Source organism: Mus musculus, chromosome 11 (assembly GCF_000001635.26).
Source record: "Mus musculus strain C57BL/6J chromosome 11, GRCm38.p6 C57BL/6J".
In the NCBI taxonomy this organism is placed as follows: domain Eukaryota; kingdom Metazoa; phylum Chordata; class Mammalia; order Rodentia; family Muridae; genus Mus; species Mus musculus.
Genome location: NC_000077.6, coordinates 60,960,578 through 61,104,756, shown reverse-complemented (window position 1 = coordinate 61,104,756; position 144,179 = coordinate 60,960,578). Strand labels below are relative to the sequence as shown.

At 48.3% G+C, this 144,179-nt stretch overlaps 1 protein-coding gene and 1 long non-coding RNA gene across 8 annotated transcripts; both read right to left on the bottom strand.

Annotated features, from left to right (window-relative positions):
* Positions 1–31,487: 31,487 nt before the first annotated feature.
* On the bottom strand, positions 31,488–82,193 carry Kcnj12 (potassium inwardly-rectifying channel, subfamily J, member 12). Of its 4 annotated transcripts, NM_010603.6 has the most exons (3): positions 38,780–38,953; positions 37,807–38,091; positions 31,490–35,629 (listed from the first exon to the last, which is right to left on the bottom strand). In NM_010603.6, exons 2-3 carry the CDS (start codon positions 38,054–38,056, stop codon positions 34,290–34,292), a joined length of 1,590 nt encoding a protein of 529 aa, NP_034733.4. In that variant the 5' UTR covers positions 38,057–38,091; positions 38,780–38,953; the 3' UTR covers positions 31,490–34,289. The 4 variants fall into 4 exon arrangements, with proteins under 4 accessions (XP_006532381.1, XP_030101466.1, NP_034733.4 ...); XM_006532318.4 differs by lacking the exons at positions 37,807–38,091; positions 38,780–38,953 and adding an exon at positions 81,804–81,824 and having other exon boundaries at positions 31,488–35,629; XM_030245606.1 differs by having other exon boundaries at positions 31,488–35,629; positions 37,807–42,003.
* A 29,472-nt stretch (positions 82,194–111,665) lies between these two features.
* Gm35681 lies at positions 111,666–125,748 on the bottom strand. Of its 4 annotated transcripts, none has more exons than XR_879909.1 (3): positions 125,542–125,748; positions 114,078–114,811; positions 111,666–111,761 (listed from the first exon to the last, which is right to left on the bottom strand). It is a non-coding gene; the product is annotated as a predicted gene, 35681 (long non-coding RNA). The 4 variants fall into 4 exon arrangements; XR_879910.1 differs by having other exon boundaries at positions 114,078–114,708; XR_388710.2 differs by lacking the exon at positions 125,542–125,748 and adding an exon at positions 115,092–115,455.
* Between the last annotated feature and the right edge of the window lie 18,431 nt (positions 125,749–144,179).

Genomic DNA, 144,179 nt, shown 5'->3' with positions numbered 1-144,179 from the left:
GTCGGGAAGGCCAAGCCATTTTGACTGTATTACAGACTGCCCTTCCTGGCACTGACACTAAGCAAAAGCTTTGAGACTAGACCGAAGTCTCCAGAATCCCTTGCCAACTTTACTGCACAAACTCTTCATGGTCTTCAGAAAATGAGAGACAAAAGTGTCCAGTTGGAAAAAAGCTGAAAAACCGAAGCAAGGATTGTAGGTCGGCACACTGGTATTAACAACCGACCAGTCCCTGACTGGCCCAGGCAATCCTCTAGCGCCACCTAGTGGCACTCTGGTTCAGTCCCGATGTAGAAGAGAGTTCCACGGAAGCTGTCTGCACGCAGTGAAGGAAAACGAGGAACGTGGCCCAGTACGAAATCCCAAAGTTTCTCGCAAGATTATGAGATTGGCTTTTTGTTTGTTTGGGTAGTTTTGAAAGGGGGATATCGTGGCACAACTGCATGTTCTCACGTGTGAACACTGTAGATAGCAATTTCTTGTAATGTCAAAGGTTAGACATGATTAGAGGAAACAAACCCAGCCCCCGGTAGAAGGGCTTTGCTGCCATTGTGACCCAGGGCATGTCAGCCATGTGTGCTCGAAACTACCCTGGAGCAAATTTCCAGTCAGCAAAATGGGTTCCCAGAAGGGAGAAAATGTCCTTCTCTTGTTCCTGTGGGAAGGCCAACTTTTGGCTCAACACCTCATTGTTAGAATAGACCTTGAACAAAGTCTGCCAGACCATGCCCAAGTCCTTATGCTGAAACTCCGGCTACTCCCCGCTGTGAATGTGAAGCCTGGATTGCACTGGAGGCCCCAAGATGTTGGAGGTGCCAAAGCTGAAGGCTGCTAAGAAAAACTGCATATACGAAGTAGAAGTATGTTCTAGACAGTACAGTTGGGTGGAGAGAGCCGTCTAAGCCCTTCTACACTGAGTGTGGGGCCATAGGATTTGGTGTTTGCCCTGCTGGCATCTGGTCTTGCTCTAGTCCAGTATTCCCTCACTGTGGCCCCATTTCTCCCTCTTAGAATGGCATTCTAAGTTGGAAGTATGTAATTTGCTTTCTGATTTTGCAGAGGGTTACAAATAATTTAGAGACTGCCTGGCATCTCAGAATAAGCTTTGGACTTTTAAACAGTGTTAAGACTGTGAAAGACTGTAAAGTTTAGATAAATAAATTTTGTATTACAATATGTTCATGACCCCATGAGAGCCAAAGAATGGAATGTGATGGTTTGAGTAAGAATGCTCCCCACAGCTTTTTGGATGGGAATAGCGCGAGGACAGATGTAATTACTAGTGTCTCCCGGTTTCAATGGTCGATCCGTCAGGATTCGCCACAGGAGGATTTAGATTTAATAAGGCTTACAGACTAGGATTTTAGTTGCTGCACAGCGATTGAGTTACCATTGTTTTGGGGGGGGTGGAGGGTAGGAGAATGTTCCCCCCTACACAGGCTTTTGCATTTGAATATTTCCTTTGTAGTTGGTGACACCGTTAGGAAATGTGGCCTCTTGGGGGACATACGCCACTGGAGCTGTACTTTGCTAGTTGCTCTCTGCTTTGTGTCAAGCTGTGAGGTCACAGCTTGCTGTTCCAGCCACTGTGTCTGCCTGCTGACATGCCTCCACACAGTGATGGGGATGGACAGACGCTTATCCCTCCAGAAGTGTGGGCCCACATTAATCCTTTGAAAAGTTGCTTTGGATGCAGTGTTTTATCACAGCAACAGGAAAGTAACTAAAATAGGGCACGGAGGTCCTTGTATTCAACTTTAAGCTCAGCCCTTGGGAAGCAGAGGCGGGGCAGGGGCAGGGGCAGGGGCAGTGGCAGGTGTGGGAAGCCACATGTGCCGTTGCAGAGTGACGCTGGCTACTGCTGGCCACCACGCATAAGTTTGGGCAAACAACCAATGTGTACATATGCAGTAAAGTTTTTTGCCAAGATACTGCCTGGCCCGGGCATGATAATGAGGTTCTGTGAGGTACTGAGAGAATAACCAATCAGATGTGAGACATGCAAATGAGGTATGTTAATGAGGTTCTGTGAGGTACCGAGAGAGAATAACCAATCAGATGAGGAACATGCAAATAAGGTAGAATGCATAACCAATCCGGGTGTAAGACACGCCTCTGCAATCAAGCTCTCCCAATAAACATGTGCAGAAGGCTCCTGTTGCAGCATTGAGTCAGACGCAAGAGGCAGAGGCAGGGGCAGGGGCAGGGGCAGGGGCAGGGGCAGGAACAGGGGCAGAGCAGAGGCAGGTGGATCTCTGAGAGTTCAAACCCAGCCTGGATTACTTAGTAAGTTCCAGTTTAACCAGAAGTACACAGTGAGACACTGTCTGAGAGAGAGATGGGGGTGGGGGGAGGAAGAGGAAGGGGAGGAGGAAAAAGAACAGGAAGAAGGGAAAGAAAGAGGAGAGGAGAGGAGAGGAGAGGAGAGGATTTATTTGGCTAACAGGTTACAGTACAGTATAAAGAAAAGTTTCAAGGCAGGAGCTTAAAACAGAAGCCAGTGGGGAATGCTGCTCACTGGCTTATTTCCAGGCTCACATTCCTCTGCCTTTTTTACACAGCCCAGGCCCACCTGCCCAAGTATGGCACCACCCACAGAGTGCTGGGCCTTCCTAGTCAATTAGCAATTAAAAAAAATGCCTCTCAGATATTGCCATAGGCCAGTGTAGTCTAGTAAGTTTCTCAGTTGAGGTTCCTACTTCCCAGGTGTCTCTTTGTATCTGATTGACAGCTGAAGCCATGACCGTGGGTTACCCAAAACTAAGGATGTATGAAAAATGTCTTATAAAAACCCTCTGGTTAGCAAGCTCATTTCAAAATATAACTTTGAAAAACTTTGACGGGAATTACCCTTTGAGGCAGACAGTGCTACTCCCAGAAGATGTGGTTTATCAACCAAAATCACAGTGCCAGGCATGAGATACTCCTGAGGAGTGACCGGCATGAAGGCTCCAGAAGTCTCTACAACCACACTGGCTATTACCATTGTCCTTAGCTTTCCACCACAACTGTAGGGTGAGGGCTCTTTGCTGAGGATGCAACACACTCTTTGGCTGTGGGACATAAATTAATCTCAAACTAACCAGGAAAGTTCCTCACTGTTGGCAGTGTTTGTGGTGCTGGAAAGGGCAACTATGGTGTCCCAAAGATGTCAGGCCAGTTCCTGGGCAACTCAGGCACCCTCTTCCTTCTTAGAAGCATAATGATAAGAAACGTGGTGGAAGACACATTGGGGAGGTCACATCCCTGGAGCTGGAGCATTCTTTATGCTTGGTCTTGGGGGTCTAAAAGGGATGGGCAAAGAAAATGGGCCAAGAAGCAAGGGAGTTACAACGTAACTGACCAGAGAGGTGGGAAGATGGGTTGCAACACCCAGGATTCAAGCAAAGAAAATCCACCATCCCTGGGCTTTTGGAACAAGTATCAAAGAGCTATTCCCTCTATGCTGTTTGAGCCTGATCTCTCACACCTTCCACTCTCCTCTCTCACCCTTCCCTCCCTCATCCTCTGCCAACCACTCTCTGCCACCTCCTCAGCTAATCCCTGGAACCTCATAGCCCTCAGGTCAGGGCTCACTGTGGGAAAGTGCAGATTTACCCTATTTGTCAGATGCCACCACAGAGGAGTTAAAGAAGCAAGAGCCACCATGTGGGGCTCCCCAGGTTCAAAGCCACAGTGCTTACCTCAGGGCTCATTTGAGAAGAGTCCACATAATAAACAAAACTGACAACAGGTTGGCATTGTCACCTCTGGAAGCATTCTGTACAAAACACTCATGACACTCTAAACCGGAATTGCAGTATCAGTGCACTGACTATAAATGCCTGTCTTGGTCCTTTTGTGTTGCTGCTACGAAATGTATGAGATTTGGGTAATTTATATTCAACAGAAATGTAGTCCTCACAGCTCTTGAGTGTGGACAGACCAAGACCAAGGCAGGTTTGGTTGTCTGGCATGAACTGCTTTCTCTGGTGGAGAGAGACCCTGTGTCTCCACATGACTAAAGAAGACCAGGAGAGTTGGACCTCCACACTTAAGTCCTTCACTAAGGCCATTAAAGCCTGCTGTTAAGGGAGGAGACCTCATGAGCGAATATACTACTCACAGTACCATCTGTGAAAACACTGTCTCACCCACAACCCCTGAACTCAAGCCTCAGACAGTCTGCTAAGCATGGCTGGGGAAGGGTACCTTGCACTCTTTACTGGTTAGGTTTTGTGAGGATTTGCTTATTTTTGTTTTGTTGTTTTACTTTGGTTTTGTTTGTTTGTTTGTTTGTTTTTGGCACAAGCTAGAGACACTAGGGAAGAGAGGAAACCTCAACTGAGAAAATGTCTTCTCACTGCACTGTTTTTTAACAAGCCTGTGTAGCATTTCCTTGATAATGATGGATGAGTGAATGACCTGCCCACTGTGAGTTGTATCACCCTGGGCTGGACCAGCCTACTGTGAGCTGTATCACTCCTGGGATGGGCCAGCCCACTGTGAGTTGTATCACCCCTAGGATGGACCAGCCCACTGTGAGTTGTATCACCCTGGGATGGACCAGCCTACTGTGAGCTGTATCACCCCTAGGATGGACCAGCCCACTGTGAGTTGTATCACCCTGGGATGGACCAGCCTACTGTGAGCTGTATCACTCCTGGGATGGACCAGCCTACTGTGAGCTGTATCACTCCTGGGATGGACCAGCCTACTGTGAGCTGTATCACCCTGGGCTGGACCAGCCTACTGTGAGCTGTATCACTCCTGGGATGGACCAGCCTACTGTGAGCTGTATCACCCTGGGCTGGACCAGCCTACTGTGAGCTGTATCACTCCTGGGATGGACCAGCCTACTGTGAGCTGTATCACCCTGGGCTGGACCAGCCTACTGTGAGCTGTATCACTCCTGGGATGGACCAGCCTACTGTGAGCTGTATCACTCCTGGGCTGGACCAGCCTACTGTGAGTTGTATCACCCTGGGCTGGACCAGCCTACTGTGAGTTGTATCACCCTGGGCTGGACCAGCCTACTGTGAGCTGTATCACCCTGGGATGGACCAGCCTACTGTGAGTTGTATCACCCCTGGGATGGACCAGCCTACTGTGAGTTGTATCACCCCTGGGCTGGACCAGCCTACTGTGAGCTGTATCACTCCTGGGCTGGACCAGCCTACTGTGAGTTGTATCACCGCTGGGCTGGACCAGCCTACTGTGAGCTGTATCACCTCTGGGCGTGTAAGAAGTCAGGCTGAACAAGACAGTAAGCAGCACTCTCCCCGTAGCCTCTGCTTTAGTTTCTGCCTCCAGGTGCCTGCCTTGAGTTCTTTGGATGATGTAAGTTATGTAAGCTGAATAAACCCTTTCCTCCTGAAGTTGCCTTTGGTCATGACATTTTGTCACATCAATAGAAAACCAAACTAATACACCCATATGACACTCACAGCAGGGGTCAGCGTGTACATGTGGGTCACATTGCTAACAAGCCACCATCAGACTGATCACACACTCTGTCAGCCTTCAGAGTAAAAGAAGTGCCTTGGAGTATGATGTCACAGGCTTGGAGTATGGTGTCACAGGCTTGGAGTATGATGTCACAGGCTTGGAGTATGATGTCACAGGTGATGTTTGTGTTTTCCTTTACAGGCACCTAGGCATTTTGCCCCCCTGTAGCCTCTTCCTGTTCCCCTCTTTCATCTCTAGTTTCTCAATTAATGAGAAAAAAACACCAGAGATTAGCCAGCCACCAGGTAGGTGTGTCTCTAAGAACAAGTTTCTATACGTATGGAGATGGGGTTGCTACCCTTTCTATTTTGATTATATTTTATCTTAATAATTCATGACTATAAACAATATAACTGAAGTGCATCCAAATCCTCCTCATTGTCTCCAGACACCTCCCAACAGGTCCCCTTCCCACCTTCATGACCTTTTGTTGAAATCCACAGTGTTCAGTTAGTGCTGCCTGCTGGAATATTGACTAATTGTGTCACCTTGATCTTGACCAGGTCTTAAGTAGGTACAAGTTCATGAGCACAAAACCCATGCCATGTCCAGAGCACAGTGTTTCATAGCTCCCCTCTCCACCCTCCAGCTCTTACCTTTTCTCTGCTCCGTCTTCTGCAATATTGCTTTAGTTGCATGGCTGTTGATGTAGATGTCCCATTTAAAGCATAGCACACACAGTCACTTATCCCCGGCACTTTGACAGTCACAAGTCTCTGCACTGCCTGCTGCCTGCTCCAGAAGGAGGCTTCTCTGGCCAAGGTTAGAGCAGCCTTAATTCATGAGTATAAACATAAATATTTAAAGGCAATTTGGCATGTCCAGTTAGCAGAATAGCTGTAACAATTTCTCCCCTGTAGCCCATAAGCCCCCAAAACTGTGGGGTTTCACCACACTTACAATACTAGGCAGGAATTCCTTTTTGTGAAGCAGGCCTCAAAGCCAATAAAGCAGTGGTTGGTCACCCCTGTAGCTTTCACGCTGTTACTGCAGCACTGGGCACAGTTTGCTTGGCAGGTCAGTACTGTAGCACTCAAGGTTCACAGTCAATACTATTGATTTTTCTTCACCAGATTCCTACATAGCTCCTACTAGCCATATGAAAACCATCCAGCAAGGAGAAAAATTTGACTTCTCTATGTTCTGCAACTGTTGTGTCTTCAGCAATAGGCTCTACCATTCTCCTATTTAGGAAAGCCAAGAGCATTGGCAGCAGCTTATTTTGTTTTGGGGGTCCCTAAGGCATCTCCATACCTGACATCTAGGAGAAGCATTCTCCACCCACTCAGGCTGCCTTTGTTCAAGCTCCTACTAAAAAGCATCTATTAAGATGAGATTATAAAATAGTGCGTTCCCATAAAGGTTTTACATCCTCCCAGTTTGGGTTAACCCACGACTCTGCCCCATCATGTCCAAACCCACACTTAGAATTTAAACCCCTAGAATCCCACATCCTCAGTTTCATAGCATACGTGGTCTACTATCCCCTCACCCTGTAAGGCCTCTTCTTCCATCTCTCTTATGACCCCTTTCTAGTTTCTAATCTCTACAGACACACTAAATTAAAAGGTAGGGGAAGCAAAGCTTTGAAGCTAATATCTACATTTGAGAGGGAACATGAGGAATTTGACTTTCTGCATCTGGTTTATCCACCCCCCCTCCCCTTTCCAGTCTCATACATTTTCCTGCAAATTATGCAATTTCATTTTTCTTCACAGCTGAACAAAATCCTGTTGTGCGTATGTACCACGTTTTCATTATCCGTTCATCCCTTGGTGGATTTCTAGGCTGAATCCGTTCCCTTGCCATTCTGAATAAAGCAGCAATGAGCATGGGCATGCGTGTGTCCCTGTGGGAGAATATGAAGTCTTTTCTGAGCGCATGCCCAGGACGGGTGTAGCTGAGGTGTAGAATCGTCCTGCTTTTTGAGAAGCTTTCACACTGACTTCCATAGCTGACACCAGGAGTGGATGTGTGTCTCCTTCTCCACATCCTCACCAGCATCTGTGTGCTTTGTTCTTGGCTGGGACAGAAGTTCAGAGTAATGATAATTTGCATTTCCCTAATGGCTAATGATGTCAAACACATTTTAAAAATACTAGCCACTTGCATTTCTTCTCTTGAGAACTCTCTATTTTGTTCCATGGTCTATATTTTTAATTGGATTGTTTCCTTTTATTGAATTGTTTACATATTCTATATATTAGTTCTCTGTGGGATGTATATCTAGCGAAGAGTTTTAATCCACTTTGTTGTCTGCCTCTTTATTCCACTGAGTTTTCTTGTTGTGAGGTCCCGTTTGTTGATTACAGGTTTTCTGAATGATCAGTCTATTCACAAAGACCATTCCTGTGCTTGCATCTTGAAGAGCTCTCCCTACACCACCTCTAGCAGTTTCGGAGTTCCAGATCTTATATTGAGGTCTTATATTTGACCCATTTGTAGTTTATTTTTAGGTTGGGTGAAAGATGCATGTTTGGCTTCGTTGCTCTTAGTGTATCTATCTAGTTTTCCCACCCTCCTTTTCTGAAGATGCTGCTAGCTTCACTCTACTCTGTGTTTCAGCATCTTTATCAAAAACAACTGGCTGCGCTTGAATGGCCTTGAGTCCTCTATTCTATCCCACTGACCTATGAGTTTGTTTTTGTACCAATACCATGCTGTTTGCTTAATGATGGCTCTGTAGTATTATGTGAATCAGATATATTGACATCTCCAGTAGTGTTCCTTTTGCTCAGTATCATCATTGTCTTGTGCTTCCATATGAATTTTAAGATTTTCTCTGAAGTGGAAATGTCTGGTTTCTATGGAAATTCAGTTATGTCATAGGATGTTTCACTGAGGCAGACACAGGTGAGAGGATTGTGATGTTTAGAAAGAATTTAAGTGTGACCACAGGCAGTGGGGAGCCTCATGCATTGGTTTGCCTTGCTCTATCTCGGTGGTCTTTGCTGACGATCGACTTGTATTGGTTCACCTTACATGGCGTTGCTGATCTTCTCTTGTAGCGACTTCATAGAGAGTAACTCACCAAAGAACTTCTTGTGATATTCCAGCAGCTTTTTGCCACTTCCACAGACTAGCGCCAAACCTGTGAAGCCTCGTGTTTTATTCTGGATCAAGTTGCTGCTGCTGATTCATGTTTGGTGTTTTGCTAGTGGACTGAACTAAGAACACTGAAGACTGGAATTGCCCCCAAGGAACTATTTCTAAACAGATCCATATGCCCCATATCCTAAAACCTTTCTTTTCTGCTACCTCTGGTGGTGATGGGCTAGAAGAGAAGTTGAAGCATTTAAGAATCCTTATTAAAGTAGGTTGTGAAAAATACAAGTCTACGTTTTTTTCTATTTCTGTGAGGAACGTCACTGGTATTCTGATTGGAATTGCATTTAGTGAAGCATTCATTTTCAAACTATTGATTTCTTTAATTCATGTCCATGGAAAATCTTTTCATCTTTTGATGTACCCCTTGATTTCTTTCTTCAGTGTTTTACAGCTTTCATTGTAGAGGTCTTTTGCATCCTTGGTTATGTTATTCCAAAGTGTTGTTGAAGTCATTGTGACTGAGATTGTCCATCTGGTTTCTTTTTCAGTATGTTTGTCATTAATATGTTTACATTTTTGTATTAGTTTTGTATCCTGGCACTTTAATGAAGATGTTTATCAGCTCTGTAGAAGAATTTTAATCCAGCATCATGACTGCTCAGGCAAGGGATCACATCCAAAGACCTTCTAGGTCTGCTGGAATGACACATCCTTAATTCCTGGCTGGAATACAGACATGCCCTTAGTACATCCCTTTAATCCCAAACAATGAAGATAAAGTTAATTTGTAGAAGGAAGCAGTCATGCTTGAAAGTGACATCTAATTGAGGGGCAGACAAAGTGACGAATCAGAGAAAGATTTGAGCCAGAGATAGGATAGGCCCAACCCTCAGGATAACAGACAGGAAAGAGAATTGACTTAAGAAAGCAGGAGAGAGAGAGAGGGAGAGGGAGAGGGAGAGGGAGAGGGAGAGGGAGAGGGAGAGGGAGAGGGAGAGGGAGAGGGAGAGGGAGAGGGATTTACTGGGACAGTTTTACAGAGACAGGTTTCTGGTGAAGCTTGCCAAAATATTAGAAAAGATTGCCAGAGTTGTTTTAAGGCCAAGAGAGCAATTCAGTGAGAAGCCAAGAAAAGTCAGTTTGAATTAGTCAGCATTGAAAGGAGTTTAGGTCAGAACAGCTGAATTGAACCAGCCAGCCAGACTTCAGAAAGAACAAGAAAAGGTAAGCTTATTTAGCAGTAAGCAGTAAGATGACAATCACATCTGGCAAATAAAAGTTACTTTCACACAGCTCTAAGGGTTCTCTTCCAGAGTCTTCAGGGTCTCTTTTATTATCTGCAAATAGAGTTAGTCTGACTCCCTCTTTTCCAATTTTTCCATGTTTTATTTACTCCACTTATCTTACTGCTCTAGCTAAGACTAGAATTTTAAGTTCTGTATTGATTAAGAGTAGGGATAAGGACACCCATGTTTTGCTCCTGATTTTAGTGAAATGATTTGAGGGTATTTTTTTCACTTAGTATAATGCAGGCTGTGGGTTTGTCATATATAGCTTTATTATGTTGAAATATATTACTTCTATTCTGCATTTCTTCAAGCTTTTCACCATGAAGGGATAATGGATTTTGTAAAGAGGCCTTTCTGAATCTGTTGGGATGACCATGTGATGTGATTTATGTCCTTGAGACCACCTGTGTATAATAGTTACTCATTTACAGGTATGAGAGCACTCCTGAGCCTCTGATATAAGTTCAGCTTTATCCTGGCAATTCTTTTCATGTGTTATTGGATTCAGTTTGCAAACATTTTCTTTAGCCTCTTTTAGTCTAATTCATCAGTGAAACTGGTCTGTCACTTTCTTTCATTGTTTCATCTTTATCTGCTTTTGGTATCAGGGTATGCAAGTTTCATGAGAAGTTTGGCAATGTTTCTTTTTCTATTTTATGGAATAGTTTGAGAAGCATTGGTTTGGTTCTTCTTTGAATTACTAGTAAAAATCACCAGTGAATCTCTCAGAGACTGGACTTTTTTAGTTAGGAGATTTTTAATTGCTGCATAAACCACACTGCTTGTTATAGTAGGGGATGATTTGTTTATGCCCCCTTAATTTAATTTCAGCAGGTCATTCATGTCTAGAAATTCATTCATTTCTTTTAGATTTATCAATTTAGTGGCATGTGTTGTCCAGGTAATACCCAATGGTTTTCTGAACTTCATTGGTATCTGTTGTAATGGCTTCTTTTCATCTCTTATTTTCTTAATTTGGGTCTTCTCTCTCTTTATTTTGGTTAGTTTTGTTAATATTGTTTATCTTTCTGAAGAGCCAACTCTTTGTTTCATTGATTTTTTTTGTATTGGTTTGGTTCTACTTCATTAATTTATTCCCCTATCTTAAAGCTTTTTTTTCTCCCCATTTACTGATTTGGGTTTTTCTTGTTCTTTTTTCCAGGGCCCTCAGGTATATCAATAAGCTATTCATTTGAGATCTCTCTGACTTTTCCTTCCTTCCTTCTTTCCTTCCTCCCTCCCTCCCTCCCTCCCTCCCTCCCTCCCTCCCTCCCTCCCTCCCTTCCTTCCTTCCTATTTCTCTGTGTAGCCCTAGTTGTCCGGAAACTCACTCTGAAGACCAGATTGGCCTTGAATTTAGAGTTCCACCTGCTTCTGTCTCCCCAGCACTGGGATTAAAGGTGTGTGCCACCACCACCTGGCTTTCATTAGCATGTTTTTAAGTTTTGTATTTATGTGTAGATATGTACCTGGTTGTATGTGCACCATGTGCGTGCAGGCATTCTTGGAGGTGTCATCATCAGATTTCTTGGAGCTGGAGTTACAGGCAGTTGTGAGCCACCTTGTGGGTGCTGGGGACAGAGCCTGGGTCCTCTGCAAGAGCAGCTAGTACTGATCCATCTTTCCAGCCCCATCAAATATGTCTTTTAGATAAAATAGTTTATCACATGCTAGCATGTTAGTAATAATATAATATTCTTCTATTGGAATTTAAATTTTTGCTTAAAATTTCTAACTTTTACCCTAGCAAGATAAAACTTATATATTTTAATAATTATTTCATAGCTTAGTATTAATGAAGTAACCAAAGATGATACAACTAAATCTGTGAGATTTTAATTTTTGGTGTTCATATGCACACACCGATGGCTTCCTTAATTAGCATTATAATTCTGTGTCATCATTTAGCATTACAGCTTCTTAAATTACCTTAGATTTATTTTATTTCATGAGTCTGAATGTTTTGCCTGCATGCATGTCTATGCACCACACTTGTGCCTGGTACTCAGAGGTCAGAAGAGGGCGTTGAATGTCCTGGAACTGGAGTATCAGGTGGCTGTGGGCTGCCACGTGAGTGCTGAGTGTTAAAGCCTCGTCCTCGTCAAGAGTGACACGTGCTCTAAACGCTGAGCCAAAGTTCAGCCTCACACTTCTGTTTTAACATTGCATGATTTTAGCATCTGTCGGTTCTGCCAAAAATCATTTCCTTTCTCTTCTGTATTTCAGGCAATCAATCTCTCCTGGAGTCTAAACCCTGAGCATTCTAGATTAGGTGCCACTAGGAGACATGTAATGTGATTTGAACCCTGGCTATATTTTAGTTAAAAGATTCTTTTAAAAAAGGTTTGTTGTTATTGTTTTGTTTTTTATGCTGAATATGGTGGTGCACACCTTTAATGCCAGCACTCAAGAGGTAAAGACAAGCAGATCTATGAGTTTGAGGCCAGCCTGCTCTATAGGGCAGTTTTAGGCCAGCCAGAGACCCTTTCTCAAACCAAACCAAATTAACCAAACAAACAAGAATAAGGTCTCACAATGTTGCCCAGGTTGGTCTCAAACTCTTGGGTTCAACTCACCCTCCTATCTTGTTCTTTGGGAAAAATGAGACATTTTTAAAATATAAAATCTCTAACCTACTCATTCCTTTAAATACAGTGGAATGGATGCAACTTCAGACCATTCTCCTCTTCCAACTCAAGCATGTTTCTCAGAGCTGGTCTGGAAACTCCTTCCCAGCTCCGGTGTCCCAGCTAGATGTGGGCTATGGCACCGTGTAGGAACTTCACGAATGGATCTGAGATTGGGAGCTACACTGCTGAACCCACACGGCAGGACCCAGCAGCCAGCCTTCCGTCTGCCTCTCCCTCCCAGCCTGGCCTGGCCTGGCAGATTACTAATGCACATTTTACACTCTGTTCCTGCAGCCTTCTATAGCTCTCCCCTCCCCCCAGGGAGAGAAAGAGAGTTAATCACATGAAATAACTTACTTATGAATAAAATCTCTGGAGGGGGGGAAAAAAAAAAAAGAGGATTTAAAGTGATTTTCTAATCCCTCTTCCAAATCAGGTCTCTGAAGGGAATGAATGCGGCCAGCAGGTGGCGAGATACACAAAGCAGTGCTGATTTCCCACAGCCAGAATGCAAGGGTCTGAACTGTATTTTAACTGCAAAAGGAAATGCTAATCTAAATTAAATACCAAACTTCAATACAATTTTTTATAGAATACTAAAATCCCTCACTTATCAGTAGAACTGATTGTATTCACCTCACCAGAACACAGCCAATCTTACACTTCTGGCAATCTTACAGTAAATTAAATTCTGGCAATCTTACATTTACCAACTTGAAAATAAGACAGATAGTCTGTCCAATTTATTAACTGTACAAAATATAAAGTATCTCCCTTTGTCTTGCTGTACCTCCCCTCCCGACCGCCCCCTCCAAGCCCCATCTAACTCTAAGTGTGTTGGTGCCCTGCAGTAGGGCATACTGGGATAGAATGCTAGCATCTGTGATTGGTACCCTGCAGTGGGGCATGCTGGGACAGAATGCTAGCAGCTGTGATTGGTGCCCTGCAGTGTGCAGTGGGGCATGCTGGGACAGAATGCTAGCAGCTGTGATTGGTGCCCTGCAGTGAAGTAGGCATGCTGGGACACAGTGCTAGCATCTGTGAGACTCACATTCTAGATTTTATATTAAGCTGATGCAGTTTTGTTTTGTATTACAAACGGTGTCACTGAGTCATGGAGAGCACTTGTCAGCCTGTCACAAAAGAGCATTCAGGGGGTTGTCTGCCATGCTGCAGTTTCCCCCAAGTCCTAAGACACACCCAGTTGGCACTCACACAGTATGCGAAGTCGGTGAATGAAAACTCAGTGCTGTTGCACTGGGGACCACGTTCCCAGCACACCCAAACACCGCCAAGGGCACCAAGTACAAAAGAAACTGAAGCTGCCAAAGAGCTGCAGCCACAGCAGGGGAGCCTGGAGCAGCACCTCCACTTAAGCCAGAGTCTGTATCCATCCCCAGGACACCCTGAAGTGCCCCTTCTTGATGCAGGAAGTTGAAACTGGGAGTCTCACTTCTGCCCTTCCTTGTTAGTAAAAGAAGCAGAAGCAGAGATGGGTGCTGGGATGTCGGGCCCCAGAGCTAACTGCTCTGCTGCTTCAGGCCCAGCCAGGTCCACTGGTATATAGACCTAGTCATGCAAGAAACCACAGTTTTCTCCCATGTCATAAGAGTCTCCAGGAGGAAAAGAAAATGACAAATGGAACAATATCAGGAGAAGTGATAGGATGACACATGCTTCGTTGCTCCAAAATACTGTACATGAGACCGACAGCCGTCTGTCTCATGTACACAAAGAGATCAAACCACCTCTAAGCTTGTGGTGATTTGCATCTGACTCTTGCTGATGGTGACTTTGATAACAAGAATAAATGAGCTGTCATCTCAGCTGGGTTCTGGAGAGAAGTGTGCTGTGCTGAGCAGTTGGCTCTATGATGCTCAGCATGCCAGGAGACATATGCTGTGCTGAGCAGTTGACTTTCCAATTAGCAAATGGCCACACTCGCCAACTCACTGGCTTTCTAAAGCCCTCACCTTTGTGAGTCACTCGTGAGTTGGATCTCGCATCTGGCTGGGACGGATTCTAAAGCCACTAGTGATCAGTAGGATTAACAGACTCGTCTCGCTTAGAAGGATTGTCCCTTGTTGCATCCTAATAAATGGGATATTTACCCATGAATCGTCACAGGTCATCTGCATCCCATGTGAGTGGCACATTGAATTACAAAATGAGCGTGAAATCCATACAGGAAGCACAACCAAAAGTACCAAGTAAACAAGAGCCTGACAGACAGGACCGGTCAGCACATCTTTCAAGGTGCCTTGCCGTGTTTGTCTGGAAAACAGAGCCGACTTTGGGAAGGAATACGTACGCACTGTTGGGAGGATGGGAGCTCAGTGCTCAGCCACTGTGGAAGGAACTAATGTTAGAACTGCCTGAGCAGCACCGCCCCCGGGCGTACCCCTGGAGGTTCTGAAGGTTGTTGTGTGGTTCTCTCCCATGTCCTTTAGCGGACTTGATACTTAATGTCGATGTTTCTGGGGAACAAGTCACCCAGGGCAATACCTGTGTGTCTCTCTGTAGACCTGAGTGCCTTGCCACGCCATGGATACTTTGGGAATCCCAAGTCCCTCTGGTCCTACTAGAGACACAAAGTGGCCTCTGGTTTCACAGGACCCAGGTGCCTAGACTCACGGCTTGGAAAAACTGTGATCAGAGTCCATGTTACCTGATAGCCTCAGGGTGATCAGACTTCTCATAGACATGTGCATGCCTTCCCTAAGAGTGCTCTGAGAATTTATTATGTGACCTCCATGGTATGGGCTGGAAGTGCCTAGCCATTGAACTAGTCAAGGCATATTGAAACTAAGCTGACGTGTGTGTGTGTGTGTGTGTGTGTGTGTGTGTGTGTGTGTGTATTTCATACCCATGAGACTGGCAATGGAGGCCTAGAGGACCCCAAATGTTCTTCAGTCTACATTGGAAGGACAAAGAAGCAGAGCTCTTTGCTGGTGGCATCAATAATGAGAGATGCTCTCGCTTGTAAGACCGGTAAGCAAGCAGCATCACTCTCCTGACCTCTTCACGTCTGGGTCATTGCCAGATGATGCTGCCTAGTTTATGGAAGGAGCTCCTGCATCCCTAAGGCAATCTTTCCTGAAAGCCCACAGCCAAGATGCTCAGCTGATTCCAGATGGCAATTACAATAAACTATCATACAGGGCCTGGTGCCACAGGGTGGTTTTGTTTTTTGTTTTGCTTTGTTTTGTTTTGTTTTGTTTCTGAGATAGGGTCTCACCTTGTAGCTCTAGTGGGTCTAGAATTTGCTATGTAGAGCAGATTGACTTCAAGCTCATAGATACACCAGCCTCTATTTTCCAAGTGCTGGGATTAAAAGAGTGCCACGCTACATCTAATGAGGCACAGATTTTTTTTTTTTATTTAATCCCTGCTACTTAGGAAGCTGGGGCAAGAGTCTATGGATCTGAGGCCAACCTAAGCTGTGGAGAGCTCAAGGCTAGCCTGGGCTACTTTGAGACCTTATCTCAAAATAAAAGGTGGAATGTTGGGGATTGGTTCTAATGCTTTGTCTTAATTTGGCTCCCAAAATCACATGGGAAAGTGTGTCCAGAGGCCAAGGGTCTCAGTCTCCAGTTGGTTTTTGGTTGATCAATAAAAAGCCAGTGGCCAATAGCTTGACAGGGTGAAAGAGGCAGAATTGTTAGGATTCCCAGGCAAGAAATGCAGTGGGGAAGAAGAAGGGAGTCAGCCATGAGAGGGGCGTAGGATGAACTGGGTCATGACAGAGAAGCACAGAGATCAGAATTAAGAGCCCGTCAACATGCTCCAGGGGCAACTCCCCCTCCTTGGGTCAGGGGCAACAAAGATAAAATCTAGATTGATAAAGTGTTAACTAAGGAATACTGCAGGGGAGTGTGTGCTAGCCTTAGGGAGGTTTGGAAATGCCCTTCCATTAAACTAGTCAAGGCATATCGAAACTAAGCCAACGTGTGTGGATTAAGGGCGTGCGCCACCACCACTGGGCTAGTGTATTTCATTCTCAAGTCCAGAGAATTTTGGTGAGTGGCTAGAAGCTCTATCACCTGCTGGGAACCACAGAGCAGGTTAACTATTCACTGCTAAGGTGGTAAGAAACTGAGAGACAATATTTATAATATGGAAGTAGAGGGTAACCCATGTAACATTTTTAAAGCTCCTATAGCAGACAGGGAAGTGTGTACATTGGTCATCAGGATATCCTTGAATAGTCACAACCCAGGTGCAGGGTGATTAGGGAAAAGGTGACACTGGGAATCTGGGTGGAATCTAAGACAGCATGCTCCAGGGGAAGCGATTTATTGCCAGTCTTCCCAATAGCCATGTTATACAATCAGTCAATGTCCTCATCAACAGGCAAGCGGGTACACGAGAATACAGGATGCATTTTGATGGGATTTGTATCCATGGAGGGGGAAGGAACATCCAGGAAAAGAGAACCGGACTGGACAGCATCATAGTGAGTAAAACAGAAAAACAAATGTAGTATATTTTCTCTCCCACATGGGCCAAGCAGAAAGACAATATGTAGTCACAGCACATGATGTATCTGAGTGAAGGCGCTGTCAGAAAATCTATCATGTTGCCTGAGGGAAAATATACTAATAAAAAAAAAGTGAGACTGAGTCTTACTCTAAAGCCCAGGCTGGCCTGAACTCACTAGGTAGCCCAGGCTAGTCTTGAATTCATGACAATCCTCTTGTCCCAGTCTCAGTCTCCCAAGTGCTGAGATTATAGGCAGGAATCATCCATACCTAGCTTACAATCTTTTTTTAAACACACACACACACACACACACACACACAGTCACTCTGTGATGGTTTGTATATACTAGGCCCAAGAAGTGGCACTATTAGGAGATATGGCCTTATTGGAGTGGGTGTGGCCTTGTTGGAGGAAGTGGTCACTGTGGGCGTGGGCATTAAGACCCTCATCCTAGCCACCTGGAAGCCATCATCTTCTCCTAGCAGCCATCAGATGAAGATGTAGAACTCTCAGCTCCTCCTGCACCATACTTGCTTGAATGCTGCCATGCTCCCACCTTGATGATAATGGACTGAACTCTGAACCTGTTAGTTAGCCCCAATTAAATGTTGCCCATATAAGAGTTGCCTTGGATAGTAAATAAATAAATAAATAAATAAATAAATAAATAAATAAATAAAAGAGTTGCCTTGGTCATGAAGTCTGTTCACAGCAGTAAGACCCTAAGACCAACACACACACACACACACACACACACACACACACGTATTGTCTTGAAGTACCAGAGGCTAACTGTCCAAAGTCTGCTGGCTGAAACCAACCTGTTCAAACCACGTCTCTCCGGAGGGTCTGTGCAGAGTCCAGGCCTTGTTTTCTGTGTTGCTGGAGGTTGCTTTCCTTCCTTGGAGCGAGGCTTGTAGTCATTTTCTCACCTTCCTCTACATGGTACTAAAACATCCGCTGTCTCCATCTTAGAAAAACACCTTTGATGGTAGTTAGCTGACCCCGGAACTCACTTAGTCACCCCTATCTGAAGACCAGTAAGTAGCATTTGGTAACACCTGCAAAGTCCTTTGTGCATGATGGGACACTCACAGGGAGGAGGGCTTGTATACTTTGGTGACAGTTTTGCAGCTGACCCCAACAGGTTTCCTCTGACCTTACTTGATTCTGAAAATGAGGCCTGTTTGCTTATCACATGAGTGGTAATGTTGAAGTGCCAATATGGTGTTCCTGAGAAAGTCACAATCAAGAAACGGTGGCTTGGTTTCTGGTTTGTTTGTTTGTTTGTTTGTTTTTGCAAATAGAGTAAACTCTCCACCCCCTTCTCCCAGATCAGCTTCGTTAAGAACATGGAACTTGGCACACCTGTGCTGGCCCTTCCCACCCCCATGCCCTAGACAGTGGCTCCAGGTCAGCTGAGCTCAGAGGGATACTCTGAGGTTCCTCTGTGGGTCATAGCTGGTAACTCATAGACACATCATGAGCAGGAATTTTGATATAAAGTGGTGTTTCTCAAGTGGGAACATTTTCCCCCTCTACCCCGTAAGTGGCAAGAACATGACTAATAATATCCCCCCAGCAACCTAGCTGGGCCTCTGGGAAAGAGCTTACAGATAGCATCTGTGGTATCCTCTGTCATCCCTCTATGCCTGCATCCTAATTTCCTCATCTGATCTCACTTCGCCTTAACCACCTCTTTAGATACTCCAAACACTGAGTTAACATTCTGAGATAACAGGAGGTCACGAACTTGGAAGACAGCCTACATCCTGTGTCTCTGACGGGCCGACCTGGGAGAAGCTGGAAGGAAGAGTCCTTCGCTACACAGGTGGTGATTTGGACTAGGAGAACAGAGCACAGTTCCAGGAGTCAGGTCCAGCCACAGCCTGTGCTATAGGGGTTTTGGGAAACCACAGTCTGGCAGCCAACTCTGTGACTTCAACCTCTGTCCTCATTCTGGTCCTCCAAGTGGCAACCTCAGGTTGTCATCTCCTGCTCCTCACTCGTTCTCTTTGTCAGTACCTCTGGTCTCTGTATATTCTGCTCCTCAGTAGACTCTCAGCCCATTATTCAGCCACCATCATTAGAACCCCGACCCTTCTTTTTCCACCGGCCTCTCCTGACAAAGCCTCCAATTTCTGTCTGCTGCGCCTGTTTCTTAGGAGGAGGAGGGGACTTTTGGATGAACTCCACAAGAATGGAGACTGCTGCCAGACTCATAGTCTAAGGACCAGGTCAGTTCCATCAATCATTCATTCACGCACTCTCTGCCCATCCATCCACTTAGCCACCCACCCGATCCATCCATCCATCCATCCATCCATCCATCCATCCATCCATCCATTTAGCCATGGATGGCCACTCATTAATTACATATAAGCTTAGTAAGTGCCTTCCACATTAGTCAGAATGCATCAGCATACAAAAGAGACAAAGCTGGCTGCTTCTCGGAGCTCACATCAAAGGCTATGTAAATGTTTTCTATAAACAGTGAGATATTAAATATTTCAGGGTTTGCAGCCCATATGGTCTCTCACAAATACCAAACTCTGCCATAGCTGTACAAAGGCAGCCATCTATCCGTGGGTGAATAAGGGTGACACCAGCATTGAGACTTTGTATTCTTTTCATACATCATGATTGTGTTTTTATTAAAACAGCGGGGGGAAAAAAGAGAAGAGATTGTTTACCCCCGAGGAACCGTGCTATCTACACATCGCAGACACTTTGATTCATTTGTTTGTCCCTGAGCTCTCTGCCTTCAGTAGAGTTTCATCACACAAAATAAAGGGTCGCCTCTTCTCCCATTGCTGTGTGAATGTGCTTAGTGTTTCCCCAGTGTAGAAAAAAAGCCGTGGTGGCTTCTCAGCTGTCATGCTATTCCGGATTAATTTGGATGGTTTTTTTGTTTTGTTTTGTTTTGTTTTTTGGTTGTTGTTGTTGTTTTTGAAAAAAGGATTTCTCTGTATATCCCTGGCTGTCCTAGAACTCGCTCTATAGACCAAGCTGGCCTTGAACTCAGAGATCTGCCTGCCCCTGCCTCCCAAGTGCTGGGATTAAAGGCATGTGCCACCACAGCCACCAGCCACTGCCACCACCATCGCCTGGCTAATTTGGGTTCTTAAATACTAAGAGGGTGTTATACACCTTATATACAACTAAGATGATATGTATACACATACACATAACGGTATATGTTATCTATATGTATGTATACAGTGTGAAGTGACAATTTCAATTTTCCACATTGGTTACTAATAGGCTGACACCATCATTTGAAGGACCCTGTTGGTGGTGGCATTGCCAGTGGTCGTGACTAGTTGAGACATCTTTATTACTTGCATTCCAGCTTGTCCTTCTCTTTGGTCAGTAAGTGTATTTTTGTGAACTCTATACCAGCAGGTAATGCAGAAAAAGGAGCAAAAGTAAACTGAAAATTGACAATGCTGATGGAATATTCAACTTTTATTGGGTTCTTCCTCAGAAATAATTTAAAGTTAGGTTTTTTTTTTAAATTTTTCCACTGTAATTTGAGTGACTGTTCTGTGTCCTTTGCTACCTCATTTCAGAAAGGCTACTTGGACTTCTACATGCTGATTAAGTCAGGAGACTTAGCTGTTCTCTTTAAGGGTGTCTATTGGTCCAGATGCCAAGAGCCAAAGACACCAGAATGTGACTTGCCAGTAGTCTGAGCAACACTTTCCAACGACAAGGGGTTTCTGCCCTCTACTGGTTCCAAATACAAGAATATTTATTTATTTAGGTGTGTGTGTATGTTGTTGTTGTTGTTGTTGTTGTGGAGGCAGGCATTAAATGAGCACATACACTAGGTCAGCAGTCACTATTGGAAGTCTTCCTCAATTGATCTCCATCTCTTTAGAGACAGGGTCTATTAGTGAACCTGAAGCTCACGAATGCATCTAAGCTGCTTGCAAGCCCCAGGGATCTTGCCAGCACTGGGATCTCAGGTGCCTGCTGCTGTGCCTGCTGCTGTGCCTGCTGCTGTGCCTGCTGCTATGCCAAGACTTTATATGGGTTCTGGGGATCCAAACTCAGGTCTTCATGTTTGTGTAGCAACACTTCACTGACTGGGCCATCTCTCCTGCCCATCGACTGCATCTCTGGTGGGTAGAATTCTCACAAGTTTCCCCTTAAAAACAAAATTAGCAAAAATTACACAAGTAGAGTGTGAGAAGCTGATGTGGGTGCTTAGCCAATGACCCAAAAGTTCTCAGACCACGGAAGACATCATGGAAGGTCATCAAAATTGTAACATGGTGCCCACAATTTGATTCACAGTAGAGATCAGTTCTGATGACACTTGGGGAAGAGTGTCCCCACCATGCCGTTTTCTGAACAGAGGGATTTGTTTGAGAGCCCTCACAGAGAATGCTCTGTGAAGGCTGAGAACACCGTGCACCACCATCCAAACATAAGTCAACACTACAGTTTTGGACTTCCGATGCATTTTATTTGATGTGTGATCCTAGCAGGCTCCAGGATTTCCCTGATGAGGACGGGAAGCTTCCAAATTGGAAAACTCGGACATATAAACATCCAGAGAAATAAACACACAGATGCACAAGTGGAAAAGCAAAGGAACACACACATGTGTGCGCACACTCACAGAGACAAACAGACAGACAGACAGAATGACACCGTACAGCTTTAGAACCACTTACTCTGTGCTCGTCTAGAACTGATGTCATTTGTTATCCTTGAATGATTAAGTACAGCCCCGACTTTTCCAGCCCTTCCTGCTGAGACACTGCTACCCTGTGTAAGTCCCACAGACAGATGTGCAGGTAGAGCCTCCTCCAGCCAGGCCCACACATGCCACCTGCATGGTGTGACTTGCCCAGGAAAGTAATTTAAGTAGGGGGAGGCTCAGGATCTAAGAGTTTCTATTCTAAATGCTTCTTGTAAATGGCAAATGCCCAGCCCCTCGCTGGTTAATCTCCCCACACAGTATCAAAATGTAGAGCCCTCCGTCCATCCAGATGTGTCATTTCAGCCAAGGGCCTTTCCATAGATGCTGAGGTAGGAATGTCAGTGTCTCCCTCATGGCCAAGTTCGACACTTAGAAATCAACAGTCTTTAAGAGAAATAACTGTGAAGGGGGAGGAGGGACCACTTTGCCTATCGTCTTCATGGGAATACACAAAGCATCACTGGTGAGTTTGGAGCCCTTGTAAGTCCTCACACCATGTGCCACTACCATCCCTACTTCTCACTCCAGACAAGAACATGCAAGCTTCAGACGCTTTGCTGACGGGGTTTGCACAACACAGGCCACCTGAGGGGCTGCTGTGTCTAGTCCTGGAGGGCCCAGAGGGTACCTGGGACAGGTACTGGTCAAGGGAATGGTAGAGGTGGGTGTTTGATCAGGGGGCCTTCTGAGGAACACACTGCAGCTCTGAAGAGGAAACTCAAGCAACATACATCCAAGGAGACTGAGAAAATCATCAAGACATGGGTTTTACTCTCTCCAAGACGTCTGTCTGCCTGTCTTCTCTGGCAATCTCTCACTATCTGTCTGTCTAATCAATAACCATCCCTACAACCATGACACCATCCTACTCAGCTTCCAGACACTGTCAGGTTTTCACACTTCTGGTAAATGTATCTGAAAGGTGGGGATGGTGTCTTCACCAGACAGGTAGCTGCTATGAGCCCAGACCATCTCCCCCAAATGCTTCAGTGACCCCCGCCACTGAGCAGCAGACCATGACACCCTGTGTTCGCTGCTCCCTCATCAACCTCTTTACTGAACCCCACTGTGCATCATTATTTCTTTTGTTTTCTTTTAGACAGGACCTCATTATTTGGCCCAGATAATCTGAAACTCACAGCAAAATTCCCCTGCCTCAGCCTTCGAAGTGCTGATATCACAGGCTTCAGCCACCACCCTCAGCATCTTAATGAGGTCTTTGACATCCCTCATTCAGTCCATCCACACCTTTGTCTCAGTCTCTGCCTTTACACCTGCTCCACCTTCACACCTGCTCCACCTTCACACCTGCTCCACCTTCACACCTGCTCCACCTTCACACCTGCTCCGCCTTCACACCTGTTCCACCTTCACACCTGTTCCACCTTCACACCTGCTCCATCTCACACCTGTTCTACTGTCTGAAATCCCCACACAGGTGTCTCTATGCACAAATTATGTTGGTTACTTTTTTCTTTGCCTCTTTAAAAAAAATCAGACGCCATCTGCAAATACTCAGTGTTGTGGTGCTTTCTGTTCTTTGAAGCATATAGAGACATGGCACTTTCTGCCCACCTCCATGTCTCCTCCTCCACAAACCCAGTCCTGCATACCCCAGCCTACACATTCCCTGAGTGTGTGCTCTGAGCCTACAGCTGTGTGTTCTTCAGAATGTCACTTGATGGTCATACAATGGAATACAGCAAGACACACACTAGGTCTGGCTTTTCTCGTTCCACTTCACTGCTTCAAGAGCATCCTTATGGTACCCATTTTTTTCCTTGTTACTCATAAGATTCCATTGTGGAATGGGCCAAGGGCTGGTTATCCAGGAAGGAGTTAAGGACATATCAGTGTAAAAATGCATACATCAATCTGACACACTGATTCTCCAAGCTGAAAACATTGAGAAGCTGTCATTGTGGAGGACAATACTGTGCCTTGCCTGTCCCTATACTCACAGGCCTCAAACTCCTTTAACGTGAAGGAAGATGGTCCTTTCTCATGCCAGGGGAGAGAAGCATCCTTTGCCACAAAGTCTAAACCCTGGAACCCTGGTGGAACTGTAGAAATATCCCTCTGCCTCCACTGCCTTCACAGACCCACACACCTCAGGGAATGACTGTCCTGGGACTCACTTACCCACACCTGCAGTACAAGTTCTGTCATTTTAGACAATTCATCATTATCTGTCCAAAAAGCAAGTATCAATTAGGTTTCAACCCTAGGTCTACAAAATTGCTCAAATGCATTTTCTCTTGTAAATCTGCTGTTTGTGTGAGCCAGAGATGCTGTCTTAGGTCAAGGATGGGTAAGGATCATTGTTCATATGCCCAGTGCTCACGCATTAAGCGAGGGGCTCAGCTTGCCTCCAAACCTAGTCAAAATAAAGTTGCCACAAACACCCATCCAAGCTTGTGTATGCACATACTGCCATTTCTCTAAAAAAAAAAAAAAAAACACGGCTAAGTTGATCTGAGAAGACAGCCTATGTCTGAGTTTATTAAGAAACTGCCAGATCTCTGGCATTTTTGCTACATTCACTCTCTGCTGAGCAAGCAGAAGGTTCTGTTGGCCACTGTCATCCCGTGTGGCTGAGAGAGCCACGGGGAGGATGCCTAGTGCCCCTGAGTGCCCCTGAAGCTGGAAATGGGGTCAGTATCATTTGAGGACACAGCTGCTGGCCTCACCTGTCAGGAGTGGCAGGATCGGGATACTGCACAGAGGAGCCTCTGCAGGGATGTGGACTCAGAACTAGGGCAGCCTGCTGCTCTCAGAGTGCTGTGGTCCTCAGGTGGGAGAGCATGGCTTTGATCCATGGAGTGTAACAGAAGGCTAAGTGTGGAGCCTCTGACGTCAGTGAGACTCCAGAGGTTGAAAGCCCGCCTGAGAAACTCATCAAGATGTCATTTATATAATTTATGTATTAAATATATTTTATATATATGAGCAAAGCATTCTACTTGAAGAGCATCCTATGTGACATCAGGATCCACATCAGTGCAAACCTTTTGAACCTGAAGACAGCCACCTCCTAGCTGAGCTTGATAAAGGTCATCAGGCTAAGGCGTGCCCTGTAGTAGCACGCCCGCCGCTACAGTTCTCCTGACGCTGTGCCAAGATGCACTAAGAAATCCCACAGACCCACATTAGCAGGCATCAAATAACTCACGCACACCAGTGAGAGCTCAGTTGAAATTTAAAAATAAATTGGACTCAGGATGTGGCTCAGTGCGCTTTCAAAACTTGTGTCGTGCATCTCCATTTATAAATTCGTTGTGTTATCTTTATCTTGAGGATATATGCTCATGGATGGTTGTTTGTAAATATAATCAGTCGTGGGGAAATTGCAGTCAATTTAGAACTGTCCTTGGGCAAGGGCATTTGTTTGATTGAGGAGGAGGAGGAGGAGGAGGAGAAGAAGAAAAAGAAGAAGAAGAAGAAGAAGAAGAAGAAGAAGAAGAAGAAGAAGAAGAAGAAGAAGAAGAAGAAGAAACTCTATTTTGAGAGACAAGGTGCACAGTCTTTGAGCTCACACTGTTGCCCGACTGTGGCCATTCCCTAGTCTACTTCACACTCCTGACTGATGTCACCACATCATTTAACTTGTGAAGATTTTCATTATGACATTGAAATAGAAAAACTTAAACATTGGATTGGGTTTTGTTTTGTTGTTTGTTTGTTTGTTTGTTTGTTTGAGACAGGGTTTCTCTGTGTAGCCCTGGCTGTCCTGGAACTCACTCTGTAGACCAGGCTGGCCTCGAACTCAGAAATCTGCCTGCCCCTGCCTCCCAAGTGCTGGGATTAAAGCCGTTTGCCACCACTGCCCAGCAGATTGGTTTTTTGAGAAGAACAAGATCATATATGTAAGTGTGATGTTGATTTTGAAATGGAATTTTTATTGGAAATCAAAGTAGACAACTATAAGCAAATTAGGAAACAAAAGGATATAGAAAGAGCCAGAAGGAAGGGAGGGAGGGAAGGGAGGTCAGATGTGGATATGGCTTAGTGGTAGGGCTTGTGTTTACGAGGTGCAGGCCTTGGGTTCCACCTCAGATGGGTGAGGGAAAGGAGGAGAGAAAAAAGAAAGGCAGGGAGAAGGGGAAAGAGGAGGGGGGAGGAGGGGGCTGTCAGACTGACTTCCAAGGTGGCTGTGCCATTTTTGGACATCTTTAAATGTCCAGATGCCATCACTCAGACAAGACTAGTCCTCATCCACCCAGCTCTCACATCATTCAGCAGCAGGTCCTTCAGAACCCATGGGCTGGGCTATCTCAAATCCCAGGCCAGCCCCTGTCTTCTACCTCTGAGTTTGGTCCTGGCTCAGAGAAGTTCAGCTCAGTTTGCCTTCTTTCTGCACATCAAACTCATTGGGCACCTGCCTGATGCCATCCTGCCAGGGACATGGGAGCTCGTGCTTAACAAAGTCCTGTGGGTGCCGGGCACTGTTGCCAGCAGTACCTCTGGGTCAAGGCAGGTCACTCATGGCATCCTCACATGCTGTGTGTTGATTATACCCCCATAGAGAAGAAAACTGAGGCAGAGAACTCATTTACTGAGTTGGGGCGGCAGACATGGGCACTGACACAGCTGTGGTCCCTTACAGTTCTGTCACCCACAGAGCAGAAAGCACATGGATTCCCTGGAATGCTTCAGAAGAGAGGTCGTGTTTGCCACTAAGGGAAGCAGAGGCCAGTGTGGCAGACCCTGCTGGCCAGCTGTTAGCAAGAAACACAGCTCACCAGAAATGGATTCATCAGATGCTGAAATTGTGTGGAAGCCTGGGTACTCTTTTTGATGTAATGTCCTTCAAAGTGTTATTCAAAGAAAGAAAGAAGGAAAGAAGGAAAGAAAGAAAGAAAGAAAGAAAGAAAGAAAGGAAGAAAGAAAGGAAGGAAGGAAGAAAACAAAAGAGAAAAAGAAAGAAAAAGAAAAAGAAAGAGAAAGAGAAAGAGAAAAAAGGGAAAGAGAAAGAGAAAGGAAGAAATGGGGTCCAGGACATTTTTAAAGCACTCAGCAGTGAGTTCCTAAACTGGATCTAGCATTTACGATGCAGCCTGCTCCCCTGTACCTCCAGAGACAGCTTCACTCCCTGCCCGCATCCTGGGTGCTCACCTCCCATCCAGCTAAGAGCAGTTCACCTCCTAGTGGTTCTTTTGTATCTGTTACTGGGCTCCTTCTAAGTAAAGGGAGCTTGCTCTTCAGAGTGCTGAGGCCCAGCAAAAACATACGTTCCTGCTCAAGGAAGATGACATTCTAGAGCAGGCAAAGCAACTGTGCTGTGTGAAGGGCTGAAGAGAGTGGCGGGGATGAAGTCTGGGCCCCGCATGATCCACATGGCATCCTGTGTCCTACATCGTATTGATGGAGGCTCATGTAGCGCCCTCAAGAACCTGAGTGGTCTTTGTGGTGTCTTGTGTGGCATCTATGGAGTCCTTTGGGGGCCCTCTGGGCTCTTTGTGACCTGCCCAAGCAATCTTGCTTCCCTTTACTTTCCTATAGCTTTTGTTTGTGCAGAGTTTGTCCCAGGAACCCCCTTCCCATGCATCTTGTAAACATCAGCTCAGACCTCAGAGGAATTGTCACTTCCCTGAAGAGGCCTACCTTGGTTCCTCTAGCTAGTTAGACCTCCCGGTTTGTGCCCCAACACCCTAACCTTGGATCACACTACTGCACTGCTCTGGGCTGTGCTCTGGCCATGGCCCCTTCTCAAAGGAGCACCCGCCCTCAGTTACCCTTCTCGGGAAACTCACCTTCAGTGGACAGGATCCACCATGCTCAGAAACAGAACTCTTGGGGTAGCTATAGCCAGAGGCTGTCCCTGAAAGTTACAAACCCCAGTGCCCTCGGAGGCGGGACTGCTCCTGCTGGCCTCTGTACTCTAGAGCAGCCGTGAAGCTGGACTGCTGCTGGCTGCTGCCGCCCGCCACCACTCCTCACCTAGTGCCTTCCCTCTATACTATGTTGCTCTTTCTTTTCCTTGGACGGTACTCCATTAATCAGAATCCTCACTTCTAGGGGAATTGGACCAGGACCCTAACTCAGCATCTACCTCCTCAACCTCATGAGTGGAAATCGCTGGACAGCAAAGGCTGAGCCTGGCTGAGTTCCCGGGAGAGAGTGGCAGCTCACAAACACTTGTAGGAAGGATGGCTTCTCTCCTTGTATGGAAAGAGTGACAGGTAGACTAGCGGACAGAGCCACAGCCTGGGTTTCTGAATTCTCACCAGCCTAGAACGAGCCCTTCCTGCATTCTCTAAGAAGGAGAATAGGTCAAGAGAGAGCACAGGGGCTTCCTAAGTCCAAATTCCACCTAGCACAAAGCCCGCCCACTCCATGCCAACTCAGCCCTGGGATCCCACCTCGGGCAAGGCCCTTCCCTTCAATAGGTGGCTGATGGCCAGGCTTTGTCTAGGTTGGGACACAAGAGGGGCTGCAGAGCCCTCTCTATAGATGGGAAGCCTGCAGGCCTCATGCTCCATCCATTCGCATACACATAGAGGTATATATACTGTACCCACTTCTGGCCCTAGGGACTCAAGAAGACCAAGAGATGAATGCTCACCCTGACCAACTTAATAGCCCTAGGGCAGACAATGAACAAGCCCAGGCATTAGAGGGATTAACAGCCTCTGAAGCCATTGAGGATGCACCCCACTTCCTGGTCTCTACTTTAGGACCCTTGTCCCACTTCCCCAGTAGCTCTAGAAAGAGAAACATCAACTTTGACACCTTTTAGGGTTTAAATTTACCATACAAAAAGGTGGACATATTTGGATTTTATTGAGGCCCATTAAGGCAAAACTACTTCCTCCTGATCAAAATAATAGAATCTAAGCCCTACCTCTGGCCTAGTAGAGACCAGGCAATGTAAGCCTCTCCAAATATTATGTTCTACAGTCTTCTCCCTCGGGAGCCAATCCAGATGGGCTTGTCAACCACCTGGGCAGGAGTCCACCCAGCCCCACCCCAGGAAATCTGATTCACCTGAAGACACCTAAGGGCAGAGGCCGACTAATTACCCCCTTAATGAGATCATGTTCGGGTCCTTCCCAGAAGCCCCTCCCTTAGAGTAAACTCGGAGCTCTTCCGTCCTGAAGTGCTGTGGAACCCGCTCACCTTTTAGAGTTATTCAGAAAACTGTAACTTTTATTCTTCCTTCTTTTCTATCTCTTTCTTTCGGATACTGGGCCAAAACCCGGGTGTGCTTTTTCTGACACTCAGGGCTTTCTCTGGGAAGCCTTTCCCCAGCCTCTTTCCCAGCATGCATCCGTGCCACTGTTGCTGGCCGACCTCTGTCTGCTACTGAATATGCTACCCTCAAGCTAGCTCACAGGGCACGGCTTTTTATCTTGCCCTCCTCCAGCTTCCTTCTCCTGGAAACTTCTGGAATCTACAGCTTGCCCAACCTGCTGCTATTCTCTCAAATGCTAAAAAGTCATCCTCAAGATACCTTCTGAGTCACTTTCGAGACTAAGAAAACGCTAAAGAAGGGGCGTTCCAGTCCCCCCCTTACACAGTAACACAGATAAGGATGGCATGGCTAGAGAGGGAGACCCAGCTGTCTATCTTATCTGCTCAGGAACAGGAGGAGGACCTTCATTCATTGGCCAAGATGAGAGAAGGGGGCCAGCCAAGGCACTGACTGCCAACCCTGACAACCCGAACTGTCCTGATGGAAGAAGGAGAGAACTGACTCTCAAGTTGTCCTTTGACCTAGACACACACACACACACACACACACACACACACACACACACACAATTAATTATGTAATTTTAAAATGCTTTAAAAGGAAGTCAGAAAAAGAAGCTATTCATGCAAAGGTCTAAAAATCTAAAGAGAGGTAGGAAGCCTGGGGCAGGTGGGCAGGAAAAGGAGGAGGGGAAACTGAACAGGGGAAGGAAGCAGGGCTCACACAGGACCAGGTAGCAAGGATCAATTGAGACTTTACACTCGGCGGGGCAGGAAGTTGGGAGGAGACCGTATTGGGACTGGATGGACGGTGTATTACTGTGGAATAGGGTGTGTCCTTGGAATTCCCATCACTGCTCAGAAATAAGTGGAAGACTCTAATGTGCCTTCCCATGCTAAGGAAACACCCAGGCACAGTTTTCTCAAGTCCCAGGGTCTCCGCCACAGTAAACAGGGTGATTCCAGGGCAGAGAGCTCACCAGGCTGTACCTCAGCTGACAAGGACTTTGGCTACTGCCCTTGCCAGCAGTAGGCAGAGTGTGGAGTGTCTTGGGTTGATTGCCCTAACATGGAGATGGCTTGGGCCTGAGGCTTAGCTAGATCCCATCTCAAATAACTGCTTTCCAATGATCTTGTTCAAGTTCTAATCCTCTTGAAACACTTTCCTCTAACACAGAGAACTGATGCCTTCTGATTGGTCTGCCAGGGCATGGCTAATATCAACAGACTTCCAGGCAATACACTTCAATTTAGTGGGCACTCTGTCCCCAGTCATGACCAAGTGCCAGCTACTTCTGTTCATCCCGTCTGAATACAAATCCCAAGGTGACCTATTTTACTCCTGAGAGGGCAGGAAAGTGACTTGTCCCTTGACCACTCAGGTACAGCTGTTGTACTTGCCCTCAAGTCTACAGAGCACAGGGTCCAGAGCCCCAGGCTAAACCAAAGTACTTAATGCTAAGTGATGGTTCTTTCACGATCTTTGTAAGCTGGCCATTAGCAGTCTCACTGATGGTGAGCCTGCAGGTGGATGAGTCCCCTGGCAGTCAAGTGGCCTGAATCTGACCTAAGGCCCTTTAGGACATCAGCACAGCCAGGAGAAAGAATGCTAAGAAACTGCAAGCTCAAGGGGACCCAAAATGTGAGCAGTGTGTAGCAGCCAGGACCAACCCACAGGCAGGGCCTAGACCTGCTGGTCAGTACTGTAGGGGAGGCTTGTGTACAAAGAGTAAGGTCACAACATTCTGGCCCCAACTGGCTTAGATTCTGGTGGAAGGGTCCCAGCAGAACTCCAGGGCTCAGGGCCTTACCAGACAGAGTGAGCAGCTCCAGAGCCCGGTCCACCCCACTCCAGACCCTGCTGTAGGGAAGTACAGCTGAAATTCCCCTAGACCACTATCCCAGGGGCTAGAGAGCACATCTCTCCTCTGCACATCTGGAATCCTGTACATCTGCAGAAGGCAGGGCCTCAGAGTCCTGTGCTGAGGCAGAGGATTCGAGATCTATCCACTCTCTGAAGCAGTTTGGACAAAGGAAGAGGTTCCCTCTGCACAGGCTTTGGCCATGGAGATCCCAGAGTCTGAACCTTAGGAACAATGGAAGCAATTTCCAGAAAACAAACTGATAACTGGTCCCACCAACAGCCTTTGCCTCAGCTCCAACCCCACCCTGCCATGTTGTGTCATCAGTTTGACTTGTGCTGGGGAAGGGCTTCTTTTTAGCCCCCAGCCCTTCTCTTCCCCTCTTGAAGAGGAAACAAAGTTGCCCATCTCAGGGCCAGGCTTCCTGTATCCGAAGGAGCTCTGGGAGTGCCCTGGGCTTGCCTATGGGAATGGATGATGCTTGGTGCTTCTGTGTGGAAGGAAAGACAGCAAGGCAGGAAGAGCCCAAGAATGAGGCGGAGGCAGTATGTGGAGCGGTGGGGAGTGTCCATGGAAAAGACTGAATGACTGCCCTGGGGTCTGAGAGAGGCCATGCTCCTGTTCTCAGTGCTGCTGCCACCATGTCCTTCTCTGCCCCTGAGGACAAGCCCCAGGGAGCCCTGTACATGGTCCAGCTGCAGGGGCCCCAGGAAGTGTAAGTGCTCCGCAGGCGGGAGAGGCAGGCAGAGGCCAGTGAGACGCACATCTCAACACAGTAGCATTCAAAGAGATCAAAATGCATTTAATGTGGTCTAGTCTTGTTGCCTACATCTTTAGATACCACTATTATTGAAAATAACATGAAAATTCTCCAGTTTCACCGTTTAAAATAGATTTAACATTCTATGACCTCACATAGGGCAGACACCCATACAAGGGCCTCCCTATGGTGTGTTCTTCTGCCCCCAGGCCCTCGGCTGGACAAGGACCAGGTGCACAGCACCAGATGGGCTCAGGGCAGCTGCTTCATCCTGTGCAGCTCTCTCTCTCTCTCTCTCTCTCTCTCTCTCTCTCTCTCTCTCTCTCTCTCCACACAGCACCCAAGCCACTGACATTCACATACACACACCCTGGGACCTCCACACCCTCACACATGTTCACACACACACACACACACACACACACACACACACACACACACACACACACACGCCCCCATGGCCTCCGACAGGGTCTGCTGCAGAGGCTTACTTACCACCAGACTCCTCAGACTGATGCACACTGCGTCGTACAGCCTGCATAACCAGGGCAGGGCAGGGACTCAAGTCGGACTGATCATGTCTGTGGCCAGCATCCAGCCTGACCAGTTCAGGTTGGTGAGCATGAAACCCACCTTACCCAAATTTAAAAAAAAAAAAAAAAAACAAGCACACACATACCTGTGGTCAGACATAGACTACCTGTATATAAACACCTGTGTATACCATATACCTGCATACCAAGTTTCCCACACAGGGAGACGATCGTGTGAGCACGTCTGCACATGCGTGCACACACACCCTGGTTTTCCTTCTCACACACTTCCCAGGGGCCAAGCTTTCCTGCCTGGCACAGGCACACGGCTCCCCCCTCAGTGGCTTCCTCCATTGGGTGCACTAAAGGGGGCGGCTAGTTTGGTCTTTAGCACAAGCAATAAATAAATACAGGGAAAAAGGGGAAAAGAGGGCAGGAGAATTTGAAAATACAGCATCTGCCTGCCTTTGGCAGAGATGAAAGGCAGTTTGAGCTGCTCTCCAGCAGGGCCCAGGGACTGGACCATTCTGGCAGGGAGGAGGATGGGGCTGGCTAGAGTTTTGAATGCTTCAGGCCACTGAGATGAGCCGGGAGCAGGAGCCCCTAGACCCTGCTCTGGATACAGGCCCACCTACTCAGAAAGAATGACAGGTGCCCCGGCTCCCACAGTGGCACCCAGTGGCCAGGACCCACCCTCTGCCCTTCCCTAGACTCGACAACTAGATAGAGAGGTGAGTGGCAGGTAAGCACACCCAGGCTGAATGCACCCTTAGGCCCCAAGGCCAAGGCTAGAACAGTCAGTGAGATTTGGGGGCAGAGGTCTGGCCAGGACCACAGAGGAGCCCATGCCTCTGCAGCGGGTCCTAGGGGAATCTCCTAGATTAGAAATTAGCATGGAATCTGAAGCAAGGTGCCTGGGAGCCAGCCTATCTCAGGTCTCCCTGACGGGGCACGACAGGAAGACTCCACGGCTTGGGCCTCAGGAAGGAAAAGTTCCACCATAGGTCCTTGAAGGCTAAACAGGAATTCTTTGTTTTATGACATTTCTCTGGTCTATCTCTATGGTGGCAGGGGGCTGGTGCGGGATAGGGGTGGGGGTGGGGGTGTTTCTCTTCTCCCCTAGACTCTGCCTTCCAGCAGGAGATGACTGGCTGGGACCAGCAGGGCTTCATCATCCTGCCCCAGCAGTGTGGGACAAAAGCAGGCAGGGTCATGGCTATGAGCAAGCAGCCTCTGCAATCTCAGAAGGGCCTGGGGAGCTTCATGAGTGGACTTAGGGCAGTAGGGAAAGATTAAACAAGTCTGAGAAAACCAGAAATGACGGAAGCCAGACAACCAGAGTCTCTAAGGCACAACTCAAGCTGTGAGTCCAGCGGGGGACGTGGGGCTGACCCACTTCCTGGGGATGTGGGACCCAGACCCCATACTAATTTCCTGAGTGTCCTTTTCTAAGAAGCACCCACTCTGGTGTTTCCTATGCCCCCTCGCTGCAAGGGGTGGAGACCTGGGACTAAATAGGAAGGGAAGCACAACAGGGAGTACGGAGTGGGGGTGGGGGAAGGGGTGTCTAAACCCAGCCCTGAGGCAGCTGAGGTACAACAACATCAAACAGAAGAGCAAGCCAGATTCACCCTAGTGGGCCCCACCCCCAAGAGACATCCAGACACTTTATTAGAATCGTTAACATGGTCACAAGCAGCCTGATTCATCCTTAAGCATGACAACTCGCTTAAGGCCCTGGCCCACGTGAGGGAGAAAACAGACCTCTGAGAACCCTCAGGGTTCTCCGTCCAGCTGCTTGCCTGGCAGCGCTGAGTAGAATTCCAACTGTCCCCACACCAGGAATTTTAAAAATTGAACCACCTGTTAATGTTTTCTTGTGTTTTGTGGGGTGGGTTTTTTTTTTGATTGTTTGTTTGTTTGTTTTTGTTTGTAAACAGTCTTGCCCAAGTTAAAAACCAATGAAGTGTACATACACAGCCTCCTCCCACCGGGGCTGGGACCTGCACCTAAGGCCTCCAGCAGAGTCCCTAACTCCTGAGCAACCCTACCCCAAGAAGTCACCTCCTTGCCCATGGGTATACATCAGCCTCCGAGGCCGTGAGCCAGTCATTTTGGCCATCCACGCTCCCGCCAACTTTCCCAAGCTACTGCGAAAAAACATGAAAAAGACTAAGATGCTACTGAGTCTGTGACCCGAGGCTTTCGGCCTGCTCTGCTCAAACGCAGGCCCCCAAGGGACATGGGACCTATTGTGGTCAGGGTGGTGCTGCATCTAAGCCAAGGGCATTCAAATCTCCGACTCCCGTCTGTAGGGCCGTTCAAGGGCAGCGCTGCTGGCCTGCAGTCTGTCAAAGTCATGCTCGGGCTGAGGGCTGCGGCCATCCCGGTCGGTAGCCACCTCGTCCTCCTCATCTCTGCTCAGGAAGGCCAGCTCGTTCTCATAGCAGAAAGAGTTGGCGCTGGGCAGGAGGAACTTGTTCTCCACCAGGTCCTTGGCGCTGCAGCGGGGTGTAGATGGCACCTCGTAGGTCTTGTGGAAGTGTGAATAGTCAATCTTGTACTGGTTCTTCTCTTCGAAGAGCACTGGCTCAAAGCGGTGGCCCCACAGGATCTCGTTAGCCAGGTAGGAACTGCGAGCCTGTGTGGTCATGGCTGTGGCCTCTACCATGCCCTCCAGGATGACCACAATCTCAAAGTCGTCTGTCTCAAGGTCCTGACGGCTAATGCCAAACAGTGGGCTGGCCTCATCAATCTCGTGCAAGATGGTGATGGGTGATACCAGGAAGATACGGTCTAGGCCCTTGTCAAAGCCGACATCGATGTCAATCTGGTCCAGTGGGATGTACTCACCCTCCTCTGTGACCCTGGGCTTGATGAGCTGGGCCCGCACATGGGCCTCCACGATGTGACTCTTACGCAGGTTGCCCACGCGCCACATGAGGCAGAGCTTGCCGTCACGCAGAGCCACCACGGCATTATGGCTGAAAAGCAGAGTCTGTGCGCGCTTCTTGGGCCGTGCCATCTTGGCCATGATGGCACCAATCATGAAGGAGTCAATGATGCAGCCCACAATGGACTGCGCCACCACCATGAAGACAGCCACCGGGCACTCTTCAGTCACACAGCGTAGCCCGTAGCCAATGGTGGTCTGTGTCTCAATGGAGAAGAGAAAGGCTGCCATGAAGCCGTGGACCTGCAGCACACAGGGTGTACGGCCACGGCCCTCGGCTGGCTCCAGGTCCCCGTGGGCGACAGCAATGACCCAGAAGATGATGCCAAACAACAACCAGGAGGCAAGAAAGGCCAGAGAGAAGATGAGCAGCATGTAGCGCCAGCGGATGTCCACACACGTGGTAAACATGTCAGCCAGGTAGCGTTGTGACTTCTCGTCCATGTTGGCGAATTCAATGTTGCACTGACCGTTCTTCTTGACGAAGCGGTTGCGGCACCGGCGCCGTGTATGCACCTTGCCATTGCCAAAACCGTTGGCGCCTGACATGGTAACCAGGTGCAGCCCGTCCTCCTCTGATGATACGATGCTGTAGGGGTTGGCCCGACTGGCTGCGGTCATCCCGGGGTCTGGTGGACCCTGGCCTGCCCCCAGGCTGACTCCAGGCGGGGGCACTTCTGCAAAAGAAAGGAGAATAGGTCTGTCTGGGCAGGCATCCAGGGCCGTGACAGTAACTGACAGACACAGCCTCCGTTTAGTCACCACAGCTCCCCCGTCTTCCCTCCCACTTGAAGCCTGCTTCTCAATCCACCTTCACAGTTTGGAAAACAGTCTCCCTGAGCTCCCAGAAGCTCCAGCCAGAAACCTTGGCTTCCTCTCAGCTCTTCTAGCTCCTGTACCAAAGGGCCTTGCTTTCACTATTTATTCATATTTCCCTTACCCTCATAGCCCAAACCCTGGTCACCTCCAGCCTGACCAAGGCAGGGGCCGTCTCACCAGCTCAATTCATCTGCCTTCCTCCCAGTCCCCTGTGACAGGCACCAGAAGCCTGAAAGGCACCAAGTTAAATTCCACCCCTCTTCTACTTACAGTCAGTGACCCCAGGAGCAGCAAGGTCTGTACAGGCAGGCCAGGCAGGCCCACGGCCTGTTGCCCAGCCGAACACACACACACACACCCCACACACATATGCTCTCCCCTCCACACCCCCTCACACTCTCCCCAGTCCACCCCTGCTATCTACACACACACCTCTCACACTCCCTCGCCCCCCCACACCTGCTACACACACACACACACACACACATACACACACACACATACACACACACACGCTACACCCCTGACTCTCTCACACACACAGTCTCCACACACACACCCTCCCACAGCCACGCTGCTGTGCATCAGGCTCTGCTCTCATGATGTCACCACAGGCCTCCTCATGCCCTAGAAGTAACACACACATAATCCTGACCCACACACTGCACACTCCAACACAGACCCTCAAGTGGAATAGCAATAGCAACAATCATAACAGCTGTGACACTGGTCAGCTCCCTCACATCAAGCCATTTATGTCACCCACTGCCCTATCCCAGGTCTAAGCAGGTCTGCCAGGCTCCAGGCCTCGGTATGTCTGACATTCCGTGTTCATTCTGCTCGTCCTCTAGAAGCCCAGAGCACCCACTAAGCGCCCGTAGGCTACACTCGTATCATTTCTATCATGGGGTCATATGATATAAAAGGTAGCCCTAGGGTAGACACCCAGATTGAATCTCTTAAGGTTGCCCTAACTTCAGAACAGACATCTTCTCCCATCTCTGCTGTGGACCACAGGACCACAGCCCCCACACATGTTACTTGCTTCCATGACCACTTTTGACCTCCTACAGGGAATACCATAACTCCAGGCCAGCCTAGCACACAGTCCTCTCAGAGAAGGCCTGAGGAATGGTGCAATGGCCAGAACAAACCCATTTCTCAGGCCCAGGCTTTGCACACTCGCCATTGCTCCACAAGGGCTGGTGCTAAGCTAAACCAGGGATCACAGCATGCCTAGCCCCGTAGACTCGAGCCTGTCTCAGCTGGGCTGAGCTGAAAGTGAGCATGCACTGATGTAGCAGAACACTGATGATCTGAACATGCGTTATCTTCCCATCACAGGGGTGCCATACACCCCAAGACCTACCCAATGACTCATCAATTTAGAGCCCAGTAAAGCTCGAAGCCCTCGATCACCTGACGTCACTAGGAAGACAGAGATCCCAGAAGAAGCCAGGGCACCTGGGGCAGGCCAGATAATATCAAACCTTCCTGCCCTTGGACCCTTGAGGAGCTCTGCCCCATTTTTTCAGAGCTCAGAACAGGAAGACACTTGCCCACTGCCTATAAGCAGAGATAACAATGCTGGAATTCAAGCCCATCTGGACAGCACAATCCCTGGCCACATCTACATCAGAGGTTCAGAGGGACATGGCCTGCAGACTCTGCCACCGACAGAGGCATGGGTGGAGACCAGTAGACCAGACAGCTCAGGAAGGATTCCCAGGGTCTATGTCATGAGCCATAGTGCTACTGCCTGGCAGACACAGACACAGCTATGAAGCTTGAGAGCCACAGAAAGAGTTCGTCAGGCATGGGGCAAAACAGCCAAGAGCCTCAAGACATCCTTTAACGGCCAAGGAGGGTTTTTAAAGGGTAAAGGTACTCCCAACCAAGACATACGGGTTCCAACAGGAGAGTCGAGATCTAACCCTCATGTCTAATGCAAGGTATCCTACCACGGAACCTCAGGCCCTACAGGGCCACCTGTCCTCACTTTCTCTCCTACAGCTGTTTCCGTCGATCACCTCACCATGGGCTTGTTTAGCTGAGGCTTGGGGCTGTAATGGTGGATGCTGTTTCTGTCTAGGCCAGGAGGCAGAGGGTTGACGGGGCTGGGGAACCCGGGGAGCATTCTGAGAAGACATCTCAGCCCCGGGTTCCTGAGCCTTCCAGGGGAAGGTGGCCAAGGTTGGGGTACTCAGACGCCGGGGGGAAGCTGCCAGATCCCAGGAGCCAGGCTTGTGTGGCCTAGAGGCCTTGAGGGACGTCCAGCGGGTCATGGTGGCTCTGGCTCGAGCTATGAGCAGCAGCTGGCCTGCAGGGAACAGAATCACAAGAATCAAAGACTGGGGATCCCAGTCTAGAACCCTGCTCCAGGAAAGCAGCCTTGCTTCTGGCTAACCCGTGTGCTGCAGCCATTCCTAGAACCACCTAGGCATTGTCACAGATCCGAGAACGCCCACTTCTGTTGATATTCCACCCACACCAGAGAAAATCAACTCGAAGTTTACACCCGATCCACACCTTGAGCCAAGAGAATATGCATGAGATACAGAAGCAGACAGAGCCCTAGGGCGTGGAAGCCCCTCACTTGGGGTGTGATGAAGACAGACCCGAAAGGAAGACCCAGAAGCAGAAACTAGCATCACAATCAGGCCTAGTGTCAGAAGGAGACCCACACACAAAGGCTTGTGCAAGAAGGTGCTAAAAGATCTCCAAGAACCAGAGGCAGAGTCTCAGCCAGGGGCTGGCAGGCTGGCAAGCTGTTGATCAATGGTTTGTGCAGAGACTTGGGAAGAAAAGGAATGAGGATTTGTTTCATTTGAAGAGGTCTAAGTAAGAAAAGAGTCCAGCACCCCTTTTTCATAGGTGGGGAAGCTGAGGCTAAAGGAGAAAGCAATGCTTAAGCCAACAGCAAGAACCATGTTAGCAAGGCCCAGGCTGGCCCGTGGGAGCTCTGGGCATTGCCAGGAGGGAACAGGTAACTCCGTGGAGTACAGTACCTGAACTAGACAAGGAGAGTCGCAACTGGATGGCACTCAAAACAAATCCAGGCACAGTGGGCACAGACTCCACAGGAAGAAATGACCTGTCCTGGACCTACAGACAGATCAGCTTCTTGTCCTGGCATCTGCAGGCACAGCCCCTCAGCATCCAGTAAGCCTGGAGCACTGGCTGGGGCCAGGACGGGAGCTTTGAGCAAAAAGAGCTGCCACCTAACCTAGGGTGGAGCCTGGGAGTCACTGGGAGGTACCTCCGGATGGAGCAGGACATCCCATGCCAGTCTCCAAGACTCTGGGCACCTCAGGTTTCGCTAATATCCGGGAGGAACTGGGACAAGGCTTGGGCCCATATTTCTAAATGTCAGCAAGATGCTGACTGTGAAGATGTGGGCCCTAGAAGAGGAACACCAGGTGAACCATCTCCCTTAGGCTCCTCCAGAGTGAGGAAAGGGTCAAAATCTATCTACCCTATCTGCTGCTACCTGACAGGTGCTCGTCTGAAAGTCTCCCATGCTCACTGATTTAATCCCCGTAATGACCATGACGGTTAACCCCCTTTTCCAGGGAGGAAACTGAAGCTCAGGGGATTGAGTCACTTGTCAAGGGCCACACAGGGCTAGGGAGTGGAGTTTCTGTTCTGGAGAGCCTAGATGAAAACAACATCAATTACCTCAGGCCCTGAGGGCAGACTCGGTGACACCAAATTCCCATACCAGTTCTCCAGACCCCACAATCCCATTTGGTAATAAAACATACAATACAAACTGCCCCCAAGTTGGCAGACAACAGCAGAATTTTAAGGGACAGGGTATGTCTAATCAAGCTCCCACATCAAAAGACTCCTTGGAGGTCGCATGTAGAGAGAAGGCAAACATGGGATTGGCTGGGGCCTTTTCCTTCCATGGGTGCCTGTGGCCATTTTCAATAATCAACCACAGAGCTTTTGCCCACTGTACCCGGAGCAGCTAATGTAGTCCCTACCTATCTGTCTTAGCACGAGAGGCTCCCTGCTGCCTTCATCACAAGGGAAATGAGAAACCAGGCAGGCAGGAGGAGACACAATGTTCTCGCTTGTACCAGGTCCTGCCCAGAAGGTAAACCTGTGGTAGCAGGCAACAGAAAGGGTCACTTACAGAGATGGCCTGGCCCGAGCTAGGGCCACAAAGACCAGTAAGGAGGTTCATCTGGTTGGTAAGAGCTCAGTATGGGTGTTCAGGGAATGAGAAGTAATCGGGTCAGCTGACATTTCCTTCTTTAGATCTGAGAAGGTGATTCCCTGGCCCTTTTTCCAAGCCAGATTTCCTGGTCAAATCTTCAGACAACCTTTTCCCCGATCCCCTGTAAACATTCAAGATCAGTGCACACACTGGACTTCTGTTTCAAGGCCTGTGCTAGGCTTGAGGGAGATAGGCAAGGGGGTGGGTGGGTGAGTGCTGCTCTCCCTTCCCCTAGCCCTCACCACTCCGAGAGTCCTTGCCCTGATTCTAGCAGCCACATCAATGTCTCTTTGCCTAAAACGCTCTCTGGTCGTTAGACCACACTCTGCCCAGGCACGGGGCAGGCTGGGACCCAAAACCACTGAGGGTAAGTGGGTAAATGGCTCCACTCCCCACTCCAGGCATGGGAAGCACATGTTCCATGTGTCACCTTGGCTGGACCCTCAGCTGGGAATCCCCAACCAGTTAGTTCCCAGCTTGTTCTAGCTCCAGTCACCTGCCTGCCCTGAGCAGCAACCCTATCAATAGCATATCCTCCCATCCCCCCTCTATCTGTTCCTTCTCTGCCTCGCCCTCCATGCTCACTCCCCTCTGGGATTTCCTCAGCTTGACTCCCATGAAGCTTTCTGTGCTGGTAACTTGTCTCTTGCCCTCTCCTCTAGTGTCTCTCTTCCGCAAAGCCTCTGTGAGCCCCAATTTCCATTCCCTCCGGGATGCTCGCACCAGCAAAGAAGAAAATACAGAACCTCTTCCCCAAGGTGTGCCTCAGCCTCTCTCCTCTCCCACCCATTCTATGAAGACCTGGATTCTCTTGTCCCAGTTTCTACCCATTAGGGCCAGAAGCTGCCTGTACATTCCTAGAGTTGCTCTCAACCTAACGCCACCTCCCATCAGCCTCCGAGGCCAGAGAGGCTAGTGTGGGCCCTGACACAGAGAACCTGAGAAATGTTCTTGCTCAAGATGCAAAGGCAAAGGCGAAAGCAAAAGCTCAGACTGGAAGGATGAGGAGGGATAGAGCCATGAATGAGGAGACAGATATATGCACAAGTGGGTGGTCAAGCAGATGGAGGGATAAACTGGGCTGACAAATGTGTGGGCGTCTGGAGAGGAGTGACCAGATACTGGGTGGTTTGGTGGGTGGCTGGATGGCTGAGCAGATGAATGGATAAAGGAAGTGAGTAATGAATGAAAGGGCTGGGCAGCTAACAAATTAGAGCGGATGATGAGATCGATGGGTGTTCTGGTGGTCAGATGAATGGACGGATGGGTGTGTGGGTGGGGTGAGGTGGGGAGGGTCTGCGGGGTGAGGGGTAGAAATCAGGTGAGCGTGGGAGGTGGGGGTGAGAGGATGCATGTCAGACAGACAGGGTATCTGGGGCTACTGGATGGATACCAACAGCTGGCTAAGTAGGGACACCATCGAGGAGTGAGAGGAGGCACCATCAAGCATCCATCCATGGATGGTGAGCTGTCCAAGTACGCATCAGGACCTCGACCACACCTGGAGCTGTCTCTAGGGCCGAGCTGCAGCTGCTGTCTTCATGAATAACCAAGCAGCTGCAGCTAGCGCTTGATCCCATCTGGGAGGGATGGGGCCTCCAGTTGCTCCTAGACCTACAGTAAGCTGAGCAGAGTTACTGTAGATGCTGATACTCTCCTCAGATGGCCCAGAAGTCATAACTCTCACCCTAGATGCCTTCACAGCACGGCAGCTCAAACCAGGACACCAGGACACCACCACTGGAACAGGGCAGAACAAGAAAACCTCCCCTGATGATGGAGAGAGCCATGGCGCACACCAGGCCCGGGTAGGCACCTCATACACATCATCTTTCAGAATCCTCAAGGTGGAGCACAAGGCTGGGGAATGGCTACCCTTCCCTTTTCAGAGAAACGGCAATGTCTCCAGGGTCATGAAGAGGCTTGGGGTGCTAGGCTTGCGTTCAAGCCACTCCTGCCAGGCTTCCCCAATGCCACCCCCAGGCAGCTGTGGAGAGTGTGATGGATGGTATTTCCGTGGTCGGTGTGTGGGCGAGTGAATGAATGAGTACAGGGGGCGGGGTTGGATGAGTGGCACAGATGAACAGATAGGAAAGTGAATCGGAGCACAGGGACCATTTCAAAGGGGGCAGACAGGAGCTTGCCTAGGTGCACACCCACCCTACAGTGTCCAGAATCCGTTTTCCATCTGTCAAAGGGACCCCTGTCTGCCAACCTATCTGCCAAGTGGGCCTGGGGAGAAGATGATGCAAAGGGCTCTGAGAGCCTCTGAGGCCAGGACCTTGAGATGTTGTCACCTTCTCCACCTCCCAGGCAGAGTTCACGGGGGACGCCCAAGTCTGCTTTGTCACACTGGCTTTTCTGGCTGGGATTGAAGAAATGATTGGTGAGTCACCCCCACATTCTAAGCCTCTGGGGCAAGCGACAATGGTAGTTTTGGAGACACAGAGTTATAGTCTAATCGGGGGATCTTTCACTTACAAGCCATGTGGCCCTGGGGGTCACTTCCCCTGTCTATAAGCTTCTCCACCTTCAATGATGCCTTACACCCAGTGTCTGCCTCTTGGCCCTTCTAGCCTAAGAAACCAAGACTCAGGAGGCTGGAACAAATGTCACACAACTGGGAATGTCCATGGCAGAGACATCCTACCTGTGAACTGTGAGTGAGTCCAAACTGTGCTTGGATCTATGAGCTCTGCTCATTACAGCCCAGCCTTGAAGGACAGTTCCTCCCCCTGGACATAACAGGAAATTAAGACTATGGGGTTTGGCCGTATCCCAGTTACCCACATCAGAACTCTATATGGAGGAGATGACTGCCACAGGACAATAGAAGCTAAAGAAGGTTCTGGAGAAGAGTCAGGGCTGAGAACTGTGGATAGTTTGTTCTCCCCACTTCCTGTTGGTCACCTGGCTGGTCCCAGGTTCTCTCAAGCTGACTCCCTACTAGGGCTTGCCCCAGACTCACAATTCCAGTTCTCCTGATTGTTCCTCTCTATATAAGGAAACCGAGGCTTGTTACAAAGAAGTGTATTGCCGAGGTCACCAAACCAGGGGGTGGTGGCCTCAGATTTATGGAAACATTGTCCAGGGCCCCTACCTCACCCTACCCTGCAGCAGCTAAAGCAACCTACCAATAAACTGGCCCCTCAGTTCACCAGGAATGCATCCCCAGGAGCAGTCACCATCCCAGATTAGAAAGCTGGGAGTACAGAGCAAGGTTCTCTAGATTTGAGGGTTGGGCCCCAAACAGTTGCCAGCCAGTGAGGGCAAGGCTCAGCTGGCCCAGGCCTCTTGTCATGCTAAGCCAGTCTCCAGCCAATATTCCCATGGAACTAAGCATGCCACCAGGAAGTGAGAGTCAGGCACAAGGCGGGGAACAGGGCCTGGCCCAGCTAGGAGTAAACGGGAGCATGATAGGCAAACTGTGATCTGGAGGGGCCCTTCCCTGACTTCAGACTCCACACACCTCAGCAAGTATCATGTGATAAACAGAATCCTAGCTCCCACTCTTGGCACGCAGTGGCCGCATGGCATGTAAGGGTCCTCGCCAGTGTTGAAGAGAGTTGGCTCAGATGTGACACCCCAGATGTGTCCCCACCTGGACAGCTGAGAACAGAAAGGAGGTCCCAGGTACTTGTCTGGATATCCCTTAAAAGACACCCAGCATCTCCCCAGGGTAGACTCAGCCCTCTTGCTCCCCACTGCCAAGGTATCTGAGCCCCAGAGAGTACCCCGCAAGCTCTGACTAGATAAGCCTAGAGATGAGTGGGACACTAACCCCAACGACTGGCTGTGCTGGGTGGCCTGGAGGAGTGAACAGTACTCTGTGAGCCTGAGGTTGAAGCCAGGGCTCTGTTGTGGCCCCACCAGGGTAGACAACGGGCACCAGATGCCAGGGAATGTTTCTAGGATATTTTTATCTTGAGAACATCCTTTGGGGATGGAGGGGGGACAGAGTGTCCTTGGCTCCAGGCCCCTGGGAGCATCAAAGGACAGGGACTTCTGAGTACCCTCTGCCAGGATAGTAACAATTACAAGGCCTCATCCTAGGGTAAGGGACACCTGGCCAGTATTTGGATGTTGTGGGCCTCTGGTTTCTATTCCAGCTTGCCGTGTCTCCCAAGGAGGCAGGTCTCTGCCCCTGCTGCTGTTCCACCTTTTCTGGGCCTGATCAATGCCAGCTCAGAACTGGTCACTTAAGGAAGACAGGGTGGACCTCAGATTTCATTGGATGGCTTACCAACAAGGAAGAAGGCCAGGCAGCTAGATAAGAGCCAACCAGAGTCCTGGGAGCCTGGAGGGGTGGGGGTGAGGGTAATCTGGGCTATGGTGGAGAACTCAGAGCATCCCAGAAGTGCATGGGCACACGGACCATCCAGACTGAGATGGCAAAATAGCAGCAAGGGTGGGGGTGCAAGGGATGCCTGTGACCCTCAGAGTCCCCATGATCTGGAAGCAGAATCCAGCTCTGCTGCCCACTGTGGGCCTTGGCAAGCTCTTCCACCTCTGAACTTCCATGAGCCTGCCAGCAAAGCCAGGGGCTTTCTGACCCAGCATCTCAGCACACTACAGAACCTGGGGCTGAGAAAGTCTGAAGGAGCACACTGTTGCCATCCTAATTGCAGGGACGGTGAATATGCATGGAGAGTTCCAAAGAAAATGGGCTCCGCTCCAAGGTTACACTAATAGATGAAAGAGACGGAGGCCAGAGAAGCCTGCATGCCACACTGACAAGCTTGGGCTCCATCCCAAGAGATATGCAGATCTCCAGAGCCACGATAGAACCTGAACGTTTTAACAGTTTCAGCCAAGTCGACTGAATGTCTGCCCCTTCCTGTGTAGCCTTGGGCAAGGCACATCACTTCTCTGAACTCAGTTTTCATACCTCCGGAACAAGACTAATAATAGCACCAGTCTCATGGGGCTGGGACCGGCTCTCAGTGAGTCAGCCCATGGGGATTGCCTACAGGAAAATCTGCCCAGTCTCTCTGCCCATCACAGACCAGAAAGCTCACGGGCCCCTGTAGGGCACAGGCCAACCCCTACCACAGGAAGGAGGATCAGATGGCCGGATGGGTATGAACCCCAAGCGAGGGGCCCAAGGGACAAAGGCCTGCCAAAGTCTAACTTACTTGGTGTCTCTTTTCAACTAATCTAAGTCTCCGACATTTCCTGAGCACCTAGTATGGGAACAGAGGAGCAAGGACTTTAGAGAGAGAGGAAGCCTGAAGAATTTGCCAACATAAAAATGTTTATTGACTGGGCAGCAATGGCGCATGACTTTAACCCCAGCCACTGGAGGAGCAGCGGAGGAGGGCAGAGGCAGGCAAATATCTGAGTTCAAGGCCAGCCTAGTCTACAGAATGAGTTCCAGGACAGCCAGGGCTACACAGAGAAACCCTGTCTCCAAACACCCCCCACCACCACCACCAAAAAAAAAAAAAAAAAAAATGTTCAACAGAGCTGGAGAAATGGTTCAGCAGTTAAGAGGATTTCAAGTTCAAGTTCAATTTTCAGCACCTATGTTGGGTGGCTCACAATCTCCAGCTCCAGGGGATTCATAACATACATACACACATACATACATACCCACATACCCACACACACATACATAACATACAAACACACATACACACACATACACAACATACAAACACACACACATACACACATACATACATACCCACATACCCACATACACACACACACATACATAACATACAAACACACACACATACATACACATACACACAAACAAACACACATACACATACATAACATACAAACACACATACACACACACACATACACAACATACACACACATACAAACAAACACACACACTAAAAATAATTATAAATAAATCTTCATAAACTTTTGTGGTGCCGCTTACCAAACCTATCGTACTAAGAAAAAAAGCAAATGATAACTATCCATTAACTGCTGGGTGGATAAGGAAGATGCGTATAAACACAGTGGAATATTACTCAGCTGTAAAGAAAGATGAGGGACTTACAGGAAGTTCCATGTGTGGCATTCTCTTCACGAGATGGTACAGGCCCAGGAAGGGACCAGATCTGACTGAGGACAAGGTCATAGATACACAGGGAATTCCGTGGCTCAGTGAAAGCTGCAGACCCAAGCAGGAGGCCTGAGCTAACACAGGACAAGACCTGACCCTCAGAGGGGGGCTGGTGACAGAATCTCTGACCCTAAACACCAGACTTGCAGAAGGAAATGGCACCTGAACCCTACTGTGACTTTAGCCATCTCCTGAACATTGCAAATGCCAGCACAGAAAGAAAAGGGGAGACTTGCATTCATACAAAATACAGGAGAGAAAAAGAACTCAACCAACAAACTAACAGATGAGCCAGCCCCAGGACAGAACTCACAGAACGTAAGAAAACAGAGACAAGACACCTCTCTCAGAGATCACTAAGCCCACAGTGAGGACTCCGAATAAGAAAAACCTGGAAGAACTTCCAGTCAAAGAATTTTTAAAAATAATTATAATTATAATGCAACAACCCAACGAGTGTATTCCAGGAGAACAAATGCAAAGGGCTGGATGAAAGAAGGAAGTCAATCCAAGATATAAAAATCAAATTCAATAGAGAGATAGAATCACTGAAGAAAAAAAAAACGAAATTATGTCAGAAATGAAAACTCAATAAGCCAAATTAAAAGCTGAGGAGCGAGCCTCAGCAGCAGAGTGGATCACAGGAAACGGAACACCAAGGCTGCAAGAGAAGAGGGAGGACTGAACCATTTGTAAAGATCTCTGATAAAAAAAGAAAAACACAGACAGAATACGAGAGGCCTCTGGGACGCCCTGAGAAGATCAAATCTTCCAGTGATGGGCATAGTGGAAGACATCAGCACTAAAGGTATAGAAAATATTGTCAATAAAGCCAAAGAAGAAAATTTCCCAAGTAGAGGTGCCAGCCAGGTTCCAAGAAGCCTTCTGGACAACAAAGGGTTGGGATGGGAAAAGAAGCTCCCCCACGCCATATTATGACTAACACTAAAGATAAAGACAAGTGGAAGGTATTGAAAGCTGCATGAGAGACGGGTCACTCATGAAGGCACGCCCATTGGGATAATTCCTGATTATTTTGGAAATAGTAAGACCAGAGGAGCCTTGAAGGGTGTACTAGATGCTTTGAAAGACCACAACTGCCAATCTATACTATAAATTATAGCCAGAACACATACCTGTTAAAATTAAGAAATTAAAACATTCCATAATAAAGCCAGATTTAAGGAATTTATTTTCTCTAAGTCAGTACTGCCGAGGCCACTGGAAGGAAAACTTTAGTCTGAAAAGAAGGATAAACACGTCCAAAAGGCTACGGAGAATAAATAAACAGAGCTAGGACATGTGATCAAAGATCTAAGAAAACACCACAAAAGGGCAGGAATTAGTCCTTTCCATAATAACTCTCAGTAGTAATGGTCTCAATTCCCCAGTAAAAAGACACAGGCGGTGGTGGAGGATGCCTTTAATCCCATCACTCAGGAGGCAAAGGCCAGGAGATCTCTGAGTTTGAGGCCAATCTGGTCTACAGAGTGAGTTCCGGGACAGCACAGAGAAATCCTTTCTCAAAACACCGTCCCTTGGAGCTGGAGAGGTGGCTCAGCACCGACTGTTCTTCCAGAGGTCCAGTTCAATTCCCAGAAACCACATGGTGACTCACAACCATTTGTAATGGGGTCCAATATCCTCTTCTGCTGTGTCCAAAGACATACTCACATACATAAAATAAATAAACTCTTAAATAAAAAGACACCCTCCCTCCCCGAAAAAGACACAGACTAGCAGACTGAATTAGAAAATGTGACCCATCTCTTTTCTGCCTCCAAGAAACATACCTCACCACCAAAGATAGAGCCTTGGGGTAAAAGGGTGGGAAAAAGGAATTCCAGGGCTGGAGAGATGGCTCAGTGGTTAAGAGCACTGACTGCTCTTCCGAAGGTCCTGAGTTCAAATCCCAGCAACCACATAGTGGCTCACAACCATCTGTAATGAGATCTGATGCCCTCTTCTGGTGTCTGAAGATTGCAACAGTGTACTCACATATAATAAATAAATCTTTAAAAAAAGAAAAAAAGAAAAAGGAATTCCAAACAAATGGAACTAGAAACAAGAAAGCATGACCACCCTAATATCTGACAAACAGATTTCAAACCAACATAGTCGGAGGAGATAAAGAGGAACACTTCACACTCACCGGGGAACAACCCATCAAGAAGACATTTCAATCACACACACACACACACACACACACACACACACACACACACACACCAAATACAGGTGCATCCAGTTTCATAAAACAAACATAAAGCCATAAACTAACCCCAACACTGTGGCTGTGGGTGACTTTAATACCCCACTTTTATCAGCTGGCAGGTCATCCAGAGAAAAACTAAGCAGAGGAACACTGACATTCAATGACATCACAGATCTAACAGATATGGATGTACCATTCCACGCAAGCAATTAAAAGCATACATTCTGGGCTGGTGAGCCGGCTCAGTGGGGAGGAGCATTGACTGCTCTTCTGAAGGTCCTGAGTTCAAATCCCAGCAACCACATGGTGGCTCACAACCATCCGTAATGAGATCTGATGCCCTCTTCTGGTGTGTCTGAAGACAGCTACAGTGTACTTACATGTAATAAATAAATCTTTTTTTAAAAAGTATACATTCTTCTTAATAGCCCATGGGGTCTTCTTTGAAACTGACCACAAATTAGAACACAAAGCAAGTCCCCAATCCAAGAAGACTGAGATGACATCTGTATCCTAAACCTGACCGCAATGGGTTAAAGCTAGGTGTCACTGGCAAGCACATGAACTTGTGGAAGCTGAAGAGCACACCAGAGAATGATGGACAGGTCACTGGAGAAATCAAGAAGAAAATCATAGATTCCTAGAATAGAATGAAAATGAAAACACAGAGTATCAAAATCTCCAGGATGTTCTCAGGAAGTCAGTCTTAGGAGGAGGGTTTTTAGTTAGCAATGTGTGCTACATCAAAAATTGGAAAGATCTCAAATACATTAATATTCCATCTTAAGGCCTTGGAAAAGCAAGAGTAAACCAAACCCCTAACACTAGGTGAGAAAAATTAACAACATCAGAACAGAAATTCACAAATTCATTAAACAAAGAATTAGCAAATTGAAGACTAAGGGCTTTCAGAAGACGCAGTAAAAGTCCCAGCACCCACATGGGACAGTTGATTTCATGAACCCCAAGAAGACCTGAGCCCCTTTATTGGCCTCCATGGCTACCCACACAGATGTGCACAGACATACACACAGACTTATAAATAAATAAGAAGGATACATTTTTTAAAACAGTTGATGAAACAGCAGCTGGTTCTTTGAGAAAATAAACAAATTGACACATCCTTAGCCAAATTAACCAAGAGGAGTAAAAAAAAATATCCAAATTAATAACATTAAAGATTACAATAAACATCAATGAAATTAAGAGAATCATGAAGATGTACTTAAAAATGTATATTCTGCCGAATTGGAAAACTTTTAGAAATGGATTCGTTTCTAGATGCATCTGACATACCAAAATTAAACCAAGATGAAGTAAATAATCTAAATGGAACTATAACCAGCAACGTGATTAAGGCAGAATAAAAAGTCTTCCAACTAAAAGAAGCCCAGAGACAGATGGAGTCACTGCAAAACCCTACCAGAACTCTAAATAAGACCTAATAGCAATACTGCTCAAATGATTTCATAAAACAGACAAGGAAAGAAAGCTTCCAAACTCTTCTTATGAAGCCAGTATTACTCTGATGCCAAAACCAGATAAAGACAAAATGAAAATTACAGAAAAACCTCCCTGGTGAACATAGATGCAAAAGTCCTCAATACAATACTCATAACCAGATTCAAAATCACATAAAACAATTGTTCATGGGGCTGCAGAGATGGCTCTCCAGCTAAGAACACGGGCTGCTTTTCCAGAGGACTGGAGTTTAATTCCCAGTACCCACATGGAGATCCCATGGGATCTACCCACAGGAATACCCACAGGAGATCCAGTGCCCTCCTTAGGACTCTGTGGGCACTGGGCACAAGTTTGGTGCCCACATCCAGGCAAAACATCCATATACATAAACCAATTTTTTTAAATCTTTAAACAGTACCATGGCCTTGTTGGGTTTATCTCAGGAATGCAGGAATAGTTCAACATACCAAAAAAAAAATCAATAAATGTGATTCGTCACATAAATGGATCAAATAACAGAAATCACAGGATCATCTCAATAGACATAAAACAACAAAGGAACTTTGGCAAAATCCAACATCCCTTCATGATAAAAGCCGCGGAGAGGCTGGAACTAGAAGCAGCACACCTTAATCTAATGAAGGACACATGATCAACATATGCCAGCGTCACACTAAACGGAGAAAAATGTGAAGCGTCCTGACTAAGATCAGGAGCAAGACAAGATGGCCACTGTTGCTCAGTGTAGTGCTTGAAGTCTCAGCTAGAGCAACAAGAGGAGGACATAAAAGGCATAAACAGAAAAGAAGTACAAGAATCCCCGTTCACAGATGTATTATATACACAACAGACCCTATAGGGTCCATGAAAAAACCTCTGAGCACTAATGAATGTGTTCAGCAAAGGAGCAGGATACAACATCGGCATGAAAAGATCCTGCATGCCAATGGACAGGAAAGAACTCTACGATGAAAACACCAAAGGAATAAATTCAGAAAGACGTGAGAAGAGAGACCTTCCATGCTTATGGGTTGAAAGAAATACTGGGAAAACGACTGCCCCACCAAAAGCAACCTACCGATTCAGTGTGATCCAAATAAAAATTTCCACACCATTCTTCACAGACATAAAAAAACACGATTCGAAAGTTTGCACAGCGGCACAAAAACCCCGGATGGCCAAAGAAAAGCAAAGAGCATGCGAGGTGTCACAATATGTGATCAAACTACACTACAGAGCCATCGTAATAAAAACGTTGTGGTGCTGGCACAGAAGCACAGAGATCAGCACACTAGAATTAAGGACCCAGATATAAGTGCACATGACTACAGCCACCTTGCTTTTGACAAAGATATAAAAAAAAAATGCACATTGGAGAAAAGACATCATCAACAAACTGTGCTGGGACAGCTGGATTTCAACTCATGAAACCTGAGCTTGATCCTCATCTTCCACACTGAACAAAACTCAACTTCAAATGGATCATCGCCCTCCAGGTAAGGCCTGATAGCCTGAAACTGCCAGAGGGGACGTCAGGACATGCTCTTTACCTACAGGTGAGGACTTTCTGCACAGACATTGAGATCAGCAATCAGCAAATTGGATCTCTTGAAGCTAAAAAGCTTCTGTAGCAAGAAAGAAACTGTCAGCCAAGCAGAGAGGCAAGCCACAGGATGGAAGAAAATGTTGTCCAGCTATACATTTGATTTTGTTTTGTTTTTGAGACAGGGTCTGTCTAGGCATCTCTGGCTAGCCTAGAACTCCTGATGTAGAACAGGCTGGCCTCAAATTCATAGAGACTTGCCTGCCTCTCTAGATGCAGAGGATTTGTGTCTAGAGTAGACAATTCAAAAAAACAAAACAAAACAAAAACCAAAAAAACTATTAAGAAAAGAAACAACCCAATGAGAAAAATAGGCTAGCCAGGTGTGGTGGTCTGTTTTTTTAGTCCCAGCACTGGGAGGCAGAGGAAGGAGGATCTCTGTGAATTTGAGGTCAGTCTGGTCTACTAGTAGATCCAGAACAGCCAGGACCACACAGAGAGACTCTTTCTTAAAACAACAACCCACCTCCACCCCAAAAGGGCCAATGAACTGAACAAAATATTTTTTTCAAAAGAATAAGAAATGCACTCAACTTAGCTAGCCAGCGGGGGAGGGGGGGGGAAATGCAAATTAAAAGCACTTTAAGACTCCATCTCACAGCAGCCAGAATGGCCATCATCAGGAATATAAATGACAACAACCCTGTCATGGATGTGGTGAAGGGAGAACCTTTGCCTGTCGGTTCTCACTACCTGACTGGAGGAAGCTAGTGCAAACGCTTAGGGAATCATTCTGGAGGTATCTCAGAAAACAGGGAATAAAACTGCCCTATGACCCAGCTCTGCCTTCCTAGGCACACACCCAAAGGCCTCTCTATCCTACTGCAGAGATGCTGGCAGGACCATATTCAATGCTGCTCTGTTCACAACAGCCAGGAAACAGAATCCCGTCCATCGACAGGTAGGTGAATAAGAAAAGCATGTTACATGTACACAATGGAATATTGCTTAGTGGTCAAGAAAGATGAAACCATGATAGTTTCAGGTAAGTAGATGAAACTGTGAGAGATTATACTGGATGAGGTAACTTCTCTCATATGTGGAGCTTAAATCTTTCTGTTCTGTGTTTAATGTGAAGCACGAGTGGAATCTTGGAACTGGGAAGGAGCCCTTGGGGGAGCAGATTAAGGAAGGGGGCAGGAGATTATAGGAGGAGGAAAGTGAAGAGCCAGAGGCTAGAGACTGAAAGGGTTAAAGGGGGAGGAGAGGGGGATGGAGAAAAGCGGGGCCAGAGAGGAAGATGTATGAACAACCACACAGAAGCCTACCGGCTCACAACCGGACTGAAAAGCATTATAATCATTATAATCAGTGAAATGAAAGAGGGGATTGCTGGGGAGTGAAGGGTTAAGTCAGGATGGGGGTGGAAGACAGAGGAGAGGGAAGGTTAACCCTAACTAAGGATATATGAAATAGCCTCGTGAAAACCTACTAGTTAGTAAGCTAACTTCAAAACAACTTTTAAAAAAAAAGTTCAAATGGAATTACCCTTCATGGGTAGAAATGTGCAAGACATAGGATACCTCCCTAGGAATTATTGGTCAGGGAGGCCCCCTGGGTCTTCAAAACAACACGGGCTAGCTGGGGACCATGGTCCCCACCTTTAATCTCAGCAAAGGCAGGCAGATCTCTGTGACTTTGAGGCCAGCCTGGTCTACACAGTGAGTTCCAGGCTAGCCAAGGGCTACATAGTTCGATCCTATCTCAAAACAAACAAACCCACATGCTATTGCCGTGGCTCTTGGCTACATCCATAACTACACTGTAAGACCCTGTTGCTGAAGAAACCACACCCTTTGGCCGCAGGACGTAAAGAAATCTGTAGTGAGAGGTTCGGTTTCTTTAAAAACCCAGTTATATTATGGGAATGTGTTTTTGTTTTTGTCCCAGCTATGGAATATGGGGCTGCTTCAGATTGTCCACAGCCACCAACTGTGATTGTCTCGTGCTCTAGGAGGGACATGAGTTTTGCCAGCTGCAGATAGCTTATCTTTGAAATTCTGGGGACTCTTGAGAGGGTGTAAATGTCAGAACCCCGAGAAGGCCTGTGCCAGCTCCCGCCCCTGCTGCCGCCCTGCTGCCCCCCCTGCTGCTGCCCCAGCTCCCGCCCCTGCTGCCGCCCCTGCTGCTGCTGGTTCCTGAGCTGCTTTGGCTATCGCTGGTTTGTTGTTCTGCAGTAGTGTTGGTTGGGGATATCCTGATGACAGAGACTGGATTTGCCCCATGTAACCGAATGCCCCAAACCAGCAGGAAGTAGTTTAAAGATGTCTATGCCTCCCTTTCCTCTCTAACCTTCTTTCTCTCCTACTTAGTGTTGGGGGTGGGAGTTGGAAGGGTGGTAGATAACAGAACCCAATAAGATAGCCCAAAAAAGTACACCAAACAGAAACCAATTTTAAACTGACCAGGAAAATTCCTCCCTGCCGGCCAGCTTTCATGGGGCTATAAGGTGTTGTGCAGGTATGGGAGGGGAAGCTATCAATGGTCTTACCCAGCACTGGCCCTGTTTGATGGAAAACCAACCTTCCCAGCAAGATGTGCCTACAGGTGCGTGGATGGCACCGCTGTAACTAACTGCTTTCTGATGGATCTGTGGCTTGCTCCACAGGAGGGAACTTCATGCCTGGAACTGAAACCCTGATCAAAAGTCCATAGCTCAGGACGTCACCGACCCTAGGGGAGAACCTGATATTGTTATTCTGCTAAATGGCCATGCTGTCAAATTTCTATTTATGTTTCTACCCCCAGACCAGGGCTGCTCTCACTCTTGGTCAGAGATGCTTCAGTATGCAGTGAGCAATGGTCACTGCAGAGATGAGTGGCTGGTCACAGTAGCAAGAATAAAAGACAGAGTATTCAGCCCTAAACAGGGCACCTATATCATCCCCATACAGCAAGCTCCAGGGAGCATGCCTTTCGAATTCACAGAGACTGTGGTTACCACATATAATCAAACCAAAACTCTGGCACTGATGGAGGAAATGGCCTCCAGGCCCCACCCTAGACTGAGGGGCTATTGGCAGTGGAGAACAGCTGAAGGAGAAAGAATCACTCCTTTCTGAGGATGTGGCTACTGGCTGGCCTCCCAAGCTCCCTACACCCATGAACATAGGAGCAGCACAAAACGGACTTCGTAAATTATATATCAAAAAAAAAAGGCATGACATTGACAGAGGGGGTTGCTGAGATAGAGAGGGCGTTGGAGAGGAATAGAGGTGGATATGATCATGTCTCATTATATACATGTATGAAAGTCTCAAGAATAAAGAGAAATAATGAAAGAGAAATGAATGGTACTTAAAAATTTATACTAGTGAGTTCATCAGACCGAGAAAGATAAACACCACATGGTCTCCCTCGCATGTTGGCCTTAGTTTCAAATCTCTTGGTTCTATATGTTTCACTTGACGTTAATGTGAAGGTAAACAAAACAAAACAAAAACAAAAAAATCCTAAAAAGCAAACAAACAAACAACAACAAAACAGAAGCAAGCCTGGGACAGGGAAGTAACACATTAATGGGAGCAGAGATCATAAAACACAGCGAAAGGACAGAACAGAGCGGGGACACTGTGGGTAGAAAGGTTCAGATATGGGGGTGGGAAATAAGGAACTGAAGAAAGCAAAAAGCTATCTGGAAACACAATCTCACAACTCAAATGAAAAACCCTAACAGTGCCTGCTTGCTGAGGCTTTGGTGGGCTCTTAGTAAGTAAGTCAACACGTGGCACTGCCCAGAGAAAACCCTCTGCCCCTCAACACACCCGAAGGGGATAAACATAGGTGACAAGAAATCACAGAGGGGACAATCCTCCAGGGTAAGTGGGGTTGGCAGTCTGGGCATAGGGTGTGGGTTAGTCAAAACTAAAGAAGCAGCCTTATAGAAATCCTTGGGTTTGTAAGCCAATTAAAGTAGATAATATCTTTTGAAAGAGTTTAAGCAGAGGTGCCCTGTATAAGTGGACAATTCTGCTCCCAGAAGACAGGAGTTATTAAACAGTCCGGTATTTCCTCACTACGCCCCTCTCCCTCCCCCTCAGAATGCTAATGTATATTCTGTGCTATTGTATGCTGCAAGTATGTAATTTGCTTTTTTATTTTACAGGGATTACAATTGGGAGATTACCTTAAGTCTCAGAAGAGACTTTGGACTTTGTGCTTTTACACTGTGAAAGACTATGGGGACTTTTGAGGTTGGACTAAATGCATGTTGCATTATGATATAGTCAAAAGCCTATGGAGGCCTGGGAGGAGAATGTTATGGTTTGAATTAGAATATCTTTTATAAGCTTATGTTTGAATACCTGGTCTCAGTTGATAGAACTCTTTGGGAAGGATTAGGAGGTGTGGCCTTGTTAGAAGAGGTGTGTCACTGGTTACAGGCTTTGAGATTTCAAATGATTCTCTCTGACTGGCTTACTCTTCCTCTCCCCTGCCCCCTTTCTCCCCCTCCTTCTCCCTCTCCCTAGCCCTCTCCTGCTCGCTCTCTCTCTCTCTCTGCCTCCTTGTTTTATCTCAAGATATAAGCACTCATCTACTGCTCCAGTGTCATGCCTGCCTGTCTGCTGCTATACTCCCTGCCTTGATGGTTATAGATTCACCCTCTGAAACTGTAAGCCCAATAAAGTCTTTCTTCTCTAATTTGCCTTGGTCAAATCTCTTCCCAGCAGTAGAAAAGTACCTAAGACAATAAGTAGCTGTGAGCGCTCAGTTACAGATGGGATGTCTGTATGAACTTCTCTATCCAAGGTCAGGAAACTTTGTCCCAGAGGAGGCAGAAAACATGTAAGAGCCAAAGGATGCAGAGGAGAGCCATAAAATGTCTTTGAGGCACAGCCTGGCTGTCTCATATAGCTGCTGAGGGAGGGAGCGTCACTTTTTGAAGATATGTCTGCTGGTAGGTTGTCTATCTCCAGTGTGCATAGAAGCAACTAACTGGACTGGGGATGATTAATAATAATAATAATAAACATTTAGAAGACAAGAACTTGAGAGGGGGGTAGTGGTGGTGAGTGAATAAAATGAAAATATATCATAAATATGTACAAATTAAAAAAAAACAAATGTTAAATATTCTTTGTAAAGAAAGGGCTCGGGCTGGTGAGATGGCTCAGTGAATAAGAGCACCCGACTGCTCTTCCAAAGGTCCAGCGTTCAAATCCCAGCAACCACATGGTGGCTCACAACCATCCATAACGAGATCTGACTCCCTCTTCTGGAGTGTCTGAAGACAGCTACAGTGTACTTACATATAATGAATAAATAAATCTTTAAAAAAAGAAAACCCATCTTAAAAACAAAAACAAAAACGGGCGGTGGTGGCGCACGCCTTTAATCCCAGCACTTGGGAGGCAGAGACAGGCGGATTTCTGAGTTCGAGGCCAGCCTGGTCTACAAAGTGAGTCCCAGGACAGCCAAGACTATACAGAGAAACCCTGTCTCGAAAAACCAAAAAAAAAAAAAAAAAAAAAAAAAGAAAAGAAAGGGCTCAGGTGTTCAATAGAGTGCACAGAATTAGAGCCCAGATACCAGTGAGGCTCACAGGACTTGCAGTGTCTCATGAGTCACATGACACAGTCTCCAAGAGGCTCTTCCCAGTGCAATGCCCTTCTCTGCTGGTCAGAGCTCAGTGAATCCTTCAAGCTCAGAGATGCCTCCTCCTTTCAGTCCTTCAAGTTTTCCGTTCCAAAGCACCCTGCCTGTCTCTCAGGCCTTGTACCCTGGACTTTGCTTCTGCTCAGTACACCAGAAAGTTCCTGGTGGGTGGCCAAGCAGCATTGACAGAAAAAAACGAGACACAGAGATACCCAGAACTGGACGTGCCAGCAGAGGCCATGAGGCTGGGCAGTGGCGTGGTGTGTCCCAGGAAATCTGAAAGGTAGTATGCTAAAACTGAACGTGGTGGAGAGATGGAGGAGAAGGCAAGATCACAAAGGCTGACAGGATGAGAAGGCAGTGGCTCCGGGAGGGGCCCGTCTTGCTCGGTGACATGGAGCTTCCTGGCTTCCCCTTCTTCATGTACCGAAGTAGTTAAACCCCAGCCTAAGTGACTCTTGGAACAGCTGCTAGGTCCCCTACCTTCTCTAGTCTCTCTCTAACACCTACAGGTCCTTCAGTACCCACCTTCATTCCCCTATCTCCTGGACTCCCCTCTGTCACTAGGATCAGGCCAGCCTAGCTTTTCGAGGCTACCCTGCCAGGCCAGGGCCTCCCCTGAGGATGAGGCCTGAGCCTGACTCCCCTCAGGAGCTCCAACGTGAGGCCTGTTGGGAAGGTCGGTTCTGTCCTGTGGCAATAATGCTCTTGGATGTTGCATTTAAGAGAGCAGCTGGATTCTTTTCATGCCATTCTTTCCATGACCTCTGTCCAGCCTTGGAGAATCTGTCTGGCTGACCACCTGTCTGGCTGTCCATTTTCACAGGTACTCTCATCTTCAGCTCTCCTCTTTCAGACACATCTGCCTAGTCCCCAGAACACCCTCACCCGTGTCTAGAATTGCTAGGACTCTTCTTCCATACCGCTAGCTGGCCTTCCAAGAAGCCAAGAGAAATGAGAACTTTCGATTTAAGCATGCCCGCCGACCCCAAAGTTTCTCCCCACTTTAATCCTTCCACACACAAAAAAAGGTGACCTGGTGTGGTGGTTAATCTTGTCAACGTTGCTGGTTTTAGAATCACCATGGAAACACACCTCTGGGTGTGTCTATGAGGATGTTTCTAGAAACGTGAGGGAAGACCCATGCTGAAGACAGGCAGCGTCAGCCAAATGGCTGGAGTCCTGGGTTAAGTGAAAGGGGAAAGAGCTGAGGACCTGCATCCTCTCTGTGCTTCCTGCCTGAAGACCCCATGTAACCGCTTGTCTCACCCCTGCCACAGTCTCCACTGTGATGAAGACTTTCCAAATGTGAGCCAGAATGAGTCCTTCCCCCTTGAAGTTGCCTTTAATAGGCATTTGTCACAGCATCAAGAAAAGTTAACTAATTCACCTAACCACTTCCTGTCAGGATCTATCTCGACTGCTCTGCTTCCAAGCTCTGGGTCCAAAGGACAGTAAAGTGTGTGGCTCTGGCTATGGGGGACTGAGTAGCCCTTCCCAGAGCTCCTCCCCTGCCCCAGCACTGCTGGCTGAGGCAGCACCAGGCAGCAGCAGGATCCTACCCACACCAGTCGATACCATCTCAGTAAGGAGTGCAGAGCTCCCAGCGGCCTTTGTAACAAAAGCATCCTGCTGAATAAGTGGACGGCAAATGCACCCAGCCTGCGAACAGTTCAGCACACTGCTAGAGGCAAGGGTAGGGACCAAAGCCAATCTGTGAGCCCACAGGATAGCCTAGGACCCACGTCTGTGCCCTGTTGGCTCATCCCTTCCCCTGTTGACCCTGAAAACAAGCACTGGACCTATGCATAGTGTATCATGAATAGGGAAAGACTCTGTCCTCTTGATGCTTCTGAGAGAGAGGGAGGGGCAGGGAGGGAGGGAGGGAGAGAGAGAGAGGATTTCAGAATAAGGCCACCAGTGCAGAAGGCACGGCGCAGAAGGAGCTATATAGCCACACATGGTGCAGAGAGCCAGAATTAAGAGACAAGAAGTGAGGTTCCATCCAGGCAGATGCTAAAGCAAACAAAGGCTCTGAGACCAGGATGGACTGCACAGTGCATAGTATGAGAAGGGGTGGGGGTGGGGCAGGAAGGGGCCCATTGGGAGGGCAACTTGGTGCCCTGCCTTTGGACACATGAACCACGCTCAGTCTCCCAGATCAAATCCACAATTGGAGTTTAGCTTGCTCATCTCCACCCCCGAAGTCCTTCCCAGGCTGGGGGGGGGGGACCAGGAAAGAACATGAAAGTGGGGAGATCCACAGAAGGTAAGGAAGGGGTGTCACAAGCACCTGTCCCCTCGGCGTTACTTTGTCCAGTGCCACGATGGTACTGCTCTAGACAACTGCTGTTAAAGATGAGACCTGGGAACCCCACCCTTCAAAGGTGAAAAGTGGGTCCCCTCAAACTGTTCCTGCTCTACCTGTCACCAACCTCAATACTAAGCTTTCTGCAGCCCTTCCAGCACCACAGCTGCCTGCATACACAGCGGGGTGGTGACTACATCAGCTTGTGGCAGCCCACAGTGCTGGCCATTAGGCCAGATCACAGCCCTTGACAGCTATGACACCCTAGTGGTCCTCCTAGGGTCTCTCTGGGCCTAGGATCTGGTGCCCCCTTAGGGCCACTGACCACGCTGCCATCTTTTCAGAGTGTATTATAGGATGCCACCACCCTTTTACAGAACCTGAGGCTTAGGAGGCAAGCACCGTGCCCACAGCCTTGGCATAGCAGGGGTCGGGATCCGGGGCTCAAGAACTGCAAGGAGAGAGACCCAGAGTCACTGGCAGAAATCCGTGCCACAGGCTTGGCTTAGCACCACTTCCTACAGGAAGCCTTCTCAGACTGTGTGCCTCTCAGTTAGGGAGCTAACTGATGCCACGTGGAGGCAGGAGCTGCCAAGTGCCTGAGTTGGTGCCTCAGGCCCTGGTGTTTCCCTCCTGCTGACCCAGCCCATAAGCCTAGACTTCAAGAAAGTGGTCAATCTGAAGGGAACATGGGCTTCACTAGCAGGTCTCTGTCCTGAAAGCCCCAAGGAAACAATCCTGCTTGGCTCAAGGGGAGTGAGAGCTTCGCTCTGGCCTCTCAACAGCCTTGGCAGTCACTTCTGGGAAAGGGAAATCTCCATTCCGAGGCGCCTGGCTCTAAGCAGGCTGGTCAGTTCATACCTGGGCTGTGAGTCTGGGTGAAGCCATGGGACACCCTCTGGAGCAGCTGGTGAGGCTCTCAAGTGAATAAGGCTGCTCCTGCCTGCCCTCCTGCCACCTGCTGCACCTTTCAGGGAAGATGCTAGGCTGGGGGCTGGGGGTGGTGGTAGGGCCTTTCTACATCAGCTCCTGGTTGTAGCCTGCTCTAGGCCACTCACTTTCATCTCAAAGGCATAGTATATGTGATGAACCTTTGTCTTGGGTTTCAGATCTTTTCTTTAAAAAAAAATCTATGTCTGAGTCTTCTATGTGCATATATGGTGCATGCCAGAAGAAAGCGTCAGATCCCATTACAGATGGCTGTGAGCCACCATATGGTTGCTGGGAATTGAACTCAGGACCTCTGGAAGAACAGCCAGTGCTCTTTACCAGCTGAGCCATCTCTCCAGCCAATGTTCACATCTTTAAAATGGACCTAAGCAAACTGCCTCTCAACCACAGCAATTGGAGCATTAATGGCATTGCTCTGTGCTAAGTGCCTAGGGCATCTTTGAGTGCACAGCAGATGGCATGCACTGCCATTGATATATGTAGCATCTTCACTGTCACATGGCCTGAGGCATGGTGCATGCTCTTCTAGAACATTCCCCAAGATCAGGCCAAGGGCTTGGAAGCGGGGAAACTTATTCAGAAGATGGCAGGGAAGCATACACAAGGAATTTGAGCCAGGGTGGCAGCATAGCCAGTGGCCCCAAGGGGGCACCAGACACTAGGCCCAGGGAGACCCTAAGGGGACCTCCAGGGTACCATAGGTGTCAAGGGCTGTGATCTGGCCTAATAGTAAGTACTGTGGGCTGCCACAAGCTAGTGCACTCGCCCCACAGCTGTGCATGCAGGCAGCTGTGGTGCTAGAGAGGCTGTGGGATGGAGCCTGAGAATCACTTGGCACAGCCAACAGCTCTTGACTCATAGAGAGGTCAACATATCTGTGTGCAACTGTCAACACGCGTGCAATCTGTCTGCTTTTGCATGTGCATGAGCAGATCTGCTCACGCTGGTGGTGCCGTGCACACCGGGACTCTGTGTCTGCTCTTGTGTGTACACATGGTCGTGAACACATACACCTTGTTCAGGGCTAGGCAGTAGGGCAGATGCACACACCCAACCCAAGCGATGCTGCAGGGTAGGAGAGAGATGGTGTGGTCACCTTGGCAACAGGCAGTATCTGGCTAGTCTGGGACAGCTTTGGTTCAAAAGAAAAAAAAGGGGGGGGGAATCCAAAAAGAGGCTTCATGAAAAAAAAAAAGGGAATTGGGGGTGGGGGTTTATCCCAGCAGCCCCAGACCAAGTGGACCTAGCTGAGTCCCTAGGTATAGAGTCCTTTCAGAGGCTTGGAAAGCCCACTCGGGTACAGCCAACAGGGGTTAAGTGTCCTAGGGTAATGCTACTGGAGGAGAAGGGGGCATGCTCTCAGGGTTACTGAGCCCCAGAAGGCACTTGGCACTCTGTAAACACAGGCATGCTGGGCCGTGCCTGCACAAAAGTCACCAGCTCTGACAATTAACGCACTAATTGCACATGCTGTCCACAGCCAGTGCATTAGCCCAGATCATGTGGTGATTTATTCACGAGAGCTTCCATCTCCTGTCTGCCCCCAGCTTCTAGCCTCAGCTGCCTCTCTGCTGGGCGAGGAGGCTGGCAGGGAGCAGACACTTCCCCAGCCTTGCTTGAAAACCTTGCGTGCTGTTTATGTTCCATCAGATAAGAGTGCTCAGGACGAGACCTCCGGAGAGCCACTCCCAGCAGACAGTGGCAGCTGTAACCTCCAGTCTGCCAGCGACAGCTGGGAAATGCCTCTTCTCCAGTCTGAGGAAGTGGGGTTTCTGAGGTAGCCACTGCTCAAGAGCCCGTGGCTGCAATCTTCAGCACAGTAATTGAAATGGCCCCAGACTGCTACCCTGCGTGCAGAGCACGGCCTGCAGGGAGATTCAGAAGCTACCCTCCCTTGATAGAAGAGGAAACTGCTATTCAGAGATGCCAAAGGACTCACTCAGAGCTAGACAGATTGTAAGTGTCAGAGCGTGTGGCTTTAGAGCCAGTGTCATTAAGGTCCTGTCCTTTAGCCTCTCTAGCTCAGTTCTGAGGGGTTGGTGCCATTAGGACACTTTAAAGACCAGGAAACTGAGGCTCCGAGAGCTAGAGATTTGCTGTGAGGTCACACAGATAGGAGAGGAAGTAGACACGTGACTTTGATGAACAGTGTGCTTCCCATGCAGGCTCTGGATAACACCCACCCCCCCCCCACCCCCAACTGTGACCCCAGGGCTAAAGTCTCCAAAGCACCTGATTGCAGCGTCAAAGGAGCTGTGCCAGGGATGTGAGAATAGCTCAAGGTGGTCAGCGCACTGCTGCCCAAGTCACACCCAGGGAGGGTGCCCACCCCTGTGCCTCTGAATACCCCATCCACCAGCCCTGGAGGCTAGCTTAGTTAGCTGTGACTACCAGACCCAGGACAAAAGTATGCAGGACCCCCAAGTCAGAGCAGCAACTTCAGGTGGTAATCACAGTTACCATTCTCAAAAGACAGGCCCCTCCCTCATCCAGGCTAGCACGGGACCTGCAAAGCAGCATTAGCTTAGAGAGTGGACCGAGGCCCCCACATGCTCCCTAGAGCACCCTGAGGGCCTCTGTGGAGATGCATGGGAATGCCAGGTCACTCTTACTGGGCCATAATCACCTTGTTTGTGAGGCACCAACTCTGTCTTTGAGGGCTAAGGTAGACATGAGGACTGACCATCATGCACACTGTTCACAGAGCAGGAGGCAGAGCAGGCAGCACATTTTGGAGATCAACCCTGGAATACCTTGGCTGTGTAACCTTAGGTCCCCAGTCACCCCTCTCTCAGCCTGTCTTCCTGTCTGCTGAAGATTCCTCCCAGGGCTCTGACAGACAAGGAGTCTGAGTTTTGCAGTCCCCATCACTGTAGTGGGCACCTCTGAATGACTTCAGCTCCTGTCTACCTCCCACGGTTCTAGAGTAGCTACAAGCTAGACCTGGTAGAGGCCCAGGTATAGCAGTGGACATCTGGGACTGGCTACTTAGGCCCACAACCTAGCTGTTCCTGTTCCACACAGCAAGGGAGGGCAGAGCACACTGTGGAGATGACTCTGCCACCTCGTGGAGAGATTCCAACCACTCCCCAACCTACACCAAACCCCAAATGCTCTCTGGGCTAGTTCACAGCTTTTACTCCACGCTCTGCTGCTTGGCCATAGAAAGATCTCTAGCAGGTCGCTCGCTATACCTCTCCTGCCTCAGTTTCCCCAAGCCGAAATTGGGCATGATTGTAGTGAGGACCTCCAGGTTCATAAGGAGGTTAGTGTTGAGCCTGGCAAAGAGAACTATCACCATCTTTATGCCAACTGCCATCATTTCTGCCTACATATTTTGCTGTAGGCCTAACAGGGTGTAAAAAGTTTCTGGAGAAACAGATGGACATTTTCTGAGAGTTCCCCCTTGACGACGCCTGCTCCTGTAGCACACGCCTGCTCCTGTAGCACACGCCTCCTGCTCTTGCAGGGCCATCCCTCCCAGAATGCCCGCAGCCTGCCTACTGTCTTCTTCCCACACTTAGCTTCCAGCCAAGCTTCTGGTGTGGACTCCTCTGTGGACTTCTTAGTCACCAACAATGTGAAGGCACACCAGGGCCTCCCTGAAGATTTGCAAAACAGTAATCCAGAGCCTTGTCCCCAGATACCAAATACACTGAAGCCTTAAAAGAGCAGTGTGAGCCAGGCACGGGCCTTTCCTAGCACTCCCGAGGCAGAGGCAGATGGATCTCTGTGAGTGAGGTCAGCTTGATCTACTGAGTGAGCTCCAGGACAGCCAAGGCTGTTAGAGAAAGGAAGAAAGAAAGAAAGAAAGAAAGAAAGAAAGAAAGAAAGAAAGAAAGAAAGAAAGAAAGAGAGAGAGAGAGAGAGGGAGGGAGGGAGGGAGGGAGGGAGGGAGGGAGGGAGGGAGGAAGGAAGAAAGAAAGAAAGAAAGAAAGAAAGAAAGAAAGAAAGAAAGAAAGAGAGAAAGAGAGAAAGAGAGAGAGGGAGGGAGGGAGAGAGAGGGGGGAGGGAGGGAGGGAGAGAGAGAGGGGGGAGGGAGGGAAAGAAGGAAGGAAGGAAGGAAGGAAGGAAGGAAGGAAGGAAGGAGCAGTATGAGGGAGATATTGAACTTTTAGAGATTTACAGACAAGGAAACTGGGTTACAGGGAACTGACCTGCAGATACTGGAGATCTGGAATAGACTACTGGCCTGGACCTCAGCCCCTTCTCTACTCCAACGCAGTAAGCAGGACAGCAATGGCCGTCACTAGTCACTAGCAGTGTCCACACTGACGATGGCTCTGAGCTTAGAGAAACCACATTGCAGGGGTCATAGGTTTCAGTGAACCATCTCTGAGAGTCAAAAACAGTGGAGACAGACCCAGAAAGTAAAGCCCTGTACACCCCTGACCGCTGTGGCCTCATCTGTGAAGTGAGAACTGAAGGACTCGGGCCCAATGCCCTGAACAGAACAATACCCAGAAGTCAACTGTGAAATGACAAGGTAGAGCTCCTCCCAGCCTGTGCCCACCAGCTCCCATCACACCCCACAGGGCACTACAGTACTTGAGCTGGATTAATGACCAGCAGACAGTGCTGGGCCCATAGCAAGAACATGGGAGCAAAGGGAAGAACTTGACCAAAGGAGAAGCCACCGAGGTTAAGGGAGTGGGAAGGGGCCCATGAAAAACAAGGTGACATTCCAGGAGAGAGTATATGAAACAGGTCATATTCAGGGAGACACCAAGGATGGACAGAGTCATGCAAGGCTAGTCCTGGGGTGTAGCCAACCATGGGAACACTTTGTGAGCCCTGAACCTGGGCTCTGAGGGCTGGACCCTTCAATCGTGGCTCAAGAGAATACCAGAGGCCTCAGAGAATCCTTCAAGCCTCTGTGAGCCTGTGGCCTCCTAGGCAAAGGACTAGAGAACTGAAGGACTAGCGTCTTGCAGGGTTGTGATGGACATGCAGTATGTCAGCACACATGAGCTTCTAGAGCCGTGGTTCTCAGCCTTCCTAAGGCTGCAACCCCTTAATTCAGTTCCTCGTGGTGTGGCCCCACCACAACCCTCATAAAATTATTTTGGTTGCTACTTCATAACTATAATCTGGCTACTTTTAAAAATCATAATGTAAATTCTGTTCCCCAACAGGCTTGTTTGTTTATTTTCTTTCTTTTTTGTTTTGTTTGTTTTGTTTTTCAAGACAGGGTTTGTCTGTGTAGCCTTGGCTGTCCCAGAATTCACTCTGTAAATCAGTCTAGCCTGAAAGTCACAGAGATCTGCCTGCCCCCACAAAGGGGTCACAATCCATAGGTTAAGAACCGACGTTCTAGACAGTTCAAGCTCCCACTCTGTAGGCTTCTGAGCCCAGGAGACCAGGATATGGCTGGGGTAGAGGTGAGCTGGAAAGCCTGGACATGGAGAACAAGAGGTGCAGACTTACAAAGAAGACACAAGAGACGCCAGAGACACGTGGACTTGGTGTTATAGGCCTGGTCCCCGAGGAACAGTTCTGTCCAAGTAGTGTAGGTAAGTTCTGCTACCCTGGTGGGGCAGAACTTACTTCGGATCAAAGAGCCCAGGGGGGGGGGGCTTCCACTGGGATTGGATTCATAGGCACTGTCCATACTGTCTTCTCCTCCTGTAGATATCTGTGCATACAGGACCCCTCCCTCCCAGCCTAAGTTCAGATACACTGATATGTGGTCATAGCACTGACCCTACCAAAGCCCACTCGGCCCTCAGGCCCTCCGCCTGGGTTCATCTACATCGGTGCGCACTGCATAGTGTCTGCCACGTAAGGAGCCCGCCCCGTCTGCACTGCTTAGCTAAGGCCCCACCTTCTGAGCTCGATGACCTAGCATCCCCTGTTTGAGGCTACTAGGTTGTGAGGAAGGCATGGCTCTGTGACCATCCTCCCACCCCACACATCAGCACCCCAAAGCTGATGAGAGACAGGTGGCTTGGAGTCCCTCCAGAGCCAGACTATTGCAGTGACCTGGGGGAGGAGGCTTCTGTCAGTCCTCACGCCTAACAAGCTGAAAGAGGGTAGGGACTGGCTAAGCTGTATTCCCTCAAAACAGCTGCAGCTGAAGGTGGAGCCCAGAGAGAAAAGCCCTGTGGGGCATCGGTCCGTCTGTCATTTCCTTGGCATCCCATTACAGCAGCCAGACCAGCCTTCCCTGCGGAGCCCAGGCCAGTGGAGCTGGCACTACCCAGTGCACACATGCTGGCACACATGCAAGGATGATGACCCAGTCTGCAACCCAACAGAGAATGGCCCTCCTGCTCTATGCCTGCTTTCCCCCTTACTGGCAACATCAATCACTCTGCCGCACCCTCTTCACTCTGACATCCTTCAGCTCATTTCCCTGATTTAATGGTCTCTGCTCACATGGTCATTCTCCCCTTGACACACAAGTTCTATGGAGCAGGACTGTTTGTCACCCAGTGTCCTAGGTGATAGGTGAATGGTCACCCCTGAAAAGACTCATTTCTAAGAAGTCTAGAGAGAGTCCAGTGGCAAAAGAGAGCCCTGGATATAGCAATAGATTCAGATAGCCAGAGCGGATGAGGACCCGTGGACAAGAGAGTGAGAATCCATCTATAGGAAAAGGCTGAAAAGATCAAATGAGCGGCTGTGGCATAGGCCAGTGAGTTCTCTTTTGATATTCTTGGAAAATCAAACCATCCACAAAAATCTAAGGCTTTACTGGGAAGGCTTGGGCCCAGGATCTAGAGGGTGGGGACAAGCACCAGGGGCTAAATTAGAAATGATTGACAGATTCAGTAATGGGTTGGGGACTGAGAGTTCAGGATGTGTCCTGGCAGGTGCAGAAGTCTTTGTGTGGCTGGCGGCAGCCCACAGCAGACTGAAATTGTGTATAGGGGCTTTGTATCCTTTGGCTCTTGTTCTCCTGAAGTCCCAGGGGACTTGGGTAGCAGTCAACTAATAATCTCTTTGGCTTTCAAGGGTACTCTAAGGACCCTCCTAGGCTAGATCCTCCCCTGGGAACACAGATGCTCCTACAGCCCTTGTGAAGCTAGGACCCAAGATGCTCACCTACGAGCCTTTTGTGATCAGTACCAACATCTGGGAGGCTTTCACTGGGTCACAGGAATCTGCGGAAATGGCTGCTTCTCCACCGGACCTGGGATTCTTAAAGCCAGATGGAGGGATGGATAGATCTGTGGGTGCATGGATGGATGGACAGACAGACAGGTAGATGGATGGATGGATGGATGGATGGATGGATGGATTGATGGATAGATGGATGGATGGATGAGGGTTGGGTGTGTATGTATGTATGTATGTATGTATGTATATGGTTAAAGAGTGTGAGTAGATGGATGGGTGGATGGATGGGGGTCAGGTATATATATATATATGTGTGTGTATATGTTTGTGCATGTATGCATGTATGTATGTGAGTAAGGAGTGGGGGTGGGTAGATGGGTGGATGGATGGAAAGATAGATGGGTGGGTGGATGGATGGATGGATGGGTGGGTGGATGGATGGATGGATGACCAACAACTCAGTTGTCTCCTAACTACTAGATTCTTAAACTGTACATTGTGACCTCGTATGGTAACTCAATGTAGGGTCCCAAAAAAATGGCAACATGCAATGATCGAAACTCAATTCAAAGTCAGCGTGTCATGAATCGTAGGTATTCATGCAGTGCACTCCCATGATCCACTGCACAATCACTGCAGCCTTGGTTCTGAACATCCCAGGCCGCCTTGGCACCAAGCCACACAGCACCAACAAAACACTGCTCGAAGCGCTTTGCCTCAGATGTATGTTCTGAGCTTCAGCGCGTCTAATGCACACACAGTGTCCTGCTCTTACAGAAACACAGTAGAGAACAAAGACTTTAGATATTTTCTTATTATATGTCTCAGCATATAATTATCATATTTTTGATGTATGGTGGTTTGAATGAGAAATGGCTCCATCGGTTCACCTTTGAACACGAGGCTCCCAGTTGGTGGCACTGTTTGGAGAGGTTATGGAGCTTTTAGTAGGTGGAGCCTTGCTGAAGAACATATTGGAGCGGGCTGGCGGGGTATACAGTTTCACCCTACTTCTGGTTCTCTCTCACACAGCTTCCTGCTGTATGGCCACGTTGAGTCCTTCCCACCGCTGTGGACTCTCGCCCTCTACAAATGGAAACTAAAACAAGCTCTTCCTTAATCTGCTTTCAGTCACGGTATTTTTGTTTTGTTTTGTTTTGTTTTGTTGTTGTTGTTGTTGCTTTTTTGTTTTTCGAGACAGGATTTCTCTGTATAGCCCTGGCTGTCCTGGAACTCTGTAGACCAGGCTGGCCTCGAACTCAGAAATCTGCCTGCCTCTGCCTCCCAAGTGCTGGGATTAAAGGCGTGCGCCACCACTGCCCGGCTTTTTTTTTTTTTTTTTTTTTTTTTTAAGAATTCTTTATTTTTATGTATAGGAGTACACTGCAGCTGCCTTCAGAAGAGGGTATCAGATCCCATTACAGATGGTTGTGAGCCACCATGTGGCTGCTGGGAATTGAACTCAGGACCTCTGGAAGAGCAGTCAGTGTTCTTAACTGCAGACAGTGCATCTCTCTTTAACTGCAGAGCCATCTCTCCAGCCTCCATCGGACACGGTATTCTATCACAGCAACAGAGAAGTAACTAATGTAAGTTGTACTGTGTTTGATTTTGAATGTTGTCACCAGGTAGGGCTATAGAGATGGCTCTGCAGTTAAAGAGAACTTGCTACTTTTATACAGTACCTGGGTTCAGCTCCCAGCCCTCAAATGGTGGCTTACAACTGTCTGTAACTTCAGTTCCGAGGGATCTGATGCCCTCTTCTAACCTCCAAGGGTACCAGCTCTATACATGTGGTACATAGAGACACATGCAGGCAAAACACTCATACATGTGAAATAAAAAAACATATATATATTGCTGCCGCCAGACATGGTAGTGCACACCTTTAATCCCTATACTCAAGAGACAGGAACAGATGGATGTCTGTGATTTGAAGGCTAACCTGGTCCCTCGAAGATATGGGCACAGGGGAAAAATTCCTGAATAGAACAGCAATGGCTTGTGCTGTAAGATCGAGAATTGACAAATTGGACCTCATGAAACTGCAAAGCTTCTGCAAAGCAAAAGACACCGTCAATAAGACAAAAAGGCCACCAAAAGATTGGGAAAGGATCTTTACTACCCTAAATCAGATAGGGGACTAATATCCAATATATATAAAGAACTCAAGAAGGTGGACTCCAGAAAATCAAATAACCCCATTAAAAAATGGGGCTCAGAACTGAACAAAGAATTCTCACCTGAGGAATACCGAATGGCTGAGAAGCACCTGAAAAAATGTTCAGCATCCTCAATCATCAGGGAAATGCAAATCAAAACAACCCTGAGATTCCACCTCACACTAGTCAGAATGGCTAAGATCAAAAATTCAGGTGACAGCAGATGCTGGCAAGGATGTGGAGAAAGAGGAACACTCCTCCATTGTTGGTGGGATTGCAAGCTTGTACAACCACTCTGGAAATCAGTCTGGTGGTTCCTCAGAAAATTGGACATAGTACTACCGGAGGATCCCGCAACACCTCTCCTGGGCATATATCCAGAAGATGTCCCAACTGGTAAGAAGGACACATGCTCCACTATGTTCATAGCAGCCTTATTTATAATAGCCAGAAGCTGGAAAGAATCCAGATGCCCCTCAACAGAGGAATGGATACAGAAAATGTGGTACATTTACACAATGGAGTACTACTCAGCTATTAGAAAGAATGAATTTATGAAATTCCTAGGCAAATGGATGGACCTGGAGGGTATCATCCTGAGTGAGGTAACCCAATCACAAAGGAACTCACACAATATGTACTCACTGATAAGTGGATATTAGCCCAGAAACTTAGGATACCTAAGATACAAGATACAATTTGCTAAATGCATGAAACTCAAGAAGAACTAAGACCAAAGTATGGACACTTTGCCCCTTCTTAGAATTGGGAACAAAACACCCATGGAAGGAGTTACAGAGACAAAGTTTGGAGCTGTGTCAAAAGGATGGACCATCTAGAGCCTGCCATATCCAGGGTTCCATCCCATAATCAGCTTCCAAACGCTGACACCATTGCATATACTAGCAAGATTTTGCTGAAAGGACCCAGATATAGCTGTCTCTTGTGAGATTATGCCGGGGCCTAGCAAACACAGAAGTGGATGCTCACAGTCAGCTATTGGATGGATCACAGGGCCCCCAATGGAGGAACTAGAGAAAGTACCCAAGGAGCTAAAGGGATCTGCAACCCTATAGGTAGAACAACATTATGAACTAACCAGTACCCCGGAGCTCTTGACTCTAGCTGCATATATATCAAAAGATGGCCTGGTAGGCCATCACTGGAAAGAGAGGCCCATTGGACTTGCAAACTTTATATGCCTCAGTACAGGGGAATGCCAGGGCCAAAAAGTGGGAGTGGGTGGGTAGGGGAGTGAGTGGGAGGGTATGGAGGACTTTTGGGATAGCATTAGAAATGTAAATGAGGAAAATACCTAATAAAAAGTAAAAAAAAAAAAAAAAAAAAGGAGTTCTAGGCCAGGGCTGCACAGTGAGACCCTGCTTTAAATTAAAACATCAATTTTTATTTTTTAAAAAGTTGAAATGAATCTTGGCTTGAGATCAGAGCAGAATTTTCAATCATTCCTGAAATGACCCTAAATATACTTGTGCCATTTTGTACCCTGTATTTATGCATGAAGGCATTCTCACCACTGACATTTATAAAATCAAAATATCTATCAACTCTGAAAAATGTTGTAGATACTCCATGACCTAGAGTCTCCAACATTCAGCTAGGATTTAATTATTTATGTAAAATCAAGTATGTCCATCTCATTAGTATGTAAATTTGCTTTAATCTTTATTAAATGATGAAACTACACATATTCAAAAGAGTTGCTTAAAATAAATTTCTTCATGATTTACAACTAATAAGTGCTTAGCCCATCTGGTATACCTCTATACCAGGATCACATGAAAATGTCTTGGGTAAAAGTAACCCCAGGTGGGAAAGGTTGAAGAAGCCCTGCCCACCCCATGGCATCCCAGGGCGTCATAAATCTATAAACAAATTCTTGAAAAGCCTGCTGTGCCCGTCTTCCATAACCAGAGTCTAGGAGCACAGCTGTTAAGGCCAATTGGCTCCCAGAATGTGGAGCATTTGAAGAAGTCAGTGACAGCCCTGTGAAAGTAGTTATCGGAGGTACTCTGAGAAACTCGGAAATGCCTTGACCTCAACCATGGCCCTGCCCCAGGATCCCAGCCCAAAAGGGCCCAAGAAATGATCTTTCTGACCTCCAACCTGATCCAGAGCAAGGACGAAGCTGACTGGACCGGCCCACATTCAGAAGTTGGAACCACAGGGGGATGAAAAGCTTCTGATCACACAGGCTGAGTATGATGCCTGGCAGTGTCTCCTCTCTCTGAAGCCTCAGTTTCTCTGCCTATGAAATGGTCCCCTACCCTCTAGAATTTTAAAACAGCTCTAAGGTGTGGCCAAGCACTTCTCTGGAACTATCAATGTGACAGGGAGATTTTGCCCTATTTTTCAGAGTACAGAATTGAGGCTTGGAGAGATGCCGCTGCTAGCTTCCAGTCACACAGAAAGGGGACAGCCCCCACTTAAATCTGGGCCAGTACAGCTTATGGTGCTTGTGGCCAGTTCTACTACTTCCAGCCAAGCGGGATGTCTAACGTCCTGGGAGAAGACCTCGGGCCAGGCACCTCCCACCAGCCCACAGCTCTCTTCAGGCTTCTCTTCAGACACGGAGACCTCTCTTCATGGCTTTTGGATGTTGACTGACATCTGGATTGACCATCTGCCTCCCCAGCCTCATCCCTAGCCTGTCTAGGACACTGAACTTAATGCGATAATCAAATGAGATAACATCTGGAAGCATTGAACGCACAGGGCCCTGCACCAGCAGCTCTAGTAACAGTCATTTCATGGTTCTATTTAGATGCCAACTCTCAGGGAGAGGTCATACCACTTCTCAAGAAACACTGGCGCCATGTGCATGCTAAAGTCCCCCCAAATATCCTGAAAATAGCCTGGAAAGACCAAGACACTGACATCATCAATTCAGCACATCCCCCCCCCCCCACACACACACACATGCCTGGTGGCAGGCAAGCAAATGTTTGGGCCACAAGTCCAGTGACAATGGGCTTTGGAGAAAACCAGGTGCTATGAGTATCAATCTTGGGCGCTGGGCACACAGAACGAAGGAGGCAGGCTGGTCACTGCACAGCCTCACTGCACCTTGGCTTTGGAATCTGCAAAGGAGTATCAGCTCCCTGTCCTTTGAGTCAGCTGCGATGACCCAGAAGGACAAGAAGAGAGACACAGTGGCAGGAATTAACCATCTGACTTATTGACCAACCAGTGGGATAGGATGAAGATCCAAGAACACCCTCCCCAAAGAGCTAACTCTCAGCATGAGCCACAGGAAGATGCCAGCCTGGATGATGTCTAAACCAAGGGAAAGGAAAGCCCTTGCTGTCAAAAGTTGTGTTGTCAAATAAAGCATCAAGTGGCTGTGGCGTGCACAAGCTCTGCTGAGGTGGCCCCTCAATAGTGTGACACCAGGAGGGCTCTCAAAATCACAAAGAATCATTCCCTTCGACCTAGCTGAGTCATTACCAGAACCTGCTATTTAGAGGGCACAGTGACAGCCAGGGCTGGATGGAGACCTAGAAAGTTAATACATCAGAATGAGGAAGTTAACTAAGCATAAATTCAGTCTCTTGCCTGAAATACCAGGCAAATCTCAAAACCATCTTGCCACAGAAAGTAATATTTCAGGGCTGGAGAGATAGCTCAGCAGTTAGGAGCACTGGCTGCTCTTCCAAAGGACTCAGATTCAATTCCCAGCACCCACATGGAAGCTTACAGCTGTCTGTGGCTCCAGATTCAGAGGGTCTGACACTCTCACACAGACATACATGCAGGCAAAATACCAGTGCACATAAAATTAAAAATTAAAAAAAATTGTACACGGGGCCCACCCTTCCATGTGCCCAGGCTATGTATGAATTCAGATTGCTCAAAACCACTCCAGAAAGAGAGGACCACTCCTATCTCTGTGCTCCCAAAAGGAGACTGGACAGAGCGGCAGAGCCATCTGCCAAAGACTCATACATGGGAAATAGCAAAAACCAAAACAGAACCCTAACGCCATGTGTTTCCAAAGGATACTGCCCCAAAGCACATCTTTTCTTTCCTTGTAAATGGTGGTGGCGGCGGCTGTGGTGTGTGCATGCACGTGTGTACCGGGGCACACTTGTAGAGGACAAAGGACAAGTTTCAGTCACCACTTTGTTCTTCCATCTTTAAATGGGTTCTGGGGGGGTGGGGCTTACATGGTGAGTGCCTTTTGGGCTGGTCCATCTTATTAACCTGGTTTTTTGTGTTTTAAGATTTTACTTTTCTGGTGTTGGAGGTATAGATCAATGGCAAGAGGACTTGTCTACCATGCATGAGGCCCTAGATTCCATCCCTAACTAAGAAGAGAGAGAGAGAGAGAGAGAGAGGAGAGAGAGAAATTCTAATAAAAGAAAATTCCATATCATAAAACTTAGCTTGCACAAAGTTATTAAAAATAATCTATTCGTGTTCAGACTCTGTATATAAGTTATAGTTGAAATAAAAAACACACGTGGATTTCATGTGCAGGCTTGGGTCCCCTCCCCAAGACATCTTATCACACATATTCTAAAACCTGAAAGACACTTCTGAAATTCAATGCAGGTTGAAGCCCAGCATTCAGGTCACACCATATCAACCCCCAACACGGCAGCACTAGGACCCATTTGGGGCTTGTGCTGCCTACTGCTCACTTCTACCTTCTCCTGGGCCTCACCCCTGACCCAGACAGAAGAGAAGGTATGTGGACATGGTTGCCTTCATTGCTCTAGGGTTTCTATTTTGTAGAGGCAGACTCTGGGGCACAGGTTCATGCAAAGGTTCCCAGTACTCCCGATCACCACCACTCCCCTGTTCCCTAAATCTAGTCCCTATCAACCTCTACCTATTTAGGGTGTTTTGGCCCAGCTGCAGCTAGGCCGAAGACCAGTAGGAGGCAAATGGGTCAGGAGAGGACAGAACCTGGTAGTGTGGGTCTGAGCATTTGCTACAAGGTTAAGCTCAGGACCCCAACTGGTTACGGCTGAGATGCCTAGGCCCAGTCCAGCTCACATTCAGTAAAGCAAAGAGAGGGGATGGTGGGTATGTTCTGTCATGTGAGCTGGGGGCCTGGGCCACTGTGGAATTACCACAAGGGCTCCTGGGGAAAACACCCAGTGGTCCTCAGGTTTCCTAGGGCCCAGGGAAAGTCCTGGCTGCTTTGACCAAACAGGTGTTGCCGACAGCTTGAGACTCAGCAGGTGAGGTGTTGGCATGGCCAAACCTCCGGCTGCAAAATGGAGGGGGTGTCAGAGGAGAGGAAGCCGCCCTACCCTGCCCTGACCACAGAGCCAAGTACAAAGGGCAGGAAATGATGATGTCTTGAGAAAAGGGAAGCATTGGTGCCCATTTCACAAGAGGGAATACTGAGGCTTGGCACATAAGAACATTCGTGATCATTATCACCTCCCCCTGGAATCAGGGCATCACACAATATCTAAACAGCATCTTCCTTCACATCAAACTAGGATTCGGGAATGTCAGGTGACATTCCCTCACATAAGCATGTGAGGGGCAACCCAGAGGCAGGGTTGATAGTAGCAGCAGCCTTCCCCCAGGCAGAGGACTAACCATGTCTGAAGACCATGAAGGACCCAGTGGCCCTTCCTCTAGAAGGTCAAGAAAAAAGCAGTCAGTGAAGCAGGGACTTCCCCACTTTAAGAAAAATGGGTGGGCACTTCCCCCTTCAGATCCAAGCAAGACTTGCTCTGTCCTGAGGGAGTTAGCCAGCCCTAGGTTCCACAGCATTGACAGATTAGACCACATGGAAGCTAGGGGGTTAAATGGGAGGGAGCTGAGCTCTTGGAGGAGATTAAAACACACAGCCCCCAGGTACCCCTACACTCTTTGAACCTGAATTCTGGGAATGACAGGGTCTAAACTCCCTGGGGTCTTAGGAAGGATCTAGAACCTCTCTTGGGGTTAAGCTGTTCCAATTCTGCAATTCCAGGTTCCCTGCCTCAGACTGGTAAAACTTCACAAAGAACCCATGATGTGTGAACTCAATGGCTCTGCAAGTTCAAAGGCTCCAACGACTGGGATCCGCAGACTCGGTGACTCAGCCCTCATCTCGGAGACAGGAATGGAGCCCTGGGCTCAGTGGGCACTGGGCACCACATGGCCAGGATCCTGAAGCAGGGAACCAAGGGATGCATGGGTGGGGGGAGGGGAGAGGAATGGAGAGAACAGCTACACTTACAAAGCGCTGAGAAAGACAGTCACACAGAGAACAAGGAGCATGGGGGGGGGGGGGTGCGGGGAGTGCAGAACTGAGAAGGGACTCATTTTCTACTCTTACTATTTAATTGTACCATGCAACATTCCCATAATTAAAGACTGTAATAATTAACAAAGGAATATGACCAAGTCCATGACTCCTTCTCTGCTTGTCTATTTTATCTTCCCCAAGCCTAAGAGATATCAGCCCCATGGGGCACCCCACAAGGGAGGGCTTGTGTGCATCCATGGCCCCAGCCTCTCAGCACAGGGCATAGCACGTGCGTTCGCCCAAAGCTATTTGTTGAAAGTATAAATGATGCTAAAATTTGACATCCTCGGGGCCTGCGTCATAGCACTTGACAAGTCAAGACCTCTAGGATTCTCGGAGAAGGGAAAGGATGGAAGAGAAGAAAAAGAAATGCCCAGAGCTGGACCAGACACTAGTACAAAGGAGGAGTCACCTCCAGGTGACCAGGTCACCCTGATCTTGCCCCAGCCCTCCCAGGTCAATTTCTACCAAGTTGAAATGGAACCTCCCCCTCCTGCTGGAGACTCTAGAGCCTCAGGGGCCAACAATGCCTCTGCCTTCCATGTGACCTCACCAGGCCAGGCCATGCCCCCGCAGGCTTCCACATCCTCTCACAGGCCTGAGTGGAAGGCTGGCCTTGGCCTGGAACCAGAAGCCCAGAGGCAGAGGTCGGGGCAGGGGGGTGGTGCGGCGGCTGCCACCCAGAACGCCAGCTGCTGGCAGTGATTTATTTTTGCTTTAAGTGCTGAAGAATTGCAGGGCTGGAGCAGCCAGCTTAGGGGGGCCTGAGCTGCAGCTGGAAGGAGGAGGATGTAAGCAGGGGTGAGGGCATGCCTCTGGCCTGGGCCCCATGGCTTCTCTAGGCCTCTCTACTGCCCTCTCAGATTCGCTGGCCCATATAGCCCAGCACCCCAGCTTCCATTCACCCCACCCCCACCCCATCACCAAGTCTCCACACAGCTCAAAAGAGGGCAGAGGACAGAGATATCAAACTCACTTCTAAAGGGCTATGAGACCCTTCTCTGGCCTCAGGGGACCCACTCCCACAAGGTCATGTCACCCCCACCAGAAAGGAGAATTGCCCAAGGCTCCGGTTCAACCTTGACTTGGTCCCTCCTTTGTCTCCAGGTGAGCCTCAGAAGACAAGACCCCAAGCCCCTTCTACCCAGTCACCAGAAGCCATGGAGATATCCAGGAAAAAAGAGGAAGGCCACACAGTGACCACAAGAAAATGTCATGTTTTTCTTCACCACAGGGGACAAGCCTAAGTTGTTGGCTGCAAATCTGAAGAACTAGAACATGTGTAAAACATGGAGGTCATGTTCAAGGGACTGGAATGGGAGAGTAAGAAGCACAGCCCAAACTCCAGTGGCCAGTGAGAGTCGGGTGCCCCATGCCACCTCTCAAGGCCAGGCGGAATTAGGAAAGCAGGTAGCAAAACCCACCGCCTAGGAGAATGGCAAGGGGCCAAAAGTAACCTCGGCTGGCCTCCGTGTGCTCACACTTACAATAAGACTCACTACTCCTGTGCAGCTGGGGTGGGGCTATCCTGAGCTGGGGACAGCCAGGCTCAAACAGGAGACAGTGTGAACAGAAAAGCTCCAGCCAGACTGGTCCAGACTGGTCCAGACTCTACTCTTTCTGCTCAGCTGCAAGCTGTCAGGGCAAGGGTTCAAAGCACAGCCCTGGCCCCCAGGCCAACACAGGAACTGCACTGGCACCTCCGGAGACTCTGCAGCCTCACCTACAGATGCGCACAGTTGCCACCAGGACAAGATGAGCACAGCCTGGCAGGCAGCAGACAGCTGAGACTGCACACCCACCCACTGTATGTACTGAGCACCTGCTGTCCGCTGCCTATTGCCATTGGCCCGATGGGCACAGCTGTGGGCTTATAGCCCAAGACAATGAAGAAAATAGAAAATGAAAACACTAGGGGCAGATGGCACTGGGTTCTATGGTGAGAAAACAGTGGTACAGAGGGGAAGGGGCATAGCTTTGCTGCCATGAGGAATTGTGGGGACGGGCTACAGGAAAGAAGTGGCATTGGGCAGCATGTGAGTGTGGAAAGGAAAGGGTCATGTGCAGACCTGGGAAGGAGTGGTCCAGATGAGGGAATGGCGCAGGCATAGGCCCTGATGGAGCCCAGGCCTGCCATGTTGAAATCATGGCAAAGAGGGCCAGAAAAGAAGCAGAAGCAAGTGCACACAGTGAGAGAGGCCAGATCGGAACCACTGAAATGCTGCCACCCAGAGCCAGTCAAGCACACAGTAGGTATCTGAGCCACAATGGTCTGCCACTCCATACCTTTTACTGTTTATCCTCTAACCATCTCCAAGTCCGAGTTCTTCCAAGAAATGGGGCCACAGGTAAGGAATAGAGGGGACCCTTCAGCTGCCCAAAGCTTGTAGGGGACATTAGGGGGCTTCCAAGCCAGACCCACAAGGCCACACCCACCCTCAAGAAACAGCTGATACCCAGCAAGAGCAAAGCTGCTCCTGGGGCAGCTGAGAAAGGCACCCATCCCCATGCCTGCTGGCCAGGCCCACGAAGCCGTATTTGGTACTATAGGCCTGAAGGCTAACGAGGGTGCGGGGCCAGGATCTCTGAGGTCCCCACAGACTCACACTGCCTCTGTTGTTGTCACCTCAGCAGTCAAGGAGGAACACGAGAGCTTTAGGACATCTCTGTGGGTGAGAATGGGCACAGGGAACAGCTCAGAGTAGGAGGCCAGCATTTGAGGCCACCTCCACGGAAGGCCACCTCTCCCTAGCCAGTTTACCTTGCAGCTAAAGGGTGACTGGGCTACACTGTGATCTCCAAGGCTTGGGCACCAGAAGTCCACATGGACTTCTCCATCATGGGGTCCCCTCTGGAGACTCCCAGTCTTGCCAAGCCTACAATACCCCTTATAGGCGTGTTTAAAGGCTCTCTTCCCCTTCTCCATCCTGGGTGTCCCAGGGCTTCCAGGCTTCAGTCCCAGCAACTGAAGGAGCACCTATGTGTTTCTTGCCCCACCAACCTCTCAAACACCCCCATTTGCAACTCAAACCAAATCTTCCCTACACAGTGAAACTGACTTACGGTTCCTTACTGTTTCTGTATGCGGGACACTCCAGAGCTCACACCCACTACAGCTCTGGCCACATCACAAGACGGCTGCCACTGAAGCCGCAGGGAACATTTATGGAACACTAACCTCATGCCAGGCTTCATCAGGTCCCAAAGAAGTAACTTCCTGGGAGATAGGGAGGCAGGCAGGCCCTAGGGCTTAGTGGAAACTTCCCCGAGGGTAGATAACTGCCCTCAGTAAATGTGTCTGTGAGCAACGGAAAGGTGCAGCCTGTCCCTGGGAGGGCCCTAGGCTCTGGGTCAGAAGCACACAGGCTACCACAGAAGCTCCAACACCTCCTGGCCTCTGTTCCCATCCATATAGTGGAGAGAATACGAGCCTCTGCACTGGCAGGCCATTAACAAATTAAATTAGCTGGCCCAGCTCTGGGCCCTCAACTCCTTCCTGGGGCCAGTACCTCTGGAAAAGCCCCTTTGTCACCACAGCTCCTCTGAAGCATCAGCAGCCATGCCTGAACCCAGTCCCAGACAGCTCTCTTCGTTCTTGCTTTATCTACCGTTTTTCCCTGCTGTCTGCCCCCTTACCCTCTGCTCCCCAGCAACCCTCCGGAGACGTAGGCTTAGCTTCCCCCTCCTGCTGCCCATGAGCTGCCCCCTTGTCTGCCTCTCGTCAGTGTCAGTCCCTGGCAGGACTCCAATGACAGTCCACAGGGAGGGGTAACTGTGCCCATGTTTCACTCACAGCACAGCCCTGGACACAGCCCAGCCACCAGGCCCAGCTGCATCTGTTGCAGGAAGGGTCTTGCCCAGAGCAGGAGTTAGGATCAGGGAATTGAGACCGACTATTGAGCAAAGCTCACAGTATACTAGCAGACCCTGCCCGGGGGCTGGCAAGGACCACAGAGATGGCTGAGACTGATGACGCAGTCACTTCCACAATAGCTTTGTGCCAAAGCCTTTGGGTGCCATGACTGGTCATACCAACTATGGCTCCAGGCACCGGAGGCCTGGCTGAGCCAGAGGAAACTGTCTGCCGGCTGTACTAGCCCCAGTGTCGCAGAGCCTAGAGGTGCCACTGTGGCCAGTGTTGTTACTGTTATTGCTGCCATGTTAGTTCACTGCTAGAGAGCCACTCAGTACTGCCCAGTCCTGCCTAGGGCAGAGCAGAGAGAAACACAGGAGTCTGCATAAAAAGCCTTCTGATTCGGGGAAAATGAGGCAAACCTTCTGTTTTGACCTAACATGTTGCATGGCTCTGGAAGCACCTGCCGCGGATACCTCTCCCAACACAGCACAGCCTCCTAAACCTCCCTCCACTAGACACACATCTACAGGGGACCTTGCCTAGAGAGCTCAGTGATAGAGGACAAATCCATCACGCCATTGTGCCCACCCAACCCAAGACAGATGGGAACAATTAGGGCTTGAAGTACACAAATGTCAGTCCTGTGTGAACACTGTATTTACAAGGCACTTTCTGTCCGCATATAGCAGTATCTCAATGGAGAAGATGGTCCAGCAGCACCAGCTCTACCTACCTTGTCCCTAAGGATGTCTGAGCCTCCCCCACCCCCCATCCCCGTTCCCACAATGCTGAGGCTGGTCTGGTGGGCCATATGCCCACAGCCATGCATTTATTCTCACGAGTGGCTCAGCCTATCCAGGGTCACCTGCTATGACAAAGACCCTTGTGTCTCCTGACCAATTGGAGGGACCCCTTGAACACAACTGATGATTTCAGAAGAACTGAGAAGTCTCTTTGGGGTTCCCCTACAGACCCTAAAGGGATGCAGAGGAAGGAATATTCAAGGAGAAGCCTGGTACTCAGATCCGCCTCCCCTCCCTGGCCCTCTCCTGTTCATGGGCAGATTTTGGTAAAGGGGTCCCAAATCAGGCACCTGGTGCAGTGCCAGGCTGGAGTGAGTCTAGTCAGGTGGGACAGCAGCCAGGGCGGGCTTTTGCTTATCTCTCAAAGAGTGTGTAAAGGCTGGGAGCCTAAGCCTTGTGGGTTTCCACCTTGGAGGAGGCGGCAGCTGATTTCTGTGAGCATGTGGGCACCTAGGCAATCCAGAGAGCTGAAGCCTCTAACCAGTGCTCAGGAGGTGGATGCCAAGGCCAGGAAGTCCCTAGATCATTACTGCCAGCTTTGGGCTTGGGTACAGGTAGTAAGGAAGAAACTAGAAAGGACCAAAGACAGTATCACACTCTGGGAATGGCCAGAGGGGCAGCCCCAATCCCACCAGGTCTATCAGTAGGGCGGCAGAACCTCCTAGAACTGGAGGCCTTCACCAAAGGACAATTTCTTGTGAGCTCTAAGGTAGTCATAGGACATGTGCACAAATTAAGGCAGGTACGGGTGTCCGGGTGTTGGGTGTCTAGGGCCTCAGCTCTCCCGCTCTCCCCCAAAGCTCTTCATAGGCTCGCCACCCCAGCTGCCTCTTCCAAAGGGTGCAGTTCCCCCACAGGACACCAGAATAGACTTGTGCGTCTAGGAGAGACTCTGCACTGAGCCCCTTTTGGGGTTTCTCAAGACCAAATTTAAGAAGCAAAAGGTGCCCTGGACTTGCAGGCTAGATGGATGGTTAAGAACCACCTCCAGACTATTTTGACTCCATTACAGCACAGGCGACGGGAAAGAAATGTCTCCAAAGATCCCAGGTCTTAGCCGGGAGCATTCTCAGGTCGCTAGCCAAACCTGTGCACTCACTCTGTACCCCATCTTGATCACAGGTCTCTCGGGTAAGGTCACGCCTAGGACCTATGCCGCGCGCAAAAGTGGCTCCGCCCGCTGCTTTACGAGCCCCCTCAATCCAGCCGGCCGAGGGGAATCAAGAGCTCCTCAAAGTTTCCGAGAGCCGCCCCTCCCGCCCCCGCAACACATATATACACCCCTGGAAAGACGTTAGCCCGGAGCAAAGTTCCCTGGTGGCTGTAGCCCGAAACATGGCAGGGGAAGAAAAGCTCTCTGTCAGCATTTCATCTGGTGGTTCACCACGGGAAAGGAGAAAAAGGAACGGAGGGAGCTCTTCTGCCTCACCTTCCCTGTTGCTGCACCACCCCTCGTTCACCCGGGGCGGGAAGCTGTCTGCGGGGAACTGGGGCCGAGCGGGTGGGCCGTGCGCCCGCGGCCGCGCTCTTACCTCGGTCAGTGGCCGGGGCGCGGCGCGTCCCGCGTCCTCCAAGCTCCGCGCGGCCGTTCCCGGTCCCGGCCGCCGCTGCGCTGGCTGCATTGCCACCGTTGCCGCCGCCGCCTCAGCGCAGCCCCTGGGAGCGCTCCACGCCGAGGGGCGCGTCGCTCCCGGGCGCTGGGTGCCACCAGCCAGCCATAGGTCGGGGGCGCACGCCCAGACGGCGCCCCCAGCCACTCGGCGCTCGCTCCGGGCTCGCCGCTGGCTTCTGTCGCTCAGTCCCGCGACAAGAAGCGCCGACCCACCCCCTCCCCCGCCGCAGTTATCTGATCCCGGGCAGGGCCGGGCGCGCTCCCCTGAGCCGGGTGTGGGTGTCCTGCACCTCCCAACGGGCTTCGATCGTACAGGGCACCCTCCCCCGGCGACCGTTCTCAGGGAGGCGGTGGCAGCGCAGTCGCGGCGTGGCCGGGGGAAGACGGGGAACGAGGAATGGAGGGCGAGGAGGCGGCGGGAGGCAGAAGCTCTGCGCGCACCCAGCTCCGCGCCCCGCTGCCACAGTAGCCCTTCTCGGTAACTCCTCCAACTCTCCGCCAAAAGCACGCCCGCCCTGCGCCGCGGCGCCGCTGATCCCGCCCACCACCGCCCTGGCCTGGCCCGGTGGCCCCTCTTGGCCCCAGCTGCCCCCCACACGCACCAGCCACTTGCGCACTGGAGCGCGCGCGCGCGAACACATACGCGCGCACGCGCGTGGCACACACACACCCATACACACACATCTTCCTGGGGACACGCGCACACACAGGTGCATGGCGAGCATATAATAAATACTCAGACTACAGGCAGGCAAGGGAATCTGGACGGGCTGCACACAGCAGGATAGCAAGCTCAGGCGACACCTGCACGAGATGCATGTGATGAGGAGCGCGGTGGCTAAGGTGCACAGGTGCAGTCATAGTCACATATGCACATACGGGGTGGGATCAGTCAACACATCCACACAGGCTCGCTTCTGAGCTCACGCGTTCTTTCCCCTTACACACCAAAGCACAGGGTTACAGGCACACCCCATCCTCTTTAAACACCATATCGCTTCTTCCCATCATGTGTTGTATTTAGCTTTCATCTCTTGCTTTTTCTGTGCTCCTCCTTCTGGCCTTTCTGCTGATTTGATTCCATGTGACTCCCCTCCCCTTGCCCACTCTTGTCTGGAAGGCACCCCTGGTACTCTCCTCTCCCAGTCTCCTGGAGCCTATTGTCTGGGCCTCGCCTCCTGCAGAGCCTGGACCTTTCAGCCTAGCAGACAGATCAGCCTAGCTGGCCTCAGGGAAATCCCATTTTATCATAGAGCTGACCCCCAGCTCAACCCTAACACTGAAGAACCAGGTCAAGAAGGCTGGTCTGCAGGCAGAACACAAGCTTCACAAAACTCCCCAGCCCCCTGGTCTCCAGCCTCTCTGTAATGTGAAATATAATTATGCATTTGAATAGCAGAGACACTCGATGCAGGATCCTAGCCAAGAAGCGCAGCTTTCTGGCCACCCAGATGCCCAGGCTCTGGAAGCTTCTTCAGCGCTCTGCAAAACCCACCATCCCACCTCCAGGAGCCGACTCCTCATCCAGACCCCAGAGTCCCCAGAAAACTCTCCCACTTTGGGTTATGCTTACCCTAACTCAACTGAGCAACCCTGAGCGCCAGGTACAACAGCACTGGGTCTCTGGATTCCCTGTGATCACATGGACATCATGAGGTTCCCTGAGTTATGGCACTGGGGTGAGGGTTAAAAGAGATGAGCGCATGTACAGTTCTTAGCTGAGGAAGGGGCTGAGTCAAACGGCTGGTGGGTCTTGGGTGTTCAAGCAATCTGTGCTGGCCTCTGTGCCAAGGACTTAGCTAGAGTTACTCTGCTGCCATTACGATCCTCTGGGAGGCCATATGATCTATGGACCCACTTTACAGATAAAGACATTGAGGCTCATCAAGGAATAGTTGCTTATCTAGTTTCACAGTGGTAGGGAGAGGTGTCTCAGAACCAAGTGTGTCCTTCAGATGGCCATGCCTTCCTGTCTAGTCACTGTTAGGGGCTGCAATAGAGAGAAAACGGGTAACCCCAGGGACTCTATTCCCAGGTCCCCAGGCCCCCAGGCCTGCCTTGGACAGGCACATGATGTCCTGATGTCTACCTTCTCCTGAATGAACAAGGAGAAAAATGGCTCAGATGTCCCTGGTCCACTCTACCCAGCCCTGGTGTCCAGAACACAGAAGCCAAAGGCAGGAGTAAGGAAAAAATCCCCCCCCCACAGTCTCTACCCTCTCTGGGAGAGCAAATTCAGGTTGCATTCGGGGGCCTCCACCAGACATCCTAAAGAGCTCACAGCATGCTGGTAGACAAGAAAACGGACAAAACATTACAGGGCTCCACTAGGTCTAGGATCTTAGGCTGATCCTATAATGAGTTCAAGGGTGGAGCATACATCCGCATATACAGCCACACTCGGCTGCTTTTCTGAGCAAGGATCTCAGAGGCCTGCGTAAAGCCAGGGTAGGGTTTTTCCCCCTACCCTTTCATCAGCCACATTTCACAGATAGAACCAGCATCTTGTCCAAGGTCACCTAACAAAAAAGACCCACCAGAGAAACCACCCCAACTCCCATAAGCACTCAAGAGCTCTGCACTCTAGACTTCCCATCCCACCCTCCAGCTTACAAGCAGGGACCAGCTTCATTTCTTAACCAAAATCTCATCTCTTTTTGGGACATCGTGAGTCTTCTACCAGGCTCATGGTCATAACCTTCCTATGGAGAGCAAACCCATGCTCAAGATACAGTGACAGAGGTCAGAGGACAGCCATACAGGAGACTCTCTCTAAGCAGGGCTCCAGGTGTGGACAGGGTGGGTCATACCATCCCTATCTCAGGAAAAGACATCCTGCCTCCCTCCAGAGCTGAGGGAGGGAATTTTCTAGAATGTGCCCAGCCTCAACACAACTGCTCCCAGCATAGGACCCAAGGACACACTTCTCACTGAAGTCCCACATCCTTCTCTGCAAAGCATGGGTGGCCACAAGGACAGAAAAGCAATTCCTGCCTTGCACGGCACAGAGATAAGTTGTCCTGTGCATGCATGCATACATCCCCAGGGGCCTGTGTGGCTGTCCCTCAATCTGAGAGAATCCTCCTGGACAAGGCTATAACTGGGACCCTGTCCATCCTCTCAGCCGAACGCCTGTGCCTGTGTGCCCTTAGAGTCTCAGGCTGGGGCAGCCAGAGGAAGCCATCAGCTTATTTGGAAACCCTTCCTTGACATAAGGACAGCAAGAACAGCAAAGCCATCCAGAGAAATGCCTGAAGGCTTCGGGATGCTGTCTCCTGAGAAGCAGTCTGAAGCGACGGCCTCTCTGCCCAGCAGCTGGCCACCTTTCTGACAACCAATTCCTATGGAAACCAAGAGGTCCTTCCTCAGTGTCTTTGTTGGCCTGGCAGCACCTGACGCTCCTTAAGAACACCTTCTCCAAGGATAGGATTTCTTCTGCCTCGCCTAGATGTTGGCCTAGCCTCTGCCCTCCACTTGTTCCATTCTCCCTTCCAGGAATACTGGCTGCCACCAGCCCAACCCTGTCCAGGCAGGAGTGTTGCTTCCCCCACAGCTTTTCCTTCAGGACATCTCAGGATACCCCAGGGAAAGACCACTCCTAGGCCATCCCTACCTCCCCTTTCTTGCTTTGCCTTTCCCCCCAGGAGTCTGGCATCTTGGTCACCTCCCTGATTGTCACACCAATTCCATGAGACCAGAGACAGGTCCTTGTGTGCAGACCAGGGCAGGCACCATGGGCATGAGGGTTCGTCTCCAGAACAAGCGTGATGAGGACGGTGGAGAATTCCTCCCAGGAACAGTTCTTCTGTTCAGCTCAGTGCTCATGGACACATTTAAATCATCTGCATGGTCATGGGACTGTGTGTGTGTGTGTGTGTGCGCGTGACCATCTGGGAAACAAGCCTAGCCTCCTACTCCAGTGCTCATCCTGCCCCTGATCAATACCCCATCTAAGGAGTCAGAAAGAACGGTGCCCATGGGCATCAGGATAAGCATTTGTGGTAGGAACCATGGGCGGGAAGTCAAGAGACACAAGGGGGCATTCTGCCTGAGCCCTGTCCACAGTCTAGGCAATCAGTCAAGTGGAAAGAAACCTGTCACTCAGGCTGTGAGCCACAGAGTAGAGCCCAGGCCCAAGAGCTGTGCCCTTAAACTGGCCTCTCTCTTCAGCACCATTTGTCCCAAGATATACACTGCTGACAAGGATAATGGGGATGGTTATAATGGCCTGTGCCAGCTGTGTATCTGCCAGGCATCACATGATAGAGTTAAATGCCCACCAACCTTCACTGGAAGTGAGAGGCAGGTAGATCCCACCCCAGTTAGACAGGTAGAAACCAAGCAAGAATAGGGTCCTTGTCTCCAGGAGAGCCATAGGGAAATCTTACATGTCATCACATACACACATGCCCTTCCCCTGCCCAGGTAACCGTGGACTTCTGATTAAGCCAAAAGCATTGATTTGAGGCACAAACTCCAGGAACCATTAGCACGCAGAGAATAGGACAGCAAGTTCACAGTCCCTCCCTCCCACCTGTCCGGAAGCAGACATCGATCAGCCAGCAAAGCCAGCAGCTGACTGCTTCCCTGTGCATGGCTAGGCCCTACTCCTGCTCCTCTAGAGCTGTGATGGTGAGGAGCAGCTGCTAACATCCAGGACACGGCAGTTAGGGACCAGGCTGAAGGCCGGGGCTTTCTGCCATGCTCTGGTCAAACTCATAGGCAACCAGAGACAGGGTTTTCCTGTTCAGGCTGTGAAACTTCTAAGACACATCACCATCTAAGTACAGCCTGGATTTAGGACCGTTCTCTGAGATCCTTCATCTTCCCATCAGGTCCTATCTCATACCCCTACCTGCTTCCTGTGGGGCTCAGCCACTCAGGGACAACCGATAAGAAGTGATCCAGGCCAGCACTGAGCACTACAGTGGTTGGCTGAGGGATAGGCTTGTGATCAAAGCGATCACAGAGATCAAAGAGAACGAGAACCTACCCCAGTACTTTTGCTAAATAGGTAGAGAAGGTTCATGTGTGTACATGCATGTGTGTGTGTGCGCGCTCGTGTATGTCTGCGTGCACGCATGTGTTAGCATGTGCATGTGTGTATTTCCCGGGGTTGCTCACTGGTAGCAGAGCACTGCTGTGGACCTTGCACCACCTGAAGTACACCTTGAGGAAAGAGGAGTTGAGATACTGAGAGGAACTGGACTCCAGGCAGGTCTTTTGAGCCTCCCTGATCTACCCTAGGACTTTTGACTGTGAGCCAAACCCCTGCTTTAATTTAGGAAATGTTTCCATATTCTCAAGAGACTGTGGAAGCCATGGGTTAGAAAAGAGCAAAGAGGCTTCCAAAGGGCCCCTCCCGCTCGCTCCGGCTTCCCCTCCTCTATCCCCCAGGATGAGTGATGGGAGGTCAGCCTGCAGACCCAGCGAAGTCACACAGGTGCAGTATAGAGACTCCTCTCTCCCCTCTCTCTCTTCCTCTAAAGGGACAAGCTTCCAGGCCTTCAGGCCCCAGGAGGACAGAAATAAAGGGCAATAAGGGGAGGGAGGGAGGAAAGTGGCTTCGGTCTCTCAGAGTTAAAAATAGCCTCCCGAGGAGGCCTCCTGCGGGTTAATCTGGCCAATTATCCAGCCCCTCTCCACCCCGTGGGCCCTGCCTCCTCCTCTCTATCCTCCAGGTGGTCCCCACATGGGGCCATCATTCCAAGGACATAGGCCTCAGCCCCAACGTGCCCCTAGCACTCCCCACCCCCCACTCTGCAGCTGGACCCTGGCCCTCCTTCCTCAGCAGGGATTCAAGGAGGATGGAAGTCTACATGGGCCTGACCAACAGAGAGCTCTGTGTTCATCCTGACATGACTCTGCCTCCTTGAGAAAAGAGACCGGAGGCTAATTTGCAGTTGCTGTGGGTCCTGTTTATGGTAAGAAAAGCTACAAGCATGTCTGCATTAGTGAGCTGAAAATCTAGGAATTCATAGACCCAAGTGTTGGCGATTATGTCCTGGGAGAGGACCTTGACTCCGTTCACTTCTCTGTCTTGATATGTTCCCAAGGACTCTGGACTTAAGCCTCCTGATAGGAACCTACTGTACTGGTAGGGTTATTAGATGAGGTCTCCGTCCATGGACTCTATTCAGTTAGGGACATAAGGCACACTGGCGCATCCTGTATCTCTGGAGCCGTCTGGTTTGAATTTGAAATTGAAAGCATTGACTCCTTCAGCAATTTTTATCATTCAAGTGACTCTTACTAGTGGAATAAAGGCCAATGGTACAGTGATGGAGGAGATATAAATCCTTCCGGTGGGGACAGAAAGACCGGAAGCCAGCCTTGTGTCCTTGCCCTATGGCCTAATTCTCCTACCTGCTGCGGGATCAGCGTTATGTTGCTATTAGCTCCATATTGAAACACTCCCTCTGGGACTGAGGAGACAGGCTCTTAAGACTATGCGGTTCCTAGGAAGCTACACATTTAGTAAGGCCCTTCTCGGGGCCCCTTCAAATGCCTGTATAAGTGGAGAGAACTGCTAGAAAACAGAGATTTCTTTAAGTAAAGCTGCCTGCAGAGGGATGTATCTTTTACACATCTAGCATTGCATCCGTGGAGGGGGTACGTTTAATGATACAGACATCCTGGAATCATCCATACTCCTGAAGGTGACCCCAATAAACTGATTCCCCGAGATGAACTTGGTGGATCGTTCTTCTTCCTTCTGTGTAGGAGTCCTTGCCATTGTGAATAGACCTCTTTGTTCATGTCTCTCCAGGGAACATCTCACGGCAGTAGATCTGGACTAGGCATTCAGAGTACTGTCTAGTTGGGCATGTTGGGGTTGTTGTCTAGGCTTCTCTGGCCTTAGCAGTCTTGGGGGCCAGGGGAAAGCAGGCTACTTGGCCATCAGTTTAACCCCTGCTTTAATTAAAGGCTAGGCCCACTCCTGTAGGGACTGTCACTGAGACTCTGTGTGGGAGACAAACTAGGACTCCAGGGACTACAGCAAGCTCAGAGCCTCTATGTTCTGACCCTCAGTGTGTCGGGGGCTGTCCCTCTGAGGGACCACTGCTCTGTGACAGTCCTAGGGGATGGGAATCAACTGAGCTCCCTTGAGCTCAGAAGGCATAGGCTGTAAAGCCACTGAGTGCATGCTGACTTTAAAGGCCCTCATCCCTTGGGTGTCAATTGGATGCTAGAGAGACCTGATCCCAGGAGCAACCGAGGGTCCTATTTATAGGAGCGTCCTTGTCCTGGGCTAAGGAGTAGATTTGGAAGGAAGGTAGATGGAATTTCAGGCCCCAAACCTTTGCCTTCTTCTTCAAAACATCAGTTTCCTCAGCCATAGAACATATTGGGTGCCCTCCGGGGATCCCTGCATCACTCCAGTTCTTTGATGCTGCCTAGTGGTCCAGCAAATAGTCAGCACTCTGACCACTCACTCAGTAAGTGATGTGTAGACAAAGGGCCCAGGAAACATCACCCAGACAACCCCAGCCCAGTGAGCAGTGCATAGCGGCAGGGCTTGGTGAAGAACCTCACCTGGCATCCTCTAGTGACCCCTCGTGCCCTCAGGTCACACCCTGTACCTCCGCAGGCACCCACCATCACAGGGCTCTGGCTAACATCCCTCAATGCTTCTACCGGTCTCCTCTGTCCTCCCTGCCTAGCCAAGTCTCTCCGGCAACACTTTTCCTCACCTAAATTCCAGCCCTGTAAACTGGTTGCTTCCCACTCCCCAAGTCCTGGAGCAGCTAGCTGTGCGGCCCCATCCTGTCTGTGGTGATTAATAAATACAACAATGGCCTGGATCTTACAGAAACTCCAGGGAGCCCATGTCTCCTCTCAAGGATGCCCTTGTCACACACCCTTGGACCAGAAGGCTTACAACCTCGGGGATACTCAAAGTCCCACCTCCCTTTTCTCCAGACTGCAAGTGTTCTCTCTGTTAGCATCTTGACCTCCCCCCAAACCCTACAAGACCATCTGGGCCCAGACACAGAGTGGGGAAAACCTGAAACCCGTTATTCTGACTAGAGAGAAAGATATGAGTATAGAGCCATGGGACCTACAGATGAGATATCCCTCATGGACCATGGCAGATTCAGCAGGGACCCTGTAAGTGGGTCAAATATGACTTCTTTTTCCCTTTTTCTTTTTCTGTATGCTTTCTGAGATGGCCTCATAGAGCTCAGGCTAGCCTTAAACTTGGAGTGTAGTAGACACATGCATGATACTTGTGCCTCCATCTGCCAAGTGCTAGAATTAGACGGGTCTATGACATCACAGGGCCATCCACCCCCTCTAGGAAGGCATAGTCTAGGCTCTGGGGTCAGGGAGACTAGGGTTCAAATCCAAACCTCATCACTCACAAGCTGTATGAGTAAGACTGTACTAAGCCTCCCTCTGACCCAGTATCTTCCTCTGTGGGACAGACTCCACTGCACTAGTGCCTGCTTCATGGTGCTATGGTGAGGCAGAGCCACATGAGGGGGAAGCAGGTGGCCCGGGAGCTGGCACAGAGCAAGCTCCATGGATTCTAGGAATTGTTATACTGCCACTGTCATTTGCTACACACAGGATTGCTGGTGCTGCTGGCCATTTCCCTCAGAAAGCTCTAGAGAGGGTTGCAGGGCAGAATGCAGGTGCTTGCATTAGAATGGGGGCACAACACTATTTCTACTAACCTTCGGTGGAAGTCCAGCGTCGAGCCAAAGTGGCAAGCCCCAGGGGTCGTCAGCAGGACCTGGTATTGCCACCTACTTAAATCATGACCCACGAGTGGCTGGCAGATTCCAGATGTCCTTCACATTCATTTCCAGTTCTTGGTGGCCAGACTTCAAGCACATCCAGATGAAGGTACCATTCCCTGTGTGACAGATACTCGTTATCCTCTCCCCTTCCTTTCTCCTCTCCTTCTTACACGTATGAGGGTGTGTGCGTGTGCACATGTGCGTGTGTGTGTGTGTGTGTGTGTGTGTGTGTGTGTGTGTTACTAAAGACAGAGTCCAGAGCCTCCCACATGTTAGGCAAGTGCTCACCACTGCACTACTTGTTATTTTGAGACAGAGACTCACAAAGTTCCCTAAGCCTGCCTGGACCTTCAGATTCTCTGTCTTAGCCTCTGGGACAGCTGGGATCATAGGTCAGCGCTACCATCTCACCATCCCAGTTACAGCCCTATGGACACCTGGCTTCCTGGAGAGTCTGCAGTATTGTTTGATAAGTTCGCACTCTGAGGAAGGGTCAACAGTACACATGAAGGCCTGAATGCCTCCAGTAATGGTATCAGGGTGCTGGACCCACTGACCACATGATGCCATTAACCCAGACTACAGCACTCTGGTCTTGACCTTGTCACTATGTGCTTCAAGACCCAAGGCATTCCATCATCTTAGGAATCCTTCAGGTCTACCTACATAAGCACTATAGCCATGGGCAAAACTCAGGTGAGGGGTGTATCTAAACCCTGGGAGCAGGCAGGCACACTATGGCCAGGTAGCTTCTGCCTAATTTGTGCCTCAGGGGAGTTTCAGACCCTTAAACCCAGAATGTCAGTGTCTAGTTTGCCCACAGGGCCCACCTACCCCAGCATCCTGGCCAGGGTTTTTATGTCTCTGGCCACTCCGGAGTCCCCTCCAAACCCCCTCATGTATTCACAATGGGTGCTCATAGGACTAGGGAGGAGCAGAGGGAAGAGTGAGCTTAACAAGGTACTTCCCAGCAGGTTCCTCAGCAGGGTCACCCACAGGGAAGGAATGCAATGAGACCAAGGCTCGTCTGGAAGAGCCAGTTGCCACTCACATCAGAACTGGTACCTGGACTGAACCTAGCCCCTCATTCTTCCTTATGTGACCCCAAAGCCCAAGGAGTTCTGAACACCCCTGCTGCCAACATGCTGATTTCCTCCAGGACACCAGACCATTCCTAACACAGCAAAAATGTAGACACTAAGGCCCAGAGACATCAAGTCCAAAGTCATATAGTCATGGAATCACTACTTCCAAAGTAGATGCCCAGAAAACCCTCTGCTGTTTAATGCCTTACGCCTACTGGTGATCTGTTCAAGGACTCCCAGACCCTCAGGTGTCAGCTGCCTGAGAGAACTGAGGGCAGAATTTGCACAAAATCTGTGCTCATCCGTCTCCGACTTTGTCATCAATAGGGACACAATAGAATACAGCGTGAAAGCTGTGAACATCGCTCCTGTGCTCTACTGTCTGGGGAGCAAGAAATAAGCTTGTGCCCAGAATTCAGACAGATTCTATGGTCATTATCGTTGCTGCTGTGTGGGAATAAAACCCAAGGTCTGGCATGTGCTAAGCAAGGGCTCTACCACTATGCTGCACCCCGGGCCTTTTAATTTAAAAAATAAAATAAAATCGTTTTTTTATGTTGAGGCAGGGTCTCACACAGTCTCCCTGTGGGCACAGAAACTCAGAGCTTTGGAAGCTAATGAGTGTTACTTTACAGGAGGGTGCCAATAGCAGAGGCTGTCTCTCAGGGATGGCCTCAGGGTCTGAATAGGGGCCTCCAGGCAGCTTGTGGGGTGAGGTGATGGTGAGATCTGGCAGGCTGGGTAGGGCCATGAGGTCAGAGACCAACTGAGTGCCATTGTCCCGGGCTTCCTCCTGGGCCTTTGGCCATACCAGGGCTTAGGCACAAAATGAGTGCAGTGAGCTAAGGCAGATGAGGAATTCAGAGCTGTGTCAGCACATAGCTCCACCGTGCAGGCTGCCCTCTGGCCTCTCCAGTGCCCCTCAGCTCCCGTCTCTGTCGTCAGAAAGGGTAGCAGGAGGCTTTGAACGATTTCAGCTTATGCCTGGCTGTGCTGAACTGGTCCTTGGGGATTGCTGTTGTGGAAAGCACTGATCACAGGCTTTGCCCACGGAAAAAGCGGGTTTCAGCAGGCAGCACGGACCCTGAGCACACTCTACCGTGTGGCCTTTATGAAATCTCCTTTCATTTTAGAGCTGAATCCCACTTTGGTCTGTAAGCCCAGGAGCTCTGTCTGGGCCTGGTGAGACAAACAGCCAGGAGAGGGAGAGAACGGGGGTGGGGGTGGGAGGCGAGGCAGACAGGCTGAGCCCAAGTACCATGAGAAGGGACTGCTCCAAGGGACAAGCCTCTCCTGGGACTCAGCAGGCTAAGAGAGCCTACTGACATCTTCTGGAGATAAGCCCCGGCCTCAGCTAACCTTGGCTTCATCCTCAAGAGAAAAAAAAAATCCTAGGCTCAAAAAACCCAGCTTAGCCACAGCCTCCCTCCTCTCTCAGTGCTCATGCCCACCCCCTCATTCTCACCTTTCCTAGTTATTTCTGAACCCAGGTCCTCACCCCAGGGCCTTTGCATTCGCTGCAAGCCCCCCACCCATTCTCCCCTCCCCACACACACACTGAAGACTTCTGAATGGTTTACTTTGGGTCACTGCTCAGACATCTCCCAAGGGTTGGACTCTTCTGGATACTTTATTTAAAATTGTACCAGCATGACCCGGTGTTCCTTCCAAGGTTTTGTTTGTCTCTTGCTCGCTAATCTGAACCTGACGCGGTGTCTAATTTACTCATTTGTTGCGCTAATTGCCAGTTTTCTTCAGGAAGTCAGGGCTCTCTGTTTTATTGACTGCTGTGTTCCCGGTACCTAAAACAGTATCGGGATAGCTGGTAACAGAATGGAGTCATTGTAAGGAAGCCTCCAGGGAGGACCTGTTTCCCACCTAATTATTATTACAATTTCTTAAAGAGGATTCCATTTTAGCCCTGGCTGGTCTAGAACTTGCTGTGTGGATCGGGCTGGCTCAGCCACCAGAGTGCTGAGATTAACCGTGTGTGCTGCGACACTTGACCACTCTGCTTTTTTTGTTGGCCAGTTGGTTGGTTGGCTTCCAAGACAGTGTTTCACTATGTACCTACTGATTGTCCTGGCACTTGCTATATTATAGACTAGGCTGACCCCGAACTCACAGTGGTCCACCTGCCTCTGCTTCTCCTGTGCAGGGATTAAAGGTGCCCTCACTCACCATACCCCACTTGTTTAGCCATTTTAAAAGGGAAGAGAGTAAAGAGTACTCCAGACTGATTCGCTACAACACCTTGGACCTACAAGAGAGCTACATGCTGGAGGAAAGCCAGGGTTGCTGCTTTTCTTTTCTTTTCTTTTCTTTTCTTTTCTTTTCTTTTCTTTTCTTTTCTTTTCTTTCCTTTACTCTGCAAAGCTCAGATTCCCACGGGACTCTACCGAGTTCATCACTGAGGGCTGTCTCTCTAACCTAACCTGCCTCTTTCCCCTTCCAGGCTGAAGTCATGGAGATAAGTCACTGTCCTAAGCCTGCAGTCAGCTAGGATTCCAGGAACAGCAGGGCCTCGAAGAACACACACCACGCATATCAGGCACATCTGAGGTCAAACCTGGTCTCGACTGCTCCTAAACTGTGAGACCTTAAAGGCAGATTGCTTCATCCCTCCAAGGCTCTTGTTCTGCATCCGCATCTGCAGATGATACAGAAATGGCCTCCTCTAAGATTGTAATAGCTTTAAATGAGGTCGCTGATGAAGAGTGCCATAAGACACATGGAGAGCACAGACAGGCCTAGTATCCTGCTCATTTCCTGTTTGCCCACCCATTCATTCACTTCCCTTGGACCCTGTCTTTTCACCTATCCCTCTAACCATCCATCCACCCATCCATCCGGCTATCCACTAATTCCTCCATTCACCCATCCATACCCACCACCCACTCATCACTGGGGGAAACTCTGCTCGCATGTCCTTTCCCGGTGCCCTGGCCTTGCTCATCCATGAGTCTGTCTACTCTTCCTGATCACCAGCTCACCCTTGCAATCTCTTCCTCCCAGGGACTTTTGTAGCCTCTAACTTCAACTGCCTCCAATATAAATCTCCCCAGCCTCCTGCTGCTGGACGAGCAAATTTAACCTTCACATTTAAGTGCATCTTCACCTTCTACGATGGCCCCATCAGGACCTCCAGTTCACAAAGTAGAAGAAAGAGGAGGGGGATGGGAAATGCCATCGCCCTCAGCCTCCACATTCCTTGCCAGCTGAGCCCAGGTTGGCGAATGGGAGTGAGAAAAATGTCTCACAAGGAGCCAATCATTCAGCTACTGAAAGTGATTTTTGGTAGGCAGTACTGCACAGTGGCTCTCAGCCTGTAGGTCATGAACCCTTTGGTGGTCACAGATCAGATATTTAAGCTACGATTCTCATAAAGGTAGTGAAATTGCAGCTATGAGGTAGCTATGAAATAATGGTATGGTTGGGGGTCACCACAACATGAGGGACTGTGTTAGGAAGGTTGAAAGCCACTGCTCTAGCAGAACAAACAGAGCCCCCGCCCCGTGAAACTTAAGTCTTAGTGCTCATGAACAAATAAAGGAGTTAGAGATTATATTTAAACTGGCAGAGTCTATGCAAATGAGGTGAGGAAAGGGGTCTTTTTCACACCCACCCCCCAACAGGGTCTCACCATGTAGCCCTGGCTACATGGCTTCAAACTCATGGAGATTCTCCTGCCTCTACCTCTGCCTCCTGAGAGCTGGGGTTCATGGTATGTACTCCCAGTCTTGACTCACTGGAGGGCTTTAAGTATAAAAGTGATATGAACTGACAGGTTCAAATGGGAGGCAAGAAGTGTCCCTGCCCCAAAGGGTGCTCCAGTGTCCTAACTCTATAGCAGTGGTGGCCAGAGGTGTTCTAGGCACCTGAGGTATCTGAGTCCCGGGGACACTCTCTAATGATTCTCAGGTTCTCGTGTCTCAAGGCAAAGAACTGGACAAGACACAGAGAAAACTTGTTTAGAAAGGAGACATGTTCTGAGAATGGGAGTGGACTGGCAAGCAGAACAAACTCTGGACCACAAGGCTCAGGATCCTTCGCAGATCATTACATAGCACCTGTCTCCTTCGCAGATCATTACATAGCACCTGTCTCTCCCACATCAGCACAGTGGGGACTTTTCCTGGGCATGCTCTGTTTGCTGTGTGTAGCCCAAGGTGGGAAGGGCTTCCAGTCTTGCCTTGCCAACTGTTTTCTTTCTTTGTTAATCTTGATGTCTCCTGCCACAGAAGTGCTAAAGGCAGAGCCTGTGGTGTGGACATTTTTGCTAAGAGGAAGAAAGAAGTGTGTGTGTGTGTGTGTGTGTGTGTGTGTGTGTGTGTGTGTGTGTGTGTGTTGAAGGTGAGGACTGTAGAAAATAAAGAGTAAGGCAAGGGAGGAAGGAGGAAGGGCGGAGACTCTAGGCTTGACCTCAGTGCTTGCTCCACCCGTGAAGTGGGATGCTGGGGTTCCTATGAGAAGGACTTGAGAGAGGCCTCGAGTGGCAACTCGATGCTTTTCTGCCTCTGGCTACAGCCAGCTCCCCTGCCCTGCTCCAAAATCTTCCTGTCCTGGATAAGGGTCTCCCCTGAGTTTCAATGACTTAGGCGAAGGTCAGGAAAGATGTGGGGAGGTCTCCAAAGATCCCACACTGCTTTCATGTGCTAGGCTATTCCTGTCTCCCATCCTCATCCCTGCAGCCATTAGGGCATCTCTCAGCATCATTGGAGGCTCTAAGTAAGCTCAGCTCTCCTTGGAGACCTCCCCCTGCCCGGGACCTCAGGAGATTGGTAACTCAACTTAATGGAGGAGAAAGTGGAGCCCTTTACTGCTCCGGAAGCCCCACCCCCACCCTCTCCCAGCTGCTGTTCAAGCACCAGATGTAACCATAAAGCCAAATTAGTTTAAAATTCAAAATGTTTCTATGAAAAATGAAAATAACAATGTAACCTGTCTTGGTTGGAGCAAAGACATTCTAAAGGGAAGTATGTGTCCTTTCCACTAAGGCACCAAACTGTGGAGACAATGGAGCCCCCTTCCCCAAACTGAAATTTATCTCCTAGAATGTCATGTTGGGAGAAGGCTGAAACCTGGAGCGATCAGAAGGGAATGGCCTTATGAAAAAGGATTTCACAAGATTTCTCAACCTTAGAGAGGAGATTTGAACCTAGGCAGTAATGGGTCAGTGTAGGTGGGACTACACCTTAGTAATACATACCTCTTGCTCTCTAGTTAAACCTAAACCTTATGCCATGACCCAAAACATAGACTCAGGAGCCACTGAGCCTGTTTCTCCCAGTGTAGCCACACGAATAAATCTCTTCCTCCAAATTTCACTTGTCTGTTTAATTGATCTATTGAGGACAGATGGCCCAGCCTAGTTTGTTAGGGCTTCTGGACCTCGGAACAACTACCACAGCAATATCGTTTTCTGCTTTTGGTTCTTTGGGGGGGGGGGCAGAGCTCTGCCCAGACCACTCCAGAATTCCGCAGGCTTAGTCCGCCCCACTCCACCCCATCTCTGGGTTAGATGCAGACACGTGGGGATCCCCTGCCGGCGTGTGAGGCAAACTGAACAGCTTTTTCAGAACTCAAAACTTAGGAAAACAGGAAAGAAAGGTTCCCTCATGGAGTCCCGGCATCAGAGCCAGCCGGCTGAGAACCAGAGTGACCCAGAGTAGGGACGGGGAGGGGATGAAGTGGGTTTGGCAGGGTGGGCTATAGGAGACCACTGAGGCCAATGGGTAGTGGTGTGGGTTCCGCATGGTGATAACCCAACACCCAAGTAAATGAGGGCCTTCTCTCCCAAGGTGCTCTCAATCTCTGTCCTGGATGCTGCCTTGCCCACCATTTCCCACCAACCCACAGGCAGAGAGGGTCTCCAGAATTCAGGGATCTTCATGAAAGTGTCTGTTCCTGCCCACAAGACCTGAGATCCCTCCATCAGTGACTCATAGGGAAGTGACTAGAAGGGCAAGAGGACCTCCCTCTTCAGACTAGTGACTGAGTCTTCCTTACAACCAAGAAAAGGGACTTCCATCCAGTCTTCAGTCACTCCATCAGCAACACACACACACACACACACACACAAACAACACATCCAAACACACAGCAGTGCATACAGATACACATACACAAAGGAACACACAGACATACTCAGATACAAACAGAAACACATAATGAGCGATACACACAGAGACAAGACATACACTGATAAATACAGATACACACAGAGACATGCATACATAGAGGGACACACAAAACGCAGAAATAAACTCAGGCACTATCCTGTCTGGGAGAATGACATGTGACAGCCCTGCTTCCAGGTTCAAATGAGTGAGTTTATTAAGTTTGTGGCAAGCACAAGTGAAGACTAAGCAGTGAGCAGCAGAGAGGAGCAGCTGAGCCTTAGGAAGTCACTTAGGACGAGAGTAGCCCAGCTGAAACACCAGCCCCAGCAGACAGACAGGGGAAGCCAGCTGGGGTCCTCAAAGGAACAAGCATTGGCATGGAGCAAGCAACAACAATGTGCATTGGAAATAGCTACCTTCTGGCCATTCTCAAGGATACAGTGTTTTTAGTGCCCTTAGTCAGCTGCTTGCTTCTTCCTTTCTCCTTGTTACAGAGTTAGCCACCACCCCACCCCCACCCCCACCCCCACCCCCACCCCCGACTCAGGACAACAACGTTTGGAAACAACAAGGGAGGGTTTTCTCCTGCCTAGAGTCCATTTAGTAGCTCATGGCAACTTACCAAATAATGTACATTAGACACTCATACATACATATACATAGACACAGACACACAGTCATACATACAAATACATAGACACACACACAGTCATACATACAAATACATAGACACAGACACACAGTCATACGTACAAATATATAGACACAGACACACAGTAGTCATACATACAAATACATAGACACACAGTTATATGTTCACATACATAGACTCACACAGAGATACAGTCACATACACACAGAAATGTGTTCGGACACACAGAGAGATACGTAGACACACACACACTTCAGCTTTAGAAAGGCTTGTAGCCCTCTTTACACGCTGATGGGCTAATCATAAAACAATCAAGCATTTGAAACAAATTTCTCTCTGGAAGTATCCCAAGACAGTACTTTCGACTCCTCTCCTTTAAACAGGTCTTTGGTACTGCTCCTTCAGTCTGGGTAGGCAGTGCTAAAAATACCATGCGACCCCCTCCCACTCGGCAGGGCCCAGCCTGCCTTGGGCACTCCGTTTCTGGGGTCAGGGGTGGCTCTAGCGCCTCTCTGAGAGCCAAGAACAAGACAGTGACAATTCTGTTTGTTCATTCTCTGGTCCCATGAGGAGCAGGACAAGGAGCAGGGTTGAGAGCAGAGGCAGCAGTATATAGATAAACACAGGACAAAAGCAGAAGTCACTCAGGGAAAGACAGGAAACCCTTCCCTCCTTGGGCTGTGAACAGCAGCAAATGGAGCACATCCAAGAAAAGCCTGCCCTGTGCAGCTGTGGGAGGGACAGGTGTCATGCCAGGGACCTCTAAAGGGTCAGGAGCCTTGGGGCCTTTTCGGCGCATGCTTTTCCCTCAGCTCACTAGCCCACTCCCGTTCTTAGCATGATTTTTTCTTTCTTAACAAGCTCCCTGTATGTCTAACCACATGTCCTTCATCCAATTCTATACCTTGGCACACAAGAGCCTGAAGACTCCAGCAAGTGTACCTGTGACTCAGATCTAGGCTTGTAACCGTGAGGAACAACAGCATGGAGGGGTTTCTGGGTGGGCGGGCAGGCGGGTGGGTGGGTGGGAGACAGCTCACTGTCTCAGCAGTTAGCCTAGGAAGAGGCCAGGCCCTGCTGAGCTGCCAGTCAGCCTCCACCCTAGGATTCTGGGATGCATCTAATTCAATTCTCATTCTAATTAGGATAATCTAATTCTAAGAATCATGAGGACTCTAATTCCTGATGACTCCAGTGGATTCAAGTCCACCCTCTTTTCTCTGCTACCACACAACTAGAGTCCCCAGCACCTGCCAACACCCGGGCCCAGCCAAGGATCCCAGAAACCCTGAGCCAGCTTTTGATTCTGGCGCTCCACATCCTTAAGGCTGTCCTCCGCTTAGCAGCAAAAAGCCATCTTCCTCCCCTACCCAGTGTCCCTCACTGTACATGCCAGGGAAGGGCACAGAATGTACACTGTGAATAAACGAAAGGGAGTGGATCCTGTCATTGTGACAGTCTAAGAAGTCACCCTTCTGTCTGAGACCTGAATCTCAAAGAATGTTTCCATTGGCCCACAGAGTGAAACAGACCCTCTGTGTTGGGAAGCACTTCACATCTGCCGAGGGTGGATGGAAGGCTGAGAGACCAGCCTACAGCATCTCTCTGACAAAGTTACAGAGCGTCCAATTGACTGACTGGCCCCAAGACTCACCCCTCTTGTCTTGCCATCTCCTATAGCCTCTGAAACTATTGCAGCCCCACTTAGGGTCTAGCCTATGCTGCTACCCACCATGCTGGCCTCCACCACAGCTTGACATTTTTTTCCTCAACAGTTCTAACAGGATCTGCCCCAGCGCTACACGCTACAGGAGATGACAGGTGCGGATCCCTCAAAGATCTGAGGACCTCTGAGGCCTGAGGGTCAGGGAGTAGGCGCACTGCCAGGAAGTAGAGGGTAGGAACAAAGGCCCAGTGGGGGTGGGGCTAATGGACTGCTAATGGCCTTGCAGCTGGGCCCTGGTGGCCCCTGGCTCCCTAAGCTCTGTTAACTCCACTAATGAGTGTGCCCCTCCCATAGTTGGCCCTTATTTGGGGGCCCAAGGTCATCAGAGCCTAGTGGCCCAGCCCCTCCTCCACAGTCCCTGCTACCTTCCCTTGTACCTGCAGAATACTCAAGGAGCCAGGCATCCAGCCTGTAGTGATCAAGAGAACAGGGCCACACATCCTTCATGACATGTTGTGAAACTGAGTCTTAATACATAAATCTGGTCTCACTCACACCTTCCGCACTCCTCTGATGTTTAAGGATCCCTCCTCTCTGGGCTTAGACTCCCAGTCACAGACCCCAGCTTCCAACCCTAACCAGAGAAAGAAGGCTGTGGCAGTTATCCCTCTGACACAGCAAACCTAGTGTCCGGCCACACATCTGCTCAGAGCCACAATAACGGCCCTAAAAGGAGAGATGAGGCAGCATGACATAGCCTTGAAAGCCCGGCTAAGTGTGAAATTTGTGTTTGAAGCTCTTAGGCAATAAGAAACTAAGAATGGACTTATTCTATGAATGAAGCCAGGCACTGGGACATTCTGGTTGTAGGAAATAAACGCAGAGGCAGAGATGTTGGCTGGGTAGCTAGATGGGTGGAAGGTGACTTGGTGGGGGAGGGGTGTGCTGGTGAGATTGACAGTGTGTGGGCTGATTGTAGGTAGATGGGTGAGGAGTGGACAGGCAGATCGGTAGGTAGCTGAGTGAATGGATGAGCAGGTAGGTAGAAATTTCGGTGGTTGATCAAACTGGACTCGGGATAGCTGCACGGACAGGTGGATGACGGGGAGCAGTCAACCAACCAATTCTACTGGACCACTCGTCAGATAATTGTTTGGATTTCTCCATGCAAGGATAGATTTGAGAAGATAGTACCTTTCTGGAACATTGGAGGTCACAATGTATCTCTGAGGTGCCTGGTGGCCCCCTCCTGACCTTCTATGGCCCTGTGTTCCTATCTCAGTCCTTCCAGCCAGAATCAGCCTTTGCAAGGTCTCAGTTTCCCCACACAGACCTTGCTTGAGCTATTTCCTCTACTTGGATGCTCTCTTGAGCCTATACTATTCCTCGCTCCCCCCTACCCCCTTACAAGGCTCTCTAGACAGGCTCAGAGCTATCTGGGCTCCTGCAAACCCTTGGTATGTACCCAGTGAATCTGGGGCCCATGATCTGCCCACGAGGACAAAGAGCCCCAGAACAAGAAATAGCAGCCCATTGTTGTGATGTAGCCAGACCTTGAGCATGTGCCAGGCCTTCATTCCGCCTCTCGGCGCCCAGTTTTTGAGTGGGACTGAGGGGCGACAGCTGGTAATCTCCTCTAGTCGAGTGGATCCCACCCACCCCCCAATCCTTTGTCCAAAAGCCTTTGGTTGTTTTGTTTGGGTGTTTGGGGGTTGGGGTTGTTTTCGTTTTGGGTTTGAGACAGAGTGTTACTGTGGAACCCAAGCTAACCTCAGACTTACAATAATCCTCCTCCCTCTGCCTCTCAGGTGCTGGGGTTACAACTGAGTACCTGCCATGCTACCCAGGTTGCCTTAAAGATCTTTGGGGTAGGAGTTCTGAGGGCAAAGGCGCCTGAGGATAGAGCCAGGGACCCTGGCTGCTATAGCAACTCCATCATAGACAAACATATATCTCTGTCAGCCATGACCATTCTGTCCCTTCCTTATTCTGTCTGACCTTGAGTAACTTCCTGAAGGCTCCTCCATCTTCCAGTACTGCCACAGAAGGCAGGAGACGCCCAAGGCAGGAGCTGGGGACCATGGAGTAAGGGGTCTGCAGCAGGAAGCAGGACAGGCAAGCCCCAGCACCCTGATTCTGGAGGAGAACCAAGCAGATAAGCAGCAGTTACTCTGGGAGAAGGGTCAGCACAGGGAAAGGTGGTGCTTAGAGCCTGAAGCTCCCAGACAGAAGTGGGGACAATGTGGGCTTCAGGGGAGAATGTGGCTTCTCCAGACTATGGGCCTGCTAGATTTTGTTTTGTACCATGGGGAGTAGCTTGAAGATTTGAATCAGGGATAGGATAATCTACCTGGTTTTACTTAAATTGAGGTACCCTTTACATGGCATAAAATTTCTTAAATTGTTTACAGATCCAAGCATGATGGTTTATGTCTGTAATCCAAAGCAGGAGGCTGAGGCAGGCAGATCGCGATGAGTTTGAGGTCAGACTAGGCTACATAGTAAGACCCTGTCTTTAAGAAAAATCCAGAAAAAAGTAAAATACAGCATAGTGATGTTTGATATATGTACAGTGCTATACATTGCTTAGTTCCAAAATGTTTAGTTTACTCCAAAGGGAAGCTTGCACCCGTACTCCTTACTCCCCCTGCCCTAGAGAAGCAGCCACTAGCCTGTTTTCTGCCCCTGTGGGTCTTCATGGGAGTGGAGCCACACACAGGTGGCCTGATGTACCTAACTGGCTATCTTTCCTCGACACCCTGCCTTCACGGTCTGCCACGCAGATGCATGGAGTGGAATCTGCTTGTTGTGCAGGTTTGTGGCTTGGCCGAGTCATGTTATGTATTCCTGTGTTGGTGGACATTACAACGTAGGATTATCTCTACCTATAAGAGAATGCTCTAGGAGTGTGGGAGAGTCTGGACTTGTTGGGAGGATTTGCTGTTTTCTGAGATGATAATGATGGTGGTGGTGGTGGTACTAGGAATGGCCCAACTCTGGCCCTTTCATTAACTGTTCCCTATGCCTTGAATGCTGTCCCCCAGATCCTAATCTTCACTTGCTCCATGTCTTTGTCCAGCTGTCCCCTGCTAAGGGAAGGCTTACCTGGCAGCATGAGCCCCTTCCCCCGCTTTACATTTCCAAGGCGCCAGTTGCGGCTTGATATTCATCAGTCAGTCTCCTTAGTGTGACTACCAGCTTCACATCTCCATCGTCTTGCACAGAGGTTGGTGCACAGTCCTGAGTGTCATTAAGAGGACTCACAGGGAGCAAGCTCCAGGCAGATGTCACTGTGTCCCTGAGGAGCCCAAGGTATTCACCCCCATTCTTTCCCTCACTGAACACAGGCTGGATAGAACTATTCAGACACTGTATGGGCCCTGGGTGGGTAAGTTGATAGTCACACACTAGTGATGGCAAGTGACTGATGTGTCTGTACATCCATGGGACACTAGAGGATTCAGGACAGCCCCTAGCTAGGCCAAGGGAGAATCACAGCAGGTCGTGGCCTGGGTGACTATGGGTCAGATGCACTCTTTTACCCTGTGTCTGAGCCTCAGCTTCTTTCACAGGCAGGCTCTGGAGAACCCTCAAGCAGAATGCAATCTTTCCTGTTGTCTGCCCCTCTCTTCATCCTGGTCCTAGCCTCTACCTCTGTACATCCCGGTCCACATTTCTCTTCCTCGGCCAGCTCCTCCTGGGCAACAGCAGGGATCTACTTACCCGTGTGCAGGGCACACTGAAGGGAGGGCATTCTCACGTCTCCAAGACTTCTTGGAGGCTTCCCCAACCCCAGATGCCCAGTTAGTGGGTGGCAAGATGGTTACTTACAGCAGGGAGGGTCCAAGTAGGAAGCAAGGCTCAGGGAGTGCCTGGATTAGGGAGCCCCTGCCCATGGGCCTTGGAGCTTCATGGGAGGTCATAAATTCTGACCCTCCATGACTGTGGGAGCCTGGCTGTGTTATCACACTCTCTGAGTCTGTTTACTCAGCACTCACACTCGGTGGGAACATGCCTTGGAGCTCTTGCCCTGATCCACAATGAATACCCCCTACCCTAGACAGGAAGAGGCCTTGGTGGTGGGGGAGGTGAGGCCAAACCCAACCCAAAATAGCCTGGGATGGCAGGATGATGAAGGCCGTGCCCAGCTGGATGGCAGGAGCCTGTAATTGATTGCTCTGCACCAGCCATGAATAAAATATTGGCCTCCGCTCTATCCCGGGTTCGTTATTTGCTAAGGGGGACAGGGCTCTTTGTAGAGTCACCTCCACTCACTCTTCCTTAAGGCAGACAAGACCCTGCCCCTCTTTCCTCTCCTTCTCCCCATTCTAATGTGGCTCCTTGGTGCCTAGTGGGTGTGTTGAGACTCTGGACAAGATGGCTATCCTCTGGCCTTCCTGCCAAGCCCACAGACAGCCCCACTCTGCTCCCTGCAAACAATCACATGTCCGTGGCTTTGCCTGTGTCTTCATCCTGATGTAATGCCTGCCTCTCACGCCAGGCTCTGTAAAGGAGACTGGTCAGGAAGCTTTCGCTGCTCCTGAACGAGAGCCTAAAGCATACATGGTTCAGACCCACCCTGAGCATTGTAGTGCTGTCCCTCCGCAGAGGCCCCACTGCCTGGCCTCAGGCCCTCCCTCCTCACCCAGGATCCCACACCCGACTCCAGTGCAAAGCTGATTTCTTCCTCCTGGATCCGCCGTTCTTCGCCCGTCTCATTAGGAAGGACCTCATGTCACATGGGTGAATGGATACCCGTGGGTAAGGGTCACACAGGCCTGGCTGGCCACCCTGGGGATCAAGACTGCCATACATGACAGGCCTACAAAGCCCAAGAATGATGAACTCCTGACAGCTGAGCATAAAAGCCAACAGCAGTATGTCTGCAAAACAGGATGCCCATAGCTGTGGATGGGGTGACCTGATGCACCCAGTTAAAACAATGAAGAGCAGGATAGCATTCATGCCAGCTACCTCTTCTGTTCAAACCAAGGCCACAGAAAAGCCCCCAGACCAGTTATGTGTATTCTAGGTGATCTCTTTCCTATTACTGTGAACACCCTGCCGAACACTACTTGGGGAGGGAAAGGGTGTATTTGATATGCGTGTCCACATCACAGTCCATCATTCAGGGGAACTCAGTGCAGGAACATAGAAGCAGGAGCTGATGCAGACACCAGAGAGGAGTCCTTGATTTTAGACACCCAGGACCACCAGCTCAGGGGTGGCACTGGCCCACACTGGTCAATCATCAATCAAGAAAACCCTCGATAGAATTGCTTACAGGCTGATCAGATGGAGGCATTTTCTCAGTTGAGGTTCCCACTTCCTGGATGATTGTACCTAACCATCACAGCATGTGACTCTCCAGAAGTATGCATGGGAACCCAGTGGTCATCCCTAGAGGAAAGAGCTGTAGGACTCAGGCAAGCAGGGTAGGAGACCCTGTGCACTCGAAAGCTTAGCAGGCCTTTGGGTTTAGGATTCCCGACTCCCACTCTGGTATTTCATAGTGAAAACGACCTGGACAGGGGAGCTTGTGATGTGTTGACCCCAGTGGCCCTGCCCAGGTCGTTCACAGTTGACCATGAGGAAGGCACTGTGGGATAGAAGGGTGATGGGAAGGTGGGGGGGACTGGGAGATGGAAGCAGACAGCTAGGGCACACAGAGTGGGCTAAGGGGGCCAGGCTTTTCCTGAGGCTACCCCAGTATTGTGTCCTGAGGCTACCCCAGTATTTTTGAGAGTGTGCATTGTTTGTAGGAGAAGGTCCTCACCTCAGGTTTACTGCCTGACTCAAACTAGATTGGGACCCTGTGGAACATATCTCCATGCTGTCACAGACAGACTGGGCTTCATGGTTAGATCTCGAACAGTGTGTGCTTGCTTGTGGATGTGTTTGAGTGTGTGTGTGCGTGTGTGCGTGTGTGTGTGTGTGTGTGTGTGTGTGTGTGTGTGCATGCATTTGTAGTTGTGTGTGTGTGCATGCGTAGATGTTCATGCACATTTGTATCTATGCAGTATAACTGACCCTCCAAAGCCATGTGTCTTAGTTAAGGTTTCCTTGCTATGAAGAGACACCATGACTACAGCAACTCTTATAAAGGACATTTAATTGGGGCTGGCTTACAGTTTCAGAGGTTTAGTCCATTATCGTCATGGTGGAAAACATGGTAGCAGGCAGACATGGTGCTAAAGTAGGAGCTGAGAGTTCTATATCTCAATATGTAAGAAGTAGAAGGAGACTCTCCCATTGGGCGTGGCTTGAGCATATATGAGACTTCAAAGCCTGCTTCTACCTTGACACACTTTCTCCAACAAGGCCATACCTTCTAATAGTGCCACTCCCTGTAGGCCAAGCATCCACACACAGGAATCTGAGAGGGTCATTCCTATTCAAACCACCACATCAAGAGTCCTACAAGCACAAATGAAAACATCCAGGAAGCTGAAGAAGTAGATCGGCAGTTCACAGCCATCCAAGCAGGCAAAACACCCATATGCATAAAATTTAAATATGTAAACATTTTAAAATAAAAAGTCAGAAAGTCAACCGTGGTAGCTCACACCTGTAATCCTGGGCTAAATGGCGGTGGGGGCTTGGGGATGTCACAAGCTTAAAGCCAGCCCTGCCACATGGACATCAAGGTCAGCCTAGACAACAGAATGAGACCTTTTCTCAATGAAACAAATGAACAAACAACAGAAAATAAAGCTTTGGTAAATCCACATACATAACAACATGTGATCACAGCCTGTGCCAGCTCCCGGCATCCTAAAAGCTCTGCCTCGCTTCCTGGCACACCATAGTTGAGCATTGCCAGCCCTGGGAGTTTGTGTGCTATGTCCCCAGCCAGTGCTGCTGTTTCCATATCGAACACAGAGCATTTTCTCATCTTTATTCCTTAAACAATGCTACAGACTATTCATACGGGATTTTCATTGGACCAGATATTATGTAACGAAAAGGTAGCAGGAGGCTGTAGGCTGGATGCAAATAGATCATTTTATACAAAGGGCTTGAGCAACCATGGCTTTGGGTATCTGGGGATATTGGACTCTAGATATTGAAGGATGACTCTAATGTCTCAAAATGCCCCTCTGCTTGTATGTCTCTGTGTGTCCACACAAGTGTAGACATGTATGTCTCTGTGTATCTGTGTTCATATGTCTGTGTCCCTGGTAGTCTTTGCAACTGCATGACTATCCTTGTGTATCTGTTAGTGTGCTGTGTGTGTGTGTTCCCTGATGAACCCTCACAGGCCAAGGCCATGTCTCAGGATAGCTGTTTCCCCCCAATCCCTGCCAGTCTTGGCACCAAGAAGAAAAAACAGTGTAGTTAGTCAGTCAGCTCAATTTAGACACTGTTATCCCCAGAACAGCACTTTGACTCATGCTAGCTGCCCCTCCCTGAGTTCAGACACAAGTGAACCCCGATTCTCATCAAAAATGAGCCACTTTCACACCACACAGGGAGACCACTGCACTCACAGGATCCTCTTTCCACAGGCAAGCTGCTCACAGCAGCACCCTGAAGATTAACCTGCCTCCCACAGATAGCTATTGCCAGAATAGGGTCCAGGTCAATGACCACCATGTGACCCTAAGTCTTGCTTTCCCACAGACAGAAGGAACACATTCATTTTGAGCATAAGGGTTCATGCAGGTTCTCTGTTCCAAGCTTCTGGGAAAACAGGGGTAGATGGAGGAACAAGGGTGCGGCTAAGGTCTGAAAACAAGAAGGGGCAAACAAGTGGTTCTGTCTTACAAAAGGAAGCAGGCAGAATCTAGGCTGGGCCCTGCTGGGACTCTTGGAACCACTGGGGAAGAAGTTCGGGAATAGAAAGAAGCTAGCTGGGAATTAGTCACAAGCCCTGGGATATAGTCAAGGTCACAAAAACAGCCCTCTCACCCCCCCAACCTGCCTCCCCTCAGAAAGGACAGGCTTAGGGGCTATGTAAGTAGAAAGAGCCAGGAGAACTCTCAGGCTTTGTAAACATGAAAGAGTCCCAGCCATGAGTGGCATCCAACCTCCTCCAAACTGGAGACTGGAGAGTGACAAATTTGAGACCAGCCTGAGCGACATAGTCCTTCTGTCTTTAAAAACAGAGAGAGAGTTGGGGGAGGGGATTAACCCTGCTCTGATCACTCGGAAAATAGGATCAATAATCAGCAAATGGGATCTTGTAAAATTAAAAAGCACCTGTCAGCAGTGGAAGCTGTCCATCAAGTAAAGTGGCAGCCTAGAGAAAGGCAGAAAATCTTTACCATTCCACATCCTACAGAGATGGTATCTAGAACATACTAAGAACTCAAAAGGCTAAGTGTTTATAAGATAAACAACTTTATCCAAACATAGGCTATGGAACTGAGCACAGTTCCCAAAAGAAGAAATAAAAATGCACATATATATACACACATATATGTATATATACATATATATATGTATAAAACACACATACATATAGATGTGTGTGTCTGTGTGTGTGTCTTAGTGTTCTATTGCTGTGACAAGACAGCATTTTAAAAACTGAACCAGGTGGTGCTGATGCACACTTCTATTCAGAAGGCAGAGGCAGGTGGATCTCTGTGAGTTTGAGGCCATCCTTATCTACAGAGCAAGTTCCAGGACAACCAAAGCTACACAAAGAAGCCCAATCTCATGGCAATTCTTTTAAAGAAAGTATTTAATTGGGGCTTGTTACAGTTTTAGAGGTTTAGACTATTATCATCATGACAGGGAATGTGACTACACACAAGCAGACATGATAGACCCACAGACAGCAGATCAGGGTCTCTGGGTCTGACTTGGACCATTGAAACCTCAAAACTCACTCCCAGTGACATATTTTCTCCAGTAAGTCCACACCAACCCCAACAAAGCCTAACCTCTTAATCTTTTCAAATAATGCCACTCCCTGGTGGCGAAGCATTCAAATCTATGTCCCTATGGGGGCCATGTTTATTCAAACCACCACAGTATATGTATACGCTTTTTGAGACAGGTTCTTATTATGTAGCACTGGCTGTCCAGGAATCCACTCTGTAGACCAAGCTGCCCTTGAACTCATAGAGATCTGCCTGCCTCTGCTTCACAATGCTGGGAATAAAGGCATGCACCTCTATTTTAAAGCATGTTCAACATTATTTGTCATAAGGAAAATGTAAATTAAAACCACCTTGAGATTCCATTTCACCCTACTCAGAATGGCCACCATCAAGAGAAGAAATGGCAACAGGTGCTGGTGAGGATGTGAGGAAAGGGAGCCTTGCTGTTAGTAAAAATAAAAACTGAACCAGGTGGTGCTGATGCACACTTCTATTCAGAAGGCAGAGGCAGGTGGATCTCTGTGACTTTGAGGCCATCCTTATCTACAGAGCAAATTCCAGGACAACCAAAGCTACACAAAGAAGCCCGGTCTCATTAATAGATAGATAGATAGATAGATAGATAGATAGATAGATAGATAGATAGATAGATAGATAGATAGATAACAAATTGATACATCCACTAAAGACATCAGTGAGAGTTAAAAAAAAAAAACAACTTGATATTGAACTATGACATGGTCCAGCTATAGCACTCCTAGACATATACCCAAAAGAGTGCTCCCTTACAACAGAGATACCCACACATTCATGTTCACTGCTACTCTATTCATAGTGATTAAAAAGTGAAGTCAGTCTGGATGCCCAATAGCAGATGAACGGATGATGAAAATGTAGTACATGAACAAAATGGAATTTCATTCAGCTATAAAGAAAAACAGAAGTATGGAATTTCTAGGAAATGGAACTGAAAACCGTGATACTCGGTGGGAGTAATCATAAAGACAAATCCCAGGCGGCTCGAAAGACCCTGCTGAAAACGGCTGCTTTGTAAGCTAATATTGTTTAAAAGTCAACTGAATGGGGGTGCCCCGCATGTGTGAGCAATGCTTCCCATAAAAGACCTAGGTTATTAAATGGAAGTCCAAGCGTCAGTTGTGGGCTACCTTCCTAGGAGTAATTGGTTAAGGAATCACAAGAACCCTCCCCCCCACCCAGCCAAAAAAAAAAAAAAAAAAACCCACTACGGGCTATTGGCACCATCCTTGGTTTCCATCATAATTAGAGTCTAAGACCTTATTGCTGAAGATGCACACACTTGGGCTGCAGGACAGAGAGAAATCATTCTCAGCTTGACCGAGATGCTCTCTCCCCCATGGCTAGTTTTCATAGTTCATATGTAGGCTAGGGGAGAAAACTCGTCAGTGGATTTATCCAGAGTTGGACTCTGTGACAGGACCAACCTGCCAGCACTTGCACGTAAGGGCCATGGCTGACATCACCCGTTGCGTGGTTGAGGACTGTGCCTTGCCTCCCTTCTGTCAGCCCACAGGAGCCCTGGGGATGGTAATGGCCTTTCCCTCAGAGGAGCTGTTCAGAAAGCAGATGTAGTAGAGCAGCTCCTAGTGTGGGCAGGCGCTTAGACAAAGTAAAGGTGTCACCAACCCAGGTGGCTGGGAACATTTATGCTTATGAAACAGGTCCCACCCATACAATAATGGCACGCTAATGGTTTTGTTAGTTATAGGCCTAACTACTCACTTTCTGGTTGGACTGGAAGCCTGCTCCACAGAAAAGAATTCATGTCTGGTACTGTAAACGTGAACGAAAACACACAGCTGAAGGTGTCATAGGCCCTAGGAGGGAAGTGGCTACTGTTCTTTAGCTAAACTGTCTTATAACTGTTTATTCTCCTAAGATGGTGCTATTGTCAACCTTGGTCATTAAAGCTTCCTTTTGCAGTCAAGGCTACCGCTGAGAGTAAGTCAGTACTCAGCTTAAAATGGAGCATCGGTTTCACCTTCCCGCCAAGGCTCAGAGATGTCATAGAAGAGCAGGAAGAATTTATGAACCAGAAGATTCGATTGGTTGTCATAAAATGCTGTCTTCAGAGTATGATATGGCCATTTGCTTATGAACTCAAAGCAGCTATGATGTCTTCTTGTTTTTCTGTTTCTGTAACAAAATACCCTGATTAAAACAATTTAAGGGAGAAAGCATTCATTTTTGCTTACAATTCCAGAGGAGAACTCTGGCGTCTCCAACACCGTGGAGCTTACCTTCACAGCTTCCTGGAAGGCCTCCCAAAGCCTCCTCATAAGGACTCTAACCCTATCACACATTGTCTAACCATAGTGGCTCTGTAAAACAGAAGATGAAGAACTCGTTATGCCTTCAATCTTGTATCTTTTATGCCTCTAAAACCAGTATCACATTGATGAAACTGACAGTCATGACAGTCATGTCACAGGTTGGAGGCTTAGGTGGGTGAGGCCTTGGCTCTCAGGGCATCTTTCCTCTTATTCCAATCAGAACAGGGGGGTTCTCTTGAATAGTGTTGATCTCTTGCTACAGCCTCTTTTCCATCACTTGCCTCAGACACAATCTTAAGCATCCCAGCATGCTTTTCCTCTCTTTTCTTTCTGTTTCATGTGTTGCTCTTTTTCATTGTAGACCTGTATAAAAGGAATTAGCAGTAACTACAGATACAATGTTATATCTTTTTGGTTTTTTTTAATCTCTTCCATCAAAGAAACTACTCCATTACTTTTGGATTCAGCTTCAGCCAAACTCTCAGAACAAGAATAGAATGCAGCCAGAGTTGTTGCCAGAATATAACCTGAGTGATTGGCCTCTAACAGAGATACCCACAAAGTCTTTGTTCCCCCTTTGAAACTTCATGTCCTAGTTAGGGTTACTATTGCTGTGATAAAACATCATTGCCAAAAACAAGTTGGAGAGGAAAATGTTTATTTGGCTTACACTTCCTTCCACAGCATAGTCCATCACTGAAGGAAGTTAGGGCAGGAACTCAAACAGGGCAGTAACCTGAGACAAGAGCCAATACAGACAGAGGCTATGAAGGGGTGCTGCTCACTGGATTGCTCATCATGGCTTGCTCAATCAGCTTTCTTATGTTGTTGGTTGTGATACTAACCTTTAATGCCTGAGTCAGCTCTTCAGCCTCAGACTGTTTTCTTATAGAACCCAGAACCACCAGCTCAGGGATGGCAGCATCCACAGTGGGCTGGGCTCTCCTCTGTCAATCACTAATAAATAAAATGCCTTACAGCTGGATCTTCTGGAGGTGTTTCCTCAACTGAGATTCCCTCCTTCCAGACGACTCTACCTTGTGTCAAGTTGACATAAAACTAGCCAGCACACGTCATAAGCCAGGCCCATATTTTCTTGGCTTTCTAGTCCCCCAAAGTCCCATCAGAACAGCTCATTAATCTCTGCTTACAGCATTCAAAGACTTTTTAACCTGAAGTTCCAAACTTTTCCAACCCTTCCCACAACCCAGTTTTGGAACATGGCCAGCAACATACCAACCCCCCCCCCCCCCCCCCCGCTTCTCATCCAAATTTCCGCCTCTGTTACTTTTCTGTTGCAGTGATAAAATACCCTACAAAAGAAACTTACGAAAAAGGGTTTCCTTTGGCTCATAGTTTCATAGGGGATACAGCCCACCATGCTGGAGAAGGCATTGTGGCAGGTGCAAGAAGCCTGCCCTTCATAGTGCATTGACAATATGGAAGCAGAAAGGAAACAGGAAATGGGGCCAGGCTATGGCCTAACCTTAGTGACCTACTTCCTATTATAACCTCCCCGAACAGTGCCACCATCTGTGACAGTTTTCAAACACAGGATCCCATGAGTGACTTGTGTATAAACTACAATCTATGAGTAGGTGCTGCACAAGATCAAGCCAGTCTACAGTCTGGCACAGGTAGGAGAGACTCTTGAGGAGCTTCACTCTGACGAGCTACTGGGAAATGAGGAGGAGAAAATTTATCCCCCCTTTGGGAATGTGTCCATTGATAGGTGACCTGTGCTCTTGTGGATGCACTCAAAGTTCCATAGCAGATACAGTCCCACACCCATGTGCTTGCAAGCAGTAGAAACTGGACCCAGTGAGTTATAAAAAGAAAAAGAAAAGGGCATGAAGTGGGAGGGAGCATGTTAGAGGAGTCCAGATCAAATAGAAGGCCTGGCGAGGGTATGATCAAGTTCATACATAAAATCATCAAAAATATCCTTTTAAAACACTGTCTGCATCTGGGGACCAAGTATTTTCCTCCACATTCTCAAGAGAGCAGAGATAAGAAATGAAGGACCATACGGCTGCCTAGCGACTGCAGAGGGGGTGTCAACATTTATCCTTCATCATCCCAGGTCTTAACCCCTTCTAGAGCCTCGGAGCTGATAGATTGGTCCTCGTGGGCAGATGTCATGTATACTGAGAAGTCATCAAAGGACCTGGAGTTGAACCAGCTGAAAGGGATGTTCAAGGTAGGGGCTGGCCTCCCACAACACCCTGGATTTCCAAAAGGATCATATCTATGCTTGGTGCAATGATGTGAAGTGACATGATCTGGTATGATGTCACCAAAGGTAACCTAGAGTCCCCAGCCCTCAGACTGGTGTCTCCCATGTGGGGCCTGGAGCATCCATGTGTCTTCCCCATTTCTCTCCATCATCAAGAGGCACTGCAGTAGGCAGGACATTAGGGTAAACCAGCCTTGGTCTTGTCACTTTCTATTCTATTACTGGTCTGACAGAAGCCCAGCTCCCCGTTTTGGAAGTATAATCAAACACACTGGTAGCTACACACAATGTTGGGGTCGTATCACAGCCTGCCACCAAGGTACTTTGCCCTTTTCCTACAGTCTTACCCATAAGAGGCTGGGCTGTTTTGCCTAAGAGATGGAGTTCATTGAGAAACCAACTCCTGGTGCCTAGCAGATTTCACCCAGTCCCTCAGTACCCACCTGCTATAGGCTGGATGCCCAGTTCAGGAGGCATTTGGCATCTATGCCACTGCATTCTATGACAAGTGTTCTTCTGGACTGCTCAAATTTAAGGGCCAGTGGTACACCAGAGCTTCAGGAAAGGCTGAAACTGGAGAAGGCGAGAAAGGATGCCAGGCATTCATGAAAGGGTAAGCGGGGGAGAGATGAATTAAAGTCCCTGAGACTATAGCATTGAAGGGCAAGGGGTGTGGTGTTTACCATGTGGCCAACGGAAGCCCTAGCTTTGAGTATCTACCACCTGTAAGGTCCCTGCAGGAATGAGCCACAGGCAGGTTCTGGCAGGAATGAGGAGGGATGAGGGATGTTTCCCTGTGCTCCTCCCTCCGTACGAACATTCAGTTCTCCCGTTTAACGCTCCAGCTTCCCTTGACCTCTCGCTTTGGGCTGGAAGTATAAGAGGGTCTGCCTCCGTAGTGGACACTAAGTGTCAGCTATAGGTACAAAAGTGTGGTTCTGGTCCTCAGACCACCTTATGGAATCCTTCGGCTGGCACAACAGCCTATGGATGGGCTTTGGCTTCTGTAGCTTCCACTGGTCCAGAAATGGCTGTGGAACATGGGGGTGAGGGCCAGGTCTTCTCGGAGGAAAACTGGAGAAACAGTGAATGGTAGTCAATCTCAAGGAAGCTGGGATAGCAGCCAATCCAAACCTGCAAGAGGCAGGCTGTCGTCTGAGATGGCTCGGGTCCCATCCTGATGAGGTAAAAAAAAAATCTATATATCTGTTTCATAAGGTCATGGTTTCAGAACCCCCATTGCTCAAGAAGCCTGTACAGTCCCAAATCATCTTCTTCCTTTCCCTTGTTCACACCCATGCTGGCCACAAGGGGCTGGATTTGCTGAGTAGGGAAATCATGTTAACAACAATTCCACATGGTGGTCTATTCTCTCTGTGGGGGCGGGGTGGTCATTAGCCAGGGATGGAGGGTGGAGATGTGTATGTCTCCATCTTGTAGATGTCCAAATGTCATACCTTGGTGAGGATCTGAAAGGCTAGTTGAGATCAGGGTTGGTTGATGGGTGATTTGAGAACTCTGAGGCAGCTGTCCTCTGTGGCAAACTTTGGAGGCCTGGGGATATATAAGCCACACCCTCCTCAAAGTCCACAACCCACTCCTCCTGCAGCCTCCTGGGCTTTAGCATCCGTACCCTGGGTGAATTCAGCACCAGTGGCTGGGCCACAGCAACAGAGACAAGAGGATCAGGCCAGGTCATGTAAGCTGTCACCTAGTACCCCAAGAGGCCCCTCCTACTCTGGTGCTATCACCCACCCTCAAAAGCATTGTTTACTACATGAAAAGGTAAGCTTCTCCTAGCAGCTACATCACCAAAGGCAAACTGACTGGACCAAACCCAGAAGTTCCCACAAAGGAGCTGAGCATTGCTGATCTCTGCTAGGAAAGCTCATCTCCCAGAATCCCACTTGCTTACTTTTTCCAGGTATCTGGTCAAGATGGTCTTCTTGGAGATCTTCCCTCACATCCTTTTGCTTATCCTACTTTGCTCTTTTTTGTATCACTTGCTTCTCCCTGCTCCACATTTTAGGATCATCCACCTTCCTACTAAAGACATCAGCCCACCATGAGGCATCTTGGGCTGTCTGGAGTACATATGATGATTGACATTTGTTGACCAGGTCATTCAGTACTCCAGGATTCTAAGATATGTCCTTGAGGATAGCGATAATCTAGCATTACAGAATACAATGGTACTGGAACCAGGGCCTGCTCCAGGGTCTAAAGGCAGCTTGGGATCTGACCAAGGGAGTCAAGTGGGCTGGCCAACTCACCTAAACCACACAAACTGGGTGGAGCACTCTAGGAATCAGCATTCCACTAAGTTCTCAATTTCCTCACCTGTGCAATGGCTGGCTGCAAAAACCAAAGTTAAGGGCTCGTAAGATTTCCCAAGAGGGCTACCATTGTCTGTCAGGACAGGGTGTGAATAGTGAGAAAATGGAGACAGTTTGATACTGTCAAACTCAGCAGTCCAAGGAGTTCCACTAATCTCTTAGAGACGAAACCAGGATTCATGGCTTTAATACCAAGAAGAATTTTGGAACTAGCAGATATGATAAAAAAAAAAAAGAGTTGGAGATTTTACTAAAAATATTTTAATATAGGCACATCTCCATTACTTTCTATTGCTGTGATAAAATACCATGACCAAAGCAACGTACAGAAGAATGGGCTTATTTGGGACTTAGAGTTTTAGAGGATTAGAATCCATGACCATCAAGGTGATGAGCAAGTCTGCAGGCAGGCATAAACTGGAGCAATAGCTCAGAGCTTACAATTTGAGACCCAACCATCAGGGCAGAGAGGGCTAACTTGGAATGGCATGTGGTTTTGAAACTTCAAAGCCCACCCCCAGTGACACACCTCCTCCAACAAGGCCACACCTCTCACTCCTTCCCAAACAGTTCCACCAACTACCAGCTAAGTATTCAAACTTATGAACCTATGGGGATATTCTCATTCAAACTACCACATTCCATTCCTTGGTTCCCATAGGCCTGTAGCCATATCATAATGCAAAATACATTTAGCATAACTTCAAAGCGCCCCATAATGTTTCATAGTCTTAACACTCTTTAATTAAACATTCAAAGTCTCTTCTGAGACTCCAGGTAATCTCTTAGCTAGAAATCCCTACACAACCAAAATTAAAAAACAAATTACATACTTCCAACATACAATGGTACAGAATATACAATGCCATTCCAAAAGGGAAAAAGTGGAGTACAGTGTGAAAATACTAGACCAAAACAAGACCACAAACTCAGCAAGGAAAACTCTAAGTCCTATAACTCCATGTGTGATGATGTACGAGGGTTTAAATAGCTCCATCTTCCAGCTTTACTGATTGCAACATACCTCTCTTTCTTTTGGACTGAATCTATTCCCTGTCTTCAGCTACCAGTTGCTGTTGTGTTTTTTTTACAATTATAAACCTATATAAAAAAGATTACTAATAACCACAAGACAGGGTCAATATTAGGCTGTCTTGAAATCTCTTCTGCCAATGAAAGTAACCCAATAGTTTTCAATTTACCCTCAGGCAAATTCTTAAGACACAGGCAAAAGGCAGTTGTGTTAATCACCAAAATATTACAAAGTATCTCTAGCCCAGCTGCTAATATTGTTACCCTCTACAACATTTTGAACTGGACCTCCTTAGTCCATATTACTCTCAGCACTACCGTCTTCCAAGCCCCTACTAGAATGGCTTGTTAAACTCTACTCACAGAGCTCAAAAGTTTTTCTAGCCCAAAGTACTGAAAACTTCTACATCCATTTAAACCGTAGATTTATCAACATATACTTTCTTGGTGGCTCTCAGTTCATATCTCAAAAGTTTCCAAGAGATCTTTATTCTTCCTTTCCTTTCTTTTTTTTGTTTTGTTTGTTTGTTTGTTTGTTTTTTGAGACAAGGTTTCTCTGTGTAGCCCTGACTGTCCTGGAACTCACTCTGTAGACCAGGCTGGCCTCAAACTCAGAAATCCACCTGCCTCTGCCTCCCAAGTGCTGGGATTAAAGGCATGCACCACCACACCTGGCTCCCTTCTTTTTTAAATGGGAATACAGAGTAGGGCTGGAGACACCTTGTATGGAAATACAGATACTCTGAGAAGCTAACACTGGAGGCTACTAGGGTAGCACAAAAGGTTTACGTCCTTTCCTATACATGGGTTTTCTGTAAGAGTTCTAGTAAAAAATGTAGTTTGATGGCTTGGAGGATAGGAAGAACACTTGCTTCCTGTCATGAAAGGCTTTGACTGGATTCCAGGGCGAGGAGTTCTCTGTCTCATGCACCCAAGAGTTTTCCTTTTATGGGTCCTCAAGAAGACATATCTGACAAGTTATTTCTCCACCAGTAAAATGAGCCAAGTAGAGTATAAAGATTAAAGTATATAGACAGAGTTTTTGGGTTTTTTTAGGAGGGAGAAGTGGCTCTCAGGTGGGTGCTCTGGTCACAAAGACCAAGGCCAGGGAAGTCACCATGGGGAGGGAGACAGAGGGGAGGGAGAAGAGAAAGAGAAAAAACACACACACACAAAGAGAGGGAGGGAACAAGAAACGAGAGACCAAAATGTCTGGATTGTATAGAAAAAAATCCTTCGGAGGAGGGGAAGCCCAGCCCCTGTGCTGGAGCGTTCAGGGTAGAGGGTGAGGTATACCAGATAGGGATTGAGGGATGCTGGGAGAACCTGGAGGCAAGGTCCACTTTGGTATGTTAAATATGTATCTCAGCTGTTTGTCCCAGGTCTGAATCCCAACAATACCAGTGAGTCAGCTGAACATTTTTGAGTGCATATAGTTGTTCAGAAAGCAATAGAAAGGTTGACTACTGACTGAGAAATCATGATCCCTGATGGGCGGGGAAGTAAAACCACAGGCAAGCTACATGTCTACAACAATGGTAAAGGGCTGCTTAGTCACCCAGGTGACATGGCCAGTGGTATCCTTCCTGTTGTCTGGGGATTCAGAGGTTCAGGGGTGGTGAGGCAAGCTGACTGTGTTGGTTAGTTTTATGTCAAATTACACAAGCTAGAATCATTTAGGAAGAGAGAACTGTAATTGAACAAAATCTCTACTAGATTGGCCTGGGACAAACATGAGGAGTACTTTTTTTTTTTTTAAACTAATGATTTATGTGGTAGGGCCCAGACTACTGTGGGTTGTGCCAACCTTGAACGGGTGGTCATGAGTTACATAAGAAAAAGCTTGAGTAAGCCATGAAGAGCAATCCAGTAAGAAACATCCCTCAATGGGCTTTGCTTCCGTTCCTGTCTCCAGGTTCCTGCCTTGAGTTCCTGACCTGATTTCCCTCAGTGATAAGGGTGTGACCCAGGAGTTCTAAGATGAGAGAAACCTGTTCCTTCCCAAGTTGCTTTTGGTCATGGTGTTTTAACACGTCAACAGAAACTTAACTAAAGAGATGTTGTGGGAACTTAGAAGATGAGACTGACAGCAGTGCAGACAGAGGAGGCCTACCTTGTGATGTTTCAGAGGGAAGCAAAGATTGTTTCAGGGCCGCTTACACGATATTTGGAACTAAGAACCGTCAAGGCAAAACCTTTGTTTTTTTCGGGGACAATGGATTCTGTTCAGCTAGAGCTGTGATCTGTGATTAGCAAGAGGTAGCATCGAGGCAAGATTTTTCTGGGAACTATTTCCTCAGGATCAGCACACAGAAGCTATGGTCCAGAGAGGGCCAGGGCTATATATACCCCATGCTAGCAGCCAAACTTGATCATGTGTCACAGCCTCCCAGGCAGTCCTGGGTTTGGAGGCATGAAGAGGTCATGGGGAGCAGCTGAGCCTTGGGGCCAGGAGAAACCAGGAGCCACCATCGCCATCGGAGGAAGTGCAGCCCAGTCAGAAGTTTCAGGACTGAAGGGGTCATGGTGAGAGGTTAAGCTTGCTACAATATGACAGTCAGCGTCCCTGAAGAAAGCCCAGGAGAGGCTCTGGGAAGGTACAGCCCAGTTGCAGCCGAGGCCCCAGCATTTTAGAGATGCCAGCACCATGGGATGACAGCCAAGCACAGCAGTGGCTGCGGAACGGAGCCAGCCCGATCCTGAGACAGCCTGTGTTGTGCTGGGTATGGCAGAGCAGGAGAAAGGGGGCTGTCTCAGGCCTTTGGAACCCTGAGGGGTGTGGGCGGGTCCCAGAGTCGGACACTGCGCTTTACACTGGTGGGCTTCGGTTTTGATCTGACTAAATTATAATTGCTCCCTGGTTCTTCCCTCCTGGGGTAGAAAGGGTGTGACTTATTTCGATTTTTACAAGAACCCAAAGTTGAGAGACTTTGAATTTTTAAAGAAACTCAAGAGTTTCAGAGAGATTTTAGGATTTTAGAAAGATTTAGGATTTTTTGTTGTTGTTGTTTTGTTTTGTTTTTTATTTTGTTTGGGGGGGTTGGTTTGGTTTTGGGTTTGTTTTTTGTTTGTTTGTTTGTTTGTTTGTTTGTTTGTTTGTTTGTTTTTGTAGCCCTGGCTGTCCTGTAGACTGACATGCCTCTGCCTTCCTAGTGTTGGGATTAAAGACGTAAACCACCACCACTGGTTGACTTTGGATATTTTTAAAAGGCTGAATTTTTTATTATTTTTTAAAGATTTATTCATTATTATATCTAAATACACTGTAGCTGTCTTCAGACACACCAGAAGAGGGCATCAGATCTCATTACGAATGGTTGTGAGTCACCATGTGGTTGCTGGGATTTGAACTCAGGACCTTCGGAAGAGCAGTCAGTGCTCTTTAACCATTGAGCCATCTCTCCAGCCCAAAAGGCTGAATTTTTAAAATATTTGAATTTTTAAAGACTGTAGGACTTTTTGAAGTTAGAATATTTTATATTGTGCTAGTGATATTAATATAAGATCTTTGGGACAAACAAAAACGGGAAGTTTATGGTTTAATAGTGATGTGTTTATATGTCAAGTTCACATAAGCTAGAATCATTTGGGAAGAGGGAACTACAATTGAGAATATCCCCCACCAGACTGACCCCCAGAAGAGCCTGTATGGTATTTTCTTGATAATGACTGCTGTGGTGGGGCCAGACCACTCTGGGTGGTGCCAGTAGCAGGCAGGTAGTTCTAAATTGCATAAGAAAGCAGTCTGAGCAAGCCACAGGGAGCAAGCCAGTAAGCAGCTCCCCTCCATGGCATCAGCTTCAGAGCCTGCGTCCAGGTTCCTGCTTAGAGTTCCTGCTCTGACTTATGTCAGTAATGAAAAGTGACCTAAACGCTGTAAGATGAAAACAATAAAAACAAGAAAAGTTTCCTCCCCAAGTTGCTTTTGGTCATGATTCGTATCATAGCTATAGCAAACTTAACTAAGACACCCATCTAGATATCAACTGCAGAAGTTGATGGGGAGCTGTGAGCTATATACCCCACTAAGGGATTTAGGTAGGTAGGTAGGTAGATAGATAGATAGCTAGATAGGTAGATAGATAGATAGATAGATAGATAGATAGATAGATAGATAGATAGATAGATAGATAGATAGATGATATTATAGTACATAGGCATATATAAGTATATATAGGCATATATAGTCATATACATAGGCATATATAATCAGCAAAGTCTACCTAGGATTGTTTTCTTCCCAGATCTCCTAGGAAAACTAGTTTCCAGAAAAATGAGCTGTGTACCACCTGTGGCTTGACACGCCTAGGCAGAGGTGGGAGGTGGGCGGGTGTCCCCACTGAAGATACACAGCTTCAGTCAAAAACCCAGGACTCAAGGGCCTGACAGATCTGGGGCTCAGTTTCTACTTGACTGTGACCCACTAGACCAGGTCATTCACCATGATCCTGACCTTACCATCTGTCCCTGTGGGCTCAAGGCCTTGGCTGGAACTTTAGGTAATACAGGGGGCTAACAAGTAGGGAGAAGTATACAGAGGATGCAGCCCTGGGGTAGACACACCCAGGGCCAGGGAGCATGGTGGAGGTAGGGAGTAGTAGGGTCCCTGAGGATTGTTGCAAGGCTTCAACCAGAAAGAAAACCGGCCCTCATAGCAATGGGACTATGACCCACAACTGAATTTGCATGTCTCTCTGCTTAGGAGAATTGAAGCAAGTATTCAGAGAAAATTCGGGCCCCAGCTTTGGCAACAGTGCCATGCACAGCAGCCAAAAGACAAAAGCAAGCTCCTCCTATCCAAGATGAGGCACGAGGAGAATATCATGTCTGTCTGCAGGACAGAGTCATTCAGCCTTGGAAAGGAGTGAGCAGTGTGCTCACCACAAAAAATAAATAAATAAATAAATAAATAAATAAATAAATAAAAAAAAATAAAAATAAAAATAAATCGACAAGTGTGTGTGGTCACGCAGTGTCACTCAGCTGGAAGCAGTGGTTGCACAATGCATACATATTTCAAAACAGCACACTGAAGCCAGGTGTGGTGGCACACACCCACAATCCCAACACTCAGGAGGTAGAGGCAGGAGGGAAGTGAGTCTTAGGCCAATTTCTGCTATACAAGTCTGAGGCTAGCCTGGGCTACGTGAGACCCTGTCTCAAAACAGAGACCAATGACAACAAAGTTAATCAATTAATTAAAAAGTAATAAGGGCTCAAAACCAGATTAGGCAGAACACCAAGTGACAAGTGAGAGGCCCATCTCCAGTCCTGTCAAGATAAAGGAGGGGAAGGACAAGGAAGGGGACGATGACCCACCGGGATCATGACAGCGACAGCAGTCTAATAGTGAAGCAATCCAACCCCCCTCCACACCCACTCTCTTTCACACGCTCATTCACTCTCACATACACCCTCACATGGAGAACCAACCTCCAGGGTGGGGGTGGGGGGCCGCGTGCCATGCGCTGGGGGCGGTTTCAGCCTTGCCAGCCACACTTTATAAATTTTGCATCATCTTGGCTATGAATAGCTCCTTCTGCAGCAAGGCAGACAGATCAAAGGGAGAAGAAGGGCCCGAGGAATGCTGGGGGAGGGTCAGGATGTACACTGAATCCCTAAAGAAGCTTTAGAGCCTGAGGGAAGGTGGGTGGTGTGGTAGGGTTGAAGGAGGGGGGGGATGATATCCCTTCCCACCCCACAAGGTGCACTTCCAAGACCAAGGTGAGGTTCCACAGGAGTTCCCAGTAGGAACCTGGAAAACCTGTATGCTTCCAAGATCATGGAATAGGGAGCCTGGAGTGGCACCTGAGTTGGCCTGAGGCCCGGATATCTGGTCAAGTAGAGGCTATTTTCAGATGAGCACCATGAGTCCCTCGGCCAGTCAAAGGGAATGCATGATGGGGCTCGGGTGAACTGACAGGGAGGCGTAACAGGAAGTGAGGTCCAGTGAGGTACAGGTCAGAGGTTAGGGAGGTCCCCAAAAGGCTGATGCGCTCATGACCACTTTCATAGCATCTGTGGCTAGGAGACCTGGGTTCAAATCCTAGCTCTGTCCTTTCTTAGCTGTTTGGCTTTTGGCCAAATCCATGACCTCTCTGTACCTCAGTTTCCCCAATATTGGCTTAGGAGTAAGTAATAAAAACCCTGGAGCTGGGTGGTCGCCCAGTGCAGTTCCTGGCCCCCAGCTGATGTCTACCGGAGGCATCGCCTCCCCCCAGGCCACTTTGCCACCCCACCTGACACAAGAAAAAGCTGGTCCTGCTCCAGGCCACATGAGCACACATTATCCCATGCCACCAGTGTTGTGGCTTGCCCATAAGAGCCAAGGAAGCCACTGGCAAACAGCCCTTCCCACCCAAGGGGAACCCAGTTTTTGAAGCTTACAGACTACCTCTGCCTGGCCACCCATCTATTTATACCACCATCTCATGTCCCCAGCTCAGGGTCTCTGGCCACTCCCAACCATCTGTCTCACTGGACTGTCATAAGCATAAATGTTCCCAGCCACCTGGGTTGGTGACACCTTTACTTTGTCTAAGCGCCTGCCCACACTAGGAGCTGCTCTACTACATCTGCTCTCTGAACAGCTCCTCTGAGGGAAAGGCCATTACCATCCCCAGGGCTCCTGTGGGCTGACGGAAGGGAGGCAAGGCACAGGCCTCAACCACGCAACGGGTGATGTCAGCCATGGCTCTTACGTGCAAGTGCTGGGAGAGAGGGTAAGTCCCTCCTGTTCCCTGGACCTTAGTTTCCTAAGCAATATCAGACCTAGGGTGCAGAGATCCCATAGCAAGACCTATAGAGTCCAACCCCAGCCTTTTGCTTGCTGGCTGGAGAGATGAGTACCCAGCCCAGCATGCACTTGTCTTCCTGCCTCCCAGACCTGGAGCCTGAGAGCTGAGCTTAACACTCAGTAAGGGCTTGGGAGGTAAGACAGAGCAGGGTTTCTACAGCTAGGGACAGATGAGAAACCCAGCCCCTCCAAGGGACCAGTGAGCACCCACCTGACATTCTTTTTTGGCTTCCTGGGGCTCTACCTAGGAAACTTCCTCCAAAATAAGACATGCCCTCCTTGAGGAGAAAAGGGAAAATAGATGAACAAACCCAGGAAAGCTGGCCTTACAGAGTCACAAGGGCCCCATCAGAAAAGCAGGTGCTAGGTGAGCAGACTCCCTCACCCACAGAGCTGCTTGGGGGAAGGGGTGGTGGGGGCGGAGGGGGTAGGGCTTGGGGGACTGGGGGTGGGGAGGAACGGGATACCACTCTAGCCTGCCAAGTTTCCTGGGAGTTCTCAGGAGGGATGGGCCTTTCAACCCCTTACTCATACTCCTGTTAGTGACCCCAATAAACCTCTGATTCACCAGGTGGGATCTGAGTGACATCGCTGTTTTGGCCTGTTATCCATGTCCTGTGTGGGGTGAGCACACATTTACTCTTATCTCCCCCAAATCAGGCAAGATCGGATTACCACCATCACCATCACCCCCACCCCAAATGTCTTCTCTCTTCTGCTGGCCAGGTCAGAGGGAACCTCAGAGATGCATGTTTCTGAGATTGTTCCCTCAGAAGGGAAAGATGGCTGCACTGTCACTCGGAGCCCATTTCCCAGGCTGGCTCTGGTACTTGGGATGTTTTTGGCATGTTTGTCTTCAGAGTTCTGCTACAGCCACTTCCTGCCACTGAAACTTACAAGCTATGTGACTCTGGGCACATGGCTTAGCTTCACTGTTCCTGTTTCCCCAGCTCCAAGACAGCAGCTGACAGCCGCTGGCATGGTGCCGTGGCCTCACGTCCCAGCCCCCCAAATCTGGTCAACTTGGTGTGTGTGAGCAGGACCTCTCACTGATGTTAGGGCCCCTCCAAAGCCACATTCATTTTTCTTTGCTTTATTACAGAGTCTCCTTATGTAGCTTAGGCTGCCCAGGAACTGGCGATTCTGCCTCAGCCTACAATGTTGGGATGTCAGGTATGGGTTTCCAGGGTTTGCACCTTGACTCATTGTGCAAACTTAGACAGACCACCTCACCTTTCTCTGCCTCAGTTTCTCACCTTCAAGACAGGCTCAATGCATATCTAACCCTAGACTCTCATCATGAAAATTAAGGGATGGAAATTAAGAAAAAAGCCCAATCACCAGTCCTGGTCCTCTTGTTGCTGACACTGTCATTTGTCCCCAGCCCTGTACCTCCATCTGGGGCAGGCCACAGGCACTCGGCTCAGATGGGAACTCTCCATTCCAGACACATTAAATACTTCTCTATGGCTGTGATTAAACACCACGACCAAGACAACTTAGAGAAGGAAGAGCTCATCTGGGTTTGGAATTCCAGAGAGATACAGGTCCATAATGGCAGAGAGGCAACACACGTGTCAGGCAGAACAAACAATCAGAGATCGCGTCTTCAGGCACAAACACAAAGAAGAAAGAGCAAACTGGAAGTGGAGCAAAGCTATGATGGCTTCCCTCAGTGATGTAACTCCTCTAGCAAGGCTGCCCCTCCCATAACCCGCCCCCCCCCCCAACAGTACCACCTACTGGGTGCCAAGTGTTCAAATACTGAGCCGATGGGGGGTATTTCTCATTCAAGTCACCACGGAGCTGACGAGTGCCTCATCCCACTGCAGCTGGCATGCAACAAACACATCAGATAGGAAAGCAAGGCTGGCAGACCACAAGCGCTCAGCCATACCCCTGGCCAGGAGAGTCTGGCAGCAGGATCCTGCTCCTGCCCTTAGGTCTGGGCTAAAGTCTTGGATGTGATGTCTAGAGAATTTTTTTCTCATGTGTTGAAGGCTTTGATCAGGACAAGCCTACCTGCCCACACATTTCAGTGTGGGAACCTGAGGTCACAGCTCACTCGGGAATGGCTCACACTTGAGAGTCAAGCCCAGGTGGCCCGGGACAGCTGCAAAAAACCAAACACAGCTGAGTTCTAATTCCAAATCCACCTCAGACACACAATTGCACCTACTCTGTGACATGGCTGTTAGGAACAGAGCTAACAGACCACACAAGGGACCAAGGGTTCAATGAGAGACAGCCCCTGTTGCCCACAGCCACTGGCATTTATAAAGGCATGTTGAAATGTGTTTCCCATCCACACTGCACATTATGAACTTTCTGTCTGATAGATCAAACCCCTCACTGACTTCAGACACCTTGGAAGACCTGTGTCTGACCACCTACCTGTTTCTTCCATCAAACCTTCCAGGCACAGACACTATGGCTCTGGTGTTCTCTGTGGTGCCAATAGAATGAACAGAAGGCCTGACACATCAGAAGATCTTAGATCATGAGTATCAGTGGGAAGGATGGCAGCGTTCACCACGGATAAACTGCAATATGGCTGCTGTCTTAATTAGGATTTTATTGCTGTGAACAGACACCATGACCAAGGCAACTCTTGTAAGGACAATATTTAAGTGGGGCTGGCTTACAGTTTCAGATTTGGTCCATTATCATCAAGGTGGGAACGTGGCAGCGTCCAGGCAGAAATGGCACTGGAGTTGCTGAGAGTTCCACCTCTTATTCCAACGGCTACTAGGAGGAAACTGGCTTCCAGGCAGCTGGGATGAGGGTCTTAAATCCCACACTCACAATGACACGCTTCCTCCAACAAGGCCACACCTACTCCAACAACCACACATCCCCATTCTGCAAGTTAGTAAGTTGTTTTAATTGGGGGCAAAGCCATCTGGAATATGAAGAGAAGTATGAAGCTAGGACCGGGGCTGATTAACACACTCTGCCAGCGCTTTGGGTTACACCATCAAAAACACTATTAGGGGGCTGGAGAGGTCGCTCAGAAGTTAAGAATGCTTGCTGCTCCTGCTAGAGTTTTGTTCCCAGCACCCACAGCCACCTATAACTACTGTTATAGGAGATCCTACCTTCTGCTTTCATAGGCACCTGCACACTTCTGATGTACATATCTACACTCAGGCACACACATCCATGTACACACACACACACACACACATAGCTCATGTGTGACATATTGTAGAGATGCTCAGGCCAAAGGCACCTTCTAATGGCTCCTAGCCTCTTGCACTAGATGCTTAATGCGCAAAGTATCACCTTGGCCCCAGAGAGAGGAAGGAAGAGCCACCAACTTTTCCATACTACAGGAGGGTGGCTTCTGCCTTGCCTGTCCAGCTGCTCAGTAAGGCAGCTGTATTCCTACCCCAAGGGTGGAAGGGGTTGGTGAGCCAGAGGAGAAGGAAGCCAGATCCTCAGTCCTAGATTCCCACCCAGCTGCAGGGGACTGTGCAGGGACAGAGCAAACTTCTCCAACATGAGTCAAAGGTGACTTTGTCAATGCAGCCTGTTCTAGTGTTGCTTAGATAGGGCCTCAGGGGGTGTGGCTCAGTGGCCTTCAGTGGCAAGGCTCTGGGAACCAACCAAGCACTGCAAAAGACAACACAGCACAAGCCAGCAAAGCCAAGAGTGAGCTAAGCAGAGAAACGCTGCCATCGGGATTCCCACAGTCACACCTCAGCCTGGCTGTGGTGGAGCTGGCCAGGACAGTGACCAAGCATGGCCGAAGCCCACCCCACAGCCATGTGGTCACCTAGAAGGCAACTCAGTCCTTGAGTTCCTAGCCCCAGAGGCAGAGAGGACTAGGTGAACTCGTGCTTATAGCTCTTAGCTGCATTCAGCAAGTCTTGTAAGGAAGACATTTAAAAGGAATCAAAAGGGATCAGGAAGGTCAGAAATCTAGGACAAAGACGAGGGTGGGAACAGGGAGCACCCCTGCAGCGTCGAGTTTCCTTCCAGGGACAGAGAGTTCAGCAGTTCAAGCACTTGGAACCTTAAACCCTGCAAACTCTGCCAGTGGGCGGCAGTATCTCAAGCTAAAGGTTGGATTAAGGGCGTGGCCTCCCACCTGCTGCTCCACACAGACCGCCTTTGGCTTTACTGAGAAGGCAGAGAAATCAAAGCAGGGGGCGGGATGCTGGGTGTGTGTGTGTGTGTGTGTGTGTGTGTGTGTGTGTGTGTGTGTGTGTGTGTGTGTGTGTGTGTATGTGTGTGTGTGATGCATTTACTGCAAACAGCAACCCTGGAGGAGAGGAGGCCTCAGGTTCTACCGGAAGTGTAGATCCCATGCCCTGGCTTATGATGACTTGAAACTTAAAGTGGGATTAAATTAGACCATCACCCTTCTAAGAAACAAGATACCAGCTGGGGAAAGTAGGAAATCTTTCTCTCCATAGGGAAAGATGGAAAAACAAAATGGAAAGAAAGAATCTCTCCTTGAACCCACACAGAGGTTCTGGGAGACACCGCCAGTAGGTGGCTTCCTCCCCAAAGCAGCACAGCAGGCCTCTGGGAGATTCATGGGGTGGCCAGATTGTGCCTGGAGAGGGCGTCCCAAATGGCTCAGGATTTGGAGTATCTAGACAGGTTCTATTGGAAGTGATTCCAGTGCCTCTCTGGTCCCAACCCATTGTATTACTGGGCTACCTAGAAAGGACAGAGGCCTATTAGGCCAGAAGGCTGTGGGCAGGGAGCCCACAGGTGAGGCTGTCGCAAAAGGCTGGCAGAAACAGGTTTGAAGAGAGAGAAAGAGAGAGAGAGAGAGAGAGAGAGAGAGAGAGAGAGAGAGAGAGCTAGGTCATATGTAAGCAAAACAAGCGATTTTGAGGAAATGGGAGAGCCAGCATTAGTGAGAAGGGAGTGAAAGAAGGGAGAGATGGCGTTAGCTGTTTGTCTATCTCTCCTGCACCTCCCAGCCTTCCTGCTGGAGAGGCATGGTCATGTGACTTAATTCAGTAAACACTCCAGGCTAGGACAGTTGAGGGGTCAGACACTGCCTCCCTCCACTATCTCGAAGGGTCACTGTGGAAACCCTTTGAGTCACAAGAGGGAAGTGAGGGTCAACATGTGGGTAAGGCCTCAGACAGTCAGTTACAACAGGGTAAGACTGGTCCAACAATCATCAAAACTGTGGGCTTTGTTATTACAAAGTTTCTGAGCATACCCGCTGGAACACACACATACAATTGGAGCCCCACTAACCGTGTCACTTTATAACTGACTTTAAAACTGTTTAAAACATAGCTTAGCTGGGTTTTTGGTTTGGTTTGGTTGTTTTTTGGTAGTGATAGGGATTGAACCCAAGGACTCTTGCACATGAGGTGAGTGCTCTAGCTGTACCCCTATCAAGAAGACCCCACAGGGATTTGAATGGACAGTTGAAGCTGTGGGAACATCACCCCAGTCATGACATAGAGCACTTCCTGCACCCTGAAGGCACCTTCTGACCATTTGCACGTGATCCCTACCCACTGGCAAACTTGACTTGTGTCCTGTATGGTTTGCCTTTTTCAAAAATGTCATGTGTGAGGGATTTCATAGCAGGACCACAGTTCTCTGCGAAGAGCTTCATCGCACCCCTTGGGAGACAGGTGCGGAGGCCCCTCCTTTTCAGTGCTGAGTGCTATTTCCACAGCACAGCATACCAGTGTGCTCACCACTCACTCAGCAGCTGCTGGTGCTTCGGCTGTTTCCTGTTTGCTTATGTAAATAAAACCCACAGGCAACATTTAGCCCCGAGTTCACACGGCCCCACGCTTTTATTTCTACTGGGTTAAGGGCTGCGATTACGTTTTCTGGTTGTGCGATATATGCATATGTGCCTAGCCAAGAGACCATCAGAATGCTTGTCAAAGCAGCTGCACCATGCTGCCCTCCAGCACGCAATCTACCAGAGCACTGTCTGCTTTTTTTTTTTTTTTTTTTTTCATATGAAACTAAATTCCAACCCGTCCCCAGACCAGTCTCTGGAGAACAATTCAGGCACTTTGATGCTTGGAGCTGTCCCCTGCTGCTTAACATTTAGGTCACTTCCATTTTTTTCCTGATTACAGACGTGACTGTGAAGGGTGTCTTGTATATGAATTTTAGTGCACAACTCTGGTTGTTTCCTAAAAGTGGGATTCCTTGGTGAAAGAATGACTTGTTTATGCGCCTTCTTCAATGAGCCAGCACACATTGGAGAGGAGATGGGGGAGATTTCCATCAGTCTGATTTGTGTTTTCCCTTGCTTTCTTTCTAGTTTTTATGTAGCGCTCTCTGCTCTACTTAAGACACATTTTATCCAGGAGCACATTCGGCTGTGTTACCATCCAACTTGTCAACCTGCGCACAGTGGCTTCTGTCTCTACTGTTATGCATCTCTACCCAGAGGCTATCAAAACAGTCAGGTTTTTACAAAGGTCTCAATCTTCATAGTTAGCACTTTACATATTTATATTTAACTGTAAAATACATGAGACAGCACAAGGATATGGCATATGCATAAGTTTAACAGAAAACAGCAAGAAGGGGGGAGAAAGGAGGAAGGGAGGGAAGGAGGAAGGAAGGAAAGGAGGAAGAAGGAAGGAAGGGAGAAAGAGAGAAAGAGAGAAAGAAAGAAAGAAAGAAAGAAAGAAAGAAAGAAAGAAAGAAAGAAAGAAAGAAAGAAAAGAAAGAGAGAGAGAGAGAGAAAGGGGAAAACACTCTCAAAAATCTTTGTGGAGTAAAGGAACCACAGAGGACATGATATTGGCAGCATCCTCTGCCTGCAGAATGTAAAAGGAAGTAGAAATGACCCATCTGGCGTTTAAAGAGGGAACTTTTGAGGGTAAGGTGGGAAGAAAGTTGAGGGTCGACTCAGGGCTTCAATGGGACACTATTTCTTTAGGCAAGAGGTGGACCTCTGGGGTTCATCTTGGAGTTAGGTTTAAATAGATATTCATTTCATACACTCTTTTGGATATCCATACTGTGTGTGGCGTATAAAGACTGAGTTAGGATAAAATATACATGACAGTTGGCCCCTTGTCTTAACTGTTGTGAACATGTGGTGCTGTGGTCCTGGATGTAGTCACAATGCTGTGTGGCCATCCCTGCCTTCATCTCTAGAGCTCCCTCCTTATACTGAAACTCTGGGCTTATTGAACCCATCTCCCAAAAGCTCCTCCTCCAGTCCAAGCTCCACCCTTCTCCTTTCTGTCTCCATGAGTCTGATTCCTTCGTGGGTCTCTATGAGTGGAATTTGATTGCATTTGTTTGCATGGTTGGCTTGGGTCAGAATTTCCATTCTTTTTAAAGATAAGTAACATCTCATTGACTGTATCAATCATATCTTATCTTTTTGTTGGTCGATTAACTCCACTAGAATTTTAGAGAATTTTTTTAAAATTAGCTTCTTGATTTCCTATATGACTCTTTAAAACCAGGAAGATATGTGGTGGGTGGTGTGCGGCAGGGGTCAGCAATCTACTTTGTGAGAACTTTATCTCATTGCATAAGTTTTTGTTTTTGTTTTAAACCTATTTTGGGGAGGGCAGGGTAGGAATGCTAAAATAAGATGTATAGTTCTCAAATATTAATTAAGCAACTGTTCCTTGCCTGGTACATCTCTAGGACTTGGGTGCAGTTCTACAAAGGAGAATAAGGACCCTCCTTACTCTGCCACAGACTGGTGCCAAGGCTGAAGAGACTGGGAAAATTGTGTGCCAAAGGAGGGAGTTGCCACTCCAGCTTTCTGGGGTGTTCTTAGAGTAGGCCTTCTGGAGGTCTTCTTGGTTTTGAGACCTTACAAGGATAAAACCTGGGCAGGGTGAGTGGGACCACTGAGTGGGAGCACTAAAAGCAGAAGCATGCATCATTATTTAGATGGTATTTATCCCCATCCACCCACATATCATTCATCTATTAGAGGCTTGGTCCTCAGTGTGGTTATATTGGGAGATGGTACCTTGAAAAAATAGGCTGTTGATTGTTGATGGAGCTGTAGGAAACTGTAGTTCTCGAGACCTGGGTAGATTTGTGAGAGTCTGGGTATAAAGGATCAGGTTGACCCTTCCCACTCTGGCTTCTAGACATCTGCCATATGACAGCTAAGGGACCCTCACCAGGCTCAAGCAGGTATTGATGCCATACTCTTTTTTTTTTTTTTAAGATTTATTTATTATATGTAAGTACATTGTAGCTGTCCTCAGACACTCCAGAAGAGTGTATCAGATTTCCTTATGGATGGTTGTGAGCCACCATGTGGTTGTTGGGATTTGAACTCGGGACCTTCGGAAGAGTAGTCGGCGCTCTTAATCACTGAGCCATCTCGCCAGGCCGATGCCAGATGGCATACTCTTGAACCTCTAAAGCTGTTAGCTAAATAACCTTTCTTGTATGTATCACCCACATGTTATGTTGTAGCAATGGAAAATAGCTACATTTACTCTAGGATTGTCCGCTGTTTCATAGTTTACTAGTCAAAAGTGTTCAGTTGCAGGTAACATAATCTCTCAACCACACTGCTATGATCATAAAGACATTTAATTACCTCACATCAAGAAAAGCTTAGTCAGCCCTCAGGAGACAGAGGCAGGCTGATCTCTGAGTTCAAGGTCATCCTGACCCACATACAGAGCTCCGTGCTAGCCAAAGCTATATAGGGAGACCTTGTGTGGTGGATAGTTTTATGTCAACATAAAGTCATCTGCCAGGGGGGAACCTCAATTAAGAAAGTGTAGGGTTCCCAGTGGGGTCAAAGATCCTACAGCACTGGGTTCTATAAGAAAGCAAGGGTGGGTATGGGGGACCTTTGGGATAGCATTGAAAATGTAAACGAGGAAAATACCTAATTAAAAAAAAAAAAAAAAGAAAGCAAGCCATGAAGCGCAGTCCAGTAAGCAGCACCCCTCTATGACCTCTGCATCAGTTCCTGCCTCCAGGTTCCTGCTCTGACTTCCTTTGATTCTGAACAATGATATGGAAACATAAAATAAACCATCTTCTCCAAGTTGCTTTAGTCATGGTATTTCATCCCAGCTATAGTAACCCTAAGGACACCATGTCTCAGAAAAAGGAAGGAAGGGAGAAAAGGAGGGAAGAAACTGATCCAAAACATCCCATAGAAAGGTGATAACCAATAAGACATTCAATGATGGGCTGGTGAGATGGCTTAGCGGGTAAGAGCAATGACTGCTCTTCTGAAGGTCCTGAGTTCAAATCCCAGCAACCACATGGTGGTTCACAACCATCTGTAATGAGATCTGATGCCTTCTTCTGGTGTATCTAAAGACAGCTACAGTGTACTTATATATAATAATAAATAAATCTTAAAAAAAAGAGAAATTCAATGATACCACCAAGTTAGGGAAAGACCACATCACAAATCAGGAAAAGCGGCCCAATCAGATTCATCTCCACCCCCATTCCACAGCAGAAAACCCAGGGTATGGGGGTGCGGGTGCAGCGTCTTCTGTAAAGAGACCAAGTAAGAGGTGGGGACGCTAGAACCCAGGCAAAGTGCCAAAAAAGGGCAGACCTCCACAATACATATTTATAAAATGTAAACATTGAAAACAAATGGGTTTGTGCACCCCAGTTTTGCCAGCACAAAAAAGAACCCTTCCAAGGGATTTCGATGCTCCATAGTCTGGCATCTCCGCTGTCATACACCCTAACATTGAAAAGAAGTTCAGATGTCCAGCAAGATGGCTTACTGCATAAAGCTTTCTGCCAAGCTTGATGACAAGGAAGGAGAAAACAACTCACGGAAGGTATCCTCTGACCTCCACACACAAGTGCACACTCACTGCCCCTCCAGAACCAACTGACTTAACTAATTAATACAGTAATGAAAAGAAACAGGAAAAATCATGCAGCGTTTTCCATCATATCCCCAAATTTTATTTGTGTACTGTGGGCTCAAGAGGACAGTTTTCAGACTGTTGTTCAGTGCCTCTAAGATCCCTGAGGTTAAATAGAAAAACAGCGGTACTGAATGCAGATCCAAAGTTGACCTAATGTTATGAAAGTCATGATCTGTGTGGTAGCTTTCTGTGCTGCTAAGGCCCAGACTGTGAAAGCACAATTCCCAGTACTAAGGCCCTGGGTTCCACAGAGGTATGGCTGAGTCCAGCCTGAATAGGAAGGATTCTAGAAAACCTGAAACACTTTTCCAAACCAGATAGCAGGTGCCTCTCAAAGAACACCAGAGCCAAAGCCAGGGGCTCAGGATTGGTTGAAGATAGGACAATTCAAACCTCAGTAACAGAAATTATTGCAACCAGTTAAAACACAGAAAGTATATTTGCCTTCGTGAGTTCAGTTGTGTCTTAATCTTGTTGGGCCATGGGGAGAGCGGGTTTATTTAAAGAGCTGTTGGATGGGCCAGGGAAGCAGGGATTCTCCCTTCCCTTTACCAACCACAACACCATTGGGCAGCCAAGGAGTGCAAATCTGATTGAGGGGTGGCTGTTCCCTATAGAACTAGTTCAACCATAAAGAGAATGATAGGGTCAGAACCATCGCTGCATATCTACTAATTTATTTTAGATTTATTTGCAAATTAGTAATGAGTTAATGAGACCAGATTCTGAGCACCAAGACCCAAAAAGTTCTAGGGATTAAGAAGAAAAGTCCAACATTCTTCACACTCACAGATCAAGGCCAGCCTGTGCCCTGACATCCCAGCACCCATGCACAACAGAGCCCTGGTAACAGCGGACAATGAAGATGCACCTCTTGACACTTGGCTAAAACACTTGCCCAGTGTTGGAGCCAGGGCTCTGGTCACCACCACACATGTCCCCTAGAACTCCCATGAGTTCTGGCCTCTGTGCGGCCTAAAGACACACCTCTGTTAGTCCAGATCCTCAGCTCCACTGCTTGCTGCTGAAAGCTGCTGTCTCCAGTAACACTCACCATGGCAGATGCCGGGGACACGTCCCTCATGCTACACATCGCTGCCACTACCATTGCTCCACAACAGTGGAGCTCACTCCTGAGGGGCCTCCAGACATGTCCCCATGCTCCAGGCTTTGAGATCACCGTTCCCCCTACTAGAGGCTCCACCTACAGTAGAGCTTGTAGGAGACACAACTACAGACTCTACAGACTCAGAAAAGGTCTAGATCCAACGGAGGCTAATGTCTAGAATTTACAAAGTGCTCCAAAAAGCAAATAACCCCAACCCACCTAACTAATGAATGGGAAAACTGTCCATTGGCAATGCTCAAAAGAGTAGATGCAACTGGTTGGTAAGTCCGTGATAAATGTTGTTCAGGGTGTGGGGAAAGAAGTTCTAGTTCACTGCTTATGGGAGCGTAAACTGGTAGGGGCTACCACTGTGGAAATCAATGTAGATATGCTATAGCCCCAGCTCCAGAGCGCCTGGGTATATACTAAAGGAATCTCAGTCAGCATAGCACAGACACTGCTCCAGACACACAGCCTGGATGCTCACCTACTCATGAGTGGGTAAAGAAACATGATGCGAACCGGGTGTGGTGTCGCACGCCTTTAATCCCAGCCCTTGGGAGGCAGAGGCAGGCAGATTTCTGAGTTCGAGGCCAGCCTGGAATACAGAGTGAGTTCCAGGACAGCCAGGGCTACACAGAGAAACCCTGTCTCAAAAAACCAAAAAAAAAAAAAAAAAAAAAAAAAAGAAAGAAAAGAAAAGAAAAAAAAAGAAGAAGAAGAAAATGTGATGCATAGAAATGTGGGAGGTCTTTAGGGGGTAAAGAAAAATGTGACTAGGCCATTCATAGGACAATAGATGGAACTGGGGGCCATCGTGTCACATGAAATAAGTCAGATGCAGAAAAACTATTACTGTATATTTTTGCCATACATGGAAGTATATGCGACATGAGAGCAGAATGGGGAGAGAACCGGTCAGAGTGAGGAGGGGAGATGGGGAAGAAAGGATACCTGTGTATGAAAGCATCATAATGAAGCCCAGTTCTCATGGAGAGTAAGCTCTTAGATTTTGGGGTTTTTTTGTTTGTTTTTGTTTTTTGTTTTTCGAGACAGGGTTTCTCTGTATAGCCTTGATTGTCCTGGAACTCACTCTGTAGACCAGGCTGGCCTCGAACTCAGAAATCCGCCTGCCTCTGCCTCCCAAGTGCTGGGATTAGAGGTGTGCACCACCACTGCCCGGCAGAGTAAGCTCTTAGAAAGGAGCTTGCCCAGTTCTGCGGAGCACCAGCTGCCTCCATGCTCCCGGTGCTGTCACCACCCTGATGGCTGTCTCTACAGGCAGTACAGGGCCTGAGGATACGTTCCCCACTGACAGAGTGGGCTGCCTGCCACTTGAAGTCCTGTGATGGGTGCTTGCCCCACTAAGTCCTAAGGTCATGTAGCCCTGTCAGCCCAAATTCCTTGCCTGGTCACACTGCCACCTCTATAGACACTTGCAATCTAAGCCAATGAGATGCTCACAGCTAAAGAACTCACAGAAACTCTGACCTTCAGACTGGCAGGAACAGCTTACACCTTTAATCCCAGCACTCAGGAGGCAGAGGCAGGTGGATTTCTTTCTTTCATTATTTTTTTAATTTATTTGTAATTCATTTTTTACACTTCATATTCCATTCCCTGCCCCTCCCCATCCACCTTCCGCCTGCTTCACATTCCACACCTCCTCCCCACCCCACCCCATCTCCACATGGATGTCCCTACCCCCCACCCCACCTGACCTCTAAACTCCCTGGGCCCTCCAGTCTCTTGAGGGTTAGAGGCATCATCATGAATGAACACAGACCTGGAATTCCTCTACTGTATGTGTGTGCAGGTGGATTTCTATGACGTCAGCCTGGTCTACAGAGTGAGTTTCAGAACAGACAGGGATACACAGAGGGGAAAAAAAAGCAATAAACAAACAAACTCTAACTTTACACCCTATTCCAAGCCAAAGTCAAGTGCCACGTCTAACATCAACCTGGGAGTCACCCACAGTACTGAGCCACTCTGCAAAACCAGACAAGGTGACTGCCATACGAGAGGCACAGACAGCCACAGTCCCCCAGAGGGACAGATTAAGTAAGCAACAGCAAATGAACAGAGTCATTCCCAGGAACAGAGAAAAGGAAACCTAAGAAATGCTTAAAGATGAGTTCAAAATAATGCCCTTAGGAAATCTGGAGAAATTCAAGCGAGCACAGGGAACTGTACAGACGGAGAACTGCGCAGACAGAGAGAACTGTCGGAGAGCTGCACAGACAGAGACCTGTACAGTCAGAGAACTGCACAGACAGAAAACTGCTCAGATGGAGAACTCAAGAAAGTGAAGAAAGCAACTGATGATTTGGATTGGGGGGGGGGACGACGACAAACAAACAAAACAAAAAAAGAAAACAAAAATCTCAAGAGCAGGACAAGTATTGTAAAATTCAAACAAAAAGTTAGAACTGAAGAATTCAGTGACATTAAAAAAAAAACCCAATTACTTAACTTGAAGAGAGGAATTTTGAAATAACTCAGACCCCCCCCCCCCACACACACACAAAGTAAAAAAGAATGGAGAAAGCCTAGGCTTGCAGAACACCACTAAATAAACAGATATTCACTTTCTGGGTGTTACAGAAGAAGAGGAAAGCACTGGGAAACCATCTTGAGAACTAAAAGCTAAAAGTTTCCCCAGCCTTTCAGAAAGGCGTAAACATCCAAGACCAGCAGGCTCAAAAGATTCCAAATAAAACTTGTCCCAACCCCCTCCTCTTTGTAGTACAGTATAGTCCAAATGCCAAAAGTCAGGACTAATAAGGAAATTCAAAGCAAGATGAGGTGCTGCCTGCCTGTAACCATGGCACCCAGGAGGCAGAGCCAGTGAGTTGCTGCAAGTCTAAGGCCAGCCTGGTCCAGACTAGCCACAATGTCTTAGTTTCCTTTCCATGCTGTGATGAACATAATGACCAAATGCGACTTGGGGAAGGAAGAGTTCGCTCAGCTTACACTTCCACGCCCCAGTCCATCGTTCAGGGAACTCAGAACAGGAACCCGGAGGCAGGAGCTGATGCAGAGGCCATGTAAGAGTCCTTGTTTCTCACGGTTTCTCAGCCTGCTTTCTTATACACTCAGGACCACCAGCTCAGGGACAGCACTGCTGGCAGTGAGCCCTCCCACATCAATCATCAATCAAGAAAATGTACCACAGGCTCGTACACATGTCGCTCTGGCCACACTTGCAAACACATGTGCATGCACACAGATGCAGGAAGTTGCAAGTCACACTTAAGAAATTTTGTTATACTAACAGCGGATTTTTAAGTAGAAACTGTACAGACTGAGAGGGAATTGGATAACATGTTCAAATTTTTGAAAGAAAAGACTGTCTATAGAGTATTCTGTACCCTGCACAGCTGCTCTTCAGAGGTGACAAGAGAGAAAGATTTTCTTAGAAAAGTAAAAGATGAAAGAGTTCATTACGACTACACTGGAACACACACACACGCACATGAACATGCCCACATGCACATGAAACCCACTTAAGGGAGTTGTGGAGTCAAAGGACAATAATACCTAAAGCAGTGCAGGCAAAATAATAAAATTCATTGGCACAATAGATGCAGATGAAGAAGAAAATCAAGTAGACTTAACATTAGAAGACCAACAGAACACATAAAAGATGGGGAATCAGGGACCATTGAAGTAGCTCAGTGGGTAAAGGCTCCTACCAGGATAAAGGCACTTGTCAGTAGGCCTGATGCCTTGAGTTTAAACCCCAGGACCAATGTAGTGAAGAGACCCAACTCCTTTGTCCTCCACATGTGCACAACAGCATGCATACTCTCTCTCTCTCTCTCTCTCTCTCTCTCTCTCTCTCTCTCTCTCTCTCTCTCTCTCACACACACACACACACACACACACTGAATACATAAATATAAACAGCAACAACATAAGATAAGAAATCTTTTATCATCTAGTCTAGTCCCTTGCATATGGCTTGCTGTTTGGGACTTTGAATTTTGTGACAAAGGCAGAGTGTTTGATGGGAGTGGGGGCTGGAGGCTCAACCCAGGGCCTTGTGCACACCAAGCACTTGAGCACCAAGTCCAGTTTGAGGAGGACTCTTCTGGTCAAGCCAATCAGGATTTTGTGAGTTTCCTGTGCCTGAATGTGTGCATCTTCCCCAAGAGTGAGGAAGATTTTCAGATATAATCTCATTAAGCAGGTTTTCTATTTCTATTCTAACAAACAAAAGGGACTCAAAAATGTCAGGAGTAGAATGAAACTTATTAATAAAACCTTGAATACAAGTAGCTTAAATCCCCCCACTCCCCAAATACAGAGTGGCACTGGTCCGAGATACTTCAGAGACAAAGACAAGGAGGGTCACTAATAGAAACTGATGGGGGAAGGGCAGAGAGAGAGAGAGATTGAATGAATTTAAGATTTAAAAAAAAAAAAAAAAGAGATCCAACTATATACTCTAGACATTCATGCTACTAGTAGGCACAGAAGCTGACTGTGACGTGTTGGAAAGGATGCTCCATGCAAACAGAAAGCACAAGGGCAGCTGTGTGTACACCACCTAAAGGAAATCTTAAGACAGAAACTGAAAGAGAGTCCTGGAGAGATGGCTCCGCACTTGCAGAGGACCCAGAACCCACGTGGTGGCTCCCAAACTTTTGCAACTCCAGTTTCATGGGATCTGACCCCCTCTCTCACCCCCTTAGGCACCAGATGAGCATATGGTGCACATACGTATGTGTAGGCAAAACATTCATACACAAAAATAAATAAATAAGTAAATAAAAAATATTTTTTAAGATTTATTTATTTATAAGTACACTGTGGCTGTCTTCAGACACACCAGAAGAGGGCGTGAAATCTCATTATGGATGATTGTGACTCACCATGTGGTTGCTGGGATTTGAACTCAGGACCTTCAGGAGAGCAGTCAGTGTTCTTAACCACTGAGCTATCTCTCCAGCCCCCCAAAAAATATTTTTAAAAATTTAACAGGAGACAAGGAAGATGTGGTGATTTGAGCAAGAATGGTTTCCATAGGCTCCTATGTTAGAATAATTGATCCCCAGTTGGTGGAGCTATTTCAGAAGGACTAGGAGGTATGGCCTTGTTGGAGATAAGCCCTGAGGTTTCAAAAGCCCACATCTTTCCCAGTTAGGTCTCTCTGCCTCAGGCTTGTTTCTCAAGATGCAAGCTCTCAGCTGCTGTTCCAGTTCCCTGCCTGCCTACTGCCTGCCTGCCTGCCTGCTTGCTGCCTGTCTGCTGCCTGTCTGCCTGCTGCCTGCCTGCCTGCTTGCTGCCTGTCTACTGCCTGCCTGCCTGCCTGCCTGCTGCCTGCCTGCCTGCCTGCCTGCCTGCTGACTGCTGCCTGCTGCCTGCTGCCTGCTGCCTGCCTGCCTGCTGCCTGCCTGCCTGCTGCCTGCCTGCCTGCCTGCCTGCCTGCCTGCCTGCCTGCTGCCTGCCTGCCTGCCTGCCTGCCTGCCTGCCTGCCTGCCTGCTGCCTGCCTGCCTGCCTGCTGCCTACCTGCTGCCTGCCTGCTGCCTGCCTGCCTGCTGCCAGCCTGCCTGCTTGCCTGCTGCCTGCCTGCCTGCTGTCATGCTTCTGCCATGATGAACATGGACTCACCCTCTGAATCTGTGAGCCTCAGATAAACTCATCTTTTATAAGTTGCCTTGGTTATAGTATCTTATCACACCAATAGAAAAGTACCTAAGACAAAAGGGCAGCTATATAAAGAAAAATGGATCAGCTCAACAGGAGAGAATGAATTACAAACATGTTTGCATCAAGCTACAGCAACAACACATAAGACAAATACCACAGTAAAGGCAACACTGGATGCCAATATGGTTAGTAGCTGCAGACTTTCATACCCCATTTCCATCAGATTTAAACCATACTGTAGACCAAGTGACCCCAGCATACAGGCAGAGTGGGTCATCTAATGGCCGGGACTCACTTTCTTTCTTTTTTTTTTTTTTTTTTACTAGCACATGGACTATTCTCCAAAACAGATCATGTAAGCTCTGAGCTACAAAACAAGTTACAGGGCTAATAATATGGATTAGCAGGTAAAAGCACTCACCATGCAAGCTTGGTGACCTGAGTTTAATTCCCAGAAGCCATAGTAGAAAAGAGAAAACACATGCACACTGTGGGGCATGTACACTCACAGTCTGTCTGTCTCTCTCTCTCTCTCTCTTTCTCTCTCTCTCACACACACACACACACACACACATACACACATACACACACACACACACACACAGAGAGAGAGAGAGAGTAACAGAGGTGCCACTTAAAAATTAAAGTTAAAGAGAGAGAAGGAACAGTTTGGAACACTGAGGCAGGAGGACTGCTGTGAATTGAAGACCAGCTTCATCTACAGAGCAAATCCCAAAGCCAGTCTGAGCTGCAGAAAGGGACCCTGACTCAAGGAAAAAGAAAAAGAAAAATCAAATCCAAATTTAGTAGGAAAAAAAAGATATCAAAGCAGTAATAAATAAAATAGAGACTAAAATAAATACAAAAATCAATGGTGAGTTTTTCTAAAGGATGAATAAAATTGAATAATCATTAGACAGGGTCACAAGAGCAGAAGGAGGAGGAAATAAACATACCAATAAAATCAGAGATGAAAAATGAGTCAACAAATACCACAGGAATATAAAAACTGATCCTTAAAGACCACTGCAAGCAGCTATAGACCTATGGATTTTAAGACCTAAACAAAGGGCTCACCATTTATACAGACACAACCAACCCAAAGCTATAACACAAAGCTGTAAAAAGCAAAACAGCACAATGCTGGCCTTGGGCAGGGGTGGAGGGTGATATACAGACCAATGGAAATTAAAACCCAGAAATCCATTCATGAATTTACAGTCAACTGATTTTCAGCAAAGAATCATGGATACACAGTGGCCAAAGAATAGTCTCCTCCATACACAGAGCTGGGAAAGTGGAATAGAAGAGCCAGCCAGGGAGTGTGAAACCGGAGTCCTGTTGCTGCACACAGACCTCAGCTCAGAAGAGGTCATGGGTCTAAACCAAGTGAGAACTGAAGCAGAAGAAGCCAGGAGGAAGCCAGATGAAACCATAGCAGGAACACTCCGAGACACTGGCAAAGACCGTGTTTTGGAGAAAACCTTAAATGCACAGTCAACAACAGCAAAAATAGACAGATGGGATTGTGTCATACTACGAAGCTGTGAATGGCAAAGGAAACCATCCGCAGAGTGAAGAGAGAGCCTACAGACTGACAGAGAACATCTTCAAACTATTCATCTGGAAAAGAAATTAATAGCCAAAAAACCTCCACCTTAATCTATTTCTTTCTGAATGGAGAGTAGACAGTTCTCAGATGAAGATGAAAAGTAAGTAGTCAACAACTACAAAAAAAGAAAAAAAAAATGTTCAGCCTGGCTGACCACCAGGGAAATGTAAATTATTTGAAGTTACAGTGAGACATCTCACCCCAGTGAAACAGGTCTTACTGAAGAAACAAAAGCCAACAATAAATGCTGGCAAGGATGCCCACAGGAGACAGACAGTTAATGCGGCCAGTGTGGAAAACAATACAGAGACTTTCCAAAACCTGAAAAGACAACTACCACATGGCCCAGAAGCCCACTGCTGACTACGGGGCCAAAGGAGATAGGTCACACCAGGCAGAAAGTACCAGCTTGCCCATCCCGATCGCAGCATCATCCACATCTAGCCAGGCTCATAAGAGAAGGAAGAGGAGGAAGTAGTCATATCAATAAAATCAGAGATGAAAAATGAGTCAACAATTACCACAGGAATAAAAAAAAAAAAACTGATCCTTAAAGACCACTGCAAGGGGATGAAATCTTCTGAAATATCCACTGATGGGTGAATAATTTAAAAGGTGTGGTCTGAGGAAGGGGGCTAGAGAGATGGCTCAGCAGGCTAGAGCATACATTGCTCTTGCAGGGGACTCCGTCCAGTTTTCAGCATCTGTATCAGGCAACTCACTTCTGCCTGTAACTCTACTTCCAATGTCTTCTTCTAGCTCCTGTGGGCATCTATACTCCTGTATGTGTATGCACAGAGATTTTAAAAAAATAAATCTTCAAAAACTTATAACTTATTTTTAAACTGCGGGGGTGGGAGGTGGGGGTGGGCGGAGAGACTGGAGAGATGGCTCAGCAGTTAAGAGCACTGACTGCTCTTCCAGAGGTCCTGAGTTCAATTCCCAGAAGCCACATAGTGACTACAACCATCTGTAATGAGACCTGATGCCCTCTTCTGGTGTTTCTGAAGACAACTACAATGTACTCACATAAATAAAATAAAATAAAATAAAATAAAATAAAATAAATAAATAAATAAATCTTTTAAAAATAATAATAATATGGGGCTGGAGAGATGACTCAGTGGTTAAGAGCACTGGCTGCTCTTCCAGAGATCCTGAGTTCAATTCTCAGCAACCATATGGTGTCTTACAACCATCTGTAATGGGATCTGATGCCCACTTCTAAAGACAGTGACAGCATACTCAGTTAAATAAATCTTTAGTAAATAAATAACTAAATGATGTGGTCTGTGGACCCAGTGGAATATCAACCACTGAAGAGATGAAATTCTGTCCAATGCAGCCAGCAACATGGATAGAGCTGGGTGTTATTAGTTTACTAAATAACCCAGACATAGAAAGACAAACAGCACATTCTCCTTCATTTGCATAAGGAAGCTAAGGAGTTGACCACATAGTAGAGAATAAAAACCAGATCCCTGGAGGCTCTGCAGATGGAGTAAGGGGATATGGAACGGATAATGAACATCAAAACACTGTTGGAAGAAGTGTCATATGCTCTGACGCAAGCACGACTAGCGGAGAACTTGGGAGCTCTCACACACAGAAATGCCAGGTGGGGAGACAGAAATGTTCCCATTGTACACTGCATGCATGCATCCAGTTAAATACCACACCCACTGATGTATGCACAATGTGCCAAATACTGACATGTTTAATGAAACAGCTATTAATGATTTGCTCAATCACTTTGTGTTGGCTTTGTGTTCGGTGGTAGTGGCACACTCCTTTAATCCTAGCACTTGGGAGGCAGAGGCAGATCAATTCAAGACCAACCTAGAATTCAGGGTGAGTTCCAGGACAGCCAGGGTTACATGGAGAAACCTTGTCTCAAAAAGTTACTTTGTTACATTTTAAATATTATTATTTAATGTTAAAATGTTACCTTGTAACATTTTATATGTTATTATTATGTTACTACTATATTTTATTATTATATGTTACAAAGTACAACCCACATATGGTTAAAAATCTTAGTTTGTTTTGTTTTTTAAAAGCAGTCTCATATATCCCAGACTGGCCTCAAACTGCCTATATAGCTGAGAGTGACCTTGAACTTGTGATTTTCCTGCATCTGTCTCCCAAGCA

What these genes read in the sequence shown, in the direction of transcription:
- Kcnj12 (XM_030245606.1), bottom strand. Translation starts at nt 38,056, where the DNA reads ATGACCCGCTGGACGTCCCTCAAGGCCTCTAGGCCACACAAGCCTGGC. An exon ending in CTCAGCTAAACAAGCCCATG is followed by an intron (nt 35,630 to 37,806) that starts GTGAGGTGATCG and finishes TTTCTTTTGCAG; the next exon opens with AAGTGCCCCCGCCTGGAGTC.